We start from the raw sequence: 144,179 nt of genomic DNA on the forward strand, positions 1-144,179 counted from the left end.
CTGTTTGATGGATAACATTGGCAGTTTAAAGCTGCTGCTGAATTTTTAATCATTTGGAAAATGAATCAGAGACTTCACTGGAATTTCTCTAATTTATACCAGCTGGGAGTTTGACCCTGAGTCTTTTAGAACAAGCTAATTGCCAATCAATTAGAAAAACTTTCAGTTGGTATGTGAAAAATAGCATTGAACTGCCAGTTCAGTCCTTGGCTTTTCTGGTGGAATTTTTGCAAAGAAAATTGTCTCAATCTTTTTTTAGTGGCTGTCCAGGTAGCAGTTACAGGTTCTGCTCAAAGCAGCTGCTATGGCCTCTCATGCTTTTGGGGCAGCAGGGGAAGAAGCCCAGAAGTACATGAAAGGGGGAGAAATGGGAATACAGCCATATGGGACTTGTGTGCTGGGATCATTTCACTTGGCAGATGGGTAAGAAAAAGAAAAGGATTGACCATGGAGCCAAAGGAAGGAGCCCAGGTGACTGTGCCAAACTGATATGCCACACATATCATCCCACGAGCTGCTTTGAGTCATAACAGGACTGACTTAGCATAATAGTGTGCCTGAAATTAGTACCAGCTCTCTGATGCTAACCACAATCCTCAATAGGGACAGAAAGAAGGGCAGTGCCAGTAAAAGATAATCCGTGTAGGATGTCAAAGTATTGATGTTCAGTGTGCAGACCAAGTATATAACAAATAGCAAAAGCAAAATACCCAACCTGAACCAGTGCTCAGCACAAGTCTGGCCAACATCTGCTCCCACTGAGGGACCACAGAATCACTCAAGTGCAGGCTCCTATTGGAGGTGCTGACAATTATCTTTTGAGTAATAGCTTTAAAATCATTTACAGTAGTTGCTATCAATGGTTACAGTATTTGCCCATTGGCTGGGACATATCTGAGGCTGCTGGTTGAGCTGCTTTCATCAGACACTCCAAAACTGATATCATAAACCAGTAATATTATTTGTTTCATCTGTTCTTACGATTCATTTTTTTAGTCATATGGAGGATGGACGGAAAAGACTGTTCAAAAGATGGCACATTGGCATCTCCCCATCTTGGATTCCTACCTCTCGGCAGCTTGGCTTGAGCAGCAGATCTGTCACTCTTGGCTGAGTCTGGAGCAGCAGACACACAAACGCCCAGGTGGAATTATCTACTCTTAAACTGATTTCTGCATCAGCAGGAATTGGAAGCTGATCTGTAACTCCAAAAGGGCGTTACATCTCTCTCACTCCCACACCCAGCTCACATCCCATTTCCCTGAATTTAAAGCTTTACTCAGAGAAAGCAGCTCCAGGTGGATGAATTTCCTAGAATGTGCGTTCATTGGTTACTACTGGCATAGCATAGTGTTACACAAGCAAGTAATAATGCTACTAATATGTGCTATTATTAAGGCTATTAAAATACCAACTGGCACTGCAAAAAAATTGCTGTCATTAAACACCTATTAGGGCTTTATAATGAACAACTGGTATTACTGTCCCCGTGCAATCTTGGCAGAGTTTGAGAGGAACACATTCACTTTGGCAGCTTTGTAGCGCCAGGACTGTAGTCTGTGGTGGGATGTGAAGGTAGAGCAGCCAGGGCAGTGGCAAGTATTGCTGTGGAGCCAGGCCTGGGGTGCAGCGCTGCAGGCAGGCTGTGCTCTTCAGCACTGTCTGCATCCTGATCTGTGACACTGCTTCTCCTTACACCAGTGAGCTCCTGGGCAGGGAAAGGAATGGTCATGACATGCACCTGAGTTGTGGCCAGGCAAAGTGTCTGAACATTGCAAAGCTTTGAAAGAAAGGGGAAGGTGAACGTGAGCTGAGACCTCTGGGAGATGTGACCCATCTGCTCTGCAGTGGGTTGAATCACTGTTAGGTGAGTTACTGGGCTACTTGCTGGTTGCCATCAGACAACTTCTTGGCTGGTGTATTGGCAGCAGCTTTGCTAACTACTACACATTTACTATTGCTTTTTAATACCTGGAGTATTTCCTCCAGCTCTGGCTGGCAAAATATAGAGTACAGAAGAAATAATAATTTTCATTTATGAAAGAATGCATTTGGCTGGGATTAGCTTGTAGATGGATTTCTTCTAGCATGACCATTTTTTCTGACTGAAAATTTAGTCTGGCCTTTCTATTCATGTTTGTGGCTGCAGATGAGACCAGGTAAGTGACATCTGAGCATAGAATCTGACCCTTTCAAGAAATGCCATGTCTATTCTGTACATGCTTAAGATCCAATCTGTCTCAGACACAGTAAATATTCTCTGCAGATCAGCTATAAAACTGCCCCAGAAAGCCAACACTTCCCAAAGGTGCTGGGCCACTGCTCAAATGCACGCTAGGTTTAACCTATGGGATGTGGAAAAACGACTGAAAACTCCTAAACCCAAATGTCAGAAAGCGCTTAATGTCTATTGTTTTCCATAGTTGGTGGCTTTTAAGTCACTGGCATAATGACTCCAATGAGTACCTGCTCTTTTACAGCATGTCCAGCCCATGAAGCTTGAAATGCTTTACGAAGGCCATAAACAACCATTTTACAGATAGTCAAACTGTAGTACAAAGAGATAGTCTTGCAGATGGCTGAGCCAAGAACAGGGTAAGAGCCCTTGGGCCTTGTGGTGTGCCTGGTTAATGGCTATTTAGTTCACAGTATTAATACCTGAGCTATAGATATATAAGCACTGTGAGAACTGTCTAGTCTACTTGTTGAAAATGTTATTGCATACACATAATTCAACATAAAGGAACTACAGTCTATGAAAAGCTATTTCTTTATGTGGTGACCAAATCTATGAAATAGAAATTTGCTTTAGTTGTAGCAGATTAGCTTTATTTACATGGTTTGTCTACTTATGGAATAGAATGCTGTACATGAATTTTACATTTAAAGCTTTATGTTTTTTATGTTCTGTCATTTTTAGGAATAGGTTACTTACCCACAATTTTATTGTGTTATCTGAGTGACTCAGTCTCTCTGAGCAGATCAATCAAATTCTTTCAATCAGGCTTCAAGGCAAGTGTTAATGGAGAAAAATGGAAAAACTACTTTTTTAGAAATTTTTTCTCCTTTCAAATAAAATTTACTGTTTCCTCGAGAGGTTCTTCGAAGAAAATTTGCTCATTAAAATATTAATTGGAAACGGAGAGAAAAGTGTTATGAAGAGTGTCTCATATCTATTGAAATCTGCCTAGAGGAATGTGATCACCTAGTTTCTCAAGCAGATTTTGTAGCACTGATCAACTCACTGCACTGCAAAACATGACAAGATAGCCTTTCTAATTTTTTGTTGCTCCATGGAAGATTTGGTGGCGTAGAAATGAAAAAATATGACTTATTCATATAATTTCATATTTCCTGGAAATGGACCACTTCCAAAATAAGGTAAACCTGTCTTCTGATTGAAGAGTGACATTGCCTGTCCAGACTTCTTTATCGAGTACATGTTTTTACAAAGTCCAAATCTTTTCCCAGGATTACTTGAGATAGGAAAAAAACTGGATGTTTTGTGACTCAGTTTGCCTTGGCAACCCTGTGTCCCATGCTGGTTTCCAGGGCTCTGCTTTCTGAGTGGTTCTGTGTCCCTTCCTGTGCCATGGTGCTGCGAGCAGGAGCCAGGGCAGCTGGTAAAGCAGCACAGCAACAGAGTCAACAAACCAAACTCCTCCAGGCGATTAGCCTGGCCACACAGGGAGAGAAAATCAGAAATACAGCCTGTTTACACCTGCAGAGGTGGGCACCTGTTAGGTTTGCTCCTGCTCATGAGGAGCAGGATTTGTACAACTCCTTTGCAGCACTGCCTTTTAGACCTTCTGGCTCTGAAACAGTGCACTGGCATATGGGAAGAGCTTTCATAAATGTGGTGGGGCTGCCTGAGCATCCCCATGGCCTGCTCTTATGTAGCATTGCTGGCCAGTGAGTTTTGTCTAGCTTGACTAAGGAGGCCTGGTGTACTAGCTCAAGAGGAGTCAGTAAAAAGGACAAGCACACTCACTTCAAGTATCCATCTGTCTATCACGTTTCTGACTTGTGCTGTTTCAGAAGCTTGCAGATTTTCCAATGACTGGTTTTCATTCTCTTGATATCTCTGATCAGAGACTTCAGTTTTCACACAGCAGCAAATGTTTCTGTCGGCATACCAAGAGCACTCACCCCTCCTGATCTCAACTTCTGGGAGGAGGTTGGGATCACTTTGTTTGCTGTGCCAAAGAGTACATGCTGTAACAAGTGAATGTGGGCATAAGTGGTGTGCCACAAACTTCACTCTGTGCCACTTAGGGACGGACTGGAAGAACTGAATGTCTGCCAGCCAGTATAAAGGTAAGGTAACCTGGGAACAGACAGTTCTGGTAGCTCTCTCTTGCAGAGCCTTGTAATAAGCAACAGATCTCATCAGAACCAGGTAAAAAAACTCTGTATGAATTTGCTTATTTTGGTTTAAGCCTGTTACTGTTTGAGCTGGGTCATTTCTAAGCAAAGGGTGGGTTTCAGGTATGAAACCAGCCTTCAGCTGCTGTCCCAGATGGATGTGGGACTCCTATTAACCCTATGTCATACCTGCCAATCCTATGGAGATACCTGGGATAGAACACAGTAGTTATAATGTAATGTATATGGACAAGTAAATCATCACCATGTGTTTTTAAAACTGCTTGCACTGGGGCTTTGGGGTTTTAGTCTGCATAAATTTGTGTTTAGAAAAGAAATGTCTGTGTCCTAATATGTGGGGACACTTACAGAGATGGTTTGTTTTTCTATGCTTACTAATAGATGTAGAATGGTAGCAAACACAATGAGACAGGATGCTTACACCTAGTATATAGATGTCACCAAACCCCTAAAATCTTCTGCTCAGATATTTTCTAGCGCTGTAGGCTGCTACATTCCTTCAATACACCAGGTTTTCCTAGTAATGTCTCATCAGCACTTGACCCCTCTTGCCACCAGGTTACTTGGAGACCTATTTCACATTTACTGTTTGGTGCAATTCTCTGGAATTCTCATCTGTGCGACCAGCAGAGAGGGATTTGCTAAGTGTCCTTAGAACATATCTTCTGCATATCTGAGGGAGAGCCAGCTGACGCCGATAAACCCAAACTCTATCTCATTTTATTTGATAGTCTAGTACTCACAAAATGCATTTGAGAGACCTGTTTGCTGATCTTGTTTGGGAGCAGAGACTGAAACCCAGGCCTCTACACTTCTAACTCAGCCTGAGAATTTTGCTGAAATATTACAGTGGAAAAAGTAGGGAGCAGTTGTTATTTGTACACATAATATGATTATTTTCTCAGAATAGTAAGACAAGGGTGTTGGGACTGTGAGGGTCAGCTGCTCCAGGAGGGATGGGCAGCCCAGGGTGACCCCAGCATGGGCCATGCCCCCTGACCAATGGAGGCTGGACATGGTGGACAGGGCCAGTTGCTGGTAATGGGGACCATTGACAGCCCTGGAAGAAGCAAGTGGTGAGCCAGGTCCAAGAGGTGTCCAGAGAGCCCAGTTAGGAGCAGCAGGACATGGGGCTGAAGACAAGCTGACAGCATGGTTCCAAGGGATCTACACAGAGACAGGGGTGGAGACGGGCACCAGTAGCCCCAAGCCAAACCAAAATGGGGCTCCTGGGATATGGGCTGGGGTGGAGGGAGGCCCCAGGAGAGACTGGGCAGGGACAGAAAGGCTATCAGGGCCCTCAGGGCTGCATGCAGCAGAGAAGTGTTTGATCCTCTTTTGTCAAATAGTCACCAAGAACACATCAAAGGTAAGGCCTCCAGGCATGGAATGAGCCATATCTGTGAGAAGCTTTGGAAGCTGTGACATATAGGTACCTCTCCTAACACCTTGGCGAAGCAGGAAGAAGGCTCAAGTTCCCTAAACCCTCAGCAGTGTGCTGTAGTTGTTTAGTCTGAGAAAGGCATGGCAAGTGAGTTTTCTGAAGCTTATAAGTAACACAGTTAAAACAAAACCACTCCCTGTAAGATGAGGACTCTGTAGGCTGTGGGCGAAGTGTTGAGTCAAGATATCTCAGAACTGCCCTACCTTCTGTCCTCAACATATTTTGTGGCCATATGAAAGTCTGTAATAGTTTTTCACCATCAAAAAGTTTCTTAATTCATCTTCATGAGATCTGTTGTGGAAATATCAGCACTAATTACTCCTAATACATTTTCTTTTTCTGACTGGAATTTACATATTTATTAAAGCATTTATTGTCTGTCTCATTTAACCTTAGAATTGAATAGAGACAGGTCAGGAATGCAGAGAACTAGAAATACAAGGAAAATTATGACAGATATGAGGGAACCTCCTTTAGCAAAAAACTAAGAGTAACAAAAGACTAGCTCTACCACACAGATTCTCTGCTGACAATCTTGGAAACCCCTTCAAATCACTTAGCATCTAAAGTGCACAGTCTGCCCAGTTTTTTAGCACACAGCTTCTAACATCCTAATGAACCAGAAAAAAAAATTAAGAGTTTTATGCACAAATATAGCAAGTAACTTAAAATACACAGTACTTCCTTTGGAAAAAAAATTGCTGAAATCTGTGAGTAATATCTACTAAAAAGTGTTCTTCGAGGATACTGAGCATCATTTCATTAATATATTGCACAATCTGTCAAATTTATTTACATGTACACAGACAGACCTGCTATAAACATTACAGTGTTGGTTACTGCTCTTAACACTGTTACTGTTGATAGCAAGACTGTGTGTTTGAGTTTTAGTGTGTACATTAATTCCCACAGTCTGGCACTGTATACAGTAAAATATCTACTTAACAGGCATAAAACAGAGCTGCAATATCAAAAATAACTCTCAGAATTGACAATAGTAATGGCAGAGAGATTCCAAAAAGTCACCTTCCTCTCAGAGAGGCCCAGTTAGGGAAGAAATGTGATGCAGGCAGGTAGACAAACTCCGTCAGCACAAAATAGTAGAGCTTATTAATCTTTGCTAGCTCACTGTGTTTGCACATGTTAATGGCAATAAAGGAAGTGTTGCCACTTGGAATTCTTTCTATCAAGGTACTATAATTAGCTTTAGGCAGTTGAACAATATACTAAATAAAATAATTTTTGGACTGTTATTCAACCACCCATTTTTCGTGTAAGTGAGCACCTTACAGCCTGAGAAGGGTCTGCTGTATCCCTGTTTATCTGCACATCAAGGGGCCATACATTATGATAAATTTGTTTTTACTATTAGTTAAACTAATAAGCACATAAAGCAGCCCATAAGACAAATCAGTAAAGGGAGATTTTAGGAATGAGAATACAAAGGGCTTCTTTTTATTGAAGTTTCATCTGTCAAAATATACCTTCTCCTTTTCCTTCTTTTAAAGAGTGTCAAAGAGCCAAAAGTGCAACAGGTAGGGTAGAAATGCAGGCAATGGGTTAGGAATTCTGTTGCTTTTCCCCCAGATTAATGCCCTGCAAGGAAGGTTCCAGACATGGTATGACCCCAGCTTAGAGCACCTACCATCTGCATAGGAGCAACCAAGAGGAGGAGCTGATCCCGCTCCTGCTGAGGGTGAGGTGTCGGTACCCTGGGCCAGGTTTGACCTTCAGGGCCAGAGCAGCACCAGGGCTTCTGAAAGAAACCTGGAGGCAACAGGCAAGGCTTGGGGGAGTGGGAATAAAAAGAAAATATTTGGAAAAACTGTCAGAGATCTTTATTTTCAACTGCATTTTCCACCACTTATGTCTTCTTAAATCCAAGGGATACAGATAATGCAACACAGATGCTTCTCTGTGTATCACTTTAAAGACTCAAATTTCTTTTTCAGTCAGGAAATGAAAAATCCTTTTATAGCTGTATCATTTCAACAAATGATTTTGCCTTCAACTTTTCAACTCTAACTAAATACAAAATGAAAATGAAAAGTCGTTTTAACTAACCAACGAACTTTTTTCCTTGAACCTTTTGATATTGTTACAACTTTTTCTTTCCTTTTCACTGAGATTTTGTTTGGAGAACAAATAAACAATTTAATTTATATCAGAAATATGTTTAATTAAAAGTTGTGCCCCTTTTTAATGCAAATCAGCTTTTTTAGCAGCTTTACTTCCTGCATTTTAAATACTAAAGTCAAAATACTCTTTAAAACATTTGCTTATTTCTACCCCTGCAGAGGGCGTTTAACATTTTAAAGCCTGAGATATTTAGAATGTAAATGAACAGATGATGGGGATATTTTTCTAACTTTACACTCCAGACCATATATTCTATGTTCAAGACTGTATTTTACCAACCTGCTCTAAGTGATTTAAATAGAATTCAGGCTTTGAAATGCTTTAAATACTTAAGTGGTTCTGTGAGCCTAAACCTTACTCCCTCTGGTCTAATGTATTGTGATAATGGTTCGGGGATTACAGCACTGAAAATAGAAACAAGAAATACCACCCAAAGTAAGAACTGAGGTTAGAGAACAAGGTTCAGTAACAGCCACCTACACCTTCAGCGATCCTTGCCTAAAGCCTAAAGAAAGCTAAGTTTGAACTCTTAGGGAAAAAAAAGGGAATTTTCTTTCAGCCTGTCATGGTCTATGCTCCTTGCAATAATTTCCTTTTTTAAAACTGGAAATAGAAATGGCAAAAAAATGCCACAATGTAATGTACTCTGATGACTTTACCAAAATCAAGAACAGAGAAATTACTGGAAATTGCATTAGAAAACCTCACCTAGGAAAGCTGTCTGGTTCAGGAACCTTAGATGAGTTTCAGCTTTTTGCAAGCTGAACAAAGTTTCTGAGTATTCAGGTCTCTGAAATTCCTCTTATTGATGAAAACATTGGTTTTAATATTCATACTTCTGTATATAAAACCAGAATTTATACTTTAACTAGCAATTTAGGAAAACCAGAAAGTATAGCATGCAAAAAGGTCACAAAACCAGACACTGAATTTACTGGCTTTGGGCAGAATTGAAGGTTTTTCCCTTTGGGGCTTGAATACTGTCAGTTTTCCACACTGCAAAGAGCAAATACCTCAAAAAACTCCTCTAAGGTTCACAAGCCAGCTGTTCCTTTCTACCCCATATAAAATGCAAAATTCAAATAATACTTTTCCCTGCTACTATTGCATTTTCTACTGCTTCAGTGAAACTACTCTTCCCCCTCAATTTTCTGCTTTCTTTCTGCAAGAATTCTCTATATCCCCTATCAAAAGGTTATATCCAGCCAAGTTCAATGACAGACATTCACCCATTGGCAAACACAGCAGCTCTGAAATTCTGCTTGGCTGAAATATATCCCTCTGAGGTGAGCGAGATAATAAGGTTTTCTTTCTTGTAGCAAAAGCTTTGTGTGAAGCTGTTCCACACTGTCCTGCAGAACTAAGCTAGTTAAGAATACCAACAACATCTGCAATAGCTAATGGGCTTGTAAGATGATTTGCATAACGAAAAATCTATATAATGTCAAGTAATTAACTTGGAAAAATGCCTTTTGAAAGAAAATACATTCTTCCCTTTGGAGAACAGTAAAATATGTGGAAAGTTCATATGATCACTTTATTGCCAAAAAGGCTGAGCATCAAGCTAAGGGTAGGGCAACAGTTAATATTATTTTGTTATAAAATATGGTGATCTTAAAAGAAAATGTAGGTCAAATGAGAAAATTTTACATAGGACCCAGTAGTACTGTGATTTTGTGCAGAAATCTTAAAACTGTTATTTTCCAAACAGACACTGACTTTGTTATCAACTGTGCAGGGAATTCAGCTTACCCAGGACCGCAGGCTGGTACAGCCAGATTCCCCAAAATGGAGATAGCACAGAGTGAGCACCAAGGACAGGACAACTAGGTTAATCCCTTGCACCAGGACACATGCCAGCCTCTCAGTATTTGAGCCCACCTGTATTTGAGGGATTTTATACACCAATGTCCTATTACTTCCCTCCATAAGTGTAAATCACACACTGGATTATTAATCTACACCCATGGATTACTACTTACTATTACTATGGCAATTGTCCACAAGGACAATGATGTAATGATGACAAAATTATAGGAGTGGAACCAGAAAGGAGGAGTTCAAGAAGGTTTGGAGTGATTTCCCTTCAAAGTGTCTTACACCTTGGACCCTGGAAGAGCAGGAAAACAGAGATCTTTTTTTCACCTCTTTTGTATGTGAACATGAGAATAGGTGTGGGTTCACCCCCTCTGCCTGCCAGTTCCTCTGAAGGGACATGAAGGAGTGCAATTACAGGCTAGGTCACACTATATACCCTGGCTATCCTGACCTGAGCAATTGGGCCACTAAAATATGGCAGCCGAAAAGGAGAGTGAGGTGGTCTTTGCCTACTGCCTACATGAGTTATCTCTGAAATCAGTACTCATGGGCCCTGAGTAGTCTTCTCCTTATGGTGAAGAAAATTCAGAGAGCATTCTGTCTGCCCACCCAGGGTCTGTGAAAGAAGCTTGAATGTTTGTGGCTTTAGGCATTTTACTGCTTGACACATCTCATCTTTTTGTGAAAAAAATTCACATTTTTTTGCAGTTGCTTCAGGGCATTCACAGAAGGCTGACTCCACTTTAAAGAAATGGAAATGTTATAAATGCGAAACAACTCTGTGATTATTTAGCTGCGAATTTGCATTGTATCCGTCATTTACATTATAACAATCAAAAAGATAAGGTCAGAATTAAGCAAAAGGTAAAACGTCAGCATTTTCTGCCTGAAAATAAGATGCCATTGAAAAATATTCGACCAACTCTAAGCTGAGTTCAGGTAGAACAATTGACAGATATCACATGTCCTTTCTTCAGATATTGGACACGAAGCTTTCAAAACTATGATAAAGTTGTTAGATACTGCCTTCCTGTGGCTTCTGGAAATATTTTCACTCCAAGTTTCACCATAAAAATGCACCATGGCAGAGCAGTAGTTCCTGTGTTCCATTCACAAAGTAATCCTCCTCCTCAGTTCATGCAAATATAACAGCCCTATTCCACTAAATTCTTCACATTCTAAATCTTTAGGTAACTCTAGATGTTGGTCTTATAGCACAGTCAATAAAAACAGAAGTACTTTAATTTTGATGGGCAAGGCATTTTATCTGCAATTTTTTAAAAATTGGGAATGAATGCAGTAAATAAATATATTTACTTGCCCCTCCTCAGTCAATATACATTTATTCTCTTTTCTTTATTCCTTTCTATTAGCAACTTATAATTTTTTAGCCTTTGGTTACCTTTTTTACCCTCCCATCTTATTTTTTAATTGCCCCTTAGCTTTCTTATGCAAAACTAAGTTCTCTTCCTTTCTCCCCTTTATTAAAAAAAATTGTTTTATAAGAGGATGCTAGTTCTTTTCATCCTATATTTCCATTCTGCAGTGTTTTAGTTTTACCTTGCATAAACAAACTAAGTTGTTCACAAGTAAAAGCAAGAAAAGATCTATGTCTGCTTGATTTTCCCTCAGGGACAAGAAAAGCCAGTGAGTAAGTAAATTGTATTCACTGGGTACCAAAATATATATTCTGAGTTAGTAGCAGTTCTAAGAGAATTTGTTGTATGAAATTGCTCAAGTTTCACAAGCCACTGGGCATAGGGTAAACTTAGTGGTAACAAACCGAGCAGGAAAGATTTTTCTCCCTCAAGGAAAGAGAGATAGTCGAAGAAAAGTAATACAAAGCATTTGTTCAGTGAAAGAGTCGTACCCAGAAAAAGAAATGCTGAAAGAGAATAACAAATATGAGTAGCTAGCAAACTAGTGGCTTCATCTAACTGCAAAAAAAACCACCAAAAAAATTTGAATTACACACTGATCTGAGCAGAACCTGACCTCAAAAATACGTTAAGCATTATAAGCAATTTAGGGAAAAAGAACATGAATGAGAACTGAAGACACCACTGTACACACACACACACACAAATAATTGACGGTGTGTACAATGATTCCTAGTAAAAGGACAAAATTCATAGGCTATAATAAAAATTGCTATGGATACCAGAAAAAGAAAAATCTATCTTGTGTGATGTCAAAGATTATAAATAAAAATAATGGATCCAACCTAGAAAAGGAGGGACAGTCTGGTGAATATGAGGATAAAATGAAAATTGTAAGATTATTTTATTCTGTGGAAAGTATTTGAAAAGAATATGTGAATTTGGGAATATACATACATTTTCAAAGAACAGACCAAGTGACCTATTAAACTTTATCTCACTTGGAAGATTCTGACAAATATATTCAGGGAATGAAATGTCATTAACTTCAATATCATTGATGCTTTCAATAAAAGAAAGTTTCAATAAAAGTATACTTGTTCCTGTACAAAAAAATTATAAAATATTTTATTTAATACATACATTATCATTGCCCAAATTATTTTGGATGAGAACTAAAAGAACTGAAGCATTTGAGGCCAATGCAACTCATTCTGCAGTGCTCTATTCCCTGCAGTGTGATGCAGAGACATTCACTTGCAATTGTAGCACTACAATCTGCAAAAATAGGCCGGGTTGTTCCATTCCACCCATCTGAATTCTCCCATTCTCCTTTTGCAGAACTGATGGGGAGAATAATGCTCACTGTCAAACACACTTCGTAGCGCAGGGTCAAAGTTACTTACACAGGACTTGGGCTGGCTTGGACCTGCTCAGGATCCAGCACGGGACAACACTTGCTGTGTTGGGAAATAAATGACGAGCGCTATCCTGCTAATGCATGATGTAATCATTAAGTCAAGGGCAGTCACAGAGAAAGCTATAAAACAGGTAAAATCAGTAGAGCATAGGCACTATTTGCTAAATGCCAGCTGTTAATCCAGGGTAGTTAATATCCAAAGGAAGAATTTGTTCCCCTGTTTCCCAGACAGATTGTGCCTTACTGGGTATATGGAATCAAGCCTGGTATATCACAGCAAAAGTGTATTGTGATTTTGAGTGCTGCTTGAAAGGCATAGGCACTACAGTACAGTGACATTTCTCAAGCACACTTTTTCTTATGGTGGTGCGGAGAAGAGACAAAGAGACTAAAACAATGCCAGGTCTTTTCTTCCTCATCCTGCTGGGGATGCTGGGGACTGGCTGATACAACATGAGTTGGACTTTCTCATGTCATGTGGAAGAGCAGCCACCCTGTGTAAAACAGAATGTTGTCTGTTAATGGGGTTTCTACAGAGCAGTTCCTTTATTTTGATTTGCTTTAGCAGCTGTTCTGGAAAGTAAATGAATTTAAGAAAGTGATACCTTTGCTTGCAAAGTGTTTTCAGCCAATCTTTGAGTAAACAATCTGTAACACAAACTAATTTGAGCTGGTTTATTTGTTTATGTTAGGGGAAGATAAAGGAGTGTTTGGCAATGGCACTCACAAAGCACTCAGATGTTACCATTTCTGATTTTCTAAAACTAGGTTTCTAGCCTCACTACTACAACTCATAAAGCCAAAGGGTTTGAATGTGCGTGTGTTTGTACATATGAACTCCTCAAGCTACTGGTGTCTGCATTCGTGGCTTTTTTCTGTCACCATTATTGAACCTGTCCCAGCTGGTGCTCAGACATGATGATGTCCTATATTTGTTCTTTATAAAAATAACTTGCTCAATTTATTACTGCAGCAATTTGATAATAATTGTTTATATAGTGGGCATCTTTTGGAGCTAACTTGGTGCAGGTAATGCTTTGACTTAACTGTCTAATGCAGTGTGCTCTTTGGAAAAGTCATCAACATACATGCTTTCATTTTACTTTTTGTCTTTTTTTCCTTTTAAGTAGGTAATTCTTACAATTTATCCTTATATAATTTTATTGAAAATTAGGCTAAACATCAAGCATTTGGTTATACAGTATCTTGGATAAAAAAATAGATGAGCCACTAAGGTCGATAGTTACTGCCCCAGTGGGTCACTAGCACATCTTCAGACTGTGCACTGACTCTCAAATTGAGCAATTTTGTGTGATAATATTCACATTGTTCTTTTTAACATCCTGAGTAGTGCAATATAGTGCAGAAAGTGCTTCCATCTCCTAGGGAGAGAAATTCCTTTTAATTTTCTGTGTAAATAACTGACTATTTAGGTCTTGAATTCATCTACATACCTTACCTTTTCTGCACTAATTAAAGGCCTGCTCTTGTTAGGTATCATCTGCAGGCAACTGAGAGAGACAGGCACTTCTGCAGGGTGATTCATCCCCCCTCACCCACTGCTGAGGATTGGACATGAACTCAAGAGGTTCCTTCAGAGAGTCTATGACAACTGCATTCCTAAAGCAGGCACCTCAGCTAAATGCCTGAAGTTCCCTGAGTAAAGTGCTCTGTGGCATCCAATTAGCACAATCTTAACCATTTATGTGTTAGGTCTGTGCACCCAGCTTTGTGTCCATGATTTACTGAGTCATTATTAGAGGGAGAAGTTACCTCCTGGCAAGGATAAATCTACTAGATAGATGTTGTACATAGATGGAATGAGTCATGCTCTAGGTGTTTCTGTCTTTTTCTGTCAATGATAAAGTGTGTCTGTAATAAGTACCTCAGAGCAAGGACATAACTTTTAGATGGATGAGAGAAATCCCATCCTAAGCGATAAAGGAAAGTATCAATTTGGCAGCTTAATAGTCATTTTACAGCTTATCCAGTAGGATAAAGTAGACAGCAGGATGCAAACTTCACTGTAGTGTTATGTGAGTATCATTTGAAGTTATTAGGTTCCAATTTGCCTGAAGAGTGGGAAAATAGCTCAGCCTTCATTGCCATTAACTCAATTGCTTTCAGCTGTACCACAGATTTTATGACATAGCACTGAACTGTCGCTACACCAATTTTATGCCATGAAACAGGTAGATTAGATACTAACTAGATAGGTTGGAATTGAGCTTTCAACTCAATTGCGATACCATGATAAAAGAAAAAAATAAATTCAACTGTAGATTCTTTGGATCCATTAAGAGTAGAGATGGAGAAAGGACTGGTATTGTTCAAATATGTGATAAAGGCTATAGATTAACAAAGATTTTAATGTTCTCAAGTCTTGATCATATTTTTGATAAAAATACCTGCAATTAATGTTTAGTGTTTGAGGGTTTTGTATATATCTTAGGTTGATAGATTTAAAATCCTTTAAATGTCCTAATAATTCTGTAATCAGATTGCATGCAAGAGGGAACAACTGGCTTTTACACCGAAAAATTCCTTGCAAGGCTATACAGACCAGCCTTGGACAATTTTCTTAGTATTGACTTGTGTGGTCTTGGATGAGTTCTAAGTGCAGAAGCAAGATCAAGCGTTAGTTTAAAGTTCAAGTCATACTAGTGTTACTGGGGGCAGTGTACAGAAAGTCAAAGTTTGGTTTTGTTCAAGGAGGCAATAAATGAGCCTAAACCAAAAGTTTTCACCTCAGAAGTTGGAAAACAAAGTCTATATTTTTAAACATAGCTATTAATTCTCACTGGTGCAATGTCTAAGTACCTAGTTTGAGATTAGTAGTTAAAATTTCTGAATTAGCCTTACACTGGCTGAGGCAGCGTAAGGAGTTTTTAATGCTTCTGGATATCAAATATATGGCACCAGAGACTGGAAGGAGTTCTCAAAATTACTTTGTTTCTCATATTTCTACATTGGTTTGCAATGAAAACGTGAGCAGTCTTTAAAGGCTTTATCTAGCAAACAATCCAACAACATGCAGGTCCCAGAAAGAGACCTGGGGGTCCTGGTCTATGGCAAGTTAAATATGAATCAGTAGTGCCCTGGCAGCCAGGAGGGCCAACCGTGTCCTGGGGGGCATCAGGCAAAGCATCAGCAACCAGTCGAGGAAGGGGATTGTCCCACTCTGCTCTGCACTGGGGTAGCCTCACTTTGAATATTGTGTGCAGTTTTTGGGCATCACAATTTAGGAAAGATATTAAACTCTGAGAGTGTCCAAAGGAGGGCAACAAAGATGGTGAAAGGTCTTGAGGGGAAGCTGTATGAGGAGCAGCTGAGGTCACTTGGTCTGTTCAGCCTGGAGAAGAGGAGACTGAGGGGAGACCTCATTACAGTCTACAACTTCCTTGTGAGGTGAAGAGGAGGGACAGGCACTGATCTCTTCTCTGTGGTGGCTAGTGACAGGACCTGGGGGAATAGCCTGAAGCATGTGTAGGCAACACTCTCAGGCACAAAGTGTAATTCTCGGGGCTGTCCTGTGCAGGACTAGGAGCTGGACTTTGATGATCCTTGTGGGTCCCTTCCAACTCAGGAGAGTCTATGATTCTATGCCTCATCTCTTGAATCAATATGTTACCTGACACATTTACAGCCAAAAAGTATTATGCATTTCACATCAACCAAATTAAAGAAAATAATTCTAAGTCAAAGAGATGTTTGAGTAATGTAGAATTCAAAGAATACAATCCTGAAAGGGTCCTCTGGAGATCATCTGATTTCTAAAGTTAGGGATTAGTTATACCTACAACTTGCTTGAAAGATTTCCCAGTTCTCCTAGACAAAGTATTCTACTGTACTCTTACTGCTACAAGGCTTTCTAATATTCAATTTCAGATTTTTTTAATGTGATTGAGATTCATTAGTCCTTGTGTAACCCTTAGTGGACATGGAGAGCATAAATGTTCCTTCATCCCTTGTAATTCTTTTTCCATTTCATACCAGTAAATACTATTACCATGTTTTCCCAATAATCTTTAAAGAAATGTCCTTCCTTTTTTCTATCTAAGCTAAAAATCTTAAAAATTCTAAGGCATCAATACAATGCCATATTTTCTAGACTTCTACTGATTTCTATGTTCTGCTGCGTCTTTGTTGTTCTACTCGGTTATAACTTCTGCCTTGGTATAAATTTTTGCATATCTCTCTGCTCAGTTGAATCTAACTTTTTCCTGGTCATTCCTTCCATGTGAGAATTAGGTTTTTTTGCATACTAGGCCAGAACTCTGGCACACCTGTTGGCTGTCTGTGTTGTGAGCCACACTATGCAAAAAATAACACTGGTCTGAAGACACAGGTAAGCCTCTAGTAGGATCTTGAAGAGGCTGTGCATGTTCAGCTGACATATAAATTTAGTGCTGATCAACACACACAGAGGAATGTATTTACCCTTCTGCAGTTTTACCTCTGACTGCATATATGTACATGTCACACTAATGAAGAGACTTATTGCTACATGCCTCTAGCAAACAGGAGTTACCCACTGGGCAACCGGGCATTCCCATTTGGTGGGGTTTTTTCCATTTTTTTTTTATACCCATGTATTTTCCTGATTATTTTTCTATATTTCCTTGGAAGCAAATTACTTCAGCATAATCTTTCTGCTCATTTATAACCAGTATGGAAATATTTACCAGCAAGAAGAAGCTGTTTTATGCCAACAGAAAATTGTAAATTATTAATGTTATTCAAATGAGAGGCACATTTTGGATGAATGGCAATTCAAATTAGAGAGACAAAGGCACAATTTGAACTCAATCTAGCCACTTCTGTTAGGGATAACAAGAAGTGCTTCTACAATTACATCAATAGCAAAAGTAGGGGGCAAGGAAAACCTCCATTCTTTGTTGGACATGGGAGGGAACATAGTCATCAAAGACGAGGAAAAGGCTGAGTTGCTTAACACCTTCTTTGCCTCAGTTTTCAACAGTAAGACAGATTGTCCTCAGGACAAGCGGCCTCCGGAGCTGGTAGACAGAGACAGGAAGCCGAATAGCTCCCCTGTAATCCAGGAGGAAACAGAGACCTGCTGAGCCACTTGGATCCTCACAAGTCTGTGGGACCAGATGGGATCCATCCTAGGGAGATGAGGGAGCTGGCGGAGAGCTCGCCAAGCCTCTCTCCATCATCTACCAACAGTCCTGGCTCACTGGGGAGGTCCCAGATGATTGGAAGTTGGCAAATGTCACGCCCATCCACAAAAAGGGCTGCAAGGAGGACCCGGGAAACTACAGGCCTGTCAGCCTGACCTCAGTGCCTGGCAAGATTGTGGAGCAGATCATCCTAAGTGTAATCACATTACACTTACAGGATGGACAAGGGATCAGACCCAGCCAGCACAGGTTTAGGAAGGGCAGGTCCTGTCTGTCCAACCTGATCTCCTTTTGTGATCAGGTGACCTCTCTGGTGGATGAGGGGAAGGCTGTGGGTGTGGTCTATTGGGACTTCAGCAAAGCCTTTGACACTGTCTCCCACAGCATACTCCTGGAAAAGCAGCCCATGGCATGGACAGGGGCACTCTCTGCTGGGTTAGGAACTGGTTGGAGGGCTGGGCCCAGAGAGTGGTGTCCTCCAGGGATCAGGGTTGGGTCCAGTTCTGTTTAATATCTTTATTGATGATCTGGATGATGGGATTGAGCGTACCATTAGCAAATTTGCAGATGACACCAAGTTGGGGGGGTGTGTTGATCTGCTGGAAGGCAGGAGGGCTCTGCAGAGGGACCTAGACAAGCTGGAGAGATGGTCTGATTCCAACGGGATGAGGTTCAACAAAGTGCCGGGTCCTGCATTTTGGCCACAATGACCCCCTGCAGCGCTACAGGCTGGGGACAGAGTGGCTGGAGAGCAGCCAGGCAGAAAGGGACCTGGGAGTTTGGATTGACAGGAAGCTGAACATGAGCCAGTAGCATGCCCAGGTGGACAAGAAGGCCAATGGCATCCTGGCCTGTATCAGGAACAGTGTGGCCAATAGGTCCAGGGAAGTGATTCTTCCCCTGTACTCAATGCTGTTGAGGCCACACCTGGAGTACTGTGTCCGGTTCTGAGTTCCTCAGTTCAGGAAGGATATTGAGGTGCTGGAGCAGGTCCAGAGAAGAGCAACGAGGCTGGTGAAGGGATTGGAGCACAAGTCCTATGAGGAGAGGCTGAGGGATCTGGGGTTGTTCAGCTTGAAGAAGAGGAGGCTGAGGGGAGACCTCATCACTCTCTACAACTCCCTGAAAGGAGGTTGTAGCCAGGTGGGCATTGGTCTCTTCTCCCAAGCAACCAGCAGTAGGACAAGAATGCATGGTCTTAACTTGTGTCAGGGGAGATTTAGGTTGGATATTAGGAAGAAATTTTTTACAGAGTAATCAGCCATTGGAATGGGCTGCCCAGCGAGGTGGTGGATTCACCATCCCTGGAGGTTTTTCAGATGAGACTGGATGTGGCACTTAGTGCCATGGTCTAGTAACCACGGCAGTGTTGGATCAAGGGTTGGACTTGACCTCGGAGGTCTTTTCCAACTCAGTTGATTCTATGATTCTATGATTCTACTCTGGCCCACAGAAGGTGACATAGACTGAGTCTACAAAAAGTGAATCAGTAACTGTTACGTCCCGCCCCAGGAAAAAGGGGGCGGAGGGGGTAACCCAGGTTTTATCAATAATTCCTTCGGGGTGGATTAAAGCGAAACGACACTAAATAATCGGTGTTTGAAAACATATATTGACGAGATTTATTTTAACAATTCTGTATTAACAGGCATGCTAGCAGTTTGGGTGCTGTCATACAGCAATGTGACACAGAGATAACCTTTGGGGAGGGAAAGAAAATGCATAGGGGAGAGAAAGGCAGGATAAGAGCAAGGGAGAGTAAGGGAAAGAAAAGCTGAGAGTGGACAGATGTATATAGTCACCGCCCACGGGGTCCAGCGATGCTTCCATGTCTGTCAGTTGAAGTGGTGGCCTTGATCTGCTGGGGGTGAAGGGGGGAAGCCCCCATACTCTAAGAAGTTATGAGTTATTACATCACGGGCCATGCCTCGAGCCTCCAACAACTCCTGGGTCTGTGCTGAGTTTTTTTTTTGTGTCTCGCCCGGTTCCCGCCTTTAGGGAGGGAGGGGCCTGATTGCTCATCAGATGTATCAACAGTCAAAAGCCTGCGAGCTCGGCTTCTTGCCTTTTCAGGGCTTCACACCTTCAGCACTGGAGGGAGGGAGGGGCCCGACTGCTCATCAGAGGTATCATGCAAGTCAAAAGCCTGCAAAAGTCTCCTAGAATGCATAAATCATTAACCATTTCAGTCTCTGACAGTAACTCTGGCCAAGTTCTTATAAAATGGTCACAATGAAAGACTGCTTTTTCTCTCTACTCTAGATGGGTGCTAAATGCTTTAGCATTAATCATGTGAACATTTCCTTCTGTGTAGAGCTTCAGCAAGTTTTTAGGGCAGGATCAGAGCAAGATATATCTTCATTGACTGTAAATCTATTCCTGAGATTCCCCAGAGTAGTTTATAGATAATTATGGATTATAAAACTGTTTGAAGTAGCAAATAAAAGATGATCCATCAAATATGGTTGCAAAATGGTTGTGTATCCTGTGGTAATTGGAAGTGATTTATTTCTTTGAAAATTAATTATTATTTCCCTAAGCTTTCCTTAAAAAATGAGTATGATAAAATCCCACTTTATGAAATAGAAGACTCCAACTATAGTCTAATCCACTATTAAGTTCTTCTTTTGTCTAGGGGCATGTGATTTTGGAAGTAATATAACAGCAGAGAAAGAGATACTTCTTAATATGTTTCATTGCTGATATAAAATTCAGAGTGAGATTCCTACATTTGCATGATTTCACCAGTTGCAAGGTCTTTCCCCTTTCCTCAGTAAAGTGATAATTTCCTTTATATTCAGAGAAGTGTCTGTCCTAGGTGATTTACTCTGCTCAACGCAGAAGCAAGAAAATAGCAAAAAAAAAAGCCATCTAAAACAATCCTACATAAAGCTTTTGAACTTTTTAATCTCTATATTACTCTTATATTATATTTGTTTCATAATGATCTGATTACAGGTGGTTTTATTAGCAAATTCAAATATCTGTATGGTCTGAAAAGTGGAACTGGAAATAAGTAGTTAATTCTGTTTTATATAGGCATTCTGGAAGTTCATATATCATCTTTATATAGACAGTTTCCAAGTAGAATCAAGTGTAGCAGAAACTGTAATAGTTCTCAAATGACTAGTTGAAGAGTATAAAAAATACCCTCCAGAAATTCTATTTCTATATTGCAAAGAATTAAACTATTGGAAATAAAATATAGTCTAGACATGAAATTCTCATGGAAATTGCTATTTCCTAAAGCTATTCCTCTAGGGCCTAAAAATATTGGATATTGCTATCTCGAAGTGTAGTGCAATTTTTATAGCATGCAACAACATTTTAAGACTATGCAAGATAAATAGCCTGTGAACACTGACACTGCTGCCTAGATTCACGACTTACCATGGGTCTTCCTGAATCTATTTTGGCACTAGCCTTTATGACTCCAAGTAGTTCTTTTCATGTCTTTGACATGTAGATTGCTAGCCTGGGAAAACACCTTTCTACACTGCTTTGCAATCCAAATGAACTGCTACCTCTGTAGCTTTCAGAAGTCATTTAAATTAGTTTCCCAAGCAGGTGAAGCAGTTCCAAGGAAGTTTATTATGCAGATTTTCTTTAAGGCTGCATTCCAGCTGTGTTAGGTGTGGAAACTCACTGGTATGGGAGCTAGCAGGTAAGCAACCTCCTACCCAGTCCCTGTGAAAAGTCTTGACTTTTTATTTTTAATTCAAATTCAAGTAATCATTTTCACACAGAACATTTATAGTCTACTTTAATTGGCACTTTTCTCAGCAGGCTTAGTAAACTAGACTCTTAGATTTTGAAAGTAAAAGACTGTTGAAAGTAAAAGGATCTGTTGCCTCAAGCATTCCTATAAACTGAGATTCCTATTTACTTAAATAATCCATTTTTTCAAAGTTATTTTAGAAGTGCATAAAGACTTTGTCAGACTGGACTTACAATTACTTTTATTGTTGTTCTTAATATGGAAATCACAAGCAAATCTGAGTCTGATGTCTCACTGGTGGGAACAAATAAGGAGTATCTTCTAGCAATTTGGGCAAGATGGACAAACTATTTCTAGACAGATCTAGTTAGAAATAGGTAGTAATCTATTTTTGATTTCTGCAGAAGGGATATGTAAGCCAGCAACAGGTAAAGAAAATAAACAAAAGAGGCTTCTGGAGCCCTTAAATTTCTTGTAATAGAGGGCAAACATGGATCATGCCCTTTTAGTAACTACATCTCAAAACTTCTTTCCAGCACACAAATAGTTATAGCAAAGCTGTAATGAGTTTTAACTGCCCTTGAATTCACAAACAGGGTAGAGGGGAAAAAAAGCAGACTCAGCAGACAAGTTTTCAATGCTCAGGAGATAGAGCAGATTTAGCTCCAAGAAGGTCTTGGAATAAAATCCTTGAGATTAAAGTCTGAATCAAGTTAATACATGCAAAGGTGAGGAGAACAAAAAACCTATCAATCAAATACACTGTGAAGTACTACTGCATGGGAACTGTTTGATCAAACTATATTTGACAGAAAATGCCAATCTACTTTAAAAAATCATAAAAAAAAAGAGACAAAAAACACCTGACAAAAGCTAGTAAGGAGTGTAACAGTCTTACAGAAATTAATCTAAGTCCACATTGACTAACAAAATAGACTTTCTCGGAGTTGGAAATGGGCTTAGCAGCAGAAGATGCACTGATGTGCCTGCTCCAGTAAGATACAGCTGAGGGTGATTTTGGCTGAGGAATGCTGCCTACATCTGTGTGTCTCTGCTGCACAAGTGAGAGATGGGAGGGGACTGTAACTCCTTCAGTCATCCCAGACAGAGACGGGAGACCTTATTTCCAGGTACTCTCCTTCCTCCTCTCCTGCCTCCTTTTACACAACCTGTTGCGAAGGAATAACCAAGAAACAAAGCTTCCTGCCTTGTAAGCCTTGCATGTATCTTTGCTTGGGCAGTGATCTGTCTCTCTATTTGGAGTGAAAGCCAATATTGTTTACCAAAGATAGTTTATTGCTGGTCAGTATCATCTGTCATGTTTTCTACTCTGTATTATTCTCAGTAACTATGGTTAATAAAAACATTAGAATTTTAGAAAAAAGTGAGTGGAGAGCATTAACATGGATTTTGCATGTGTACCACATGAATAGCACCCAGGTGGATTATATTTCCATAACAGAAATGTTCTGGCCCTAAGACACATTCTGGTACAAAAAAGTGAAGCCTGCCAGCTGAGAACAAGAAACTGGATTTGTTGAAATCCAGTGATCCTGGTATCCTACACAGCAAGAATTTAGGAGTATAGGGAACGCTGCTAAGTGCCTCTTGTACTCTCCACTATTTACAATGGCAAGGTTGGTTAAGTTCCCATTCTATGCTGTTGTGGTGAGGACATGTGCTTCTCCCTGTCTCCTGAAGCGTGCTCTGAATCTGTCCATCCTTTCCTAGATGACCACATCAGTACACGTGAATAGTCCAGTGGGCTTACTCTTGCTAAAGGCATGATCTGAAATATCCAGTAATGAATGTGGGCTCATTGTATAAATTTGCAGAGATGCACCAGAGCTACCTGTGTTGTCTGGATTTTCCTTGGTGAGTCTTTGGGATGAGATAAACTTCAGAAGCATTCTGTGCTGTTGGTTTAAGATGAAGTTTAGGTTCCCAAACTTTTTTTCACTTGAGCTGCGTGAGGAGGGGTGTCTCTTTCTTTATTCTGTTAAAGCTACTGCTTTCAATATGTACACAACACACAGGAATCTATCTTTCTTGACATAAAACAATTTCGCTCAGATTGCTTTTAGCTTTCACATTGGAAGATATAATTTAAAAGTGCGTTGGCATAGAACGACATAAATGACAATGAGACATGAATGGCAATCAGGTAAATAGGAAAATTCTTATTTACTAATTTTACAATGCCTATTGTGATGGCAGCTTGGCAAGGGATTAGAAAGATTTAAATATAAATTAGATCTGTCATTCTCAAAATGAAAATGAGTTCGTTGTTAAAAAATTGTAGGGGAAAAAAAAGGCAAAAAAGCCTTCTGTGTTGCCTTTAAAAGCTTGGATCTGAACCCTGGAAGGCACTGAGTGCAAGCCACATTGTAGGAGGCCTCCCAGAGGAGAGCTGTGCTGCTCCTCTCCTGTGCTACACAGAGAAGCACAAGTCAGAGATAGCCTTGCATATGCAAATGTGCCAGAACAGGGAAAAATTGCAACTGTAGGAACTGCAACTAAAAGCTCTCAGAGACAGCAACAGCAGAGCTGCTCTGCAAACCAAGTATGGGACTGAAACCTGCCAGTTCAGTCCATGGTGGCTTTTAGACTTAGAAGGTGCAGTGCAGAACTATCCCACATGGAGACCATCTCAGGCCCTAAAAATAGCCCAGACAAACTAAAAATGTCCTATGCTAAATACACTGCAATTTTCCATGCTTTACCATTTTCAAAATCCAGGCTGGTGTCTCTGTATTTCATTGTACCCTGCAGGTAAACTATTTTATTTGGAAATAAGGGGAAACTCTTCTTTGGTCTCCATTGCACGATACAGACACACCCCCAAAGCTCCAAGTGTGCAGTGGACAGTGGGAGCTGTCAGAGTGTCTTGAACTGCTATAATACAGAAGAGGTCTCTGGTGCATGCAGAACATACTTCCACCTGGAAAGTTTACGTGCACATAAGAAGGAAAATATTCTCTGAAGGCTGAACAATAGTACGCTCCCAAGCTTCCTGGTTTTGTTATATGCTTGATGTACATCCTGGAGTGACTGCACTGATTTCCATGTCTCTTCCTCAGTGCCCTGGTTGAACCCTGTACCAGATGGTGGGGCTCAGTGGAGTCAAGCCATAGTTCTCAAAAAAACAGTTTGAATTCTTTAGGCTGGAGCTGACAATGAACTGTGAAAGATATCTAGGAAATCTTAACTAAAGAGAAAGAACGGGTAAATCAAGATAAAGGCAAGTGACAAAGTTATTCCTACATGGGGAAAGCAAATCTTAGATGTGCACAGGACATGCCAAATGCACATGGTGCTAACTAGAACTTCTGGAGCAATCTGAGCTCCCATAGCTTACCTGCAAGGGATACAACCTGCCTGGGTCTGACTGCATGTGAGGGCAATGCTCACCAATGCCAAGAACTCTGGGAGCAAGTTATGGGAGCCAGACCCATGTTGTGATGGGTTGAAGGAAAAGAGTGTCCTGAGGGATGTAAATTCAAGGATAGGCTCTGTCCCATGGCCATGATGGGTGAGCATGATACAGAGTGGGTCATTCTGCCTACGGTTTGTGGAATTTAGGATGGGCACTTTGGAGAAATGAAGGTTGGATTTGGGGGTGTCCCAAGCTGTTCCAGAATAGAGAATGAGAAGAGGGCCTCAGTGAAGGGTGGGAGAAGGGGGTATGGTGTGTGCAGGATAGGATCTGACATGTGTGACAGAGGCTCAGAGGACAGCTGCTGAGAAACATGTTACAGGTACCTTAATGACTTGTTCTCCTGAGAGATTAAGTGGTGCCAGGGATGTAGGATTCATCTCAGTGGAATCAGACTGGCAGGAGAGCAGATGATGTGTGGAGAGAAGGGAAGGGAGATACCCCATCTTCATCTCAGTCTCCTGCCTCCCTTCACCCCACCATGTGCCCTTAGCCTTGCAACCCGTTTTGGCAAAATCACAATGCTGATTTTTTGCCACTCATTAATAATGAGATCAATTATTATCGTGCTTCAGTCTTGGGTCAGCCAAGTTCAATTTTTGTTTACACTGCCTAGAACTTTTGGTCCACCTCTGCCTTTCCACATTAGGCATCCTATTTTTTTATTTATGGTGTTCAGTGATATAGACTGTGTGGTATTTGTAGATATCCAGCTTCTCTTCCCATCTGGGAAGACATTTCCTCTATTAGTAGCTGCCAGCAGTGGCTCTTCTATTATTTCATCTTCTCCTGCTGCCCCACTGTCAGGAGGAACATATTCCAATTTGTGTTATATCAAAGTGAAATCAGAAGCCACCCAACAGTCATACTCATGATTTGGAGGAGCATAGAAATGTTTAGGACCAAGTTATTGGGTTGAATCCAGCTCATTCAGTAGCAACTGGAAATGGTTAGTGCCTGCTGATGGGCTGGCAGTTGTGGGGCGTGATACTGGTGGCTCTACTCCAGTTGCTAATGGACAGATGTCCACATCATAAAACCCCAAACAAAAATTAATGCTGTTGCTGGCAGCCTCAGCAGGCAGTGAGGCTGTTCTTACACCGAGCAGTGCCCACAGAGAAGCCCAAGAGTACTGGAATGAATAATTTGTAGACCATTCCTCTGTGGGGCTTGTTGTGGGGATGAGAACCATCTACACCAGTAACTGTAGGTCTTGTTTTGAAAGAAATAGTTTGATGATAGAAGCCAGAGGGTATATTGCCGGAAGGAGGAGACAAATTGGTAGGTTAATGGGGTGTGAAGAATGGTTTGATCATTGTTCTCTGCACCTCTTTTCTTTTTGTTTCTCATACTTCTGCAGACCCATTTCTGTATCTCCTCAGCCTTCCTTGGCTTTATTCTACTCCCCATCACTTCCACCAAGTACAGTAATGCTTCATTCAAATGTTGAGAATTATTTCACTTCTTTATTTAATACTGCAGCCAGAAAGAGCTGGTGTATTCTGGGAGGAAATCCCTATTTGACTAAGGAAGTGAATGCTAGACCGAAAACCAGTCCTAAAGATGCCAGATGGGATTCTGGCTGTAAGAATTCTGTGGAGTGGATCCTGTATTATAAAGATGCAATGTTACAGTAAAGAAATCTGCTGCTACACATGAAGTGGAAAAGTCTTGTAGTCCACAACTTGGACTGAAACAGCAACGGCAACGCCGAGTCCCTCTGCAGTAATTCGACCTACATAGTCTAATTACTGTTTATCTTATTTTCCTTGTTCTTCTGACACATGAAGCTGGCTGCCTATTTTCTATGAAAAAAAGCAGGCAGAAGAATCCAACCCAGACAAAAACATATTTTAGCATTGGCATTGAAAATTTCAAAACTTTATTTTCATTTTTTCTAGACCTTTACCAAGGAATATTGTTTTAAAATTATTACGTAAAATAAGTGTAACACATAGTAGGATGTTACTGAGGAATGAAAATATGTGTTTTGAAAGTTCTATGCCATCTTCTTTCTTCAGCGTAGCAAATAGCTTTAGAGTATTTTTCTTATAATTTTAGAATAATTTTATAAACTGATATTTTTTAATTTCTTTTCTAAATCATTATCTAAAATAATTTTTCTATAGCTGACCTTAAAAAATTAGATAACTGAATATTTTTACTATTTTCTAATTTTGGAGGTTTATCATTATATACATTTAAGCAGGATATGTCGAGAAGTACCAAAAACTTAGTAAAAATATTTCACAAACATGATATATGACTTCTAAAATGACAAAAACCTTTCAATATAGAAATTAATATCTTGACACTGAAGTTGATTCCAAAGACAAAATTGTTTTTATGCTGAGGAAGAAGAAAAATACTTTTTAAATTACCATGTTGCAAGTATAACAGAGAGTCCACAGCTCAAAACTGCTCTAACCCATGGCACTGCTGCCATTACATTGCTGTGCAAAGTGCTCAATCCAAAGTGCTGTATGAGCATAATCAGAGCTAGCACTTTAAAAACAAATAGTGGAAGGTTTTTTTATTATCTATATGTGGGTGTTAACAAATGCTGCATCAGCATCTGCTAAGGATGCTCCAGTGGTCCTGGCCAAATCTCTGTGAGAGCAGTCAGAGAGTCAATGTGGCACACAGCTCAGTGATCTCCAAGTGTGGCAACCTCGGTATCTGCTCTCCAGCACAGGATCTCTTCCTTCGACCTTGTTTCCCGCTCTGCATGGACCCACTGCCTGGGGGTACTCTACACTCTGGCAAAGCAGAACATGGTTTTGCTCCCCCCACCCTACCTCTGTATAGCCATGAAAAAAATTTTTACCTCCATTGAACAAGTCACTGTTACATCGAAAAACAAAATTAAGTCAAACTGTATTTCTTATTATAGAAAAAAAGAACTCTTTCAAAGAATTTGTTCAGTAAACGATAGAACATGGTGCAAGACCTCTAACAGGTAATGTGTTATTATACTACTTACTGCAATCAGCTGTGTCAGAAGACACCTTTAATCAACCACCCTATAATTATGCTAAGGGTTTCACAAATGACAAATCCAATTGGCTGGGCCAGAGCCCTGCCTTTCTAGTCAAAGATAATTGTTTTGTCCACTCACCTGTTCATTCACTCCAGCAAGACCTGGCCTGTCTGGAGGTGAGTATTTACTGATTATTTTTATACTGTTTAAATTTTTATTATTTTTAAATTCAAATCTCAGAGAGAGAAGGTAAAGTTTGGTAGGACTTTCCAGAAAGATTGTCAGGAATCCTAAAGTGTAACAACCACTTTGTTACTAACCTGTGCATTATTTTTATACTGTTTAAATTTTTATTATTTTTAAATTAAAATCTCAGACAGGGAAGTTAATTTTTGGTAGAACTTTCCAGAAAGATCGTCAGGGATCATGAGGTATAACAATCACTTTATCTGTGCATTACACACACTGAGCTGCATTTGACACTATCACCTGTTTCTCTCTCAGCATAGTTTTTTTTTTTCAATGCAAATGATTCACTGAACTATTACACACATAAAATTACTTATTAACTGCACATATGTAGCTGTCAGAAGTATTGAGTAAGACCTATCTCTCCAGATAAAATTGTTAAAACAATCTTGCTTTAAGTAAGTCTTGTTTCAAACTATTTAGGTTGTTAGTCTAGGCAATTTTTCTTAGTGGGTGGGAATATGTTTCCTTTACAGGTAAGAGTAGGCTAATAGGGATTTTTGTTTCTTTAGGAGTCTACTGGAATACACTTATGCCTGTGAAAGCTTAATAAGAAGTTACTTGTCCCTAGCAAATACTTCTAATCGGGGTGAAAGAAAAGACACCTGCATGTTTTCAGCCTTTCGACTCTGGTAAATGATACATTGCAGTGTAATTGCTACTTTTGAAGCCACAAGCCAGCAAGACAATTCTCAAAATATCTGAGGCAAGAGGTTTGAGTCAGAATTGCTTGTAAGCATTGGAGCACGTGCTGGGCAGTCCCACACAGGTGTGGGCTGGCAATGAGTATCCACTGAACCCTCCCAGGAGGGGAGTGAGGATATGGGCAGCGAGAGCCAGGCCTGAATGGCACATGCTGTCCAAGTTCTAGCTCCCATGCCAGTGGTGCAAATTCACTCTCTCAACATGACAGGTGTTAAGGTCTTTTAACCTTAAAAACAGTAGACATCATTGTGTTTCTCAGCTTTGCTGGTTAGCCAAAGTTTGTGAGGGTTTGCAGGTTGTTTCAGTTAGAAGCAGACATGGTGATGGGGTCAGATGTCCCAGCTGTGTGTCCATAGGGACAGCACTAGCTTTGCTGCCCTAAGCAGTGGCTGGTCCAAATAAACAGAACTCGCTGTTTGCTCAGCTCAGAGCCAGGAGACCCTGCTTTTAACCCCGCCTCTAAATCCTTTTCCTCAGGCTTTCTCCAAGGGTTATGCTAATGTGCTTGCTCAGGCAGACCCAGCTGTGCTCCTTTCTTCTTTTCCATTGAAACTGTTAATTCTCTGCACACTTGCTTCCCAAAACAATGCTCGATAATGTTAATGTCTCCTTCATAAATCACCGGTGTTCTGCATAGCTTTGTACTCGCTTTTGTTTCGAGACTTCTACATCTGCTTTCCCATCTCTCCCACTTATCTCCAGGGATGGGTGGCAATTAGACCAGCTCCTCGGTATTAGTAGGTTTATCAAAATAACAAAAGGCTGTGTGAGGACTGTGAAGAATCAGCAGGTGAAAAGAGACACTGTAGGAAAGAGAAATTACTCTTGAGGCAAGGTTTATTTCTTTACTGTAGTATCATATTTTCCTCAGATTGTATTTATTTATATATAATCATGTGGGAGAAAGGAATATGGAATGAATTAAAGTCCCAGGAGAGAAAGATTAAAAAGAGAGAGCATTCAGGTATTGCAAAAGAGAACTTGAAACTGCAACTGTGAAGACATATGTTAATGTACAAGCTGGTACTGAGGTTAATAATACATATTTATTTCCAAGGATAATTTGCTATGAGGACTCCCCCCCACCTCCACCTCCTGTTGCTCTAGCAACACACTCCATGGAGCGTGGCTACTGAAAATCCAGGAACAATTTAATCCATTCAGGTTTAATTTACCCCAGAAGCGTATCTGCTCCCTTACTTTTGAAAGGGAACATCACTACCGTCTTTCTTGAAGATTCTGTTTTTTCTAAAAAAGAGGGCATAATTTTGTGACTGAAACAGTTTCACATACAGAACTGACTGCTGTGTTAATTTTAATACTGCAGTACTTTCAATGATTAATCAAAAGCCTATTCTGGTCTCTTCCCCAGGCATTCTCGAGAGCAATCTCCCTTTTTCCAAAGGCACAGCTACTTTTGCTACAGTGTAAATAATTTATTAATTATCTAGATTCATGTAATGATTAATGCAATGATTTCTTGCTATAGAGAGAATATGTTTGGACTTGTTTTGTCACAAAATACTAGAGATTCAGAAGATGGTGAACATTTTGCAGAATAACCTTAGTAAGGTAGAATACTTTGCAAAGTCACATGTGACAGATTCTTTATCTTGTCCCCAATTCCTCTGCAATGAAAACTGTCATTACAGAATCTGAGTTCTGCCAAACCTAGTTACACATAACACAGGAAAGGAAATTTTTCCAAATACTCTTGGAAATGTATTTAGACAGTTTATTTGGCTAACTTGCTAAAAACCAAATTACAACATCAATAAACAGGCTGTTAGGATATCAAGAATTTTTAAAAAATTGAGAATTTTTAGAAAAGTGAGAATTAGAACTTGCAGGAGAAAAGAGAATGAGGAGGATAGAGGTTTTCCTAATTCAAGAAACTAGTCATGGAACACCACAGTAGTCATCATAAGACTATGAAAATAATTGGGGCATATTAGCAAAAACATATATTCTAACTCATTTAAATAAAATAAGTTAAAAACATATATTTAACTCATTTAAATAATTAAAAAGTAGTGTGACTAAATCTTTTGCATACACATTTTTATGGGGGGCTGTCTGCAACCTGGATCCTCAGTTCTTGACCTCTACATCATTGGCACATTTTGAGTTCTTCCACAGACAACAGAAATGCTGGCAATGAAATTTGTTTGGAGTTTTTTTCAGGCTTCAGGTCCTCATGCACTCATTGCCCTGTGCTCAGAAATAAAGAATGGGAGTAAGCAATGATGAAAGCGATGGTTTGGCAGTTCTTGATGATAAGAACAGCCCACAGGAGTGGAGTGTAGTTTGACAAGCAGTCTTAAATCAGACATGCTGGCTAAACTAGCCAGTTTTACTGGTTCATTTACTCAGTCATAAAAAACTCCTTTCTCTCTTATATTTTGATTGAGACGTTTTCAACCTAAACAATTCATTACATGGCCTCATTAACAGTTGCCTTAGCCCAACTGAGAAGATTAGACTGAAATGAGGGTGGACTTTTAAAACCACTGTGAAGATTGGTGCTTACCAAATTCTGACTTTACAGACAAGCGTAGCTTAATGCATTTGTAACAATGAGGCTACATCCTACTATGCAAAGACCACCCTTCACAGGTCAAACCTGCCATCAGCTGTGCAGCACAGACAGTTCATACCTCCAGAAGTGGATGTTCTTTCTGTGGAGCTTCCTATTCCTCACAAATGTTAATGTTATGATCACAACACCCATGCGTGTTTCGGTTAATTGAGAATCATTGCCTTCTCTTTAAGAAATGCCAAAATGATACAAGTGGGGATTGCAATATAACTACAATGTTACTCTTCCCTTTCTTCTGTGGCTCCTTCATGACTCTGACACCTGTTTATCACAGTCACTAGCCCAGAACATGTACCTCTGAAATAGCAGGAGGTTTTAATTTGAAGTTCCTACAGTGATACTGTTCCCTTCAACCAGAAGAAAGACCCCTCCGGAACAGAATGGAAGTGAATGGGGGTCATATCTCACAATAGCACCACCTGGGGCACCCAAGGACAGAGCAGGAGGGATTTATCAGTCATCTTAAATATTTTGTACTGATTTATGAAAAACACAAATATTGACCTTAGGCAGCTCTTCCCTAGCAGTGTGTGCTGCTTTGATACTATACAGAGAAACTAAGTTTATGGCTGTATCAATATTGGTGGTACCTTTTTCTTTTTTTTAAAAAAAAAGCTTTGGATTCTACTTTGGGTTCCAAGTTTAAATATGTTAACTTTTAATCTGATGTATCCTTAGTCTGTTCCTCTGCTCCTTAGGAGTCTTTCTCCTTAGGACTTAATTAGTGCTGATATCTTCACAGAAGCAGGAGTTGAGTCTTTAGACATCTTTTTACATGTTTACATTTTTCTAACCTTCAGATAAACGAAGAGAGAAAGCAATTTGTCCCAAGAACTTATAAAGGTACACTGTCTAGTACTGTATTTTGTCTGTAATGTCAGGAGATATTTCTACACTAAGATAGCTAGTGCTTATATGAAAACAAAAGAATAGAGACTAAATCCTCAATATTCTGGTCCCACCTGCATATTTGACTACACATCTTACATCACAGCTTCACAGGGATTTAAGAACTTACATGAAAGACCTAGATTCTTCTGCCCCATCAAAAACTGCAGTTCTACATGCGGACTTCTGTATCTATAGTTTCTTTGACACAGGGAAAAGACCAGCAAATTTTCACATCACTATTGTTTTGTTATTATGTCACTAATTAACAGATAATAGCACACACATTGTTTGAAGAAACAGTTAATAAACACTTGAGAACTATCACCTAAAGTGATAATTACATTGATGATCTCAGCCTTAGAAGTGTTCTTACATGCTATTGTTCATATGTTCATATGAACCTTTGCTTTCATATGTTCAAGTTAAAACAGGCAAAGTGCAAGATTTTATGTACTTTTGCTTGAAATTTGGTAGGTGTAATTAAGACTATTAACACAAGAATGTCAGATACTGGTTGTGCTTACTGGCTTAAGTTTAAGGTTAGCAGATCTGACTTGACTAAGCAATGTCTAATTATTTCAAGGCTAAACGTGGACTTTCATGTCTAATTTTCATAAAAAACTCAAAGCTGGATTCCTGTAATGTTTACTGGCACCTTTTGAACTGAAACTTTTTGAACAGCCCAACAGCATAATAAATGACTTTTGATGAGATACACTATCCAGTTGTGGTAGAACACACAACATCCATTTGTGTGACATTCAAGGGGATGTATAGTACTCCTCTCCCTTTTATTTTCTAGCTGTCTTTGGTCAAGTGAAGCTTTTTTTTTTCAGGGATACATGGCATGGCCCAGATCTATGATTCTGTGGTTACCAAAACACAGGAGCACACTTGAATTTCAATTGTATGTTTCTGTGGTTCCATTTATACTGTGAAAAATGATAGAATAATTAAACTAAGAAAATTAATATGATTTCCTCTAACACTCAACCTTTACAAATGCCAGATTTGGGAAAATCTAAAGCAGAAGCTATTTCCATAGACTAAGGGCATGTAGATCCGTCAGTATCTACTTCTAGTCAGGTAGCCCCTGAGCAGTTAGTGTTAATATTTTCTAAAGATATTGACTTTTTGACAAAGATAAGGGCAGATTTATGACTCAGCTCACTTAGACATTCAAGGAGGCTGAAGAGAGTAACGTTTATCAGAGCTGCCATTATTAGGCTGGGTCAAAGGCAATCCTCTTAATCAGAAACTATCACATAAAATAACCTATTAACTCATACCCAGTAGAGCACATTAGAGCAAGATTTGGAGGAAAACCATTTCCCAGCAATCAGTTAAATCAAACTTTGCAAGATTAGCCAATAATAAATGAATTTATTTAAACTAGTAAATATAGTATTTAAAACAATGCTTTCCCCTTTTCCTTTACACCAAATCAGTCTTTTACTGAAATCCACTTACTAAAAAAAAAAAAAACTTACAGGAATTAATAATACAATTTGTGTCCTGGTCCTGTAGTTTTCTGATGTCAACGGGGGCAAAAAGTCTTTTATAATCAAAGCCAGAGGCACGGTAAAAGCTGAACTACTCCTACAGCTCCTCTCTGAGGTGATCCCACTTTGTAATGACAAAACCAATTTCATAAAGGATCATTGTCCCGGCAAATGTCAGTTTGTATAAGCTGTTTATGTATGATAATTTTATTTCATTTGAATAAGTTGTATTTGCATAAATGTAAAATATATTTCTTCAGAATTATTGTGTGGAATTCTTTAAGTCCTCGAAGTCTCAGTCTGTACCATCTCAGGAAATTTCACGTGGGATAATGCAGGAGCCAGCAAGGGGAGATACTCTGTTGGACCTCACATTTACAAACAGGGAAGGTGAAGGCTGGGGACAGTCATGGCTGTAGTGACTATGAGATAGAGTTCAGGATCTTGAAAAGAGGGAACAAGGCAAATGGCAAGATCATAACCACTCCTTCAGGAAAGTGCACTTTGGCATCTTGAGGCATCAGCTTGGAAGAATTCCATGGGAGACAGCCCTGGAGAGAAGTGTCCAGGATCTGATTGATTTTCAAGAGTCAGCTTTTCCAAGCTCAAAAATCTCCACATAGAGGAAATCAAACAATGGCAGGAGGAGCTCCTGACAAAACTTTACCACAAAAAGGAAGCACACATGAGGTGGAAAAAGGGTCAAGTGAACAAGAGACACTGCTTCAGGTGCTGGGTTGGGGTTAAGAAAGCCAAAGCCAATCTGGAGTTGATTCTGGCAAGATATGTGAAGGGCAACATAAAGGGCTTCTACAGGTCTATGAACAGCTTTAGACAAGGGAAAACAGCAGCCTAGTGCTGAATGGGGCAGGCAGGAGATCCAGTGCAAAGGACAAGGAAGAGGCAGAGGTACTCAATGGCTTTTCCATCTCAATCTTTAGTGGAAAGACTGGCCTTTAGGAATCTAGACCCATGGGAAAGACTTACATGGGAGGAAGGAAGATGTACCTTCCATTTAGGAGGCCCAGGTTAGGGAACATTTAAACAAACTGGACATACAAGTCTATGGGACACAACAGTATGTGCCCACAAGGAGCTATAAGTGCTGAAGAAGCTGCTGATGTCATTGTAAGGTCACTCTTGATAATCTTGGAAAGATCACAGTGATTGGGGGAGGTTCCAAGGACTTAAAGAAAGTAAATGTCTTAAAAAAGGTTAAAAAAGGAGGTCCAAGGAAATATAGGCTGATCAGACCAGCCTCACCTCAATCCCTGGGAGGCTGAGAGAGCAAATAATTCTGGAAAACATCTACAGATGTTAGGGACAAGAATGTGATTGGAAGTAGTCAGCATGTATTAACAAAGAGGAGATTATGTCTGCCAAACCTGACAGCCTCCTACAAAGAGAGGACAAGGGGAGAGCACTGGCAGACAGCACAAGAGAGAACTTATTGATCTTGATTTTGGCAAGTCTTTCAACTTACAGTCTGTCTCCTGTAACATTCTTACTGATTTAGTACAAATTACATAAATGGACAGTGAAACTGAAAACTGGCTGAACTGTCAGGCTCAAAGGGTTGTGATCAGTGCTAGGAAGTCCAGCTGGAGGCCCATCCAAGTCCAGCTGGAAGCCTGTTCCCTGTAATGTACACTAAGGGTTCATACTGGCTCCAATACTATTTAAGGTCTTGATTAATTAGCTGAACAATGGGGCAGAGTGCTCCCTTGGCAATTTTACAAACAATCCAAACTTGGGAGGAATGGTTGATATATCAGAGAATCATGCTGCCATTTAGAGGGTGAGCAATGCATCTTTGCAGCAATGAAGACCAAGAGCCTCCTGGATGACATTAATAAGAGTATCTGCCACCAACAGGTCAAGTAATGTAGTAATGTGTTTATTCCCAACTATTTAGAACTGGTAATGCCACACCTGCAGTGTTATGTGCACCCCTGGGCTTCTCAGTACAATAAAACAATGGGCATACTGGAACAAGTCCAGCAAATTGCTACACAGATGAATAAAGGATTATAGTATTTGTCATAGGAGGAGAGGCTGAGAGAGACAAAATTGGTTAGCTCAAAGGAAAGATGTATGTCTTCTGCTGTCACCTCTGAATAGTACATGCAGCCCTGTTTTCTACAAGTCTCGTCAAGCTGATCCTATGCAAATGAGGTATTGCTCTTGGAGCAATTTAAATGAACAGAGCCATACCTTCTTTCCTGGTGATCGGATCTGTGATCTAAGTCTAGCTTATGAAACTGCTTCTTGGCAGGATTTCTTTAGTTATCACATCAGCAGCTGTGGAATGATAAAATATCTGTAGGAATTTTTAGATTTCAGTCCACTCACTGCTTTTATATCAAGGTTTGCAGTTTCTGCTTCTAGCTGAATTCAATAAATACAGACCGAAATCTTCTTTGCTTTGCTTTTAATTTGTCCTCAGAGATTTTGCACCGTCAGCCACCCTGGGGCCCTCTTCATGGTGACTCCTATATTTTCACGCACACTCACATAATCCCTACATACTTTACAGCCTCATCATGAGGCCTCTACAGAAAGTGACAGATTCAGGTTTGACCAATTTCAAAATCAAAAGGCAGCAGTTACTGCACAGAGGAATGCTTTAGCTTCTGGGCTACTATGTAAAAGTTGATGACTGTACCATGGCTACCACCAATAATATCTTTCTGAATTAAATTAAATGTGACTGCTCACTGTGGGTGTACTGACAGCCTCAGTTTTCCTAATGAACTGGGCAGACTTTGACTCGGGGTCACTTAACCTGTACATCTCAAATGGCCTGAACACACAGACGACTATATACCAAGACTTACCATAGGTTTTTGAGCCTGTTTAAAAGAGCTCTGGACAGAAGATAGAGTGCCTAAAATATTTCAGTTACCTCACTGATTTAAATGAGTATACATGGATTTGTTTTTAGCAAGTGTAAAACAGTCCAGGTTTCAATTTTGTGTTATCTTATATCTTTCCTTAAGCGCTCTGTAAAATGAACAAATTTAAGAGCTAGAATTTTATTTTGAGGTAGGTGAGAAATACTACATATACATTATTGCTGATTAAGAGAAGCCGTTGTGAAACTGCTCATGTCTACAGATATCAGTAATTGGCACAATCAGGACTACTTCCAAGCACACTCACTCTGATGCGAGTCACTGAATAGTATTCCACTGTCAGTTTTATATCTACAGTTTTATATATATACAGTTTATATGTGTATGATTGTACATTGTTCTTTTCCTTCAAAAGGGAATTATATTCAAACGTTACAATATATTCAAAATCACAAATGGTATTTCTTTCATGGTTAGAAATGAAATATTTATAATTTCTTACTTTATTTACATTTGCCCCCTTTTCTGCATTAGGTCTCAGAAATTGTTGAGAAGCTTCCTGCAGCCTGAAATGACAGAGAGCACTGTAAAAAGGACACCCCTATTTTATATCTAAAGAATATTGCTTAATAGGTATTAATCTGAAGAAATATACTGTACGGTAAGGCTTTTGACAGACTACCAACCTTCTGAACACCCAGAGAGCATTTAATTTTTGTCTAATCACAAGAACCTAATGTCACTGCACATGCTACAATGGAAACTCTAAGACAAATACAAAGCTTTGGCATCTGTGTTACCCGTACGCATCCTGTAGTATCAGGTGTGGTGTTCACCACTCTTCTAGTTTCTTGCTGCTCATCTCTGACCATAAGAGCTCGTCCACTTGTTCCTAATTCACCTTTTCTTTCTATCTGGAATGCTCCTACAGAACTTTGTACTGAAAGGACTGGAGTGCAGCTGGACATGAATATTTTTCCTCTCATTGGAAGTACACTGAAGACATCCATCGGGCAAAACATCACACTCTTCTATCCAGACAGGCTTGGCTACTACCCTTACAAAAATGAAGTCACAGGAGAGGCATTCAATGGAGGACTTCCTCAACTCTCACTAATGGAGAATCATTTAAGAAAAGCCAAAGAGGACATCCAGTTCTACATTCCTTCAGACGAACAGCTTGGATTGGCTGTCATTGACTGGGAAAACTGGAGACCCGTGTGGATAAGGAACTGGGGATCAAAAGACATTTATAGACAGGAATCCATTGAACTGGTTCAGCAGAGAGACCTCAGTCTATCTGAGGCTGAAGCCAGAACTATAGCTAAAATGGAATTTGAAGTTGCAGCAAAATCATTCATGTTGGAAACTTTGAAGCTGGGCATAGAAATGAAGCCAAATCGTCTGTGGGGATATTACCTTTATCCAGACTGTTATAACTATGATTACAAACAAAACCCACATAATTACACAGGAGCCTGTTTAGATATTGAAATAGAAAGAAATAATGAGCTTAATTGGTTATGGAAGAAAAGTACAGCACTTTATCCATCTGTCTATCTAGAGACAGCTTTAAGGTCCTCCAGAAACGCCCAACTCTTTGTTCGCAACAGAGTTCAAGAAGCCATTAGAACTTCCTATGTCTCTAATTCTACTCATCCCCTTCCAGTTTTTGTATATACACGTCCAGTATTCACAGATGTCTATGAGGAATATCTCTCTGAGGTGAGTGAAGCTAGACCCTAAATATTTCAAATTTATGTGGAAAGAAATTACCAGGTGACACTTATTTAGCAAATATGCTAACTTGTATCAGAAAAAGGTGTGCAACTTTATATAAAAAATTAAATTCATCCATCAAAGAAATTTGATCAATCAGAACACTGAGGTCTATTTTCAAACCTGTCTCATTATATTTATCAAATAGTGTTTTATTCTCTGAGTTGTCCTCACATGTAACAAAATATTACAAAGCTAGAAAGCATATTTAGTACATTAATTCAGAGGAAAGAAATATGGGTAACCTCTTCAAAGAGAATTATTAAAACTGGGCTGATCTAATGCCTGCATTTTAGGTTATAAGAAAAAAAATACAATAAAATGGAGTCTTTCTTTCCCTAAAAAGTGTTAAAAGCTAGTTAGAAAATTCTGTCCTTAGTTGTACTTGGGTAGCTTTTTAAACGGTATTTCAGCATCCCAGGGGTTAGTTAAGGTTAGGCTCTGATTAAGATCCAATCATCTTATTGCAGTTCTGGTTATACTTTTCCCTTCACATTTTTATAGACACCCACCCCATCAGAGATACCATCGATCTAGGGAATCTCTTCCTGGTGTTCCAGGACATGAGGAAGGGGAAGTTAAAGGCTGTGGTCCTGCTGATGGGATTGTAGCTGGTGTCGTTTCATGTTCTCAATAGAACATCAGCAGGGATTCCCCCCAGGCTGTGTATACTATCAGGGAACAAGGGGTAATGTCAGAGGCCCTGCTGGGATCCTACTTAATAATTTAATTATAATTTAATTAATTATTTAATTATAATTTAATTATATAATAATTTAATTCCTATAATCTTTGCATTAATCCTTTTCTAGTGTTGTCCCCCCCATAGTAAGTTGTTTTTATATTATTCTTTTCATTACCATAGTCCTCTACCATCCAGATAGGCTTCAACATTTTGCTAAGACTGTGTTAATAGCTACTCTAAAAGGAGAAATGAACAGAAACAAATTTCCCCAATCAATATCTGTAAAAGGCCAGAGCCATTCTCTGGAGAAGAGAGATTCTTGCTGGTGAAAGCTCTTTCTGTTTTAGCACTTTTTGGTAACCGGAATTAAGTTAAAAAAAAAAGCAAAATAAAAGCTGTGCTTTCCACATCTTCTTTCCACAACATTACTGAAACCTGTTGCTACCAACTCTGAGCAGTAAGGAAGCAATGCAGCAAAATAAACCTTAGAATGGTTGGAGGAGTGTATGTCATATGCCTAACCACTGGCTCAGTTTTACAGCCTTGTTTTTCTAACAGATGACATATATAAATTGGATATAGTTGGCAACATTTTCTGGCATCACCTGTGCAATTCAATCCCAGAATAAAATTGTGCAGTTGAGAGTAAAACATTTGCACCAGGTATAATTTCTTGCTGTCTTCAAAATAGTTATTTTGGATATGCAATTTCTACATTAGTATGATTCTTTGTACATTTTCCCTCAGGATGACCTGGTAAATACCATTGGAGAATCTGCTGCACTGGGTGCTTCTGGAATTGTGATCTGGGGTGATATGAATTTAACACAAAATAAGGTATGCCAGATCAATTATTACATGAAAATTTTAAGAAGCAATAAAGTGGAGAGGATATAAAGCATTTTGATTACTTACATCATATTTTCTACTTTTAAAATGATGATTCCATATTGCCAGCAGTTTTCTATAGTCAAAACCCAAGCACATCTGAGGCTTATGAAGATCATCATTGACTTCACAGAACAAGAGTTCAGTCTTTTAAAGTATCAGTGCTGATGGCCCTGAGTAAGTGCACAAACTATCATGATAACTGTAGGCAAGTTATCACTTGTTTAATTAATGTAAGTAAAGAATTGCTATATCTTCTTTACATTCCAGTCACGAGATAAAGAAAAAATTACTTGGTTTTGCCCCAGAACAATTTTTAGAAGACCCTTCTGCTTTTTGAATGCACTTGGTAATAACATTTAGAGTGCTAGGAGTAGTCAATCTGTAAAATTTCATCCCTAGCCTGTTCTGTGTGTTGTTAAGTACTACTTCATTTAATTGTATGAAAGATCTGAGTCAGAAGAGGAAAAAACCTCTAGGTTATTTTAGGAAGGGGAAATACATAGTTTGAGAAACACTATTACCAGGATATTTCAAAAAATCTTTCTAGCTAGTTCATTCATAACCAGGCAAGTTAGATATAATGAACTAGGAAGACTCTAGTGAAGTCCTTTGCGTTCGAAGAACTGAAACTCTTCAGCCTTGCCACACCTCCTGTTACAGAAAGCATGGGCAAATAAACCTCCACAGCTCTGTAAGAGTCTTATTCACCAAGGCATTCCACTTTGACTTTTTTGTATGTGCCTGCCCCTGAGAAAGGATATCAGGTTGCACCTAGAACTTTTTTGCCCATTATCCCAATATTAGAACATAGATGAGCAGCAAGTTTTATTACCTGAATTTTGAGATTCCTGTAAAATGAACTTTCCACAGCCCAGTCAGACTATGCATTTGTGCACTAATTGCACCTGTTTTTTTACAGCTTTCACATTAACTAGTCCTTCAGAAATGAAATATTATTGTACTTCTGCATCAACCAAAATTTCTTGTGTTTTTATATATACCTAAAAGAAAAACAAAAAAACCTACATATACCTCAGCTATCTCCATGGATATAGACATTATCTGAATCTATATGTGGCATTGGGCAAACACTCTAAGGAGGCACAGTGTCAGAAACAAGGAAAGAGTTCCCCAAACCTCTCGTTATTAAACTGTGCTAAGCATACACAGAATATATGCCAATTTCATGATCAGTTAGAATGATCTCTTAGTATTCTCTCGGTATATTTCCAGTTTGATCATCCAACCAAAATTCTTTCAATTCCAAAATGCCATGAAAGCTCCCTACCATGCAGCCTAGCTATTCAGGCCAGGGGAAAGCTGAAGAGTCTCACAGAGATGACTTGAGAGAAAAAATATTTGTTCAGGCTGAAGAAGTGAGGTTTTTTTCACTGGATCTCTTTGAACTATTCAAGACATTAAAGGGAACTTCAATCCTTCATGAAACTTCTTTAAATGCATCTGATTCAAAAAACTACATGAAATATAGAGGTAAAATGAAAGCTTAAAGTTGTCTGCTTTTGGTAACATCTCCAGCAACTACACAACATAAATTTGCTGCGATCCTTGAATTTTATAATAGCTTCTCAGATAAACTTGTTTCCAACAACCAGTTATAGCTATTATCAAAACCTCAGGAGAAACAATTATAGATATACACTGTGGTACTGTTATTGGAATGATAGCATTTTAATGGTTTCCATACTAAACTACAGGTATGATGCTCTTTTCACAGAATACCTGTAGAATTCTGGACAACTACCTCAGAAGGACTTTGACCCCATACCTCATCAACGTCACAATGGCAGCCAGAATCTGTAGCCAAGTGTTATGCCAAGACTCTGGTGCTTGTGCACGGAAAAAATGGAATTCCAGTGACTATCTTCACTTGAACCCTGAGAATATTGTAATTCAAATGACAAAGGATGGGAAATACACTCTGCAAGGGCAACCATCATTTCAGGATCTGCAAACATTGATAGAAAAATTTGATTGCCACTGTTATGCAGGGCACAGCTGTGAACCTAGAGCTGATATAAATGACATCCATTACCTCCATGCTTGCATTTCAGAAGATACTTGCATTCAGATATCCCCAAATTCCTTTTCTAACATAGAAGCCTCTGAAGAAAAGATCCTGTCTAACAGAACTGCATTTTCATTTCCCTCTGAGAGTAAGGTGACATTATCTACACATCCTGAAATAGAAGATTTCCAATCTACCTTTGGAAATAATACACTTAATATAACAACTGCAGAATATAACACTGTCACAGCTGCCAGTAGATATGACTTAGAAGCAAATGATACTCGTACTTTCAGTAGCTCTTCATCCTATAAGATAAAGATGTTTAATCTGTTTTGCTTAATTGTACTTTTGAGAACCTTAATACAAATGGCCCATGAAAGTGAGAATATTCTTTTCCCCGGCTATGTTTGAAATTCTAAAGGTTTTATTTACAAAACAAACAAACAAGCATTTTCCTAAAGGCTTATGGTCTTATCTGTATCAGGTAACTTTTCATAATTCATAGATGACACTTCAGCTTGAATGTATTTCTTCAGTTTAGTTCTATAAACTACTATTTGTGCCAAAGACATACTGGTCTGTTATACTGACTATACTATATGAGAGGATAATCCAGAATACAAAACATTTTTTACAGTTTACATTTTTTACTGTTATATTTAAAAAAAAAATTGTGACTGCTGTTTTGTGTACTTCCAGTCAAGACAGTTAAATATATAATACATAAAATAATTCATCAGGTTTGATGTTCTATGCAAGAATTAATTTCATTCCATATGAATGGAATTAGCTCTTAAAAATATTTGGTTTAACTTTAGATCTGTGGGACTTTGTAGCATAAAATTTATCTTATGTAATATTTCTCCACTTTTCACAATATCTATAGGGACACTGTGGTTTTTCTTGTAATTAAATATATTTCTAATTCTTCAAAAGGTTCTAACTTTAATGTAATTGTTGACTTCAAATATTACAGCTTCATTAGTTAAAGTTTGAGCTGTAATGGTTTATCCTTTCTTCTCACAAACTCTCCCCCTTATTTCAGATGTCCCTTCCTTAGCTTCCAGTTGTTTTACCTGGCCAATGCTGACAACTCATCTGCTCTGCTTCTGCACTCCTTGCCAGCACTGGTCAGCAGTCTCAGTTTCCCCATCCAGCCATCCCTAGCAATTGGATAGGGCTGTATGAGCCATTTGGACAAAAGTCTGTGAACATGGGACTATATGCTTCATTATTTCCTGAGTATATTTTCTTTGGTGGAAACCAACTTGCTCCTCAGGAAAACCCAGCAGTGGAGGCAGCAAGATGAGTGACTCTGGGGACGTGGGACTCCCTTTATTCACTTCCCATGGTCCTCAATCTCAGAACCACCTTTTTGATCCAGTCTGCTGACAGAACTGAGAGTATTTGCTTAATACTGTCCCATTGCCAAAAGCAGTGTGAAAGAAGCAGAGATACCTCAGAAAAAAAGTACTCCCAATATCATATCAGGAATCTGGTTATGATTTACATATAGTCAGTTTAAGCATTTAGAAGCAATTAACAGCAGTTTATTTGATAAAATAACCTTTTCAAATTATTATGTCAGGTGCTTAATAGACAGTTTGACTTCTGATGAGTGAAGTGGCTGCTGGTATGGACAGATTAAAAAATCTCTCTTGAGCTAGGCATGATCTGCATAAATAATTCACCCCCTTCCACAGATAGAGCCTGCCTCACTAGTGAAAATAACAAGGATTTCATAGTAGCCACTTGTTTATAAAAAGTTCATTCCTTAATCCAGCAAAAAACAAAAATTATATTCATTCTCTTTGAATTTTCAGGTTTTTGGTCATAACAGAGGTGCAGAAAAATAGATGAAGCCTTTAGACTTAACATGGAGAAATAGCGTTTTATGGCTTTTGAACAGCAAGTTATCAAGAGGATGTGACAATTTTCTCATCTCAGTTATGGTGATAAGTCCACGAGTCAAAGCTATTTCTGCCATTAATGTTTCAAGTGGAATCAAAAATATAAATATATATATATGTAGCAGACTGCTCAGCAGAAAAGAATATAGGTGGTTTTGATCGCCTTTGTCAAAACATGCTTTTTCACTGGAAACATGACTGGTAATAGCAAAACTTTCATGACTTATATGAAATTTGATTTTTTTCAGAATGCCTAAAATTTTACGCTGGCACACAAAGTTCTAGTTTAAAGGCTGTGCAATTTTGCTAAATGTCTGGCAAAGCTTCCTGAGGTCAGGCTTCTATCCAGAGCTCTGAAAGACACTGGATCTATAGCATTTTGTGCTAAGACCGCTTGCAGGTTCGCAAAATCTACAAGTCTTGCCGTAAATATTTTCACTATCAGCCAAATAATAGCAAGCAGAACACTTGTGATGGAGAAAGCAGGAAATCACCAGAAAAGAAAGAATGAGAAGTTAAAATCACAGAAGAGTTGAAACAGAGCACCCAGGACCACCTAGTGGACGCAGAGGAAGTGAACTGCAAAAGCGAGAGTGAAGCTGTGGAGATAGACCAGTCTCTTTCCATTCAACAGTTTTTATCTACCAAGTACTTAATGTTAACAACCTTTCCCCAGGGCTCACTGTAAAGATAACAGAACAAAATAATTGATATGTTAGACCTATTCATCTGATCCTATCTCTCTTTTTTTTTTTTTTTTTTTTTGAGAGCAGTCAGGACCAGAAAAGTAAAAGGAAGGTGAGAGGAAAGCAGACTATTGCAATAAACTGTGTCTTCCTAAGATGCATTTATAAGTAGCTATCTATCTTGTGCTCTGATGCATACTTTACCAACCCCCTTTTAAATGTTCATTCAGGATTGTTTTGGTTACCTACATGTATCTGCAATTCATGCTTGAAATCTTACAAACTTCAGGATTTAGGTCTGGTATGTGTTAAATTACAACATTTTCCAAATATATTATTTTGCTCTGTATTACATTTGTCTTACCTATATTCTATGATTAAGAGTCACTGTGGAGTCAATGAGTCTCCATGGAGTAAAAGCAGAAAAGAAGGAAAGGGGTGCTCTGCCTTGCATTGCTGGTGACCATCTTATGTTCAAAGCCAAACTTGTATTCTCCTAAAGGGGACCCCCTTCCAAAAATATTTCCTTCCATTCACTATATTTCCTGTAATCAGTAGTTAGCCTTATAATTTTAATTTCTTATGTTCTTGTATTTTTCAAAAGATTAAATACTAGAGGAACAGTTCACTTTGATTGCCATTCATTATTTCGTACTTCTGTTCTAGGCTGAACTCAGTCTGGAAATATTTAAGGACAGGGAAATGCTAAAGTGGGTTTGATGAAAGAGTCTAAGTGAAAGCAGTTTAACTACCTGGAATGCCCTCCTTCAATGTCTAGACATTTTGCTAAAATTTTAACTGAAACTCTGCTTTTCTGTCTGAAGAATCTGAGTCTGGTTTATTGTGTTGCTTATCCTGAGACACCTAAAGATATTGGCACTTCAAAGAGAGATGGCAGTTGACACTTAGAGAAACTGAACAGAAGTGAAACATAGTCCCTGCCTTACATTTTTTTTCGCTTTTCTGTATTAAAAATAGCAATATGGAGAGATATTTTGAGAGGCCAGTAAGACCACTTTGTAGACAGTATAGGATGTGACTAGCATCTCAAGGAATTCAGCAAAATTTGCTTTAATCCCACTAGGACATCACACTAGGACACCCTGTTGTATATATATCAGCAAAGAATTGTGTGGAAGATTTCAGACCTGTGCAATAGGTACTAGACAACTTCCAGACAGATTAGATTTGCACATGTACCTATCCATCACTTTTCAATACCAACAACAAGACAGCAAAGACAGTTATATAATTTTGAAACATATTCAGTTATGGAGCACTGATGACCTTTTTAAGATGACAACTAAATTCCATCCTTCAAACATGCATACCTAAAATTTGGAAGATTTTTCACTATGTGCTTGTGTCAGCATCTTTGCACTGGCAGATGCCCATTCTGCCAAAGCAGAACAGCCTGCAAAACTAGGGTCTGAGATTTCAAATTGGAGTAACGAGTTTCTTTCCAAAAAATAACATTGATAGAAAAAAATGTTTATTGCATGCCTTAAAAAAAGAAAATAATAATTACTGTTTATTTAGCAACAACTTCTTCTTCCTTAACATTTTGTTGTTGCTCTTGGCATTTTTTTCTCCTGTGCTACTGAAAACCATTGTATAGGTGGCTGGAAAGAGATTCAAAAAGCTTCCTAGTCTAACTTCATCCCTTACCACTTCTAAGTGATTCCCAATGTGTGGCTATCCCAGATCCTTCTGTGTGTTTTTCTGGAAAGAATCCATTGAAAATTAACCCTGCCTCATGATATTTTTCATTAGGATGATGGTCATGTAAACAGGCCATATTCAAGATCAATCCTAAGCTACTGTGTATACCAGACAAGGATCTAGGTTTTTATAGAACAGTTCTTTTGTGTAGCTGTTCTGAACCTTTTGCAGCTACCTTTCACTGTCAGTACTACTCAGGACTGCAAAGGCTTCCATTTATTGTCCCCTTGTTATACACAAGAAAGTAAAGGGCAAGGAGGTAAAGGGCGCCTATCAATATTAGCATCCTTAAGGGAATAACTTTGGATTTCATTATGCTCACTAATGTGTTACCAGCATCATGGTATATTGATTATAGTTCTCCTTGGTCAGTAGTAATTAGATGACATTTTTCAGTGTATGCTTGTATAACCCTTAGTTTATAACTGATAAGGTATTTATTGATTAGCAATCAGACACAAACAGACAGTATGAAAATTAATGTGAATCACTACTTTATATATTCAGCCAACATTCTGGCTCTGTGCACACAATTCCAGATGGTCATGTTCAGCGGTATATACACATGGACACTAGACAACATGCAGTCACCTGTTTCTGCCTTTGTTTTCACATCAGGAAATATATTTATTCAACAGAAATTCAAAATCTGACAGAAGAAATATACTATATTTTTGCAGTCTCATGGAGGACACTGCTCCCTCAGGCTAATAGCAGGTTGAGATAAGATGACAGCTTGCCTGTGTCAAGTGGTGATTTCCTGAGGCAGGGACATAACAACCACCCATTTAAAGGGAGGCTAAGGGCATCCTGCAGTCCCAAAACGATAAAATGGTTAATGGCACAACAAAGCACAAAGTACCTTACTTTTTGGGCAGCCAGTAATTAAGGGTGGTGGACTAATAACAGACTTAGACTGTCTGTAAATCCTATGCATTGTTTCAGCATGAACTGGATAGACCAAGTCCAGGTATTCAAATCACAGCATTTTTGAGTTAAAAACCTTAATCTGCCCCGCTCTGCCAGCGTAACAATCCTTACAGGAATCCTTTTTCACCTCTTCCCTTACTGGAGTGTGACTAGAATTTAAGGTACATACTAAAGAGCCTCTGAGGCTCCAGCCAGCAGAGGACATAGATGATGCACGCAGACACCGGTGGGTACATCACAAGGCGCTCACTGAAAAGTTCAACACAGTCTTTCTGTTCCCTTCAGCAACACAGCTGCTTGGCTCTGGCCTACAAACAGAAAAGAGGACTAGTCACTCCCTAACACAGTTTCTCAATAGCAGAAAAGATGCACGACTTATTCTACAGGTTTTTTTCACAAACATTTGGTATATCAGAACAAATGTGAAAATATGACCTCTTCTCATGCTCTCCTCTCTGGAGATTTCATTCAGCTGAAGTTTTCTTCTCCTTAAGATCTGCCCAGGGAGGTTGTGGAGTTACCATCCCTGAAGTGTTCAAGAAACGACTGGACATGGCACTTAGTGCTATGGTCTAGTTGAAAAGGTCAAAGGTTGGACTTGATCATGGAAGTATTTTCCAACTGTAATGATTCTATGATCTTCAACTGTCACTAAAATGCATGTTTAAACTACAGAGAATGTGATCTGATCTCTGGTAGTGCTCTGAAATACAGATCTGAGTCTCAAATACTTCGTTCCTCCCCAAATGTGAAACATCTGGATATGCAGTGTGAATTCAGGTCAGTTCTAACCTGTGCTAACCATGTGTTTATAGCATCACCACAATTTCACCAGAAACATAAGATACATTGTTATATAGCACAAATAAGTTTTTGCAATGGAGTAAGCTGCTTTGGTACCCCTTCTGAGACAGAGCACAGGAAGATCCAGTAAGTTAGGTGCTGCCTGGTCCTGTAACACTGCTAAACTGGTCCTGCATTGTGTAAATCTCAATAGACATGACAGAAAAGTGAAATTCTTTATCAGTAGTAAAATGTTTCCCAGAAAGATTAAGTGACTTTTCTACAGTCACACAGGATAACGAATTGTGGCCCCAGGTCAGGCTTTTAGCGACAAGAACAAATGTCCTCTGAGCTGGTAATTTTAGCAAGGCAGCAATATTTTTACATACAATATTCTATTACCAAACTGTCTGTAAAATAAAGAATTGCCTTTCATAATCATATAGCTTTGCAAAAGATGTAACAGATTTTAGAACAATGTAACAGACCTTTGAACTGGGACAAACCCTCCAAGACTTTTTCATGTATTTTTTTGACCCATGGATACTGTAAAAGACTTTGCACAACTAAATTAATATTTTAGAATCTATTTGTACATCCTCTGCCAGCCTTTTATGAGGATATGCCCGAAATGTACTTTTTGAGACTATGTTACTGTATCTGCAATATATTGTTTATTAAACTTCCATCACTATGGGCCTTAAGTACTATTGAAAAATCTAATATTTCTTGCAAAAATTCTAGAGAATGCTCAATTTTATGTGAGATTTCACCCATGGAGTAATCAGAACCACTTCATTCCCAGAAACCACTCTCACAAACGGATGGTCTTTATTCCACACATCACCAGATGAGTGATATATGGAGATGGTGGAAATTCTTACATTTATCAGCTTTAAGGCAGCCAGAAACATTTCACCTATTCATCCAAAATTTGGTAATTGCTTTGGGCAAAGCAAATTTTTAAAAATAAAAAGATACATAGCAGAAAAATGAAAAAAAAAAAAAAGCCTTCTTTTGTCTGAGACTTGCCACTGAACACAAATTCAGGAGGAAAGCTGACATATTTAAGAGAAGCAATGAAAAATAATCCCATTGGGTAGCAGGGCCAGCTCCAGTGTCCAATTTCCTTTTGGAAATGCACAACTAAATTTACAAGAGCAAATAAATGAGCATCTGTAAAAAAAAAAATCTGTTAGAATTACACTGTGAGTAATTTTGACTATATCTAATACCAAGGCTCGAAAAAGCATGAAGTTTTTCACCTCTACAGCTAGCCCAGAACCAACTGCTCTTCAGAGCAGTCTTAACCCCTTTCAGATTTTGTGGCCTGACTGATATAACCAGTGAGGTTTTGTCACAAACCTCATTCTCTAAATTGCTGAATTACGTCTCTAAAACGACCACAAAAATCAATTTCAAAATGTTTTGATGAATTTGCTATGTTTCAATAGTAGAGGTATCCACATTCAATGTGTGCCTTGTTTATACTTGCATGAATGTCCTTCATCAACCAATACAACCAGCACTGTAACCTTTACAGAGCATCACATATAATTTCAGTTACGACTTCAGAGACTGGCAGATGGATCCAGGTGAAGTGCTAGCTCTGTGTTTATGGATAAAACAAGCCTTTCCCTAACACTGTGTGGTAATACTGTATGCTAAATGTTGCTTATCCAATGCGGGCAGAAGATTCCTGGTGAAGTGGAATGTCCTGTCATTGGCCACAATACAAAACTACTGTCACCAGCATCTCTTGATGCAAGGAATCATATTAAGCATGACTCTCCAAAAATTGTCACAGGAGAACAGAAATAAAACCATGGTAAGCCCTGAACCTGAAAGCCTCTCACTACACGACGAACAATTCAACAAGAGTTTCATGGGAAGAGTGGAGGTCCTAACCCAGGGGTGTGAGAACTGCCACCGCTGGAGGTGAAGGACCTAGAAAATCGGTCCTGTCAAGCAGCCCAAGCCCGACAACTCTCGTAAGCCGGTGCTGCAAGCGCGGCCCTCGGCCACCCTTGCTGGATGTGGGATGCTGCACAGTCCACCCATGGCGCAGGTCTGCCCCATCCTGCCGCACTCCTCAGGGATCCGCTGCTCACCCCATGGGATCCCCGCGGTGCCCGGGGCCGTCCCGCCGCTCCCTGGGGCTCGCAGTGTCTCCGTGCGCCGCCTCAGGCCCCCAGGGCCGCTCACGCTCCCCCCGCCCGCCATTCCGTGAGGGAACCGCGCCCCCGCCGCGCCATCACCGCCCCCGGACAGCGCCGGCCCCTCGCAGGGCGCTGCCGCCGCTCCCCGCCCGCCCCGGCCGGGCCGGAGCGGCCCAGACCCCTCCCCTGTCTGCGGCGAGTGGCAGCGGAAAAGGGCGGCGGCGCCATCACGTGAGGGCCCTGCCTGGCGCTCTGCTCTCCGCGGAGCCCCGCCGCCGCTGCTGCTGGTGCTGCTGCCTCCGCCGGGCCCGTCCCGAGCCCCGTCGCCTCTCCTCGCCTCGCCTGGCGCTCCCATGCCCAGCAGCGAGGCGGTGCCGCTGGGGCTGGGCGCCTGCCGCAGGTCGGGGGCGCTGGGCGGCATGCTGTCGCTGGTGGCGCGGCTGCTGGAGTGGCTGCGCTCGCTGTTCTGGAAGGAGGAGATGGAGCTCACCCTGGTGGGGCTGCAGTACTCGGGCAAGACCACGCTGCTCACCGTGCTGGCGGTACGCGGTCCCCGGCCCGGGGCAGGGCAGGGGCAGGGCGGTGCGGGGCCCGCCGGAGGGGCGGCCGGCGCGGGAGTGATGCGGGCGCGGCCGCCCGGCAGAGCTGAAGGGGCCTCCCGCCCGGAGCCACCGCTCCGCGCCCATTCCCCGGCAACAAGTGCGGGCTGTGCCGCCGCCTGTCATGGGGTACCGCGGCGATGCGGTGGGATGCGGTGGGAGGGGGGCGGGCGGCAGCATGGGGCAGCTCTTGCGTCGTTTGCAACCTCGAGAATTTCACAGTAGGCTCAGGTGGGTGTGGAAGTGTTTTCAGAGAGAGAAAGAAGATATCTCCTGTGTATGACCGCAAAGCGTGCCTATCTCGGAGCAGATTCACGGGCATGGGCTCTTGCTGTGATCCAGAGTTGGCTTTTCATGGCCAGTGTATCCCTAAATAAAACATTTTGCATCCCCCAAGGCCACAACTTGCCTGTCACTGAATTTTCTCCTCCTATCAGTTGCATCAATATTAATGCCTCCCACAATTCCTCCATAGCTCTTTTCCAGCATTCAAGCCTGATTCCAGCGTTCCCTGTGGTGATGGCCTTGCAGCCTCTAATACCAACACCTACCATGATATTTTCCGTTTTGTCACCATGCTGAAATACGTTCTTCATCTTTGTTTGCTGTGCCCTCCAACCTGCATTTGGGTCCATCCCAATGATTTCCATTGGAAGATGAAAGCAAATATGTATATGTTACTTGTGCTTACTGCTAATCGTGAAGCTTAGTCCATACCCTTTTCTGCGAGGTGATCTCTCTTGTGAGGTGGATCGCATGGTCACCTGCCATGAGACAAAAGTTCCCGGATGTTCTTCAGTCCTTATCTTGAAAAGCTACTAGATCTTAAATCAAAAGCAGACCAGGAAGTGTGTGGCCTAAAGTCAAAGAGGTTGAGACAATGAAAACATGAGTATATGGTATTTGTTACTTGCTTTTGTATATGATTATAGATTAAGGGAAAAATAGGAGATTATGCATTAGCATGAGGGAAGAAGCAGGAGAAAAAGCAACGCAGTAGTGCAAGTGCTCAATGAAAATATGTTTTGGGTGACATCAGCAATCAGTGAACAGAAATACCAGTGTAGCTGGTATTTTAGTTGGTTTGTTAGGCACTCGGTACCACAGGCCTCAGGGCTTCTCATGTCCACTGGAAGCGTGCATCTCACAAGGCTGGGCCTTGCTGAGGAAAGGGAAAAAGGCATGAGAGATAACATTGCTTCTTGGATTGTTTTCTTGAACAGAGCAAAGAAGAATAGAGCAGTTCAGAGACTTCAGAAGTGTGTGCTGTCAGTTTATTCATGTTCATCCACTCCCTTGTACTATACCATCTGTGGAATGGTATCATAGGTGTTTTTCTCTCATGCTAATACCTTGAACACCAGAGCACTCCTGTTACTGCAGGTCTTATTTTCCCAGCAGATGTATTTGCTTAAGAATATTCTACAAGGCATTCATGTTTTCTGACTTGGGGAGGGCCACGGATTGCAGGTTTTGTAGCTTTTGAATCTTTCAATCTGGAGATGACATGCCATGATAATGACCGAAGAAAAGTGTTTGGAGAATTTGGAAAAAGTTATTCAGGATAAGGCAATGGATGATAGCTTACTCTTGAGTACTGTTGATACAGGAATGGTAAATAGATTGGGAACTCTATATGTGTTTGTGTATATGTGACTAGAATATGACAAGATGAAAATAACTGTTGTGAAATAGTGGCTACTTAAAATGCAAGCTGCAGTGGATCAAGAAAAAAATTTATAGGAAATGACTACTTTTTTCCACTTCACAGTAGCATGGAAAGATCCTATCATACTAACACTGAATAAACACCCTTTGAGATACTCTCCCCTCAAGAGTTTGAGCCATATTTAGTCCTCTGTTACAAGTGAAAACCTTGGATAATGTCACTGCCTTTTACTGTGGACATGCACTGATGTGATGGAGTAGAATGTGGCCCATGGTTGTTGATATGGTAGGGGGTAATGACTGTGCTCATCATCAGTTCAATATTCAGCAACTTTTAGAGGACATCACAAACTTCTTAGCATCAGTTGTTTTTCATCTGCATCAGGATGTAATCTGTTTTTTACTGAGATATGACAATAAACTTTTTTGCACGTTTTATATATTCACAAAAATACGTAATTTGTCATGTAAAAGCTCCTTAGCAAGCAAAATGGAACAGATTTTTTTACTTTATGGTGCTTACAGCACTCAAAACACTGTAATGAGAGCTGTTAGACTAAAGTGGGCAAAAGATTCAACCTATTACTTTCTTTTCTTCATTGTGTGGGAAAATAAAGAACTGAAATATAATACTTTCTTTGTAGCTAGTTCTGTTCAACCAGAATGTGAAATTTTTACAGGACAAGTCTGAAATCCAGTGAATGGGTTGCTAATTCTTTACATTCTGTCCTCAACACCAGAGCAGTTATGATGGTTTGGGGTTTTTATTTATTTATTTTTACCTTCAACTTTAGCGTATTACGTATGATGTATAATTTACTGACAAAAGCAGAATCCTGACTTTCTGTGAGTTTGTTTAAACAATAGCCTTCTGAGTCAGCTGTCTGATTTTCCTGTCCTTGAGTAATGATCCTACTTTTTCAGGGTGTATGTGTTCACACGTGTTTATATGTCAGTCCTCTGCAAATAAATGTACTTCATAGGCTGCATCCATCCTTGCCGATATACCCATATTTTCTTCCAGAAAAAAACCCTAGGGCACACGGAATGAGTAGGTGAATATGGGCAGATAGATGCAGAAGGGCAGTGGCAAGTCAAGAAGGTCCTGCTTTGTTTGCTGGATGACTCGAAAACCAGGACAGCTGCATAGGTTGCAGAGAGTGCCTGGGCCTCTATGTAGATGTACGTTAAGTAACTAACTGCATATCTTATTGTACCATGCTTGGGAGACACAATAACCTGTTAATGATACATTTTTAAGAGGAAGAATGAATAATGAGTTATCTACTTAGATTTGACTTTGTCTTTCTCCTCAAAAGCTGTCTTCTGTAGTGGGTGGAAGTCTGTAAGATTCCTGTTGGCATGATGGCAAGTCTCTCTGTTGTGAAGATATTTCTCTGTACTGGGGAAGGCAGCACTTTGGTTTTATGGTTGGTGGTTTATGGTGTGCTGAGTTAGTATGTTGTATTCTTTTGTCTTAATGTCATTCTCATCTTTTATGGGGGGACTCCTCTGCTCTCACCTACTGAGGAAGAAAGGATTACGTAGTACTCTGTATAAGTAGTCCTTCGCTATTTTTTATATTTGAAGTTAAACCATTGGTAACAGTAGTAAGAAACTGCAGGAAAATATCTTGGTATAGTAATTCTTATAATGTTTTATCATATTGTGGCTTGAACTAGATGACTTTTTACAGTTTCTTTCAACTCAAGGCATCCTATAATTCTATATTTTGGCCATGCTCTTTCTGATTTGCTGAGAGATCAGATGAAGAATTATCTGAAGTCTCGTGGTTTGTGGGGTGATCTTTGTTGCTGAAGAGAATAAAAGATCATTTAAAGGGGCTGAAATGAGCAGTGACAATGCAGTAATTGAAGTGCTGGCCAGTGGTCTTGCTGAAAATTAATGTGATATTTTACAGTGTTGTAAAATAAAAATTTTTAGATTGCAAATGAGAACTTTTCTTGCTTGTATCAACTGTTTTATAATAAATATAATTTTGGTTTTGTATTCTAGTCGGGGCAGTTCACAGAAGATATGATTCCTACAGTAGGCTTCAATATGAGAAAAATAACAAAAGGAAATGTTACCATAAAGGTAGGTTTGCATGTTCAAATTAATACAGAGTGAATAAATAATGGAGTAATTTCAACTGGAAATATGAAAACATAGGACATTTTGTTTAAGATTATAGGATCATTTCTCTGTTTTTGTAGCTCCAGAGTAACTTCTTTTAAAGCAAAAGAAGTTACTTTTTCTGTTACATTACTCTGTTTTGTTTCATTATATTCCATGCCAGGCAGAAGCTTTGTTGCACTCTTTTGGGCTAGAAAGGTCATACAATTTTGAGATACTAAGGTAGCTGAGTTGACTTCTGAGGGGGAATCTCTGCTCTCTCCCTCTCTCTCCCCCCCCTCACAACTCTAAGTGAAATCTGAAGCAACTTGACTCCTAACGTTCGTATCTCAGCGGAGAGTGCGGTTTAGCTCACAAGTTAGCTATGCTGAAATAGAACAGCTGATGTAAGTCAGTTGTTAGGGCTATAGAGAAATAGAGATGATGCCACTTCAGTTGAGATACATGCCATGCGCATCAAAGTAGAGATAAGTCACTCCAGTAGCATTAAGGCACTGTGTTGTTTCATTATGAAGGGAACCTGATTGGTTAGTCTCAATCAAATTCACAACTTCTAGCTAAAATTAGGTCAAGGGAATATAGAATTTTGTCTTTACCTTGACTTTTCCTTCCTTTTCCAACATGTTTTTTCTTTTCTCCCTCAGTTCTGTAGATACTCTTCCTCTTGTTTGGTATGACTCCTAAACCTGTGAGGATTTTCTGAAATTATCTGTAATGTGAATATGAGCAGTAGTTCACTGTCTACCCATTCTCTCTAAGCAGAGAGCAGGTAAAGGGTGGCAAAAGGTCATAACTGATTTCTGTTGCTTGGAGGATGTTAAAGCTGAACTAAAAAACCCTAAACCAAAATCGATGATAGTAGTATAAATACTGTGACTACCTGTCTGTTTCTGGTCTTAATATCTTGCTATACTTTTTCAAGATTTCACATGATTGTAGGACCTTCAGCTGCACATTTCACTTGTGTATCTCCTTCTGTGTTACAAACTTGCAGAATAATCAACAGGTTCCTCTCTACAGCTGCCTGTATGTTATAGTGCCTAATAAGGTAGTTTTCCTTCATCCTTCTACACTGGTAGCCGCAAACTTGAGTACAACTACCACCACCTGTTGCCAGAGGACTGCCAGAGTTACGTGTTTGGTGCCCACACACAGACTGCTCTTGGATTCAGATAGATTAGGGACAATATTTAAAAAAGACGTTTAATGCTATGTTGTTAGGATTTATAAACTTTGGATAGTGTTAAGTTTTCTAGTCCTTATGATGAATTCATGATTCATGTTGCTTATGAAAGAGAATTTATGGAGGAGTGTTGTGATCACCGGTACCAGAAGAACAGTCTGATTGATGTGCTAATTCTATAGATTTTCTCCCCCAATATTCTGTTTATTACACACAAATTATCATGTACACTAGCTATGACAGCAAATCAAATAATGCATTTACAATGGAAACATCAGAAATACCACCTTACAAGTGCAAATGTATCCTGTGGCCATCCCATGCAATGGCAGAGGGACCAGGACCAGTAATGAAATTGTGATTAGCATTGTGATACAAAGCAACAAATGCAGACTCACAAGCAAAAGCTGTTTATTTGAGCTTAAATAGTCAAGCTGTCTTAAGTTTTCACTTACTCAGAGGTATTTTTTTCTTACTGTTTTTTCAGGCATGCAGGTGTTACTATCCATCTGCCTGAGCCTTCCACTTTCTTTCAGAAGGGTACATTTGTACCAAAGCACTACCTTCCACCTGAGCTTTAGCAGTGCTTCTTAATTCATCCAGGAGAGAATTCTGTTTTGAATATTCCTAAATGTCAGTTTCATACCCTTTTTATCTCAGCTGCCTTGGTTTACCACTGATCAAAGAAGTCCATGGATACCACAGTCACTAAAAAAGTTAGTGAATTCAGCCATAGTTCATAAATAATTCACAGGAATAGGAATTTCCTTTCAGTTCTTTTGTTTTCTGTCTTTTGCCTAAAAACAGTGAGGCCATGATTTATATACAGAAATCATAAGGATATTTGAGTGCCGTACCGATGCTTCTGCAGAATTGTCAGATATGTAAGAAAATTAAGAAGTTGTTGGTCATTATTAAACTAGACAAAAGTCCTTTGTAAGTAGGCAGAGTCTTCAAAATAAATTATTTTTTGAGCCATGATTAGCTCAAGAACAAAATGACTAATGGTTTGTACTGGAGATTTCTGCACAAAGGATATTAGAAGATTAAGTTTGTGCAGGGAGGGGAGGGTGTGAGATTCTGTGGAACTGTGCCTTGTTTTACACCTTGATCTCAAAAGTAATTTTATATATAGTTGTTATAATACAATTTTAAAAATAAGGAGATAATGCTAACATTAATGTGTTTGTTGGTTTCAAGAATGATACTTGGTTTGGAAGCCAGTCTGCACACAAAAATATCTTAACAAGTTCTCTCAGTCTCTCTTCTACAACACTATACAGTGAAAGTAAGAGGTGGAGGGGAATATGACTCTTATGTATAGATGCATATTTCCTTAAAAGCCTGTCAAGATGAAGTACTTGTATGTTACTATTCCTGTATCTGGGTTAAAATATTGCAGCCTAATTGCTAGATAAAATTTCCAAAATTATTTTACTGTGAGAAGAATGACATCATTTGCTGATAAGTTGATGTCTGAGGAATGATGAGGGGGTGCTCCTTGCTAGAATCCTCTTATGAGCTATTTAGAGCCCAGTAACAAGGATTCAAAGTGAAATTTCCTTTAACCTTTTTATCTCAACAAAACAGGTTACCTTTCTCATAGAAATATTACAATATCCAAATGTCAGCTATTGAAATTCCTGGATAAAGTGTTATTTTACTAAACCTGTGAAGTTCTTTAGATGTGAAGGGAATGATCTCGATGCTAAGCAGAGATTTGACATTGTGTCTGACCTTTTTCAAAGGTTTCAGGGGACACTGCAAAACATAATCAATTAAATTTACTATAAAAGTGAGGCTGAGAAACCATCTGGGTCAAAAAGTCATCAAATGAAAAATTGGCATTCCAGAAGTGAAAGATTGATCACCTTAGGCAAAGTAAGTTGCAACACCAGCAAGTAGGTGATTGTAATGCTTTATCTGTTTTTTCTTGTGTTTTGGGGTAGGCCACTAACAAGGAAGTACTGTGCTAGTGCAGTGTCACCGCCTGGTTTTTTTACTACAGTTCCATATGCAGATTCCATACAATTCCAGAACGTAGTCTGATTTTGGCAGTCGTTTGCAGAAGCCAGTAGATTTATTCTCATTATTAGTCTGTAGTCTTAGTGTGTAAAAGTATGGTCACTGGCATGCCTCTGTGTATGAGAATTTATCTGAAGCACGCTAAAAGAAAAACACTGATGTATGAAAGCTGAAATGTTTCGTAGGAAGATGTCAGTGTCATGTGCTCTTAATTGAAGTTGAGCATGATCAGAAATGTAAAGCTGTTAGCTTTAACCATAAATTGTCAAATTTTTGGCTTGTCAATATATTTAGTAACCTATCACCTGTTATATCTGAAACAAAGAGGCAAAAAGGAAAGATTTTACCACACGGTATTTGAAATCTAAGCAGGAAGCTTTATGGGTTTTGAGGTTGTGGTAGAGGTATTAGAATACAGGATGATTTCTAGCATCAAAATATCTAATGTACTATAACTTAGGAATCTATTAGAACTATTTTGATGAAGTCCATTACAAAACTGATGGCTATCATTTTTTTTCCCAACAAAAAAATCTAACTGAATTACTTTTAGATTTTAATTCCAAACAAGTTTTGTTTGCTGAGTAATTTGATTTTGATGGATTTTCTGTATTTTTGGATTTTCTCAGTATTAATAGTCCTTTTGCTTTGGTGAGATTTACTGTTCAACAAGGTAGACAGCAATTAAAAAAACTTATTTTAACAAACCAGGCTTCCAGGGCCTCAGAAGATGTGCATCATGTTTTAAGTGATTGTGAAACTCCAACTAACCAAATTTATGATGGCCTTAGACTAGGTTTAAAAAGGAAATAGAGCACCACAAGGTATGCATACGCACAGATAATGCCGCAGCTTCATTTTCCTTGCTCTTGCACTTGTTTTTCTTAAAATTGCACTGCCAGGCAGATTCTGCACAGCCCGGTTTTTGCGGTACCGAGGAAGTGGAGAGCAGATGCTCAGGGGACCGAGCTGCCGGGGCTGGATGGTCACCCCGGCTGTCACCACTAGATGCCAGCGTCCCTCCACTGCATTCAGCGCGGGCCCGGCTGCAGGAGGGCGATGCCGGGCTTCTTGCTGTTTGCTCTGGTGTGGCAGAGGGGAGGGGAAGGATACCGGCTCTGTGCGTTCCTCCTCTAACTTTCTTCATTGCAGCACTCCTCCTCTGGACAGTAGCGTTTTCAGGTCTCCACACATCCTCATACAAACAGAATCTTACTGCTTTGTAATGCTTAATCTCACTATTCAGGCTGTCTTACCTGTCATGCCTTCATCTTGCATGTCAAGCAGTAATACAAACCTCTGTGTGTACTCCCTGTATAGCTCAGCAGTGTTGCAGCACATACTGGCTCTGTATGGCTTGGGTCACTCTGAAAAGGCCATGCCATATCTGGGCTGATTTCAAGTCAAAGTGGCTATTTCTATAAAGAGGAGTTTTTGCTGAATGTCCCAGTGATTATCATAGTTGTGTGTAAGAAGAACTGTATTGGTGGCTTCAAAAACGACCGTGATCCACAGCAGGAAATCCAGTTACTAGTGATAAATCCCAGGGATTGTTTAGTTCATTAGTGACCCGGATGATGGGACAGGGTGCACCCTCAACAAGTTTGCTGGTAATACAAAACTGGGAGGAGTGCCTGGTACAACAGAGCGTTGTGCTGCCATCCAGAGGGACCTCAACAGGCTAGAGAAATGGACTGATGGGACCCTTATGAAGGTAAAAAGATGGAAAGTACAAGGTCCTGCGGCTGAAAAGGATCAGCCCCAGGCACCGCTACAGTCTGGCTGGCTGGGAAACAGCTTTGCAGAAAGGGACTTGGGGGTGCTCATGGACACCAAGTTGGTCATTGGCAAGCAGTGTATCTTTGCAGCAGAGAGATGAAACCAGCAACATCCTGGGGTGCATTAGGAAGAGGTCTGACAACAGGTCAAGGGAGATGGTCTCTCCCTTTTATTCAGCACTGGTAAGGCCATACCTGACGTGCAATCCAGTTTTGGGCTTCCCAGTACAAAAGAGATGTGGAGCTACTGGAGAGAGTCCAGCGAAGAGCCATGAAGATGATTAAGGAACTGGAGCATCTCTCATATGAGGAGATGCTGAGATATCTGAGACTGTTTAGCCTAGAGAAGAGAAGACTCAGGGAGATCTCATCAGTGTAGCCAGAAGATGTAGCCAAACTTTTCTCATGGTGTCTAGTGGGCACAGACTGAAATATGAGAAGTCCCATTTAAACCACAAGAAAAAGCGTTCTCAGTGTGAAGAGGATTGAACATTGAAACCAGGCAGGTTCTAGAGACTCCATTCTTGGAGGAGTCTGCTCTAGGTGACCTTGCTTTGACCAGGAAAAGTTGGATTTTGTAATCTTATGGATTATGCCTCAGTGGTTCTATGAGGAGGAGTTAAATGAGGGTTAGAGAGTGGCTCAAAAGAATAAATGCGGAGCGTACTTGGAATTACTCAAGGATCAATTAAGAAGGAAAAGTATGAAAGTACTTTCCCCTCTGATAGTTTGAGAAAAGCCTTGGAGGCTGTATCTGTGCTGGGAGTTGTGTGCTGCAGAGTGTAAGACAGGATGACACATTATATAGGAGCCTCAACAGTGGTCCAGACACTTGTGGTCAGAAGGCAATGTCATCAGGCAGAACAGGCAATGTTGAACGTTTCACCAGTCATTCAGAATAACTGTTAGGACTCCTAAAAACCAGGACTGAGAGTTGATCTCAAGGGTGAATCAGATATTTACCAAATATCTTAGGTAATTGCCTCTTAAAATTTGTTCTTCCGTGAAGAAGGTCCTATAACATCCCTTGTTTTGCACAATGTTCTTTCATTCGTGTTAGAAAGCTCTTGTCCTAGTATCTGACATGAGTTGCTGTCATCACAAGCTCAGCTGCTTTTTTCTTCTCTTATAAACCTAGCAACCATTTCCTGGGAAACATTATGGTTGTGCTCCCCCCTCTTCCCCTCTGTATATGTCATATTGTCAAAATCTCACCCTCTCTTATCTTATCAGGAGAATCTGAAATTTGTCTGTGTTTGTTCTATAGACTGATTCTCAAAACTAGCATAGAAACCTCCCTGACACTGAGGACAGGGCAGTACATACTTCCAAAATTGTACATAGGATGCTTCTGATAGTCCATGATGATTTAACATCTGCAGCACTGTTACAATCTATATTTAGTTTGTGAACTACTTAAACTTTTTGTCCTGCACCTCTACCTGGTAATTATCTATTTTGTGTGGGTGCATTTGGTTCCATTGGTGCTTTGTGTGAAATTTCAGCTGCCTTATTTCAGACCATTCCTCTGTCTGGTCCACATACTTTAGGATTCTGATCTCTTCTTTTTATCCGCTCTCAGATTGCAGTTATCTGCAGCTTATATAAACGCATGGTGTGTTCCAACATCCTGTTGGGACACCTGGGAACCATAAATACCATCCCTGCTTAACTCTGTCTTCAGCATCTTTGCCTCATTGCTAAATACTGTGAATCTGTCAGGATTGCTCAGACTTGAGAGGTGAAGGATAAGGAGAATACACGAGGAGAGTGCCAGAGAGCTGTGGGGTTAAATCTGTCATGGGAGAATGTCCTTTTCTTGTCCTATCTACCAATATTAGATTACCTTTTCCCAGCACATCTCTTGGATTTTCTCTGATGTTGAGCAAATACTAATTTTTGCTTTCATGATTATATGTGTTCTTCAAGGACAAGGAAAAATAGTAATCACTGCAGTAGTTATTGATTAGCTGTTTTGAGCTATCTATGTCCTTACCTCTGGTCTCCTTGCTTTCAGTCTTCTAAGTGCAAGTTCTGCCTACAACTTAGAACCTCTATATGCCTGCTTTCACCAGAACCTTTTGGACTATGATGTCTAGAGACTGATTCAAGATCATGTGAAAAGAGGGTACAGAGGGTGGCATGTGGTCATACAGAATCAAGGCTTTCTGCTTTGCGGAGGACACAATATTGAGGGTGGGATGGTTTGGCTCCTTGTGTGTGTTCCCTGGTACTCTCCTGCCTGAGAACCCAGAGTGAAGATAAGCACCACGAGGTTCAGAAAACAGTTTCTAAGAACAGACTTTGCTTTTGTGTCCTGTTTAAAATCTACCTGTTGATCCTTCCAACGTTTTACCTTCTGTCTGTGATAAAATGGCAGACCATTGAGAAATACTGTCTCCTGTTAAAATGCCTCTGTGCTTGTTGTCAGGAGTTGAAGATACTCAGGCATTTTGTGTTGCAAGTCTATTTCCAGTTCTTCAGTGAAAGTATGATGATTAAATTAAATAATGATAAACATTGAAGTTTGCATATAGATCTTTTTTTTGTCTAATGTGACTAAAATAAAATACCCATTGATATTTTTAAAAGTTGGACTTTATTGCCAGTGAGGAGTGACAATAGGGTTCTTTAAAGGGCCAAGACTGATTTCAAAGACCATAGTGTTCTGGGAAGCATTTCCTGCAGAAAATGTAGCCATGTAGCATCCTTTTGTCAGCTTTAAGAGCTGTAAATGTAAAGGCATTTCCAAAATATAGGATGATAGGTAGTAAGTATTCTAAAATAGTAAGGTATTCTAACTTCCCTAATAAATTACGTGGCTGGTACTACAAGTAAGGTTCTGTAGTTTTGTATACATTGGGCAATTTATTAAAAAAATTTTTAGGTTTTTTATTTTTCTGTTTATTAGACGAAGAAGATGATCATTGTTAGTTGAAGATTCCATCTAGAATAGGTGACTATTTAGGATTTGTCTCCACTGAGCTTAGCCAGGTGATAAGTAAGCCAGCCTGAGCCAGTTGTCTGAACTCAGTCGAGAGCAGCCTGTGCTTTGCAGGAATGGTTCACCTGGTAGGCAGGGTGGGTGAGACAGATAATTTCCTGCTCTTGGTGCCCTCTGAGCTCTTCAGTAGACACAGAGGAATTTTGGTCACTTGGATTAGATGCCTACATTTTAGGTGTTTTAAGTCCCTGTTATTACATATTGATTTGGCTATCAGTGCAATGGCTGCTGTGTGTGCTTGAGCTCGTTGGTCACGTCTTAGCACCTGGAGCCTTGTGTGTGTACAACATGGTGGTGTTGGATGTTACTGGTGCCACCTTATTCTACCTAAATACTCTTCTGTGTTTACGATTTCCTTACCTGTTTGTTCAGGTTTGTTTTTGTGGCTGATACTTTCTGAATACTTCCAAGAAGAAAGATACATTTATGAGTTCAAGTATTTGTAGTGTTGGATTCATCTTGCAAGTTAAGATGCCTGAATGTAAACAGTTATATATCTGCAATGAGGTTTAAGCTCCTTTAATGATAGTCAGAGGAGCTGTAGTGAGTACTGTCAAGCCTAGAGCATAATTCTGTCATCCTGAAGATGTTACATCTGATCAGCTGAATGGCTGTCTAGACTTTGCTGACTACTGTGAGATTGTAGGTACTGAACCCACGCACTGACATCAAAATACAAATGTGTCATTGTACACGTCCCTGTCCACAAGAAATATCCTACCCAGCATGTCTGAAAAAAGCCATGTAAACTGACATCTAGAAAATACTTTTCCTGCAACTTTCTCATGAACCATCAAGCCTTCCCACAATATAAGCTAATTAAAAGAAACACAGCTAGAGTGTTAATGAGCCTCCCTGTAACTGAGAACTTTCAAAAATCTTCAAACCTGTTCCTCAGCTGCATTTTTGCTCAACTGTCATGATAAAACTCTTTGCAAAAGAAAAGGATCTGCTCCTTAAACATAACTAGTTAATAAATACTATGGTCAACAATGATTCCATGATCATGATCTAGTTTACAGATTAAAACATTGCAGTTTTTAATGAGAGTGTAGACCTGCAACCACAATAAGAATTACTATGCTATAGGAGTAGACAGGAACAAATAAAATAGTGATTTATAAAATGCAGTACCAACAAGATATGTACCCTTGAGATTGAGCCTGAACAACTCCTTGAGATTTTGATCCTGTGAGGAAATGGTACCGGCTATCAAAGACACGTTTTCCTGATTTGGTTTGGTCATTCTGTAGATCTTTTATGATTCTTAAAATCAGCTGGTCTTCTAAGGATAAAATTACCTCTTAAATATTCTGAAACTTTTATTCCTGAGAGACCAGTGAAAACCATAGGAGAAATTTGGAGTCCAGTCTCTTTTTAAAAGCACCCAGACAAAACAAATTTCTTTTTAAAACTAGCTGTATGTTCAACTGTTAAGGTATAGCCTCCTGCCTCTCCCTGTTCACACCCAGAATATACTTTTTACCTGTGTATTAAATATTGGGATACAAAAATAGTTGATATGGAAAACACACAAGGCTCATGCAAGAAAACTTCTTTAATACTACGACCTCTCCTTTCTGGGTGCCTCTCGTATTCTCACAGTGCTGCTGTCTGTTCAGTCATGTACTGTGAAAATGCTTTGGGGCAGCAATTTGTGTTTCTGATAAAGTAGTTAACTCTCTCATTGGTTATTCAGTATAATAAAGAGTATTAGGAAGTTACTACTAGAACCGTTTTGGTTTCATAGGCAGAAAGGTGAAGTTTTTTTTTCATTTCATGCATTAATTTTCTTACCCTATTTCAGATAATTATAGATTAATATATTGACGTAAACTGAGTTCCCAAGCACTATTTAAAACACCTAGTCTATCTCGTGTCCTTCATGTTGTATTTTAATGAATGGCTGTAAGCCTGATTAGAGAAACTGACTGGAAATCACTTATATTTCCATTGTTTCAAGGTGACTTTTTCTCCTAATGAGAGTAATCTTGTTCTGCAATGCAGTTTAATACAGTAAGATACAGTATATCATCAAACAAGGACAAAACTAATATTTTTTTATCTTGTATTATTTATTTTCTGAATAGTCCAGGCTACATAATCTTGTAGATTTTCATGGCTACCAGTGTTGCAAAAATCTAATCTGACTACTGGCCTGCCCTGTCCTCTTTCCCTTTCTTTTTTCTCTGATCTACCAAGAAAATAATTTAGTTTCTTTTTCCAGACACACAGATGTGCACCAGATGGCTACAGATAGTTTCAAGGTCCTGATGAGTTATTGGAATAATTAGTGTTGGTATAAGTTTTGTCATCTAACCATAATGCTGAACTGTGTACTCATCACAATCAAGCTTTTATAATATAAGGGTTAATTTTATTAAGACTTTTGAAACCGTGCGTCAAATGTCAGTGCAGATAATAATTGATACCCACTTCATGGTCAGAAGTTCCCTTAGCTCTCTCATATGTAAAATTCTTGATCTTACACAGAGGATTAAAGGCAATCTACATTTAGGTGAAATACTAATTTTATGTCAGAAGGAACAGTAAGATATCAATCAGGGATTGATTTTAATGGTGAATTGGGAAATATTTCTTTCTAAAGTATGAACATAAGATATTGAAAATTATACAGAAATTGATACATAAATACCATTTATGAGCCATGAAATTAAAAAAATAGTGGACATTAATTGCAAAAGGCCTTATCCCAAGGGTCTGTTAAGTCTAACTCTTTTGTGCAAGTCTTTGTTGCCACAGCAGGTTTATTACATTTGGATTTATAGTGTAAATGTGAAGACAAGTCCTAAAATTTTGCTTCTCTGTATATTATTTCCAAATTCAGTTTCTTCTGTAATGTATATACCTCCTAGATCTGGTATATGGTATCTATTGTTTTGATAGCTAAATCTGATTGAAATAAGAAATAATTACTTCTGACTGTCCTTGACAGAGGAACAAATCCATGACTTATTTTTCAGTGTTCATCACTATTTTAATAGGTGTGTCACTTGTAACACGACTGTCTTTGGATGTAGCTGCAACAGCTACATTGTCACGCAGCCCTTGCCTGCATGATTTAGTTATGTTCCCTGGTATTTTGATCTGGAAAGCAGTTTTGAAACAAGATTATTGTCATCCACCAAAAATACTGAATTTTTTGCAAGTGAGACAGAATAAGTAACTTCTGTAGAGAAAAATAATGTGTTAGCCTTTTAACAATAAGGAATTTTGTGGGATTGCTGGACACTAATAGCATGCATAAGTATTTGCAGGATTGGAGCTTTATAAAATCCAAGCAGAATTTGAGCTTTTTTCCCTTAAGGGTCGCACTGCTTAATCACTTGAGGCCTATCCTATACCACTGTTTCCTTTCTGATTCTGATCAGTTAATCCATGTGTCTTTTAAAGCATATTTGATGAACAAATGGGAGAGCTGTGAAGGTATTGGTGCTCCCTAGAGTATATCATCCCTTATGTGGACTCAATCTGCTCTCCAGCCAACTCTTTATTTAATATCTGTTTTTAGCCTGCTGAAGGTCTGATATATTCTTAACTCAGGTCTCCGAAGCCACATTAAAAAGTGAGTGGGAAAGGATAAGATTCTTCAAATGGATATTTGGAGCTTTTGATGTCACAGGACTGACTTGCTCTGTGAATGTGCCTGTCCCTTTCCATTAACTGGAAGGAGATGAGAAGACCAGTTTCTTGAGGAAAGTCGCTTAAAAAATTTTGGCATTGGCAATACAACCTGCATGCTGCATGTAAGAGTTCATTTAATCTGTTGTGTAACTACTTTGTAGTTGAAAATGTTTTGGGGCTGTGGTGTTCTTACCTTTTCCAGGTATGGGACATTGGAGGACAGCCAAGGTTTCGAAGCATGTGGGAGCGTTATTGCAGAGGAGTCAATGCAGTTGTGTAAGTTTTCTTTTGTATGCCTACAGAAAATGTACTCTACAATATATATTATTATAGTATTATATATTATATATAAAAATAATATAGATAAGGTTTTCCTTCTGTCCACCTCCATTACATAAGAACACCCAATACAATGAAAGTAGTGTGTTTTACACATCCAGCAACCCAGACATATGAGTAATTGCATATTCCAGGCCATTTTTTCCCCACAGGCTGTATTTAATTCTGTTTTTTCCTGTATCAATAAATGCAGGGTTTATACAACTCAGGACTTTTCTAATGCTGTTGTCAATATGAACACATTTGTCACATTTCAGATGTTTTAATGCAACTTTCTGCAAGTAGTGGGCAATACTACGAATAACTACGTTCTCGTTGCAGTTACATGGTGGATGCAGCAGACTTAGAAAAAGTAGAAGCTTCAAAGAATGAGCTACACAGTTTGATAGATAAGCCACAATTGCATGGAATTCCAGTAAGTATTTTGATTATTATTCTTACTGGAATGTAGACAATAAATTCTCATGAATTAGTTCCTCTGGACTCTTGAAAATATTAAATTAAATATGATGCAGCCTTGATACATTGAGCACTATTAGAAAAATTATTGTGTGTTTATATGTTTTCTTGTCTAAAGGTCAGAATAGATTTGGAAAAAATCTGTTTTCGTGTAGTATTATCAGACAGTAATTACTTTGAGTCAGTCCCCTTGTTGGCTGGGTTCGAACCAGTGATCCAGATATGTTTCTGAGGCATGTTTCTTAAGGCATGTGAGATTTGTCTTCCTGCAGGTTGGCAGACACTAATATAAGGTAGTGTCCTGTGTTTCCAGAGATTGTGTAGGAGCTTGGCTTTTTGTGTGTCCTGACTTTTTCTTGACTAAGTTTTTCAAACTAAACTGTGTGGAAAAAAAATGCAAATAAGCATCTTTTCTTCAGTAGGAAGCATCAAAGAATAATGTATTCAGCTGAAATTCTAATGAGGAATTATGGAGGTGGAGACTAATGTTTAATTAAATGTAATCTACCAGTTTAGAAATCCATCTGGTTAATATTGGTCTTTTTGTTGACATCACCAAGCAAGAGCTCATACCTGTGATTGTAAGAAAGAAAACAGTAGTACATACAAATGAGGAAGAAATTGCTCACAACTTGGTGGCTCTTTCTTGGCCCCTGTTTTGTAAGCAATTATTTGGACGCTTGGCCACTGGAAGTAATTGAAGTTATCTGAGGATGAGTAGACAGACTGCCAACATAAAAACATTCTGAGAATCAAGATCTCACACATCCATTCTCAAAGGAGAATTTTTCAGGTGACTATCTTTTTTTATAAGGTTTGCTGTTGTGATTTTATATAGTAATTACCTATTGAACAAATCCTACAGAAATCTATAATCATGCTCTTTGTAGTGAGTGACGTTGCCTGTCCTTTGTGCTCTCTTCAAATGCTGTTTTACTTCTCACTTTTCCTTCCAGAAATGATAGGTCTCTTGTATCTTCAGAAGTATTTAATTAAGTTCCTTGCCTTTTATATGTTATAATACCACATTCCACATGCCCAGCCTGACCAGCATGGTAATTTCCAAGGTGCAGTGATGTATTTTTTACTTACTTTTATTTCATAGGTAGTAACTAGTATTGAACTTCCTTCAATTTATTGCACTCAGGCTTTGGCATTATAGATTTTGAAGTAACTGTATTAATTTGAGACTGCAGGTAATGAGTTTAATATATTCTAGGTTCATGGGAAATAATGGGACAATCTTGACCTAGAAAATTGTAGCACATCTGGAAAACATTAATGCAATCATAATTAGAAAAACCTTCAATTGCTTACTTTATCTTAGAATGTGCTGAACCCATTTATGTAATCTTCATTTATACTTGAAGCCTTAAGAATTACATAGGAACTCTGAAGTTCCAGCATCTATTCAGTAAATTATCTGCATTTCTCAGACTTCTTTCCTAATGGCTTCCTTTCAGATTTCTACCATGGATGCTCAAAGTAGAGGGAGAAGGATTGGTCATTTGGCTTGTGCTTGTGTGATACATGGTTCGGATGCCAGGCTGTTTAGTATTTCAGTGTTAAAAAGCAGGGAAACAAAACTGTAAAGAGAATCATGTGTGGGTCTTTAGGATCTATCTAGCCTCTGCTGCTGGGGACCTGCTTTTGATTCACATTAGTCTGGTCCTGTGAATTGAATGTCCATTGGTGCTTAAGTGCACCTCGTGCATGCTCTCTTCCACATTTAGTTGCATGCAATCTGTTGCCATCCTATAATGCAATCCAGAATGGAGGGATTCACTTCCAAAGGAGACTTCTGACAGTAATACACCCAGAAATAATTGGATCCAGTTTTCAGAGGTTGTGCATTTAGCATCTGGCCCTGACTAAGAGTGGAATTTCCATGATGCTGCCATAGTCATTGGTCATTTTGAATATGTCCTCTCTTACATTCTAAATACTTAGCTGCAAGAACCAGAATAGTTCTTCATATTGGTAGAATAACCAACAAATGGTTAAAGACAAAAATAAACTTTTATTACTTGTGGATTTAATATACATATGAATTATTTCTTTCAGGTGTTAGTTCTTGGAAATAAAAGAGACCTCCCAGGTGCACTGGATGAGAAGCAGCTAATTGAGAAATTGTAAGTAAGTGACTTGTGTAAAAAGCTGAGGCACTGTGAAATTTGATATGTAAGAGAAAATCACTTGAAGTCTGTGGCAATAACCGGCTATAAAAGATTCCATTTTACATTCTCAGATATTCCACTTCAAGCTCTGGTGGCACTTGACATGGTGATCTACACTGATAACTGACTGCAGTAGATTTGAACCTTTCCTGATTGTTGTTTCAGTTGTGTAAAGTTGTTTCAGATAATCCTGTTTTTCCGTCATTGTAGCTACAACTGCTATGGATGGTAATAGGGTCACTTAGACTTTTCAGAGTATGTTATAGTGGCAGTTTAATGCTTGAATGGCATTAGAACAGAACCATTTCAAACTACTGCCTGTAAATTTGAGGAATTCAGATATTTTTGGCATATATCCAAAACATACACTTATTCACTTATTATTAGTTTCAGGATTACTGAAACTAACAAACTGATGGATTTTAAGGGTAATTGTAAAGGAAATACACAATTTTGTGAAAATGGCCAGTATTGCAATAATTTTGTAGAATAAGATTCTGTGTCACAAGTCACATAATTTTAATTAGTAGGAGTGAAGTTTTGGTATAGTAAGGATGGTCTGAAGTCTAGACAGCTAAACTGGGACTCACAGAATAGCTGAGGTTGGAAGGAATCTTGAGATCATGTTGTCTACTCACCTGCTCAAGCAGAGCTGTTTGCATCTTAGAGCTAATTGCCCTGGACCATGTCCAGGCATTTTTGAATATCTCCAAGGATGGAGACTGCAGCCTCTCTGGGCAACCTGTGCCAGTGCTTGTCACCCTCAAAGGTAAAAAGTGTTTCTGTGTGTTCAGAGAGAGCCTCCTGTGTTTCAGTTTGTGGCCATTGCCTCTTGTCCCATCACTGGCCTCTGTCTTGTTTACAGCCTCTCCATCAGATTTTTGTACACATTGATAAGATGTGGCTCTCTAAGCTTTTCTTCTCTAGGCTAAACAGTCCCAGCTCTCTCAGCCTTTCCTAATATGTGAGTTACTCCAGTTCCTTAATGATTTTAGTAGTCCTTTATTGAACTCTCTCCAGTAGCTTCACTTCCCTCTTGTACTGGGGGGCCCACAAGTGGACGTGGGTATAGCCTTATCAGTGCTGGGTAAGAGGAGAAGGATCATCTCCTTCAGCCTGCTGGCAGCACTCTTAATGCACCCCAGAATACCATTAACCTTTTTTGCCACACTGCTAGATCATTTTCGACTTGGTGTCCTTTTCTGCAAAACTGCTTTCCCAGACAGTCAGCCTCTGACATGTCCTGGTGCCTGGGATTGTTCCTCCCCGAGGGCAGAACCTTACACTTCCCCTTGTTGAGCAGCCCATTTCTCCAGCCTGTGGAGATCCCTCTGAGTGGCAGCGCGACCCTCTAGTGTATCAGCCACTTCTCCAGTTTTGTGTCATCAGCAAACTTGCATTCTGCCCCATCATTCGTGACAAATGAAGATGTAGAACAGGATTGGACACAGTATTGATTCCTGATGTACACTGCTAATCACTGGACTCCAGCTGACCTTCATGCCACTGATCACCTGACTGTTCAGCCAGTCTTCAGTGCACCATCTGCTTATCCAGCCTGTACTTCCTCAGCTTGTCTATGAGGATACTATGGAAGACATTGTCAAAAGATATACTGAAGTCAAGATGCACAGTATCCATTGCTCCCCTATCACCTACCAGGCTGTAGATTTCATTGTAGGGGGTTATTGTGTTGGTCAAGCATGCTTTCCCTTTTGTGAATCCATGCTGACTACTTCTAATGACCTTCTAGTCTGTCACATGCCTGGGAATAGTTCCAGAATTATTTGCATCATCACCTTCCCAGGAATCAAGGTGAGGCTGACTGTCATGTACTTCCCTGGGTCCTGATTCCTGCATTTTCTGAAGAGTGACATTTTCTTTTCTCCACTCTTGGGCACCTCTCCTAGTTGATGTGATTTTTCAAAGGTTTTCAAGAGTGTCCCACAATTACATTAACCAGCTCCTTTATCTCTTGTAGGTGCATCCCACTAGGGCTGACAAACTTCTCTATATCCAGTTTGCTTATTTATTCCTGGACCTGAGCATCTTCCATCAAGGGTACAACTTCCTTGCTCCTGATTTACCCTTGGTCTCTGCGACCTGGGATCTGAAGGCTAATCTTGCTAGCAAGGGCAGCATTTTAATGTCCTGTGTAAACAGGTACTTGTCTTATTGAGCAGTGGGCCCACATTTTCTTCTGTCTTCCATTTGTCACATATGTACTTAGAGAAGCCCTTCTAGTTTCCTTTGGCATCCCTCATGAGGTCCAACTTCAGTTAAGCTTTGGCTGTCCTAACTGTGTCTCTGGATGCTTGGACAATGTTTCTGTATTCCTCCCAGGTTACCTGTCTCTGGTTCCACCTTCTGTATACTTCCTTTTTATTACTGGGTCTTACCATGAGCTTATAATTCATTCACTTAGTGCTTTCTGACTTTTTTTCTGGACTTGTAAGGATGGATTACTCTTAAGCTTGGAGATGATCTTTGAGTATTAATCAGCTTTCTCAAACACTTCTTTGCTATAGGGCCTTACTCCATGGGACTTTTCCAGGCAGATCCCTGAAGAGGCCAAGTCTACTGAAGTTCAGGGAAGTCACTATTTAGTTGTCTTCTTGATTAGAGTCTCTTGTGATCTCAAGACTCTTTCCTTCTCAGTGCCTCCACTCCCTATCTGCTTCAGGGGCATAGTCTTTTTTGTGCATATCTGTGTCACTTGTGTGAGGATAAATAAATGAAAAAATAACAAAGTGCTCAGAAACTCTGAGAGGGGAAATTCCCAGAAAGAAGTTAATTAAATAATCAGTTTCTTCCTGAATGTAGAGGTATCCTTTCAATAGGAATCAGGTCTGATATATTAAGTATGATATAGTAAACATCCTGAAGATAAATGTAGTGATCATTTGAGTACTGTTACTTGATTATGAGTTACTGGAGATAAGAACTCTGAATTCTAAGTGAAAAGAGTAAAAGGTGAATGATAAGACATGGATAATACTTGGTTGCCAGTACAAAATGTTATTTTTAGCTCATGGATTTCTGTGTTTTTATTACGCACTATTACAGTGACTTAATGAGAGATTTGAATTTTTGTGAAATGACTTTATAACCTTTTAGTCTTTATAGTTTTAAGAAATATGTGGTTTTCTGTGTGGCATATTTTAAGATTTAACATCTGAGAACATCTGAGAACTGAACCCACTGAGTAAAATGCAGAAAACTTACATTTAATGGAAATTTGTTGTCAGTTTTTGTGGCATTATAACAGTACTTACTATTTTTGTTTCTGTAGAAACCTTTCAGCTATTCAAGACAGAGAAATCTGTTGCTATTCTATTTCCTGTAAAGAGAAGGATAACATCGGTAAGGTTTTTCCAGCATCATCAATATATGCTTTGTACTTTGGATCAAATCTTAAAAATGTTGATGAGATCTGAGCATCTACCTTCAATATCATTTTACATTGAAAGATATTCTGCAAATACTGTATGCAACTGTATATGTTTCAACCTAGAATTATGTGTAATTTAAAAGTAATTGTAGAATTATCTAATTCTATGAGAAGTTAATTTGACAGGGACCTTGGAAAAGCATATTTAAAGCCCATAGTAATTGAATCCTTTACAAGAAATCTGTGTTACTTTTGAAAAAACAGTGGCTGCGTACGAAGACCTTGCAATTTTTAGGTGATCCTAAAAAAAATTATGTATTTTACTCCATACAAGATTTTACTTGGTAAGCAGGTTTTACATGCATGTGGTTGTATGGTGGTGTTTGTCGAACTGAGGGCATAGTGCTTTTGTCCCATTGGAGATGAAAAGGATGTATCCTGTAGTCAGGACCTATAAAAGCCCCATGAACTTGTCCTCCATCTGTCTTTGGTTTTTTGCATTTTCCTGTCTCTCCTATCTTCCACTTTCCTGTTCCCTTCCCTCCACAGGGCAGGAGAAGGGAATGAAGCACAGACTGAGCCAGCAGCAGCAGCAGCAGCAGTTGCCTGGGAGCAGTGCTGCCTCTGTGCCACCCTCCTTCTCTGCATACTGCTAAAACAAGTGGTGCTGAATGGGAGGGATGCAGCCTGGGTTCATATTTATAGCTGCTTCTTGGGAAAGCCAGACTTGCTAGAAGAGGTGGGCAGCTCTGTAGGGCTCAGCTGAATGAGAGACTGTGAGAGTAGGAGTGGGAGGAAAGCCAGTTTCTCTCAGCAGCAGGGGAAATTTCCATCCTACACAGAGAGAACCAGGTAGTGGAGATGGTGAGAAGACTATGCCATTACACCTTGGTTCAGTGAGCTGTGGAAGATTTCAGCTCTGTGCAGAGACTTGTTAGGGAGTGAGGGCTTCTCCTCGAAGTGGTGTATGTGATTGGGATGTGTTAGTTTGAAGGAGACCAGCCCCAGGTCTGCTGCAGCTTGGGATGCAACTATTATCTCAGAGCAAGGGGAAATACATACTTCTACACTGGGGAAGATTAGGCTTCAGGATATAAGGACTGCAGAAGACAACGTAGGATAATCTCAATAGGTGAAAGGCAGTGAAGGTGGTTGAGTTTTTTGAAATGCTGTGCTTGATCCTCATCACATTGGCAAGACTGCAGAGAAGGTTCTCAGAAGTGGTATTGTGACTGGAAACTGGCAAAACCAGCTTAAATTCTGAATGAGTCCTGGAGAAAATAGGTTTTGATCCTGGTTCATTTCTATGGATGTCCTGGAGGTGAAAAGCATGCAAAAAAAAGGATGCTAAAATTTGCAAACAAGGAAATAATGAAAAGAACGATCATGAATGCAGAACTGTGTAGATCACTTACTTGTGGAAGTTCTGGGAGTAATGATGAAAAAGACTCAAATCCTAACTGAGAATTGGTCAAGCACCTTCCAGTGTAACATTATGCCTAGAAACACTAGCCTGGTTCCTGAATATTTACCCAAAGAAGTAATAAATGGGAGCAGACTGTGTATATCATTTGTGTTTGGAACTGTATGGGCATTGCTGGAGCAGTCTGTGACATATTTTGAGGAAGCCCTTGAGAAACTGAAAAGAGGTTGAACAAGAACCTAGAGAGATCAAAGGGCTGGAAAGTATCATTTATAATGAAAGACTATAATGAAAATATATTTAGCTTATTAAAGTGATGAAACTACTAGTCTGTTAAGGAGAAGACTGGGAGCTGTCTTCTTCCTATGCATTTTTGATTAATGTCAGTGCAGTTGAATGAGATGATACTTGCTTTTCAGTGCACACTGCAGCCTAGCTAACTGGTCTCATCAGGAGGTGTAGGTGTAAGGCTGCCAGTTTCTGTGTCCTGAGAGACTGTGGAAGATTATTATACAGTTATTAGCTTTGCTTTAGATGCTTTTGTTTGCAGTCACAGTGTCTAAGCTGTTCTGCAAGGATATTCATGGAGTGCTGTCTTCAACTAAGTACAAATATGGCAACAAATTCCAATTTGAGGGCTAGAGCTGTTGCTGCCCCCTGACATCCTTCCTGCCTTCCTGACAGATGTTACTGCCTTGAGGCAAAAACATCTAATCTACTCATGAATCAGTTTGTGAACTGCTGCAGATTTCAGCCCAATGCATTAGATTGCATCAGGAGGGGTGCCAATTTCAGCTATCAAATTTTGGTCCAGTGTTGCTTGTCTTTCAGAGACCTTGGAGTCCAACAACCTGCCTAAATAACTTTCTAATATATTGTGTTTAATATATTGTCACATGTTTGCCCTTCTCATTCCTTCTGTTTGTGTATTTCTGCCTTTGTTCTCACATTGCATTTCATTCTAGTCTGGATTTTACAGTTCATTTTATGGTCATCTTAAATCTTTGCTTTTTCAACAGTCCCTCATCTGTGGCTTAGAGAACTTGATGTCAGTCATCATATTTCAAGAATACAAAATGCACATAATTTAAAAACATTTAAAAAACCAAGAAAAAACCTATCTAGAGGTTTAAGTGCTGAGCTTTAATTATGTATAAATGAGAGCCTGTGGTTTCTAGGTTTTGTTTGGTTGGGGTTTTTGTATTCCTATTAACCTAACTGTAGTGTTCTGTAGTGCTTCTACACTCTGCAAACAGGCTGTTGAGTTTTTCATTTTTTTTTCATCTGTCCCGGCAGACATAACATTACAATGGCTTATTCAGCACTCTAAATCAAGACACTGTTGAAGAAAACTTTAGCTGAAGATAACTCTTCACCAGTCACTTTGACTCCTCTCAGCTGTACACAACCGAAAAGAGAAAGAATGCAACTGCGTACTACCAGGACTCACTGTGGTCGTATTTGTTAACAGAAGTAAATCTGAATTGTAGCTTGTCTCTCTATTTTGATTGTTTTTTGTTTTTAAATCAAGATATTTGTCTGCCTTGGTGAAATTCCTGAACGCCTTAATGCAAGCCTGGAAGAAATCAGTACTTTTTTGGGCTGAAATGTTTGAGTTTATGCATGCAAATTGTCAAAAACATAGTAATTTTTTTCTAATCTGAAACTGAATAAACTGCACAATGGAAACAGAAATGACTGAAGTTTTTTTAATGTAGCATATAATTATTCATACAGAATGTTTTCCCTGAAAACACACATAGTTAAGTATCAATAGTCAATTAAAACTATAATTAAGAGCTTCTTATTTGAACAAAATGCTGATACTCAGAACACTTTCAAATACTCTGGAGAGAAGTTATTTCCAAAGTCATGCATCTGTAGTTATTTAGTTTTTCCAGTCACTAATGTTAATTATTTATATGAATATTGGTTTGGAATTGAAAAATAAATCATATTCTAGACAATCCTGTCCTTCTTTATTGAGAGAGGAAAGAGTCTAGAATTGCAGTGGATATTTTTCTTTCTTAAACAGAGAATGAAATAGAGATGGCAGGTGAGATCATGTGCATCCTCTCTGACATTATTAACCCCAAATGAATGGATTTCTTAAGCACTTTTACTGTAAATGAAATAGTTTTCATGGTGTTTCTGGAGTACTCTTTCCATTCCTGAACCTGTAGAATTTTCAAGCATACAACCTAAAATAGCTGGGCACTGAAGTAGGATTAGTCCTTTTGAAACAGATTAAAGAAGAAATTCACTTTTTAAATTTTGATGCTTTGCTAACATCTTACACATACCTGCTTCCAAGTGCTTCACTTTAAAGGCACTCTGATGGGAATTTTTCTGTGAGTTTGTAAATTCTATTAAATATGGAAAGTTCATGTCAAGAAACAGTAGATAGATGCTCAGTGGCCAAGTGTTTCAAGGACACTTGCAGATCTAGGAGGGAGAATTGCCAGCATGGTGTTCTAAGATGTGGTAAATTGATGGATTGCTGTGGTATTGAAAGTGTTATAAGTCATTTATGCAGTTCTTGCACTTAAGTACATGAACTATAAAAATAGCAACATTTTTTTGTCTTGTCTGTTTGAGGGTGCTTTTGGGCTGGTGGCTCTGATAAGCTGCTAAAAACATACGGCACAGACTTGATAAAATCTTTCTTGAGTGTCACAGGAATGCTACTACAAACATGATAAGTCAGCTTATAGCACTTATTCATAATGTTTGCAGTCTTAACTTGCAGAATTTTGGCCAGAGCGGCTCATTGTTCTGTGGTAACGTGAAAACAATTGGACTAAGTGCTGAGTACTCAATAAATAAGTAAATGGTGGATGCTCCTGAAATGGGATGTTGCAAATGACCTTCCGAAATCTGACATGTAATCCCTCTAGTGACATTTTGTATGCTGAAAATACAGCACTAGATGTCAAAGGTGATGAATTTTGAATACTGTTGTTGTTCATGGACTTGAGAAGGAGTAGAGCCATTGCAAAATATACTAGAATTGCACACATAACACATGAGAAGAGCCACTTCTGTACCAGTGGTTGTGCTTTTTCATGGCAGTGCCTCATAATTCCAAATTACCATCATGGCATGGAAGGTCTTGCTTCTGGCATGAGTTCCACGTAAAGTCTCTTTGCATCACTCCTTAATCTGGACCAGTCGTGCCCCTTTGCTGCAGGAGGTTTGTGGGCGTGGACACAATCTCTTCGCAGATTGATTGGAACCAGGCAGTTTTCCAGGCCAGCACTGATGAGAAAAGTGGTGTTGGCTCCTATCTTTCCCTTGCTTTGCTCAGTGTAGCATTTCCTTGGGAGATGACCAGAGAAGTTAACTTCCTATATGTGGTATACACACCACTAAGTACCAGTGCAAGCTAAGGAAAACCTTCAGAGGGAGGAGGTTAGTGCCAGGTTGGCTGAATGAATCTCTGCGAAAATGAGATTAAAATTAGCAATTTTTGTTATTAAAATTATTCCATTATACAACATATGCTGATTCTTTTTCTCTATTCTCCTATTATGTGACCTTGTATCCAAACCTAAGGCAAATCAGCACAGGCACTGGTCTCACTGTTCCCATTTGAAACAGCCTGTCTGTTTTTCAACAATTTGCCTTCAGGTAATTTTTCAGAATGAGTTCAGCTGAAGGTGAGTGTTTACTGTCATACTTAATAGCTTTCTGAGAAAGATTAATTGTAGATGACTGACAAATCTGACATCTTATTTTTAAGACTCTATATGGCCAGAAAGGGTTACAGAGATGTAGACCACTATAGACAGCATTGCAGCGCAGTTGTTTGGAGAGGTCACAAACATCTGTGCCCAGGAGCCTCTGTGCAGGGGGTGTCCCATTGCTTAGACAGTAACATCTAATGCAGTGCCTTGCATAGATCCACATTTGGGAGTTTCAGAAGCGGGGGGGACATAGAGAGACATGGAGTGACCACACTACTTTCTGCTTTTCAGCACTCCTGAGAAGCTGACTGCGACGGAGCAGTAGAAGCTGCTGTTGTGCTCTGGCTTTGCTTGGGAGGTGGTAAGTGCCCTGCTGTGCTCAGAGCTCCTGATTCCTAGGTCTATGTGGTGTTGATATGGTCTACATGCACAACATCCTCCAGGCTGTGGGAAAAGAGCAGCGCTGGGGGATGTGGACAGCTGAGGAGCTAGGACTAACCTTCAATTTAGGCACATCTAGTAACCCCAGACCCTACAGTGTTGAGAGCCCTAGAACAGCACAAATGCAACAGTAATACAGACATGTTTCACTTCCCTTTTTTCCTTCTCCAAGTGTAGGAAGAGCTTAACTGTCTCCCAGGGCTATAAAGGACCACCAGGTGCCAACCATCTGTTTTACTCCCAGCCCATTTTATTTATTAATTTTTTTCCTGCTGGCGATGTAATTTCCCCCATATTTCTTTTCTGTTTGCATTGTGTATTGTAGAAAGCAATCACGAACATAAAATTTTAGTTAAATGATCTTAAAAAAAACCCCAAAGACAAGTTTTTTATCAAATGCTCTATAAAACTTCCCACATTTATTGCAGAGAGCAGTGATATATACATAATTTGTTCCTGAATAAGCTATTTTGTAAAATACTGCTACTTCAGTCACCTGAGCAGCATATTAAATTGAATGCCTCTGTTCTGTGCTTTAGGACAGAATGTACATACAAGAGTCACAAGACTTTTGAGCAGGCCAATGGAACATATACAAGAATTGTGTATAGTGACCCCAAAATTTTAAAGCTTGTGAAACCAAACAGACTGGCTGATATCTCTCCCAAGGCTCTTCTGCCTCTTGCTGTGCCTCAGCCTGGTCTGTAGCATGCACACTGATCAGCAAACTCCACCTAACTCAGGCCATAACCCCATGGCTTGAAAGCCATGTAAGGAAACGGGTTTTTGGGTGGTGCGATGGCTTCTGGCTATTTGTTTTCTGCACGGTGGTTTCCAGTCCAGTTCATACCTTGCAGTCAGTAGGCATCTATACAGTTATGCTTGTGCAGCACTTGTTTCCGTGGATCTGTATTATTGAAATGCCATCAAAGAGCAGGACACATTAGTACTTTTTCCTTCAAAGGAAGGAACCTGGCAGGAGCCTTAGTATCTCTCCATTATGTTTTTGTGCTTGGGACCTAAGAGACTCTTTTTTAGGGGAGTGCCTGCAAACCTGATCTAGAGCTGCAGGTCGTTGGCACAGAGTGATGCAAGACAAGATATCGAAAGCAAGTTAGTATGAGGAGAGATGTCCATTCATCCTCCTTACTTATGGGGAAGGATGTTTTTGCGATCTGTGGGGCAATGAATTAGAACAACATTGTTATAGGTTATAAATCTGAGAGAGGAATTTTTTCTTTCCCTGCTTCCCTGTAAGAGAAATAGTTTCGAAAAGGGGAAGGGAGGTAATCAGCCTTACAAAGGAATTAACTGGCCAGACTGCATTCCTCGCTGATGGGACATCAGAGAAGCTGGGGAGAGAGGGGGGGCTGGCACTGTTCTGAGGGGAGAGGGGCAGACAGCGGAGCTCTCTCTCTCGGATGGAGACCGGGGTCTGCGTGCAAGCATTTGGAGAGAAGGCCTGGAAGCCTGTTTGTCTGGCTTCCCATCTTGTTCAGCCTTGACTGCTGGCTTCAACTTGTCTGCGAGCTGGTTTTTTTTGTCTCCAGGCGGACCTGCTGTGCTTTCATTGGAGAGTCTCTGTGCTCGCTGGGAGAAAAGGAGGAGCTTTTTGAGGTGCCATCAACTGAGAACCACAGTGAGTCCTGTTGGGGGGTGAACTGTTTTCCTTACCCCTTCCTCCCACTGAGGGAAGGGTCCCCCATTTCTTTCTCGGCTTCTCCCGTGGTCCAGGACCGTTCCCCCCACCCCGGACCCCTCTCCCCAGGTGGTGACCGCCAGAGCCCAACAGCGCCCCCTGCTGGCCACGGTTAGGACTGTGCTAAAGGACAGAGAAGTATTCATTCAGACCCTTTTTTTTTCTAGGATTACTGTCTAGTTTTTTTGTGTTCTTTTACTGTTTTTGCCAACATACATATATCTTTTAATAAAGGGTTGTTATTTCTTCTGTTTTTTCCACACTTCCTCGATTAAAGCCCCTTAATTTTGAATTTACAATTACTGAGAGAGAGGAGTTCGGTCTATCTTATAACTCATCCTCTTTAGCAAATATTCCAGTCTCCTCAGACTGAGACAAACATCATGTGACATCAAATATGATCAAATTTTATCCCCAGCAAGAGATGGTGTTGCATTATGGTCCAAATCAAATGATTCATGTCATCATGCAGTCAGGCTACAGGCATAGACCAGCCATCACTAGTAAACTAAAAGAAAACAGTATTCCAGGTTCTCAGAAGATATGGTCATACAAAAGTCTCAGGGCATGGGACAGGGTGGAACTACTTTCTTCCTCCACTGCAGAAGAAATTGGACATCTGTGAGGAGTCACAGTCCACTCCCTCAGCACAGACACAAGGGCTCCATGACAGACTGCAGACTGGATGCTGCTCTGTTGTCAACTTTCAGCAGAAGCCTTTCCAGATTACTTGTGACCTACTGGCAATGGTAGCTCTGGGAAAGTTTTGGTCTCACTTTTGTGTGCTTTTGCACAAAATGAACACTCTCTTCTATTGTTTCCATTCTCTCTGCACTTAACTGCTTCTTGGCAAAATGGGCATAATCTGAAGAGTCTTCTCAGTCTACAGTCACCTTGAAAGAAAACATCATATCCCACTTCTTGAGGACACTGTCTTCATTGTGGCATCACATACAGGATCCCACGAATAAAAGGGAGTTTGGAATTGGGCTAACAAGAAATGCTGAAGAGGAAATGCAATCCAAGTGGTGTGTGCATGGGAGAAAAAATGAGCTTGTGGTGTATCACAAGAATGGTGAAGATTCCCTTCACCAGTCTCCAGCTCTGCAAAGAGCCAGGGCAAAGCCAAGCAGCAGGCAATGGCAGTGCCTGTGTGCTGCATACAAGTGTCCAAGCCCCTCGCTTTTTTTAACCTTTCTTCTGCCTGTGTGGTTGTGTTTTCCTGGCTCTGGCAATGCTGCCTCTCTTGTCTTTCAAGGTGCAGCTGCTGAGCAGGTCTCCACTGGTTGGCTGGGAAGGGAAGAAAGCTCATGCCACCACAGCCACGTGGCAACAAAGGGGTTTGGGGCCAGCAGCCCCTTCAAGGCTCAAAGCTTGCTGAGCCTTGAAGGCCTGGTGGCTTGAAAAGGAAAAAGGTCAGGAAATGTACAGCTCACAGCAGCCATCTCTGGGTCTCTGATCTCCACTTGGAAGGGACGGAGCAGGATGAAGCTATTACCCTGCAGTACAGTTTCCCCAGGATGAGCTGGGTGCCAGGCTCTTTGTGACATGGTTTGGTAATCCTCCTTGTAGGCACCAGGGTGTGCACTCAATCTGATGAAGGACAGGGCTGGGATCACTTCTTGTGTCTGAGAAATTTTGAAGAAGAACAGCTTTTGAGAGAGTGGACAGGCAGTCCTGGTCCTGTGACATCCCATGGTACACACTCTACCCAGCTGCTACTGGGATGCACTGGTGGCCTTGGCCCCTCTGGAGGGGACTGTGTCAGCAGGAGCATTTGGTTTTACACAGAAAAGACATTCAGAAGGGTTAGCTACCTCTGCGTAGATTTTGCCAATGCATCTCAAAGGCCATGATAGTGTGGACAAGGTGTGGGACCTCGTAATAATTTAGTTTGAGAGCTGCTGCTCTGGATGAGTCTGCTTTTCATGTGTCCAGCACACCCTAGGATGGAGTTAAAACTCCACTGACATAAAGAAATAGGGAGGTAATTTCTCTGTCATCTCTTAGTACCTAATCCTTGCTACTAGAGGCAATTTATCCCTGGGACTCACAGGCATTTAGAAAATGCTTTTGTTTTTTGACTGAGTGGACCAGATTGCACCTAGTGCACATAATTTTGTAAAATTGTCCCCAAGGAGGGTAGCTCATCTGCCTTCTAGTGCTTTCAAAGACTGAAACACTATGACGCATCTATGTAGACAGTATACTTTGTCAGGAGTAAGGTGTTTACAGATAAGTGCACTTGAAGTAAGTGGGTTTGTTAACCAGCATTGCCTGACTCTTTCCTCATTGCTATCTATAGATTTCATGGAAAGTGTTTTCACTCAAGTGGAAAACAAGTCAATATATTTCCCTAATCCATCCTTCAATGTAAAACCAGGCACATGCACTGCTGGTATTTAAAGTTATTTACCAATTAAAGGACAAGGAATCCAAGTTTGCAGCATGTCACTTGATTTGGAGGCTGCACAATACAGCCACATTGGACCAAGAACCTTGTTACAGAGATTCAAGCATAAAAGAGCTTCCATGCTTTGGGCAGCCTGTCCTCTCTAATGATAATAGCATTACCTATGGAAGGTTCTCCCCCATGTATGCTATGGAGAGGTTGTCCTCTAATCTGAAAAAGAGATGGGAGTCGATCTCAAGGCAGTCAAGACCATTTATACAGTGTCTTGCACCTTCCTACATCTGTCTTCTTCCCCAGGTTTATGGCATTAGGACTTGAATGGAGTGTTTTAAAACAACCAAGTAGCTGTATCTTTTTTGGGGTTTTTTTGGCAGGTATGGTAAATCCTAGTGGTGAGATACTACGTGTCAGCTTTTCTTCCCCTTTCTAGTCACATATGAACACAGAAATTGTAGGGATGAGCAGATCTCACAGAGTAAACAGCTGCTTCTGTACCCAGAAATGTAACTTTCTGGCTAAGAAATTAATCTGATGCCTCTATAGTTCAGAAGACAGCATAGAAATATGTATGTCTATAAATGCATAAAGTGGCTGAATGTTTATAAATCATAGACAAAGGCAATTTCTTGACATCTGTTGCACAATATGTAAGTATATTCTTGAAAAAATGGCTAAAATGAGACCTTTAGCAAAACAGTAGTTCCTTTTCAGTCTCTAGAGAGGAGTAAATTGTGTTTTGAAAGGTTAGACTTTACCTTTATTTTCAAACACACTAAGTCTTGATCCATTCACAACCCCAAATACCCATGTGGGGACTTTGATTGTATATAAAAATGTACATCCGTGTACTTTTAGTAGTGTAGTTGTACATGCAGATGGGTAGTTGGCTACCTGCCTACTTGAATAAGGTCGAAATTAATCAGATTTTTGTAAGGAGAGGTCATCAGTCACAAGGAAGAAAGAGCCCAACATGTCCTCACTTCAGTAGAAATTAATTGGATTATATGTAAACATTTCTGCTGTACTCATGCTGTATGGAGGTCTATAAGTGCTTGTCATAGGTTAGAAATTCAGGAGAATTTTTCTTCCCCTGCTCCACTCTAAGAAAAACGGAATGGGGGGAAGGGAGCTGATTAGCTTTACAAAGGATCTGGCCTAATTCCTGGCTAATGGGCCATCAGAGAAGCTGGGGAGAGAGGGGAGGAGTTTTGGGAGGGGGTGGTTGGCTCTGTTCGGAGGGGAGAGAGTTAGATGGCTGGGTCCTCTTTCGAGGAGGGAGACAGGGACTGTGTTTGGGGCATTTGGAGAGAAGGCCTGGAAGCCTTTTTGTTTGGTTTCCCATCCTGGTCAGCCCCTGACTGCTGGCCTCAACTTGCCTGCGAGCTGTCTTTTGTCTCCAACCCGAACGTCTCTGTGCTCACTGGGAGAAAAGGAGGAGCTTTTTTGGGGGTACCATCAACTGAGAACCACAGTGAGTCCTGTTGGGGGGTGAATTGCTTTTCCTTACCCCTTTCCTTCCACTGGGGGGGGAAGGGTCCCCCATCTTCTTTTCGGCTCCTCCTGCGACCCGAGACCAACCCCCCCACCCAGACCCCTCTTCCCAAGTGGTGACCGCCAGTGATCCCACAGCGCCCCCTGCAGGCCACGGTTAAGACTGCGCTAAAGGACAGAGAAGTGTTCATTCAGACTTTTTATTTGTTGTTTTTTTCTAGGATTGCTGTCTAGTTTTTTTGTGTTCTGTTACTGTTTTTGCCAACATACATATATCTTTTAATAAAGGGTTGTTATTTCTTCTGTTTTTTCCACACTTCCTCGATTAAAGCCTCCTTAATTTTGAATTTACAATTGCTGAGAGAGAGGAGTTTGGTCTATCTCATAACTCATCCTCTTTAGCAAACATTCCAGTCCCATCAGACTGAGACAGTGCTCTAGAAAAAAATCTATCAAGATGGTCCATGTTAATTTCAATGTTTTTTATACACTGTGCCTTTCAGCTTCCAGATAAGATGAATGAAGAACCTGTAATACCACTCTACATCTGACAGCCTTAAGTATATGCTGTCTTGGGACAAAGTCTCATTCCTCAGCATCCCAGAGTTCAGCTCTTGAACTGTCACTCTGATCATTTCCTTGGTGTTTGGTATGCAGCGGATGAAAGATGCCTTGAGCATCCTGAGTCTTAGTGTCAATCTGAAAGCTGGCACATTAAGACATCTTTTATCTTTTTACAGCTTCAGCTTCCATAGTGAGTGAAGGAAACCAGATTTATCATGCACCTGCTTATGGGCCAGTTTATTCCCTTGTGTCACATGGAAAACCACCAGTTTGCTGTAGGACCTCCTTAGGAGTGGAGAAATGGTTTGGTCAAAAAGTATGTTTCATTTACCTTTCAAAACTCCATCATCTTTGACAAAGGTGAATTCCTGTCACTGTAAAGCAAGTCTGCCGTGAAACGAAATGGAAGAAAATATGGTTTTACTGTAAAATGCTCAGGAGGGCTGTCTTCTATTTCCAGGACCTGAGAGCTTTATTTTGTTAGTTTTGCTTGTGAGGAAGTCAGATAATCCAGGCAGCAAGCCTTTTAAGCTTTTTGTAACCTCAGATTCCTAGCTCCTAGCTCTGACTCTGCACAGTCTTCCCTACACTCTGAGATTTTCTCAATGCTTATGACCCAACCTGTATTCAGCTTCTGAAACCCTACGAATCATGAGTTTCAACCTTTGGGTTTAGCAGCTGTCTCTTTTCTAAATGCACTAAATGACAAAAAAATGGATACATAAAATCTCTGTGTTTGGGGGTACTTTTTAGTTAGTAGTGATGCTTTATTAAGTGCCTAACATTTAGAAATGCTTTGTGTTTTGCCTACAACCATCAGCAAATGCACATGGCCTATTCTAGGTATCATTCATATCGCTGCAAGTGTCCTTGGTCTGTTCGTTGCGTGGTCTAGGAACCAAAAGTGTTTTAACTGCCAAAAGTTAAACTTAGCATATCACACAGAAGGGGTAAGGTTGGAAGGGACCACGGTGGGTCACTTGGTCCAACCACCCTGCTCAAGCAGAGTCACCCTGGAGAACATAGCAATCTGGGCAATCTGTTCCAGTGCTTGGTCACCCACACAGTAAAGAAGTTCTTCCTCAGATTTAGGTGGAAATTCCTGTGCATCGATTTCTACCTGTTACCTCTTTCCTATTGTTTACAACCACTGAGAAGAGCCTGGCTCCATCCTCTTGACACTCTTCCTTCAGATACTTATATACATTGATGCAGTCCTCTCTCCGTTGTCTCTTCTTGAGGTTGAACAGACCCAGCTCCCTCATCTTTCGTTGTAAGAGAAATGCTACAGTCCCCTAATCATCTCTGTAGCCCTCTGCAGGACCAGCTCCAGGAACTCTGTGTCTCTCTGGTACTGAGGAGCCCAGAACTGGACATAGCACTCCAAGTGAGGCCTCACTAGGGCTGAGTAGAGGGGCAGGATCATTTCCTTCAACCTACTGGCAATGGTTTTCCTAAGGCACCCCAGGATACCATTGGCCTTTTTGGCCACAAGGGCACACTGCTGAATCATGGACAGGTTGTTTTGCACCAGGACCCCCAGGTCCTTCTCTGCAGAGCCGCTTTCCAGCAGGTCAGCCCCCAGCCTGGTACATGGGGTCATTCTTTCCCAGGTGCAGGACCCATTCAGGCTTGGAGGGAGACAAGGATATGAAGGGCATTTTGATCACTGGAAGAATGAAATAATCTAACGTGTTCTTAACCTTCTTTAACTTCTTAAATCCTCTTCACTTTCATTTCTTCTGTAACTGGGAAGCACTAAAGCCATTTTTCATGCATTTGAGAAAACACTATTACATGCTTCATTTGCATCAATTACACAAAAATCAGACCTGAATGGCCTGAAAGTGAGGGTAGAATGCCCCACTTTCTTTAGTGCCTAAGGAAAGCAATATTTAATAGACTACTTAGATCTATAGTGCTAGAACCAACCATTCTTTCTGAAAACATTATGTTTTGAAAATATGAGTGGAGAAAGATAATGGAATGCGTTTATGACTTACATTTTAAATATATTACTGAAGAGATTAGCAATTAATCCTATACACATTTGCTATTTCATTGCTTAAAAACTTCTTTAGAGTGTTTGAAATCACATTATAGTAAGGTCACTGAAGCCCTTTTTGCCTTTATGTTTATATGATGATCTGGAAAAATTTTACAAGTGGGTTCATAAGTCTTGGCAAAAAAGACAAAGGACTTGGGGAACAAGGCAGCTTCATTGAAGGGAGTGACTATCATTCAAAAGGACTTTGTTTATCTAATAATTTTCTGACTGGTGTGTATTTATTGTTTTTCACTGAGAATAACATCAAGCTGTCACACTGCCTTACATATACCAAAACAAAGTTTAAAGTTGTAGTTCAGTCTATGTTGAGCTAAACATAAAAGAGGGAAACACTAACAAAATAATGCTGCAGTAGTTGAACTGTTGGAAAACTGATTCCTAATTAAATCTAGCATAACTGTCAAATTAACTGTGCAGCACATTTGAGAAATGAGACTCAGAAGTCACATGTAAGAAGTCTGAGCATCAGGATTTCTCAATTTACTGGAGCTGTAAACTAATAAATCAATGTCTTTAAAACAAGAGATGAAAGATGAGGGAACAGCAAGAGATATTTTCACATTGTACAGAACAAAATGTATTAATAATTTTAGTGGATAGTTTTAATGACATTTAATTGTTATACTCTAAGTCTTAAACAGAGAATTTTAATGGGCACAGTAAAACCTTTGTCATTAGTTTTTAATGCAATAAAATTCAATACCTGATGCCAAGCTGCTATAAATCAGTGAAATGCCACTGAAGTCAGTGGAGTCACAGATACACTGAGGCTCAAGACCCTCATTTTGCATGAGGTGCAGCCAATCTGCACTATCAAATGTTGCAAACAATGAAACATGCTGTGTTAAACCTGGAGTGTGAGAATGGCACCTTTCAGGGAGGAGAACTGGAGGTCATCATTGGTGGTTGAGGTTTGCTGTTTCAGGGCCTAATGAAAACTGACAGATTACTCCTCAGGAAAAAAAAAATCTCCTCACAAAAATAACAACCATGCAAATTAATATGATACACAAAGGGGGTGAAGATTTATGTGACTGTTTCCCTCATCCTTTTCATCTGGCTTCCTTTTTATGTGCTGCTCCCTAATGATGCTCATTTGTCTGCTTCACTTTCCTTTGCCTGCCCTTCCTTTCATGCCACTCCTGTATGCAGGGCTCCTCCACTAATGCTGGGGCACTTGGGGCTGCCTCTTCCTGGCCTCTCATTCTTGATCCCCACTGAGGTTTTTCTGATGGCAGTGGAGCTGTTGCAGCTGAGGAAGCTTTTTTGCTTATCTCTTCATGCCGCTTCCCTGCCAGAGTTGATCTCCTTGCAGCACAGGTGGTCGGATAGGCAACAGCCCTACACTGCAGCCACAGCAGGTCAGAGCTTTGGTGTTGCATTCAGCAGATGCAGGTGGCAATTTAAGTTAATATAACAATCTGTGAGTTGCTGAGGCAGGTGTGAGCTGTTTTACTGCTTCCTTGGCTGGACTCTGGCTGCCAGGCTCCAACCTGACAGAAACAGTGAAGCAGAGCTGGGATACTGATGCTGTAGCCCAAGTCCATGGAGATCAGCAGGAAGATTCCTACTGCTTTTAATGGCAATAGGACACTGGCTTTAGGTTACCCACAAGACTCAATTCTGCTGTGACGTTTACAAAAAATAAGGAGATCCGCTTGAGCAAAACGTGAGTCAAGCTCTCATTTTTGTCCAACCATATTGCACCTAAACTCAGCTGAGAAATAATGCAGTTACCTCTCTCTACATCCAGTTCCCTTCTTATGGTCCCTCCCTATTGTCTCTGCTCTGGTGCATCTGAAATGAGATTCTGGTTTCTTAGAACGCAGTCTCTGTGTTTCCATTTAGAGTGTAAGATGTTAGCCTTTTTGGAATGTTGTGAGATGATAAATGTGTAATGGAAAATGTGTTTTTTGCACTTAACTGGAGAGTAATTAATCGTAGGGCTTTTTTCTTCCTTCTGGGAATGGTACTGTCAGCTACTTCCTGAGGATGAGAGGCAATTGGCAGGAGGCAGCCTGCTTGATGAAGTGAGATGCATTGTGGATTTCTCTGAAGATATTGATATTGAACAGGGTCTGTTTACTAAAAGAATGAAGCAAAAGGTAGGTAAAGGGATGAGAATGGAGCAAAACCTCACCATTGGCCCCTTGTCCCTCAAAGACAGGGACAGCTCACCTCAAAGGTTGTTGCAAAATGGTTGGTTAGCTCTTGTATTTGCTCTCAATCTAAAGTAGCAGAACATATGTAAAAACTACATGTGTAGGTACACAAACACACACATGTACACATGCCTATATATTATGATAGCTGATACCCTTTTTATTTAAATATATGATATCATGTATTAATGAGCTAAGGTTTGAAGTTCGAGCTTTTCACAGCACAACATGAAGGGTTGTTGTGGTAAAAAATATTAGCAATAGATAACTTGCTAAATTCCTTACTCAACTATGGGAGAACTATTACAAACAAGTGCTCATTTACTTTCACTTCTGCATATCTGTGACTTTGCATTTTGCAAATGTGTTTTCTGCTTTGTCTTTAGCAAATAAGAACTTTATTTGCTTTCACCCTAAGAGACACGAGATCACCTTATAAGATAAAGCAATTTTTAAAGATTTCACCTTATGAGATAAAACTATTTTTAAGGTCACATTCAAATGTAAAGGCATCCCTTTCCTGCATACATTGTCATCTTTTGTAATAGGAGGTTGGGAAAACCAGCAACTCCTTGACTCCCCAGAGTATTTCTCCCAAGTTGGGAAGTGTTTAAGAGTGATGGACATGTTTTTATATTAGCTGCACATGTTGGTTTGCAAACCACTGGTGTGGGAGTCCAAGAGGTTGATGGGTCTTCGTGTGACCAGCAGAGTGCAGGGAATCTCACTGACCCATGGCAGGGTATGAGTCATGCATGTAAAGTGCAAGAGTTTTGAAGGTGTTACGGTAGTCACAGTACTAGGTGTTTGAGGAGGCTTGCGAAATCTGCTATTAAATATACTTGAAGAGATTTTTTCATGTTCACAAAAGATTTGTGAATGTGGAAAATATTTTAAGCAAATATTGCCATAGTCTACAGTAGAGGACTCCAAACTCTTCCATGGACTTGTATCCATTGTTTTTGCAAAGACTTCTGTTAAATACTGAGTGTGTGAGAAAAACCCCTATACTACCAGTCCTTGTCAGATCTACCTCAAGGCAAAAGACTTCAGAACCTTCAGACTGCAAAAGAATAAAAAAAGTGCATAAATTGCAGTTGAACCATGCAACTGAACTGTCATTTGGTTTTGGAAGTTTCAGCAACTCAGCCTAAGATGTTATTTATACCTTTGGGATTGTATCTGACAGTCTCTGAGTATTATCCACTTGATTCAGTCTCTTCTGCAACAAGTGATGATCCTTTTAACATACATATAACATGGAGTTGATATAGCCAAGAGCTCCTTTCTGTCTCTTGGAGAAAGCTTTTTTCTTTACTACCTGGAGACATTTGTGTCCTGCTGTGTTTATTTATCTGCTGGCCTAGATATTGCTGAAATGGATAGCTTTGGGTAATAGGGGGATATGTATACACAAAAAATATTTTTTATCACTTGGTTGCTCTAGCTGAGGTTACATACAGAGACAATGAATCAAAGAAAACTCAGCATATATTCTTTTGCAGTCAGAGAAATGAAATTTGCTTTGTAAGTCAATGGACTGCCAGTTTTATTGCTTGTTTTAATTTCCTACTCTGTATTAGAAGCTGAATATTTAACAAATATAATGCAAAACTTAATCTGATGAATTTATCTTCTGCAATGTGCTATACCAAAACCAGTAAGCAGTGCAATGTGTGTCCTGTTCTCCTTTCAGGAGGGGAAAAATAAACTAAGATGCTTTGAGATATAGACATACTGGCATCAAAATACAGTAGTTATGCAAAGCAAACCTTATCCTGCTTTTGATAATGGAGTAAGCATTGGATGGATACTACAGCTCTGTATTTGCAACCTAGGAGGGTTAAGTGGCAGAAAGATAAATTGGTTATCCAGAATAATTCACATGTTCTGTTTGTCACCAGCAATTGTACCTTCATCATTCTCTCCTGAGACTAATAGCGATATTTTCCATTGTCTTTGCTCTTGTGAAAGACCCTGAGCTGAATTCAGGTATTGCAGCAAGATGAATCTATTTAAACCAACATAAATCACTGGTAAGACTTGGGGCTATTTCTTTTTCTCCTTTTTTTTTCTGTAGACTTTCCTGGGCCCTGCTTCGCAGTTAGTTAGAGTAAATGCTATGTCCACTATTGGTCAGACCAGTAAGTTTGCTGAAATGCTGCTTTTTCACTGAAAAAGCAACAACCATCACTCCATAGTTTGGGAGAAACAGAAAAATAGTTGCACTGTAATTACTCTATGGAAAGTCTGTTCCTAACTTAACTGAATTGGATAAAGGCAGTGAAAGCAGGGACTTTCTTAGTTCTTCACAGTTCCTTGAAAATATTAGATAATTTTTTTATATATATTAGCTTTTAGCTAATACCTTTAGGAAATGCAAGTTGTCCCTTGTAACGTGAACTAGGATCATGCTGTACCTGAAGAAGGGGAATAGTTTCAGTAGAGCTGAATTTGTTTGTGATGTGACAGTGGCACACAAGTTTGGTGTAGGATGTCACTGACTGTGAACCAGACTTCACAGAGCAAGTACCAGGCAGATCCTGCTGGCACTTCAGGCGTAATAGGATGAAAGAGCTCACAGGTTTGGGATGGATCAATACTGTCTCTGCTTCAGACAGAGCTGTTAATTTAGTGTACCTTTAGTACGTGTTGGATAAAAACAAATAAAAAGTGTTGGGTATCTTTATTACTGTTTTGCAGACTACAATCACTGATGTATTCAAGCTACAACCTTCCCTCTGCCTATTGTATCATGATAAAATTGGATAGAAAACTGGACAAAGACTCATTTTTCTGTTAAATTCCATTGTTTTTTTTAAATTTCAGCTTCCTAACCCAGAGAGCTGTAAATTCTCTGATGAGCTGTCAGGACCACATTCAGGATTTTGGAGGACATGGGCACAATACTTCTGGAGAGGTCCCCATCATCCCAGACAGCTACCCTATATGTGCACAGGATGGTTATATGACACACACAGTAAAATCCAGTCAGTGCCTTTGAACATATGGCACAGCAACAACTGCACAGATGGAGCGAGTGGGGTGATTTATCTGTTCGTGTGCAGCAGCAGCTTCTGAGACACACCACAGACAGTATGGCCATGGAATTACATGGAAGATGCTAGCTGGGATGAACAGCCGTTCTGGTACTGATTAATGTGTCCTGGTGGACATTCCAAGCAGGCTTTCATCCTTATACTGAAAGATGACAGTAGCACTCTGTTATCTGCATATATGATGTCAAGCATAGTAGGCACCCTGAGCCAGGCTCACAGGTGTTAACAAGACAGAGGGAAATACTAACTTGTATTTAGTCTTGAAAGTTACCTGGCTGTGGGAACCTGGTCTCAGTGTCTCTTTCAGCAAATTTTCTCCTGGGGATCGTTGTTTTATTAAGAGACTGAAGAAGAGAGGGCACTCAGCTGTCTCAGGAGTAATTTCTTTTGTTGTTTTAGTCAACCATTTTCCAGCTGCCTCTACTTGGTGATTTCCCTTACAGACCAAGAGCTTTTGCATATAGTTATGTTTTTATCAGGATAGAAGTAAAAAAATATATTATTAGGAATAATAATGGTATTATATCATAATCATGGCATTATACTGTGATCAAATAATCCTTGCCAATATTCTTTGTAATCCACAGCCTGAAAGCTTAGAATCTTCCAAACTTTTCTTATTGAACTAAAATTATTATGTTTCAAGTAACTCTTTAATTATTCAGTATTTTTTTTAAATTCAGCAAAGCCTCATAAGGTTAAGTTCCAGAAACTACTGGTGTGTTGTCTGAGGGCCCTCAAAAACCTGTACATCTCTCCTGTTATGAGTGGAATTATCTCAAAAGCTACTGTATGCTTCAAACCCCAGACTGTTGAGTGGGGCAGCAGATTTATCTCTGGTGGAGAAATGAACAACTTTAGTTTTACTGTAAGGCTCCAGGGATTATAGACAGCCAGGTAATATCCTGACTCTGCTTAAATCACTGGCAAAATGTCTGCTGACTTCAATAAAGCCAGAATTTCATCCATGACATCTTTAATAATCTGTGTCAAAATGAGATCAATGCTTTACTGTGGGTGGGAAGACGTGAAATTGTTCTAAAATGGAAAATGGACAAGTTGCCAATAACTAAGAGACATCAGGGAATGTGAGAAGCTTCCATCTGGGAAACATCTTTGGTTTGTCTTTCATATATATAAAAAATATGTTTCCTGTTTTCTACAGCTAATTAACTAAGAAAAAAAAAATATTCTTCTGGTGGGTGTATCCAGTGATCAAAGTATGAGATAAAATCAGTTAGTCTCTCATTACCAGAAATACTACTGGAATTGTGAATTGTATTGAAGTATCACTGTGCCCTCTTTTTCATTAATCTGTACATCAATCTGTGTTGAAGCGAAACCTAACCTGCTCTTTACAATTAATTCATATAATCTAATATTATGGCAAGATATTTTATAGAATAATTAAGGTCAGCAAATAGAACTTGAGTCTTCCTAGGTTTCCAATAACATGAGCTCCAATCCAGAAAATACAGTATATACCACTGTTAATTTTGGCTGAGATGTGCAACTTCAGTGGCAGAAAAGTACTGACAGACCTAGTATGATATTTTCAAGTCACATGAGTGAGGAATTAACTTTTTGCTGTCTTCGAGACGTCAGTAACACTAAGGTTATGTTGCAAGAGGGACAAATCTATTTTCAAAAATATACACACCAAAGTTCACAGGTTTCCCATTAATTACATAAACTAATATAATTAAAGAACTACAAGAGTAAATGGAGTTTTCTAATCTTATTACAATAATAAAGTAGTTATTAAGTTGTCAATCTATTTTTATATCAATAAGTCAGTCAGGCTCTCTAGTAAGTTTTTGCCATTCTGTAGACTTCTAAACATATATATATAAACCCCCAAATTAAAATATACTGATATTGTTGTGAAAAGCAAACAGATTCCTTTTCAACTGATGTTCAAGATTTGTCCAGGAATTTTTACCTAGTATCTTTACTTTTTAAGCAATGGCTGGTTATCCATCTGTGCTCCTCTCTGATAATCACAGCTGGATTTTTTTTTTCTCTGTTTAATGGCAGCAATCATAAGAAAGTAACTGTTTGCTTAATTGAAGATGCTTTCTTTTCAATTCCCTCTTCAGTGAAGCTTCTAAAAAGCCAAGTCAAATGCTCTGTTGCACGCGGGAAATATTTCCAGAGGGGTATTATACCTACAAGTTAAACAGAGAGCATTCTCTGCTAAAACTTGAGTTTCTCTGTGGCAATACAGTGTGTAAAAAAGAAAACAAAGGTAATATAGCCTCTGAAAGAGCTGAATTGCTCTCTGCTGTGTGGTAAAGGGAAGAAAACAATGCTACAGTCATCTGAAAAAAAGGAACAAAGTGTTGGTTTCCTTTATTGGGTTAATTGCTTCAGCAGTAGAACCATAATATTTGGATAGAAAAAGCAGTGTCTCCATCCACTAGTTTGATAATAGCTGCTGATACAGTAAAATTTAAAGTCTTACAAGAGCGGGCCTTTACCTCATCTACTGTTGCTTGCAATGGCAAGGTTTCTGTAGTGCCAGTGGTTTTTGTGTGCCCTTACTGGTCTTGCTGCACCCCAGCAGAGACAAACGAAGAACTTATTTAGACACACATTCCCAGCCACTGCAAATATACACCCAATGAAGTCATGTTGTATGTTGAGGAAGATCATGTTACCGAATGATCAGGCAGAAACAAGAGGATGTGAAAGTATTCTTCATGCATACGCTTGCCAGTCAGTCATACCCACCCGTGGGTCCCTTCCAACTCAGAATATTTTATGATTCTATAAGAGTGTTTATGCCTCTGACAACTGTATGACAAAAGCAGATATAACCCAAAGACATTGCATGATTTTACCATCTTCTAATAAAAGCATAATCCTCTAGGTTAAAATCAGATTTTCCCAAGCTACCATTCTCCCAGTCCACATTTAATGTTCCCCAGCTTTATAGTGGTCTGGACTGAGCAGGCAAATGGAGGAGTGTTCCCACCGTGAATTTCTCATATTCTGATCCGTGGGTACCCTCCCTGGACCAGGGAGCTTGGGCTAAAACCCTTCCAGGCTGTGGACAGCCCAGATTCAGGACTTGCTGTTGCTTGGTAGGGGTCCCTGGAAAGCAAGCTGCCATGCAGGAAGACAGACAGTGGCGCTACTCTGTTTCATATGATAAAAGCAGGGCTGAGAGCCTGTGCTAAGTGTTGGCTATGATTGTCTCTAGCTGGCTGGCCTGCTCAGCCGTGCAGGGACAAGTGGCCCTTTGAGCCTCTGTGTACACTGAGAAGTTGAGACGTGCAAAGTCCTAATTTAGGCTCTCTAAATAGCTCTCTGGAGGTGTTCAGAGCTGCCTTGTCCTGTCTGTTGTGCATTTAAAGCAGTTGGACACATTTCTTGCACAGCTTGCATTACATTTAAAAGGACGGTTGCCTGATTTTAAGATGAGCTTAGTTTGGACATAAGCTCAGGGTGGGGTGGAATCCAACTAAGGTTCGCTGTCCCTGTGTTCTCCATCTGTGAAATGGAAATGACAACACTCTGCATGGAAGTTGTGTAGTTTTATGTACATTAAGAAACTGATATGCCTCTGATTATGCTGATGCCTACATTTGAGAGACTGAATCCCTTCACACTCCCCTGCTCGTCTGGGCTGTATCTTTCTGTTAATCTTAATGCTCAAACTACATCTTTTCAGTGCCTTTAATGAAATATAGTATCAATATATGATTGAAAATCCATGGCTGCTGGTGGAATGTAAAATTTGTGGAAAGGAACCACACCGTTCAGGATGTATTTGCTTCAATCTTTCCCATAAGAAGCATCACGTGCCATTTAGCAATTGTTAATAGGAATCAGGAGCCTAATTGGCAGCTCACCAGATGAACAAAGGATATAAAAGGATACCAGTTTCCCAAGGATATACCTAGATATCTAGGAATAAGAACACACATTCTGCAACTCAGTTTTTGTAAATACTGAATTTATAGCTGAATTCAGCAGTTTCATATGGTCAGTTACTCTGCAATGCAGGACCTAACCAGTAATGTATATAAAAGTTACAGCACATACTCTTACATTTTACTCTAGCACTAGGTTGCATTGTGCCACACTTCAAGGATGAACACAACATAACCGCACAAAACCTGTCTCATGGAATAATGCTCAGCATTCCCGGTTTTGCCTTTTTCTGCTTCTTTTTGTTTAAGAATGTGTTCTGAGACAGAGACAAATCAGCTGCAAGTATTCAAGAATCACGGTATTGTTACAGGTAATTAGCACTCCAGATGGATAATAAAAGACTAATAAAGGACTAAGGGTCAAGCATTATAATTGTTAAGAAATACTCTTTGTTAAAATACATCACAGTCTCTTGAATTATATTTTCTCTCTCTCCTGGCACTGATGACAGAATGGGGTGTTCCATCCCTTCTCTGTGTATTTGGCTTTGGCTTTTATTAGTCTGTGTATGCTTTCAAAAACATACGACAAGCTTTTCAATGTCTGAATATATGGTGTATTTGAGTGTACAAAAATTAATTTTTGTTGTTGCTTTGTTTTGTTAGGAAAGGCAGTCCAAGATGATGGGCAGTTGAGTAAAGTCTGAAAGGGTTTGGGATAGAGCGGCTGTTTTTCAGAAGAGGAGAAAGCATTGATGATAAGTAAATTCACTGTCTTAGGAAGAAAGGAACTGCTGAAAAGTAATCAGACTTCAAGAAGGACCTTGCTTTGTCTTAATGAATGCAGGAATGCAATACTGAGTCTAGACAACTTCCTCTCAGATTTAGCATAACAGGAAAGATTTGGTGTGCCTAGCAAATAGGTGTCTCCTGGAAAATGTATACCTACTGCTTGTGTCACCTTGTGCTTGTTAAATACACCTACCAAAAGCTGCAGTTGCTTTTATTACCAAAGTAAACTTTGAAATTCTTGTGTCACTAGTGGTTTCTTAGCATTTGAGACAAAAACCTGCCAGATTCCAGATAGGTCCAGGTTTATGCTTTTCTTACCTGAAGAAGTTGTGAGTGCTATTATTATAGGACAGTAGGACTCAGAGACCTCAGTCTGCAAGCCCTGCTGTGATAATGTGCAATGTAGATCACAACAGGCACCAAGGTGAGCACCTACAGCCTGCTGATATGTAAACTGACTTTGTCTCAGATATGTAAACTTAGGGAAAATCTCATAGAAGTATTTGTGCCTCAGAATTAATGACCTGCAGTGGCTGGCTTTACATTTTGGAGATGATTTAAAGCAGTCAGTCAAAAAGTATTATTGCATGAAAGAATGTAAAAAAAAAAAATATTGAAAACAGGTTGCTTTTGGCACAGCTTAAAACAACCCCATCATACGTGGCAGGTGGCTATGTGTGCATAGTATGGCAGTCAGTGGTACTGGCACACAGCCTATCCTTCTCATGTGCCACCACTTCATTTGTTCAGACTTATAATTCAAAATTATCCTATGCTTTAGCAGGTGCCCATGTTAAAATTCAAGTAGGTCCAAAACAGATGTCCACAATGGTTTTTTTGTTAGCATATATCTGCATCTTCTATTTGCCATGAAGATATTCCTAGGAGATGATGAATGGTGGATAGGCTTCCTGCCTTAGCTGATTGATGCTGGTACATGGACAGTCTCTTGGAATAGTTTTTAACATGGGGTATCAGAAATTTGTTACTGGAAACAGTCAGTGTGGATCTAAGAGCAGAGATCTGATCCTTCATTGTAACTCCGAGAAATAAGTGACCACATGAATCGTCTTCAGAGAACAGAGGTAATACTCAGTTCACAGGGGAGTGGACTCAGGCTTCCTTTATCTGCTTTAGCTGACAGAGCACCATCTCTTCCAGATGCTATTTGCTGACAGATTGTATTTGCAACAAGATGTGCCATTTCAGTATTCTATTTATGAATACATTTAATTAAAATCCATTCATGCAGATGTAAAAACATTTACCATCTAAAGAGACTATGACAAGGACATAGAGAGGACTTCTATTCCTGTAACTTCTTTGCCCTGTACTTCGGGCTTTTTAGTCTCTGTCTGAATTTTCCAGGATATTCTTAGATTACCTGTTTTACTAAAGTGGCTTTCAAATATAGATGCTACAAATGAAAATGCTTACATTCAATAATCAAAGTCTTTTATTTCCCATCTCTCAACTATCTGCAGTTTTTGAAATGCAGCCTCATGATTCTGACAAGGGCTCCATGCTTAATTGCCAAGATTGAAAATGGTGCACCTGCTGCAAAAAAATAAACCACCACTTCACGAAAGATTTAAAGATATTTAAATCTGCAGCATCTCATAATAAAAACCCCTCAAGAGTCTCATCCACATCAGACCTAATCATACAAGACAAAGAAATACTCTAATAGTGTTAAGCTACGGAACTAAGTGCTCCAAAGTGATTCTTGTCAAGAATACCCCTACACCCCAAGCTGTTCAGGGATATCATAGTTCAGTCTTTGATTACAGAAGCACATCCTATTTTTAGAGAGTCTTTATGTATTCAGCACTGGGAATGGCCTGTGATACTTGGATCCATAAATCTTTCTCATGCCAGTCTGATATCCTCATGATATTAATGGTGTGGAAGGCCAGGAGGATGGAAAGGGATATCTGCACAATATCTAGAGATGGACAGCAGATTTGTGATGTATAGGAAGGATTCCAAAATGTGCATCAGAATTTCAGCAAATTAAGAAGTCTAGAACTACAAAACATTTTAAGGACTCAGAATTAATGCACTGATTTACCATGCCAAGTAGCTTCACTGTTGGTGCAGGGTGGCTTCAGTGGGTGGCTATAAAGAGAACATTTTTTAATGTTAAAGACTGAGATCTGATCTGGTAGTAAACAGAGATTTAACAAAAACCCCACCCACCTTATATCAGTCTGACTCATCTGACCAAATGTGCAGAGCAAGTCATTATTTTGTTATATATATAACCACCTGTCTTTGAATAACTACCAGTGAGCATACATAGGCAGGCATGGGAAAAAGATGAAGTCCTTTAAACTGCAAGGAAGATATGGCATCCGGCTTTTCTGATGCCACAGTTATGAAAACACACACAAAGTCAAAAGAGGGTCAAAAAAGTTCTTGAAACCAAAATGAAAAACATTTGAGATTCTGGAAGCAAAAGAAATAATGGCATTAAAGAAATGTAAAACTGTCCAGAATAACAGCAATTTGCTACTGCTGCTGTTGAGTAAACACAACAGATTCTTCTGCCTGTGACAGTTCTGCCATTAGCACAAGAGAATCATTCATACCACAGCACTGAAGAAAACAAACAGAGATCTGTAGTTAATTTGCAGCGAAACCCTGAGACAGCAGCCTCAAGAAGATGAGGACAAAGGACCTTGACAATACCCTCCACAAGCTGCACCTATGAGTGAAAAGAATGTGTGTGTGATCAGAAAGCCAATGAAACAGCCTGTGGTTCTCTAAGAAACAAACCAAGGAACTGCCAACGAGAAGGAAAGGAGGTACGGTATGTGTGTGCTGGGTGGGCTTACAGCAGACCCAGGGCAAATGGGATAAATCAGTTTTAGAACTGAGGAAAAGTTGCAAGAGACAGGCTATGATACAGAGGATGGAATACATGGAGGTAGAATAATCTGAAGAATCAACAGAGAAAATCAGATTGATAGAAAAATCACTAAATTCACCCACTAGCCCAAGGCACAATCAAGCTCTCCTCCCATTGTCCTCCAAAAAAAAGCAAAGAAGTCCACATTGTAGTGAGTGTGAGGATGCTGAAAGCTCAGGAAATCCTCTTCACTGAACCACCTATGATCATTTTGAATTAGTGTGGTGGAGGCTAGTTGGTATTTTAAAATGTCAAACAGCCACTGCAGTCCCTCTCTTCATTAAGACCTTTCACTTTGTGAATTACCAATTCACCTCCAGCCTTGAGGTCAAACAAAATAACTACTCATTAGACAGATGTCTATTCCTAATATGGGCGAGCCCATGTGTAAAGCCCCACTGTGACTGACACGAGCTGAGTCATTCTTCCAGAGGCCCTTGCAAGCAGTCAGAGGACAAACCATTCATCTTGGGTAAGCTCTCCACCAACGCATAAAGCAGGCTTAAAGGGCAGAGCAGGAAAAACAGCCTGTGTCACATCTGGTCAAATAAGACTCTACTTTCCAAAGCTGGCAAGCTGGCACTTCTGACAACCACTTGAATTCACTTCTGAAAATGTGAGATATGAGTGATGTAACTGATGTGTTACATCAGTGAGTGCCACTGTGGCTGTCTTTTCTCATGGACTAGCTGGTTGCTAATGAGCAGTGGATATTTTGCATCTTGTCTGAGATTATTTGCTTCATCTACAGTTACTCTAGCATATAAGGGCTGTGTAATGGTAACAGCTACAAAATACAGAGGAAAGCTGGGCTTTGGGATGGAAGATGATGAAAACTCAATCAGTGACATTCCCACTTTTCAAGAAAAGTGAATACTGGAAGTGAGTAATGGTAATGATTTTTACCTGAGTAATGCTGGGTGGAGATTAATTTTATTAAAAACTTCTGCTTTTGATTGATTTGTTTCCAACTATGCATAATGAAAGGCAATAAATTAACCATTTCATTATAAACAAAATGTAAGAATCACAATGAGAATTCAATTGCAAGGAAAGCCCCTTGCCAGTAAATAAAATTTTATAGCATGTGTAAATAACAGTTCAAGTGGCTCAATTCAGCAGTGACAAAAGCTGTTTTCACTGCAAAGTAATTGTTCAAATTGCTCCCTTACACAAAAAAAAGCAGTTAAAATGAGCCAATTTATGTAGCATTGACAAGAATTGTTTTCAACTGTAGGCATTCTCTTAAAGCTGTTTAAAATTAAGTAGATGGTTGCCAAATTGATGCAATTACTTAGACATCATAAAAAAGGTTTTAAAACTATAAATGCATTTACTAACAGTATTAAATTGAGGCAATTAGCCAACAGGAGTTTTAACCTTCCTCTAGACACTAGGAATATCTTTGGACATGAGAAGTACTTTCATATCTGTCTTATTGTGCTTTATACTAGCGATTAAGGAGGGGAATTACCTGGAGATAAATCAGCAACAACAGCTTCCAGAGGTGTGCCTATCTGCAGCCAATGCTGAGCCTTGCATTGCCGATGCTGTGTTCATGTTATTTGGTGCTGCATGAACTGTGCTGATATTACTTACCTTTATGTTTCATGTATGTACATTTTGTTATTCATTCACTAAGTCTTTTATTGGAAAGCGTCTGGAAGCAAATCAATCCCATTAACAGAGAGCAATTGTAAGAAATGAGGCCTGTGAAATTCCTCCAGTTTTCTCCATCTCTGGAGTCCAGCTTGGTGCTGTACACCCCAGGACCCTGCCTGTTACACTGCTGACTTGGGAGGTGCTGTGTGCGTCATTGGTCTTACAGTCCTCCCAGAAAGGGCTATTTGGTATTAACTGATGTCAGTCAGGATGGTAGATTCTTGCTGATCTTAGAATACTCGCTTCAATCCATTCTAGGTCATTCTGTGTGGCATTGGGCCAGCCACAGACACCCAGAAACACCAAGTCATATTAGAGCCACTGACACACAAGGTTCTTTAATACTCAATAAAAGTTTAAGCGTGTGAACCACAAAACTTTTAAGTAAACCCTCAGAAGTGCAGGTTTAGGTTGCTAGGTTTCCCAAGCCACTACAGTCCTGCTCTTGTGGGTGGGCGTTTATCCCAAACCACTGAAGTCCCTTGGTTGAGGAGGACATCAAATTCGTCTCCCTGTTCTTATCTGCAGGAGAAAATTGTCTCTTGAGAGTTCCAGATGCAAAATGTTTTTCTGACATGCATACTTTAGTTTGAAGGGACTTTGTGCCCTTATCCTGAGCCTTGATAAAGAAAGTTGGAGTTGGAGTTTATCTGAACCTTTCTCTTTAGCATTTCCTAATGACTACCTTAGACAGCACCTAAGATACACTATTCAATTTAATGGGTCTTATCAACCCTATTTGGAGATCCTTGACTTCTCCACACACTTCTCAGGCACTTTTAGGCAGCAAATTTCTGTCCAAGATTCAGGTATGTTGCAAAAGCCTTGCAGCTTTCAGCATTGCAACACCTAAGTTTCCAGATAATTATCTCAGTTCCCATCTGTTAGTAGGAACAACAGTACTCACATATCTTGGAGGAGTAGTGCCAGAGGGTTAAAAAAGGATATCTGGTCGTCAGATGCTGTAGCAAAGAAAACCATATGAAGGAAAAGAAAAAGCAGTTGTGTAGGACTTGTAATAGATTAGCCTGAATCATGATCAGTTTTGTTCAGCCATGCTCTCCTAGGGGGAACAAAAACCTCACAGAAGAATAATACATTCTAAAAAAAATAAATTAAAAAAAAAATCAGTTGTTCGAGTTGCATTTCCCTGTGGGCCATTTTGGAGCATCTTGGTAAAACCTTTGAAGATTCAAATTCAGACACTCTTAGTGGGCTGTTATATTGGGGAGGACAAGGGGTACTTCGCAACACTCAACTTTTGGAGTCATAGAAAATGCTGCCTTTTGGGCTGAATGTTCTCTACTGACACTGAGGGACTTTTGTAGCACTAAATCTGCATTATATGGGAAAAACTGTTGTTTAAACATGTCTTAAAATGGCTTTTGGTGGTCTCTTTGCAAACACATGCTTCTTCTTCCCAGCACCCCCTATGTGTTATCCATGCAGGAATGTCCTGGGAAGGTATCCTGAGGTGTTTCCCATTGGTCCTTGTTAACCCCTTCCTGTGATTGGGTGTTCCTGTAAGCCCCTTGAGACTTCTAATTGGTTACTCTGTGAATCCTCCTAAACCCTATAAATGTAGCATCCCCAACAATAAATGCTCTCTTGCCTCCTCTCCATGCCCAGTGTCCTGTCTCCGTGCCAGCCATGGGGCCACGTGTGGGGGGGGAGGGGGGAGCACCTCTCCCCTCCAGGTTCGGGGCCAGAAGAAAACCCTGAAGAAACCCCTGGAGTTCCCTTTCCCCTTCCTTCAAGGCGTTGGAATGGTTTGTCAGATGGAAATGGAACTAGAACTGGGCCGCCCCACGCCATGGGTGGGGGAAAATGCTGCCTACTGGGCTGAATGTTCTCTACTGACACTGAGGGACTTTCAGGCAGGCTTTTTTATATCCATCATTTTTGTGTCCTTTCATTTTTTTGTGTCCATTCCTTTTGTGTCTTCCAGTTAGTCAAACTGTAACAAGGCAGAGAGATTTCCAGAGAGCCAGGTAAGAATTGTGGCTATGTAGAGATTACACCGTCCAAAAACTGAAGTTCCTACTGCAAAAATTTACTACAATCTACTACTAAATGACTTATGAGAGGTGCTGAGTACAGGTCTGATAGAGAGGAAGGTAACAGGAGAGCCACTGACCATTGCTCTCAGCAGATTTGCACCCACCAAAGAAAAGGTTAATAATCAAAAAAGTCTGGTTATCATATATACCTCGTGTATATGCATAAAAAATAAGATGACTTAATGGCATTTCAGATATTGTATTTAAAAGTGCTGTTTATTAACCGTAATGCAAATAATGCACCCTAGAGAGGTAAAATGAGAATTACCAAACATTATAAATAGCAACTCCTGTTCCCTGTTAAAACTTTCTTCCCATATCTTTAAAATTTTGGCAGGTATCTTCCTCACAGAATCTGCTCAATAATTCTTCATGTACTGATCAGACTCTGATAATTTGTCTAAAATAAAATAATTTATGTCATCAGAGAGCAGCTATCAATATTTAACTGTCAGACTGGAAATTTCACACCAAGTAGAGTTCTGTGAAGCTCTGTTGTGAGTCCATCCAATATATTCATTGAAGTCCTGGATGTAGGAATTGAGAGTTTGCTATTAAATCTTCAGATAAACAGAATGCTGGAAAGGACCACAGGCATTTGTTATGATCTGATTATTAAGAGATGCCTCTGCTTGAATTAAGGTGCAAACAAGACCATATGCTGAAGTCAATAGTATGGATTTTATTTAACAGTAAATGTGAGGTAGAGAGATAGAAAGAAATAAGAAAGGTTGGGGGGGGGGGGGGGGGGGGGGGAGAGAGAGAGAGAGAGAGAGAGAGAGAGAGAGAGAGAGAGAGAGAGGAAGCATAAGATAGTCACCACCTTGTGGATCCTGTTGCCCAGTTGGTCCTTCTTTACCCTGGTCTTCCCATTGGTGGGGGTCCTGGAGTCATTCTTCTGGGGTATCACCTTCATACAGTCCAAGTTCCGGGTATTCTTGGAGCGTAGATGTGTTCCCATAATTTGGGATGGCATGTGTATAAGTAGTTGCTTCCTTTACCACAGTCTGCCACTGTTGGAAATTTTGTCTGGTGTGCTAGCCAAACCTCATCTCCATTAGGCCTGGAATTAGTGCCTTCCTGTTGCAAATTCCTCTCTCTTCTGTGCTTATCTCAGGTTTCTGCTTTGGTGGCTTATCTTATGGTAAGTTCCTTCTGTGGCTTTGACAGTGTTTTGAGACAGTCAATTGCATTCTTTAAGTCCTTACAGCACTTTGGAGGAGAGGTCTAGAATTCCAAATTGCCTCAACAAATTCAAAAATGTTCTTAAAAAGTAGGAGGCTGTTCAACAAGGAAAAGTGGAAAATATTAAATATGCCTAGGAATAATCAGCAGCACAAAATCAAGACAGGAAAAGAATCATAGACCTCTCAGAAAAAAAAAAAAAAAAAAGAGAATTTTAGCAAGGTACATCAGAAGTAGTGTAGATGCTATTTAACATTTTTTTCATTATAGACAGCAGCAAATAACGCCTCAACTGAAGTTGTCCATGTGGGGCATTGCACATCAAGACAAACATGGACAAGGTAGATGAAATTTTAAAGTCAGTCATCAGAAAAAATCAGGAAAACAAAACTTGAGGGCAAAGAATGAAGGAGGTAGATTTGTTTAATATGGAGGAGGGACTAACTCAGGAGACATAGCTGTAATCTGAAAAATTTTTAAAGGATTTTGCAAAGGGCAAGCAAATAAACTCATACATACTGGAGATTGGGTACAGTCTGAGAAACTTGAACTGGAGCAAAGAAAATTTAGGATAAATACTCAGCAAAATCTTCTAACAGGCAGGAGAGTTAAGAACTCAATAGACTGTGTAAGGAAGCTGTGAAATTCCTGTTTGTTGAGGGTTTTAAAGAACAAATTAAACCAATCGCTCTGAGGAATGAGATTCTGTGAAACCTGCTATTGGGTATGACAGAGGGAAAATTAAATGACCACCCAAGGTCTCTTCCAGTGTTGTTTCTTGTAATTCTTCACCCAAGAGCATCCTCAGCAAAATATTCAGGCAAGAATTCTTTCAGCCTCGGATGCCACTGCCCAGTTTCTAGACTGTTCATACTTTGCTCGTATTGACTGCCTTCTATTTCAAAAGGAACTTAAATTTCCAACCGACTGAATTACTTTGCTGCATTTGTATTATTGATCAATTATTTCTGTCTGATTCAGCATAAGATATCCACAATTCTGCAGGAAATATACAGACTTTCAATTTACCAGTGCATACTCTCATCAATGAACAGCATGCAAGAAAACCCTTTTTGTCTATCAGCCTCTGTTTTTAATCTTTTTCCACTTTCACTTCTTGTGGTATCACAGTTCAATGCATTTTTTATGAAGGTTTATTTTGGTTTCTTGTCTCCAGAGCCTCTTCCTTCATTTCTCAGGCAGGCAAGCTGAGCCACTAGGAGTTCACAACATAATATTTGCCTATTTCTTCTCTACTGGAAAGAAACAACTTGCTGCTTTCCTGCCTTCCTTGCCTCCTCTTCTGTGCATTCATTTTGTTGTACTTTCTCAGTCTGGGGAGGTCATTATATGAGGCATGGTATGTTAACCACTGTGTAATTCACAAAGGAATTTCTTGTGTCTTGACATTACAAATGTTTATCAGTGTAAATTTAAATAATCAGCTTTACCAAAAGCATTTTCTGGACATTTTTTTTTTCACTCTGGCTGCTCATAACTGGACTCTCACTGGTCTGTGGCTTCATTGTGCCAGGAATGGTGAGTTTACACTGGTCGGAGTGCTTCTACTTCTAGCTGATGTATCTTTCCACATTTCTTTTTTCTAAAAAAGAACATAGTATGGGCTATGGTATTGTTTATTCATGTGTTTTGGAGCTTTCTTTTGTTTGTTTGGTTGCTTGGTTTTGAGTAAAGTTTCTAGGCATTGAAGTTTTAAGGTTCTTAATTTGAGAATTTCTGATTATTGACATTTTTTTCTAAGATAGGAAATCAAAATCGAAACTGCTACTGTTCAGTAGAATGCAGAACTCAAAAGCTGATGTCTCCATGGTTTTATGCTGCCTGAGTTGCTAAGAGTCTTTGTTATTTCATTTTGCCAAGCCTGATTGTAGCATACTTTGCAGAGGATTTTTTTACAATTACATTCCTCTTTATATTGTAAGCTCTATAGTGAAACAATTGACTTCTGTTTCTGTGCTATGCCTTACACCCTGGGATCATGCTGTATTCCAAGCCTTGAGAACTTACTGTACTAGAGATAATGAATGAAAACAGATCATGCTAGTTGCATGACCCAGATGCAACTTAACAAATAACCATGGAAATGACAATGGCTCTTTCTTGAGGTCTTAGTTTTCTCCTACTGGAAGAAAACCTCTAATCAGTAGAGTTTTGACAGAAGAAGAATAGTATTCTATAACTGATATTTTCATTTATAGTATTCACTGATCTGAAAAGATCGCAAAAGTAGGAGAATTGACCAAGCAGAGTAACACTCCCTAGATATGTCACAAACATGTTTTCCCTAAGAAGCAGGCGAGACTGTAGTTTTCTGACAATACCTGCTGCCCCAAGTTTGTGGCTTTTTGTGGTCCTTTGTGCATAAATATCACTGTGACTAGATTCTATTGTGTGCAAATGTCTGTGAATCACTCAAACATTTCAGTGTTATTTTTCTGCTAGTGATTAAAATCTTGGACTTGTGCCTGTCATTCATTATTCATTATTCAACATGAAAAAAAGTTTGGTCACAGGCAGAAAACAAGAACAATACCAACAGGCTTGGGTAACATAATGTGTAATTAAAATGAATAATTTCAGTCAACAAATTAAAAATCTAGTCCCTTAGTAATATTTTCAAATAAGGCATAGGTGCTGAGAAGAAATTGAATTGCAAATTTTTAGCAAAAAGAAAATAAAAGGTGAAATAAAACCCAACAATATTTAGTAAGTAAGTCAATTAACCACTTGTTTTTTCCATTGGCCCCAGCTTTTAAGAATTGGTATTGCTGAAGCTATTGCAAGCTTTAGGAACAGATTCAACAACTGGGAACATTATATTTCCTTTTCCAACACCCATATGAGTCTACATTAATGAATATTAAACTACTCAAATTATCTAACAATTCTACTTCTGACAGGTTTTGCAGAGATAGTTAAACTCATAATTTTTAACTCTTTGATATTGTAGACATAGCACTATTCAGTACAATGCCAATGTGCAAGAAAGAAGAAATAAGGCATTTCAGTGGTTCCACTAACTCTGATCTTTTAAGACAGATATTACCTAGAACTGAAATTTGCGTGGACAGATTTAAATAAAGAGAACTTACTACTTCTGAATGCTAAAGGATCATATACTAATTCATATCTTTACTTGAAAATTCAATATTAAAATTCAAAAGACAAGTAGCCTGGGTTGTTCTACTGCTTTAAGACATAAAACTGTCACTGAGAGGATGTCTTTGTATATTGACCTTCTTTTTTACCCTGTTACTCAGATGCATCCCTTACTTTTAGTGTACTAATATATTAAGCAAAATGCAGCTGCAGACATGATCTGAACAAACTTAATAAAAGCAGATTGACATCTAGCTTCTCTGAACTTCACCTGAATGCAATTAAAAAAAAAAAAAGATAAAAAGTCAGCTTTTCTGAGATGCATTAAACATATTTTGAAGTTTGATGATCTCAATTATGTGCAGCAATTCAAAAATTATAAATTCAGAGTACATCACATAAAACCCAGGCAGTTACAGTGAAGGCCAAAACTTTCATGGTTAACTGGAAAAGGTGATCTGCAACAACTCTGAGTAGTAATTGTATTAACAGGGCAATGTTCTCTGCTTCTCAGTTTGGATGAAGAGAAAAGAATATTGTATTATAAACTTTCCAACTCACATCACAAGCAGAGTATTGTGTAAAGATCTTTGCTGTCTTTGTTTCCATTCAAACTCATTTTTAGATTGTTAAAAAAAAATAGTTTATCCTCCTCTCCCAAAACCTACTTGCAAAAACCAGCGAGTTTTCCTCAGAAGTTAACTTTAATAATCAAAAAACACCTTGTCAGTTTAAATATTTATTTGTTTATTTATTTGGGAGTTATGAGGTCTACTGTGACTTAACTCCCTGGCTAAACTGACCACTGTAGCACAAACTCATTGGTGCATCCTAAGGAAGAGATACTACCTTTCTGAGTAGTCTCTCCTCTGCCTAGGACAGCCACTGCAACTGCTGAGTTAATGCAAGGATTCATCTGCCCTAAATTAGTCATCTAAGCACTTAGACTTGTGTATCTAAGTTTGTTACCCTTGAGTATTTTTACATTCAGTGGAGAGAAATACTAATCTCCAGAAAGTAATTTTAGCCAATCCCATAAGGAAGACAAGACACAAGAATCTTCTCCTGGAAGCCCTTCCACTCTGTTGACTACACAGAGCCAAGGATGATTAGCAAGGCTCTGATACATAACTGCTACAGGACTTTAGTTAGTAGAGATGAATCCCACACAAATTGTTTTTTGATTAATTACTAAACTTCTTAAAATTAGAGACTTCAACTCTGCAGGAGAATTACCAATGGGAGTTTTCTTGGCAGACTGTTAATATGCATATGCAGTGGGTCACTAAGTTTGGCTTTGGGTCGTATTGCTGAGCATTTTATTCTAAGTGATACCATTCTGAAGATAATTACACAAGGAGTAAAATGCCAGACAATTTGCATAAGGAGAGAAAACTATGAAACGACAGCAGCAGTTTTAGACATCATTCATAAAAGTGGCTGAGGAGGGAACATCTTGTTCCTCCAGCTGATAAAACTGAATCCCTTAGTCAACTAGTTCCTTTTCACTTTCGTGTATAAATATGCATATAAAAGTATAAATGCCTCTTACGAATCTTACTAGTTCTGCCCTCTTTCTCTAAGGTGCATTCTGCAATTCCAGAATTCAAGAGAATTTTCTATTTTATAACTCATAGCAACAAAAAATGCAAATTACCTCTTTGGAGATACCAGAGGAAGTCTAGAAGGCCACATGAAAGGAATAAAGTAAGAAAAAGGAGGAGTGTGTAGTTACAGCTGTGGATTGCATTTTGGATTTGAGATAAAAGAAAAACCCAGAAAACTGACAGGGAGATAAGAAGGTTTCAGCTCTTAGCTTTTTTTTTTTTTGAAGGAATCCAGCCGTGACACACGCTGATCACAGAATCACAGAACACTCCTTGATGTCAACATGTTTAACTGAGGAATTCTTAAAAACAAATATTTCAACTCCCTTCCCTCATTTTTATATCTAAAATTATTTTCTAATTGAATCCTAGTAGATTCAGTGTCTCAGAATTAATTATTTTCAACAACTTAGCAGTCCAAGAAAGGTTACCCAGTCTTCTTCAGAAGGTCCTGATTTAGCGGTTGTCTATTTCAGCTTTTTGAGAGGTAAATCATCTAAACTTAGGACCTAATCCTGTGTATTTAATTGCCCAGTTGGAACTGTGAAGCAAAGAAATGGTATGTGTGTGACCTCTCAAAATCCTAAAGTTGTAACAAGTGCACCGTGCAGGGAGAATTGCAGGGCAATAGCCTTATGCATTAAATGAATCCCAGAAGACTTTTACTGTGACGGAGTTAGTCACCTGTTGTCTTCAGGTTCCTGAATATATCATAGCACAGCCCTGTGAATAGGAAAGCTAAATCTCTTGAGGTTTTGGTCTTCTTTGTATGTTTACACTATATGAGGTAGGTAGAGCAAGCACTAGCTAATCAGAATAGTAGCAGTTTGCGTTCATTTGCATCAGCACGTTTGTCTGCAGGGATGCAAGACAATAGGGAATCCAAACAGGACCTGAAAAGATTAATTAGAAAGAAGCAGGATTCTGCTTCTTTCATATTGACCTTATTGTGGCAAATTTCAGGGGCCTTCATATTGCTTAAAAATGCACCCATGGACACATTTTTAAGGGTTTAACGAGAACTTTTTTTAAATTAACACATAAAACGGTAGGACAAGCTGCATAAAGATAGTGTTTAGAGTAGCTAAGGTGATTCCTTTCTCACGTTAGTTAATTGAAATATGCTTCCCAAGCAGAAATGGCTTCAGGAAGTGACCAGCCAAAACATCCCCACTGGTTCAGGCACAAAGATTATTTTTTTTATATATTGAGAAAGTTTTGGTCTTGTTGAATGAATTTGCTAGCCCACTAGAAGATTTGGCTGCTTTCAGATATGTGCTCTTTTAGCTTAAGTGCTCTATTCCCAATATTCAAATTTCTCTAAAAGTGCAGTTTAGTTAGCAAGAACTTTTCACTTCATGTTTATAGGTTACCATGAATATCCTACAGTATTTCAAATTTTAAGCCAATGCATGACTTAATAAACTCAGTGACCTCTTTGACAATGGCTAGAATAAGATACTTGCAAAATATGCCCTCTAAATCTGGCTTGCCAAGGTTATTATACTTGTCAATATGTCCTTTCATACATCCAGACAAGAACATATTATACTTTGGAATATTCCTAATATAAGCAGTGCTGTCTTAGGTAATGACTGAATGTCAGGTCCAGTATTAGCACACAGCTGTAGTACACAAATGCCTGACAGAATTTAATGAATATGTTATGGCTCTGAATCTTTTACCTTGACTTTGTGCTTCTTCTCATGACTTGCAATATCTCTGGCATGACAGTAAATGATAGGACATTATTTTTTTCCCTCCTGTGATACTTAAGGCACTATTTATTTTAATGTTATTTCACTGCAGAGAGAAATGTGATGTTCACACTAATTGTGACAATCAAAGGCAAGCTAATAGCTCCAGGGATGGTGTTGAGTTGCTCCGTTTTAACACTAGAGGGAAGTGTATGTAAAGACACTAAGGGACCATGCAGCGTGCATTTTGGTAATTTTTTAGATGAACAACATTTTTTTTTTAAAGGTTAAGGATTTGGGACCATTAGTGATGAAAGGCAAAGCAGTACAATGTATCAGACAGTGGTGTAGGGTTGAGACAACCTGAATCCTATGACCAGCCTTCTAGTGATTTCTGTTTATCTGTTTAGACTGCTCATTCTTTAAGAACATCTGTTTGGACCAATTTTAGAATTGACAGAGAGCAGCACACACTCACAGAAGTAGAATCATACAACTGTCTTGAGAATAGGGAACAATTTAAACCCAAGAAAGAATAGAAACATTTATGGCTTATCAAATGCTGTGGCCTCTTTTATGCACAGATACTGTAGGCAGCCCATCAGTCCACCCCAGACCCTTTCCAGTACCATTAAGAACTTCAGGGATTTTCTAGCTTCACTTTGGTATAGGGACACAGAACAAACCTTTACAATAGAGGGGAAAGACTGTTAACTAAATGTTATAAGGACATTTGCTCCATGTTATTTATGATGGATTAGATGTGCTCTCTCCATTAACAACAAATAGAAGTATTAATCTCATTTGCAGGAAAAGCTTTACCCCATAAGTGCTATTCTTCACTGCTGTTGGCAGATCATGAGGTAGGAGTCTGAATATAAGTAAAGAATTCTTTGGTGATGTTATGCTGACCCATGTGAATCCTGATCCAATGCCCACTTCATCTAGAGGAGAGAGTTCCATGACTTCAGTGAGCTTTAAGTATGTACATAGATATACATAATCATACTGCTCAAATGTCAGGTAAAGCTGAAGAATTAAAGGAAATCAGAAGAGACTTAGGAAGAGGAATTGCACTCAGAGGGTAAAGACTAGCTGAGAATTATTTTCTAACTCTGGTCATCTGTATGTTCATCTGTCTCATACCAGTATCTCAGCAGAGAAACTTGTTCTTTCTGAATATTTTGCATGGAAGTACTATGACAGTCAATAGAGAGATATGGCTTTTGGGGTACCCAATTAAACAGTAGTACTTCAGAAGAAGTTCTTACAGTTTGTGATGAATGATAAAATAAATTACTTACATGGTATGTATTTTAAAAAATTAAAGAACTTGCCTTTTGTGTTAAATTAGCAAATAGTAATGCATAACATGAAGAAAGTAGCCATTTGTCATATAGCTAAAGTGTTATAAGATTATATTATAATATGTTTTCACACACATTGAAAACATTGCAAATGGTTATTCTAACAAAACACAAACTAAAGTCCATAATAAAGTCATCAGCCCAGGGAAAACACTTATATCTTAGTCTCGGTTCTTCCTTGTCTCTGTACTGCTTTTGGAACTACGCCTTTTACATATCCCATGTCATTCATGGCCTTTCTCAGACTATTTACACAATGCTCAAGAATTTACATAATCCTACAACACAGTGCCTCACCTCACTCTTATGCCACATATGGCTTCTTCAAATCTTCACAGACCATGTTCCCCCAAATGTGCTTGTACTCAACTTCACTGGACTTATGCCTGACCAGTGTTTCTGATCCCTCTGTAATTTAAAAAAAAAAAATCCTATTGTATTAAAGCTATAATCCCATTCAAGAATACTTTCTGTGTGATTTTTTGAATTTAAATGGAGAAGAGAAAGTGAAGACTTCAATTATAATTGAATGCAAAAAAGAAATTATTCTTTTTTTCCTTGCCAAAATAGTAAAAATTACAGTAATCTACTAATTTAGATTGGATGAAATACTCTATTAAGTGAGATCTCCCCCTCAAAGTTTTGTTTCCAAGCACTTCTCACATAAGCAATGGAGACAAAGCTGGACTTGTCATTACTGAGGGAACTTTAGTATTTTATTCAGCTACTGGCAAATTGGTCTTATCCAGCTACTGATTTACTCAGCTTCTGGTTGGAACTTGTTTCCAACCAATAAACTGAAATTCAGCTTTACCTGAAGAAGCTCAAAAGTTCATCTTCTAGAACCCAATATGTACAAGCTGCTTGATACTTCATATATCTCACTTGCTCAATATTATTCAGTGAAGAAAAGTCACCCACATCTATTAAGAATACTTACTGCGTGATATTAATAAAATAGTATAGTTAAAAATCTGCAGTTATATTAAGACATTTGCAGACTGGCAGATAAGAGAACAAAGCACAATATCAGAGAACAGTTCTTTTTTATGAGTCAACAACATAATCACTGAATTTGGGTTAGTAGTTAAGCTATAATCTAAGTGGCAGAAGAAACCTTTTTTGAGGACTCTGCATCATCATGTTAAAGAAGCAAGAAAGGGTGATGGCATTCTGCTGGATTTGGTTTACCAGGATAGGAATGACCAGTATTATCACCATCTGTAGATGGAAGGAAAAGCAGATCTCAAAGTTTTCTCAGAAAAAAACATATCGCCTAAGAGACACTTTTTTTCACAATATCCAAGAGCATGGGACTGTAGAGTTTGGGAAAGTTTGGAGAAGCATTCAAACTTGGAATTTCTTGAGACATTCTTGTCACTTGATTTTCTGTTTCATTTAACCTGAAACCAATGTGGATTCACGTGTGCCTTTGCTGTCTTCAGCCTGGAATATTAACACATTCTGCACAATTTTAATTCATTGGCTTCACTTTACTATTTAGGTATCACATGGCGTTCACATTTTCCATAGGAAACAAATGAACATCTCTCCATAACACCACTGTGATTTATTTTCATACCTCTCAATTTTAATTCTTTTCAGCTGCCTTCATATCCATATAATTCCCTCCCCCCTCCTCCCAGGTAACTATTCCCTAAGGAGAAAGCAGAGGATAGGGGGACAAACATTCAGTATGGAGCATTTTAGGCATATAGATTAGGCATCAGAAATCATTTAGACACAAGTGATTGAATCAACATTTTTAAGCCTACTGGCATAAGACTACCACATCTTCTTGCATGACAGCAGAACCAGGGACTGTGATTCAAGGGCAGTTGAAACTTACAGTTCTCTACTGTCTTGTCATGTTGAATAAAAGCAGCTCAAAAGCTTATTCTATAAGAAATACTTTTTAGTTACCTTGAAGGCCATTTAGACTCTTTTTACTTTTTTTTTTCCTTCCCACAAAGAGAGTTTTTTTACAATTTTCATTAGCCTGCATGTCTCCCTTAACACTGTAGTGGTGAATAGCTGTGGTGGACATCAGGATTATTATTTATCTGAACAGAAAAACTGAGTGAGTGATAATTTCAGCTAGTTAAAGGAAAGATAAAGCTGAATATCATATTGATGATAAGACTTTTTGCTTCTGTATTGTGGGCACTAAGTACTTGTTCATATTTAAAAAACTATTACTTTAATTGTTCATTAATGGTTGTTTAATCAGAAAGTATGAAGTGCTATCATTTCCCACTCTGTAAGTTCTAAAAAATTTTAGGTGTAAGAGCAAATGTTGCTGCCAAGAGTTATGACAACCATAAACATATTGGTTTCAAATGCAAAGGAATCTAGACATGAGCATCCATTTATAACCAAAAATACATGCAGCTGCATACTCAAAATGAAAAGATGGGTAACCTGCTAAAAGAGAAGAGGTCCCCCTTCAGATATATTTTGTCCAGAACTGTCAGCACTGGTGTGTAACAAACCATTAACAACTTCTTTTCTCTGTCCTAGCCCTGATGTACCACAGGTGCTCTTCTACTTTCCTGAAGTTTGTCTCAGGGCTGTTTCTCCCAGGCAGGTTTTATAGACTGAAGTTTCATTCTCCTACACCTTACATATTTTTCTCATCTTTTTATTACACTGAAAAGCATGACAATGTCAGGGCAAGAGGGAAGTCAGCTAAGAGGTAAAACAGTACTAGTTTAACACCCAACTAGAAAGAGGCAGGAAAGCTGAAAGGGAGGATTTTCCTTCCTCTGCCCAAGATTATTCCTACTTTTAAAAAATTTATTTATTTTTGTCATGTTCGCCCCCCCTCCCCCCAAATGTGAAGGTTCCTGTAACCATGTACGCTTCTCTTGGGAAAGTTTGGCTCCCTCGTCTCTCTGGCACTTTGAATGCAATGCTGGCTAGAGGAAGACATCTAACATTTCTATTTGAATTACTTGTACTCTCAGGGAGAGTAATAGTTTGCAAATATAAGCAAAAGGACTTACTCTCTTCAGTCATGTAACTCACTGGAGAAGAGATATCTTTTTTGATAGAATCACAGAATCATTTAGGTTGGTAATTACCTTTAAGATAATCGAGTCCAACTACAAACCTAACATTGTTAATTCCACCATTAAACCATGTCCCTTGGCACCGTGTCTACAAGGCAGAATGGACCTTCTGCAGCCAATTTTTTTTCTCCATTAACTAGGTAAGAATTTGGACAGTTATATTGGGAGGATTGGAAAATAACTCCTCTGCTTTCCTTCATCCACACTAAAATGAAGCCATTTTGAAAGTCAAGACATGAACTGTTCAAATGGAATCCTGTCCCTGATTTTCCCTTCATGTCATAAAGATCTAAGAGAGAAATGGCACTGCAGGCATTAGGGTATCTTCTGCTGGCTCCCACCCTGTCAGAGGATGCCAGCTAGTGCTAAGTTCAGTGCACCAAATCTGTCACAAAGGTATGGAGAGAGGTGGATATGTTGCATGAACTGTGCCATGATTTCATGAAATAAAGTATCTTCCTCAAACACAAGGAAAATAGTACATTATGGAATGTTTTTTGTTGTTCTAGCGTTTCAAGGAAAAGTCTTTAACATAGAGAGATCAAAGAAACTTGTTTTGGCTGGACTTCTAGCAAAACAACACAACATCCCCCCCACCCCAAACTAACAAAAAAAGGAAAAAGCAGTTCCTGTTTCCTTCACCTATCTAGTATTCAGTTGCAGTCTTATTTAGCACAGTTGGTAGAATTTTTTTTGCCAGCCAGAATAACCTGACAATCTATTGCTGAGCACTCGGATTTCAATGCACAGCTTTGGATACAGCCGTGTTTAAGTAATGAGATAGCTCCTGGGAAACACATGCAGTTCTTGTATCAGAGGGAACATCTGTAGATAATCCCTTCAAGTAAAAACTTGGTTTTTAGCTACTTTAGAAGGCAAATAAATGATATGAACTGTATAACAGTCTTCCAGATGTGAGCAGTTGTGATGAATTGGTGCCACAGCTGATTCAGCTGTAGAACATAACCCAGCACTTGCTATACTTCAGATTCGTCAAGAAGAAAATCCCTTGGAGACAAAGAAAAATTGATTGTATGAAGCACATAGCACAAAGAGAAGTTTATTTTTATCATAATTTCTGTCATTTAGGTATGTAGTTCCACATTTTTTTTCCTAGTCCCCTGTAGTGATTAGTAGCAATACTGAATTCTGATAAATGTTTATATCTTGTATAAGTTGAATTATTTTAAGAGATTAATTCCTAACCTGCTTATTATGGATGCAAGTAGATGAAATTTTTTGATCATCCATATTTTTAGCTGTGCTGGAGCATGCTTGATCAGAAATTATATTAGGTACAACAGCTGATGGAGGATAGACTGCCATATTGCTGAGTTTTATGCTTTAAATGCTGAAATAACTTAAGAAAATGAAAAGAAATAAATTTAAGAAGTAAACCCCTCAGATGGCCTTTCTCTACTCTGCTATTTGGAATGCAATAATCAGCTAGGATTCCTTGATGTCCAAGCTCTGATATATCATTCTAATATAAATGCTACAGCTGACTAAAATTAAAAATTTGCATTAGGAAATATTCCGTCAGTCAACCTATTCTATATTCCTATACTGTGCTTGGAGCAGGTCTGAACATTGCTGCTGTTTTTCCAAAAACTGATTTTGGTTTTATCTGTAGACCAGATCTGCAAATTACTTACATTTGAGAATCTTTTTTTTCTATATTATCTTCCTCATTTACCAAAAGAGAACTAATTAAATAAAAATCAAAGAATTTAGATTTAAACTCCCTAAACCTCTGTTCAGCTTTGTGTTTACCTTGAGTGTATTTTGGTTGATAAGAGTACATTTACTCAGGCTAGTGTGAGACCTTCAGAGTCAGCTTTCTGCAGAAATGGGGAGAGTGGTGTGGGCTTTGTGCAGGGAATCACCAGGATGAGCAGCGAGTCTTTGGTGATAGTGAGTGGCTAACTCAAGCCACTATTCTCTCTCAGGTGGATGGTGCTGAAGAACAAACCTACCAAGATAGTCTGTGGGTGATGGAAGGGGAAAAGGGGAGAATGAGATTATAAGAGCTAAAAGGAACAAGTCAAAATTTTGGAAGGATAGAGCAAAAGGGTAAAAGACCTGGAGGTGAAGTAAAATCAAGAATAAGTGATATTGCTGGTTCCAAGAACACAGGCAAAAGGAGCCTTGATGAGTAGAAGATGAGAGAAAGGCCAGAAATATTAATCATGGTGACAGTTTGGATCATATTTTCAGATTATGTCCCTGCATTTTCTCACAGGCTGATTTCTTTCTACGCTGTCTTTTCTCTTTCCTCCTCTCTTATTCTCAAATAAGCACAGCTGCAAGAGCTGAGAATGAAAAGTCAGTGAGATGAAACTGGAAAAAATGTGAAGTTACAGCCAGTAAAAGTACAAATGAAAAACTATATACCAGTACAGTATATATAATATCCTCAAAGAAGTTGTCTATTTTTACAGAAAGATCAGCATCTGCAGAATAGTTTTCTGCACATTTATGTCAATTCTTTGTATTTTTTTTTTTCTTCTTCTGCTGCTCACAAGAAATGAACCTCAGTAACTACACCTTTGCTGTGGAAGAGTTTTTAGGTAGTTATTCCTTGAAAAGGGAAAATAGTACTGACAAGGAATGAATCTTAATGATTGTGGTTCATGGCGGAACTGACTTCTCTAACACTCAAAGCTCCACAAAACTTTTAATGGGACTTTGCATTTTTCTCCTTCTCAAAGTATTCTTTATAGTGAAATGAAGATCAGATGATTATTGCTCACTGAGACGCTAAAGCCAAAGTGACCTTTGATCTATTTTTGTCTTTCAACAGATCTTATCTGTTTATTTGGTAAAGAATAAAGGTGACTGACATAAAATCGGACACAGAGATTTCCCAGTATGGAAAAATTAAACATCCTTTAGTTTATTCTATCATTTATTTGTTCATTACTGCAAAGTAATCCACTGCATGGAAAGAATAAGTTATGATATTTGGAATTGTTTAAATTTTTATTCTCCACATAATCAAATGTTTTGTGCAGCATACTATTACTTTAAATACAGCCATGCCAGTGAAATATTTTCATGAATGCATAGGAATAAAAAAATGGCCAGATCATGGAGCCTAATAAACAGCAAAACTTTCCAAATCATAATGCTGATTACAGATAGGCTTAATTCATTTAAATGCCATATGTAATTCAGCTCAACTAGTGTTAGTTATTTAAAGGTCTAAGCAAATCGTTACGATCATAGCCTGGAGAATGTGCCCAAGTGGAAAGACTTTCTTTTTAACTGCTATTCTCCCTCATTAACTACACTGGTAACAATAAAACCTGCTCAGATTAAATGAATTGGTTGGTAGGTTGAAATGCTACATGATCTTAAGAAAAATGAACATGTCAAATGGCTACCAGAAATCAGCTTAGGCAGAAGATTTGGATATATTATTTCAATACAGTGAGATAGTATCCCAGAAGGAGCAAGAATGGTCACACTGAACTCAGCTACATACTTGTGAAAGTGGTTGCAGAATAGGGGGATGACAGGATGAATGGCAACAAGAGTGTGACAGAGGGAATGAGATGGGTTGTCTTAGGGTCTCATTTAAGCCTAATTTACAGCAGAGTGACTTGAAGTAGGACTGAAAAAAATCAAAGACTTTTTTCACTCTACATTTGGTTTACAATCAAACAGCACATATCACTTTGTCAAAGAGGTTTTTGATGACTTCCAGCCTTCCCATCCTTTTCCTGTCGACTAACTGGTAAAGAGGATAAACTTCTCAGAATCTAAAAACGGAAAAAAAATTCTCTCTTCATCTCCCCCTGCCCAGATAGGCCACAGTAAACAACTTCCTTTTGATATTAGACTATTTAGTTTCAAAAATCAACTATGCAACAAGCCACCCAAACAACAAACCTGCTTGCTCAAAACAAAGCTTTGAACAAGCAAATACAGAGCTATTGCTAAATGTTATTCCCCAAACTGATATTGGGTAATGCACTGCTCTTAGATACTCTTCCTGTTTATGTAAGGCAAATTGAAGTAAATGCTAAAATGAAATACATGTACTTTTACCAGTAGAGGAAAAACTGTAGCCAGTCAATTTTCCTTTACCCCAAAAAGAAAATGAGGGAAATGGGCACTAAATAGAACTTTGCACAATAGTAGCTGCAGGGAACACAGATTGATTGCCCTCTCAGTAATTAAAATCACCTAATAATTTTTCAGTCGCCACCAATGCAATTATTCAGACTTCACTAAGTGCACATTAAAGGCTTGATAAAGTTTTTAGGTGACGATTGAATACTGTGCTAAGGATCTTATCCCCTAAAATGGATCCAATTAAAGATCACTAAGCAGTTATTTTCTCTTCACCAACTGAATAAAGTAATAAATGAAAATTCATTTAGTTCTAACAAATTTTTTATTTTGGTTTGTTTTGTCTTTGCCAAATCAGAAAACAAATGAAAAATAGTCGTGTGTTTACTGAAGCATTAAATTGAGCATGAACAGAATATTTGATTTTCAGATACTTTAGGACAAGTAATAAAATGAAGAGGTAGAATTAATGATAATTTAGTCATTGATTTCTTTTATTTAATTTCTAAGGATTAGCAAAATTCTCAGGAAGATCAAAGGCTCATGTTCATTTCTGTGTTATACTTGAGCAGATTTGAACTGATATATCTCAGGAAGTTTCCCTAAGTAGATACCGTGCTGGTATAAATAGCATCATCCTACACTGAGGTGTCCTTCCTCTGTATTGTTGGTCATGTGCTGTTTCATGTTAATACTGAAAGACTCTCTGGAGCAGGGACTGGAATGAAAATGTCCAACATCCTCTGACAGTGCCCAGCAGATCAAGCTAGATAGTGAAATAATTCACTCCTTCACATGATAGTTCAATGAATTTTAAATAGTCTACACTGAGCACAGCAGCTCTAAGAGACTGATAGTACTTTACTGGCGTGTGACAGTTGTGAGTTCAGATCCCTTCAGGCAGAAAGGCTTGATCCCTGGTGTCTCAAACAGCGAATAAGTGTCTAAGCTAGTGGCAAAAAAGGAATGGTAATAACACCATTCCCTCAAATGCAGTTGTTAGGCTACAAATTTCTGGAGAGACTGGAGAACCAAGTTCATGAACAATTTCTTTTGAAAGAAGACATTTTTTAAATGCAAAATTAGTCACATTAAAAGCAAATAAGAATCAGTTGCATACAGGATCTCCAATTTGTTGTGTTTAGTTTCAGGGGTATATCTCGCTAAATGATTCACATCATTCCATATGAGTCTTCCTTTCCTCATCATTAAAGATCTCTTCTCAAGTGTTATGCAGCATCTGTACACTGTATCAGCAATTATTTTCTGTATGACTCCAAACCAGCTACGAAAATATTGAACAGTGCAGAACCAATTACTGTCCTGTTCAGAACTCCTGGACAGATATGTCTTGGATAAAAAGCCCTGTGAACTTGTCACTTCAGCATCCTGTAGGTTCCTGTACCTGAATACTGAGTAAAATCTTCTGGTGGCCTTAAAATTGCCTTCCAAGCGGATGGATTCCCATAAGACTACTTTTTCTCACTGGGACCTGATCAGCAGAGTTTTTGAGACATCTAAACATAGAGGAAAAAGACAGAATAGACTCAACTATGTTAGGAAAGTGGTTACTGCATTTCACCTCTGAACCACATGGATGACGCAGTAGGGGAGAAGCCCTGCTGCTGTTAGCCATGCCATGGCAGTTTTTCTCTTCTGTCTCCATTGTAGTCACTTTGGCTTCACACATCATAAAATTATTTGGAGGATGGGGGAAATGAAGACCTAAAACTCCACACACTTGTTATTCTAATGAGTTAGATGGGGCAGATGACAGTCTGATGCTGGGCAGAAGAAGGCTCATCCAAAGACTCATGTGTCTGCTTGGTGTCACTGAAAATCAAAAGGTCCTACTCAAGAGACATCATTGTTCTTAAGCTGAAGACACAATGAGATTTCTCTATTTTCTTTTTTCTTTTTTTTTTTCTTTGCTTTGGGGCATGCAGTTTAAAATCCCAGAGACTCACAAGATCTATGAGAACTTATCCAAACTGACAAGAGATATGGCGTTGCCCTCTGGGACTTTCTAGCTTTGTCACAAATGTTATAATATAAACAGGGGGTAAATGAGAGAGTTTTTCAATTTTAAATTAAAGTATGGTAGGCCCAGTGGGAACTCTCACTGTATGCTGTGGTGTGGTAAAAAGCAAGTTATCTGGTTACTTTGGGAGTTTTACTATTTGATGATGAAGAAGAAAAGCCAGGTTCCAAGATAGAAATTACTTTGAAAGAGGGAAAAGCTCATTTCCACTGATTTTCTGAATCACATTCACTAAATGACAATGACGACATGAGTGAGGTATATGTTGGGGATCTGTCCAAAGTACAGTGGTACATGTTCCATATGTTTTTGCTGAGGTTATCATGAGAACTTTTTATTTTTTATAATTTTTATGAGCTGTAATTACTAACAATCAAACAAAAAAAAACACCATTCATGGTAGAGAGTTTCTTCCATGGGCAGGTTAATTTTTGCAAAACATTTCCTCAAACTGTAGAAGCTGACAGTTTTCATTGTTTAAGGAACAGGTGTTAATATAAAAAATGGAAAAGGAAAATATGTTTATGCTGGTTTTAACCACTTTTTGGCATGTACACCCTAACTGTCTGTGTCCTGTGGGATATATATCCCTCCTTCACACTTTTCAGCCTCAGAACTGGTAGGTAAGAGATTTTGGATGTTACTGCCTCCGTTTTATATCTGGACTGCATCCTGTTTCTTTTATTCTGTGAAGCTACTTAATCCACAGGACAGCAGAAAGGAATGCTACCACCTCCTCCTGAGGTCTCTGTGCTGACAGTCTGTAGATGTCATCCATCTGTCTGTCCCACCAGCACAGCAGACGGGGAGGCTGCAGCACTAAGTGTCCTGATGTGGGCAGGACTGCTGCCCTCAGCAGGGAACTGCATGCAGAAATAAAATGTATGGTGGACTCCACTCCCCAGAATTGGTCCCAAAAGGAATTTACTTTAGACAAAAGATTTGGTGCAAAGATGTAGTGAATAGTTCAGATCAGTGTCTCAAATGAAAACAAGAGGAGATAAGGGACTGTACATGAATCATACATCAGTGCAGATCAGTGCAATAGAAGGTCTAAGTTTGCATGCAACAAAACCAAGAAAAGCAATTGTTCTGTTCTGGAGTCATATATTACAAAATACAGCCAGTCCATGGTGCTAATACTCACTGCTGGTTTTTAAAGATAGGAACAGATAGACTAACATAATATTTTCAAACACAAACACAGAAATTTCTTATGTATCACCTGAGAAGTCTGTTGCCCAGTACATAACTTGTTAACTGTATTCCCTGACAATAGTAATGTTACTGTTTGGATAATTTGAAAAAAAAAAAAAAAGAAAGAAAAAAAATCACAAAAAGTCAGATACTCATAAATGTGTACTAATTATTGTGTTTAATGTTAAGGTAAATTCTGTCTGTTCTGAACAATAAAGTCCCATTTTCTGTTGAATTATAGTATTTTACAAATGCCATAAATGTGAATATGCTGAAAGCAGAGAAGTTTAAAGTACTTTTGTGCATAGAAGTGATAAACAATTGTGGCAAACCTGCCAAGGTCCAGCACTTCAAGGTACTTAGATAACATTGAGCAGAGCCAAAGCAATAAAGCCAAATGCTCCGTACTGATACTTCAAACTTTATATGCATTTATGGCAATACACAGAGAGCAGTATCTCATCCGTAATAATGAATTTATACAAAGCAAGTGTTTGGAGAGCCTACACTAAATGCAAGTGCTTTAAAAACAGTCATAAAAATAAAAATTTAACCAAATCCTATCTGTGCACTGATTCAGAAAAGATGACAGCTTTTATAGAATTGCTAAATTAATAAGCCATTCCAATTTTTTCATTCTTGTTTTATTCTCACTTGCTGTCCCTCTCACCATTACTATCAGCAGGGCAGTCAGACCAGGAAGGCAAACTGTTCTTCACAAGATATAGAGCTGGGCTGTGAAAGCATCATGTAAATCTGCATACTTGTTTCTTTCAAAGAATCAAAAAATGGTTAGGGTTGGAAGGGACTTGTGGAGATCATCTAGTCCTGATGAGGGTTCCTACATTGAGAGAGCTAGTAATTTTCCCTTTTTTGAAAAAAAGTGGGATTTTTTTTTCCCCTCTGGCTACCTTTACAAAGGATAAAATAAATTGTATTTTATTGGGAGTTTGGTATTGGGGGGTTTTTTTGGGGTTTTTTGTTTGTTTGTGTTTTTTGTTTGTTTGTTTTTAAATAAACTTACTGTTCATACAACTCATTGGGGAAAGTCTCTGAAGCCATGCATTGGTAATAATAACAGGGCATAGCACAACATTGTCCTCTTCCACACAAAACTGTACAAGTCTCAACTTGGTAGTAGCCAGGAGAGTGAAAGTAATATTTCTTGAACCAAATAGCTGAAAACATGCAGCTGAGTTCAGCCTCCCAAGTGCAGGCAGGCTGTGTTCTTCGGCAACCCACTGGTGCAGTTGTGTCAGCTTCAACATACCACGATTTGAGCAGACAGGTAAAATTTGGATGGCACACTTGCTTAGGATTGATCAACCCTACTGGTAAAGCACAAGTTTGTTTTGCATGAGGAAATGATAGGGTTGATGGATTAACTGAAGGCAGGCTTCAGGCAGCGTATCCTCTAAAGGACTACAGATCAGCCTACAGGTGCTTCCAATCACTGCTTGGTGAGATCCATTTTGAAAGGTCCCACAGGGGTAGAACCCTCATTGTCAGTGCTATTACAGTGTGGTTGCTAATCACCTATTTTATGGGTTGTTATGGGACACAACAGGATACATAGACTATATCCACTCTACCTGCTACTCATCACACAGTCTTCAGCAAGCTGGAACTCGATTTTTCTCATGTTATCTATCAAATGGCAGTAGCTGTATTTGCCATCTTGTCTGCTAGGTGTTATGAAGACTAACAGGTGTCTGTGAAGTGCTTTAACATACGAGACTGTCAGGAATTATTATTGTTGCCCATTTTGAATGTCTTATGTACAGTATACTGATTCTAGGTAATGGGGACATTTTAATTTTTATTCATGATGTTATTTTCTTCCTTCCAGATATTCTGAAGCTTTGATCATGAAGCAATATAGAAAACCTTATATGTTACTGGCTGATCAATAAACTTGAAGGTATTCCTTTGTTCAGTAGTCAAAGGTATGCAAGGGATTTTCATACTGTACCTAGAACTGCCTTTATTTATTTCCTAATGAGTTCAGAGATTTTTTTTTCAAACTCTTATTAAAACTTTACATGAAGAACCAAACATTTGATTGCCTTTTCTTCATTGTAATTCAAGAATATTTTAAAATATAAAATGAAACTGGTAATTCCTATGAAGAAATACTGAGAAGTGACTGCTCTTAGGACTGTTAATTACCTGTGGTCATCTTCTCTAAGAAGATAATAAAGAAAACAAAAAGGCATTAACCATGAGGCTCATGTCACACGGAGGAGTGTCTTTCAGTGAGAGATGACCAGTCTAAGAACAACTTTTAAGAGGGCTAATTTAGTAAATCACAATGGACAAAAAAGCAAAAAAATTAGCCTTGAAGGTTTTCACTTTCACATTTGATTAGCCCCTAAGCTATTGCATCAGAAAAAAAGAAAAAAAAGACTTTGCCTCTTTTTCTGTTATATGAATAATGATCTTTAACATGGTGGGTAGCTGTTTATTGTAACCTTTTACAAGGGCAAGTGTCTGATTGCGCACCTGGGATGGGGCAACCCTGCTTGTGTGTATAGACTGGGCAATGAGATGCTGGGGGTCCTGGTCGACAGCAAGTTGAATATGAGTCAGCAGTGCCCTGGCAGCCAGGAGGGCCAACCATGTCCTGAGGGGCATCAGGTAAAGCATCATCAGCCGGTCGAGGGAGGGGATTGTCCCGCTCTGCTCTGCACTGGCACGGCCTCACCTTGAATATTGTGTGCGGTTTTGGGCACCGCAATATAAGAAAGATATGAACTATTGGAGAGTTTCCAAAGGAGGGCAATGAATATGGTGCAGGGACTGGAGGGGAAGCTGTACAAGGAGCAGCTGAAGTAATTTTGTTTGTTCAGCCTGAAGAAGAGACCAAGTGGAGACATTGCAGTCTACAACTTCCTCATGAGGAGAAGACGAGGGGAAAGTACCAATCTCTTCACTCTTGTGACCAGTGACAGGACTTGAGGAAACAGCATGAAGCTGAGTCATGGGAGGTTTAGGTTGGATATTAGAAAAAGTTTTTTCACCCAGAGGGTGGTTGAACACTGGAACAAGCTCCTCAGAGAGGTGATCACAACACCAAGCCTGTCTGACTTCATGGATTTGGACAATACTTTCAGGCACATGGTGGGATTCTTGGGGATAGTCCTGTGCAGGGCCAGGAGTTGAACTCGATGATCCTGATGGCTCCCTTTCAGCTCAGCATATTCTATGATTCTATGAACTTTTAGTGCCTAAAACAGAAGAGATATTAAAGCAGCTCCTGGAATTGCATAGATGATTGTGGTCGGTTGAGTTCTCTGTTTGACAAGGAACATCCTTGGAAAAGTCCTTGCCATTGAATGCTCTCTTTTTCACCATCACAACCTCTGGCTTATATAATATTTAATTTACTCACTGGCTTTGTAAAAGAGCTGTCTTAAAAACTTAGATCAAAGTCAATATCTAATTAAAAAATTCAGAAGTGTTGCCCTTTTATTCTGTGTCTCCATAACCCTTTGGATCCTCTGTCTTCACAATGAAGTAAAAATAGAAATTCAAGAGTCAACATTAACAACAGAACGTCGTTGTTCTCTTTCTTATTTTGTATTAATTTCTTCCTGAAGGATTTGGTGCTTTTTCTGCTGCGAAACCAGCAGGATTGGTCCCCGAAGATGTCATCTACTTTTTCATCCTTTCTTATTCAGTTTTGTGATCCAAGTACAACTCTGAAGATGGAACTACTGAAGAAAACAAATATTGGGATTTAGATAAATTTATTCTCTATCCAGTACATGTAAGTCTAAACTGCCGAGAATAAGTAAATTGCAAACAATCTATGTCCTTGGTAATGGACATAAAATGCTATTTATCAGTCTCTGTGGTGCCAAAATGAGGTATAATGCCAAAAAAGCTGTAAATATTGCCATTTGTAGTGCCATTAAAATGGAAATTAAGGAATCGATCATGACTTGTTTTACAATTCATAATTTAGGTGGAGCTTGTGCCACTGTTTGATGCTGCAGATTCAGGTTTGACAGTCCAAAGATGGTAACACATTATTTTTTATCAAATATTTTTAGGCCATGATGCTTTATGTGGAATTTACAAGACATATTTTCAAGCGCAATGAAATGCAGATGCACCCAAGATATTAACTAATCACTTATTTAGGCATTAAATAGCAGTCCTGGCCATTTGGGATCATTTCTTCTATATTTTTATCTTCATAATATCTCAGGTCTTTGTAGCAATTGACTAAGCAGCTTGACAACCGTCTGTTTCATGTGGTAAATTCTCTTCCTCATCCTCTCATGCATACAGTACAAGCACTGATTTTTCATAACAGAGTTGTTTTTTTTTTAGTTCCAACTGCCAGCTAAAACCCAGCTAAGGAATGTGCCTTTCCTTTGGAGGACAGGAATATGGAAATGTTCTGCTGATAAAGAATGTGAGAATGAAGTAAATGGCAAAGTACAGAACTTTATAGCTTCACCTGATATTAGATCTGGTACCTAATAGACTTGGTAACGGATGTTTCTCATTAAAGCAAAAACACTTTGCAAAATACCTGAGAAAAGAGAGGTATAAAAATTTAACTATATTTTTTTTTCCAAATCATCATTTTCATTGTCACTACAGTCTTTTAATTTACATTCATTTTTCTTCAGTAGTGCTGATATTTTGTAAAAATAACCATCAACCCAAGACACTTTTGCTTCCTCAGACTGTCATGTAGATATAATTTAGCACCTGCTGCATAATTCCATGTTATCTCCTACAGTAAGATGGGGAAGATGTTGAAACAGTTTAAGAGAAGACAAGTTACATTTTTTACTCTGCTAGAAACCTTCTAATTTCCATAAATGGGTTTGTGGGAACACTCTGGACATAACTCTCACTTCTGGCTTGCACTTATCCCTTTGCTGATTTTTTTTTTTCAATGCTTATCATTTGCTTAACTCATGTATTTATAGAGAGCAATAAGTTGCCCTCTCAGGCTTCAGTTTGCCATGCTTACTTAGATTCTTCTCACAAAATATAGAAATTCAACCCTATATTCTTTTTCCTTGTCTCCTGTTATTTGACCTCATTTTCTTTGCAAGGCCAGGTTGGATGGGGCATTGAGAAACCTAGTCTAATGGGAACTGTCCCTACCCATGGCAGAGGGATTGGAACTAGGTAATTTTTCAGGTCCCTTTCAACCCAAGCTGCTCTGTGATTTTATGGTTGTTTACTGCAGAGGGTCAGACAAATTCTATGCATTGTTGGCAAGAGTTTAGAAATGCCTTGTACAATGAGACAAATTTCAGTAGTTTTACTGTTCTAAAACATCATAGAATCACTTTTACATTACTCTGATCACACCACAGGGGTTACTGAATTAATTTTGAGTTAAAAACCATATCATCCTTCTCTGCTGTTTCTACATGAAGAGTTCCTAACTTAATGTTTTTCCTAGGAGTTCAGAACTGATATTGCTAGTTAATTTTACACTATTTCATTACTTTTCTACTTCTTTAATCATGTCTTTCTCTCTCTATGATACATTAACTTTCCCTGTGTTGATGATACTTTCAGTGTTGTGCCAGGGATGAATTTCATGAGCGTGGATTGCGGTCCTTTAGTCACTAATGTAAACAGTGGCTCCCGATGAACTTCACTGGTTACGTCTTTTCTCCCAAATATCACTCCCTTCATCCCTACCATTTTCATTTATCTTTTATGCCATTCTCTTCCCTGGCATGACAGGACCCTAAGTCAGCTTTAAATCAGATAGGCAAGAACTTCTTGTTGCAAACTGCCCCAAAATTTTGAACTAAAAAAAATCAGCTTTAATTAGAATATCAATAATTAACTTCCAAAACAGAAAAAATGCAGTGTACATAGGAAGGAGAGAGTAGTAATAAAGTGCCAACTGATATTTTCCTGGTGTCCACTTGGCCCCTGTGGAAAGCCCATGCCTTCTGCATTTACTCTCACGTAGCTCAATGACTTCCAAGATGTAACAAATTTCCCGGTCATCTCCGGTTGGTTGACTGGAAACTCTTTCTGTCCCCTCTGAGACATGCCTGTCCTCTCCTGTCCTTACAGGAACATCTGAGTTTCTCTACTTGAGTTCCAGCTCCCAGCCCTGTCGTCTCTTTCCTTCCTTGGCCTATCACTCACAGCAGTACCTCAAAGCTGCTGACTTCAAGCATATTTGTTTGCCTCTAAAAGAAGGGACAAGGCTCTGCTCTTCCCAGGTGTTGCACCTCACCTCATCATCATCATGGCTGGGCTTCGTGAATGAAGATTTAGGAAGGCTCTATCCACGTTTGTTACAAGCACGCCGGTGGCTAATGAGGCCAATACGAGACAGACATATCTGATTGCAAAAGGCACAGCAGAAAGACTCCTCAGGTGGTATATTCAGCAAGACACAATTCTTTCTGTGTTGTCTTTTCTCCTTGAGAGTGATCCTGCGGGTGTTCTCAAAAGCATCAGCAGCGTTATAGATGGTGTGTCTCCAGATCTCCTGATTTGAGGCCAGAGTAGACCAGTTATGTTGATCAATATGGCCAAGGCTGAGATGTTGTTTCAGGGAGTCCTTGTATCTTTTCTTGGGGCTCCTCACCTACTCACTGTTTTAAAAGACTGTAGCATAAATGAAGAATAATAATTAAAACAAATACATACTGTTTAGAATTTTTTCCTTAAGGTTCCTTTATTAATCTCTGCATTTGCCAGCTTAACTAATATTTGCATATTTACAGGAGAACGTTAAATATTTACTAAAATACAGAAAAATGAGGTATACCTCATTTAGTTTGGCCAAAGACCATCAAAGAAGACTTCCAGGTCAATCTGTCAGGAAGGATCCTTAGCAAACTATGTTACATTTCATCTCAGCTACCTCTAAGTTTTCGGTTATCCCTTCCTTCCAAGTCTGTTTTCCAGCTTGTTATGTTAGAGTTTAGACTGAAATTGCTCACATCACTCTCCTAAATATAGTTACCTCATTTGCTATCTTCAATTATCCAGAAGAACTTGCTAAAATACTTGCTGTGGGATTTACAAATTCAGTACAAATTCTGGGAAAATTATCTCACTACCTGCCCTATGTTCTGTAAGCTTTTTCTCCTCTGCCGTTGTGACAATTTCTAGTTTTACGTATACATTCTCATTATCTAGTTTCATTTCTCATTAGTTTTCTATGTCATCAGTCTTGGAAGATAACTAGAATATATTTAGCTTTGGACTACACCTACACTGTATTTCACTTTACCTCTTTAGTATTCTTGTGTCCTTGTTCTATAATAATTTATTTATGTGGCTGGACAAATTTTCTCTCTGCTCTCTTTCAGGAAGCTGAATTCAACTTGGTGTTTTTTGTTGTTGTTTGTTGTTTTTTTTTTTTTTTTTGTCATTACCACAGTAAACTTTCCTGATTTGACATCCAGCATATAGATATCTGTGTTCTTTTTCCATTCTCTTCTTATTCTTAGTATCCTTCCTGTTCTCAGACTTCTTTTCCCTAAATATTCCAGTGAATCAGATAGCTCTTTGTCCAAGGTTTTCATTCATTGAGGAATATAGACTCTGGATCATGTCACTTCCTTTGATATGAAGAAAGTCCATTTTCAAGGTTTTCTGTGTGCCTTCATCTGTCAATTTTACTATGAAGTTTCTTTAATTTTTAACACTTTGTTCAAAACAGTCTTAGCTGTAGACTTACATTTCTATTTTTTTTTTAATTTTCTTGAATAGAAATGATGTAACTTCACAATCCAAGATTGTTTTCTACAGTAAGTTTCTGAATTGTCTCATTTCTTGATAAAACCAACTCTAAACAGCATCCTTTTTCTTATTCCAGTGACTATGTAATGAAGAAATCTTATAAGTATCACACCCAAGAAAATGCTTTCCAAGCTGTTTCTACTAACAACTACTGTGGACATTTCTGGGTAATAATTCTCTCTCTAATAACATTAAAGATTTCTTATCCATATCCAAAACACACCAAGAGATTCTCTGCCAGCCTGCTGGCATCAGTCCAGGGGAAGCTGTTTTACCATCTTTGTTTTATGTCCTTGTAAAAAATATGCTGTAGAAGATAAAATGTGAAATAATTTTATTCCTACTTAAGAAATTTTGCCTGAGAGGAATTTATCATTTGTTTTTGGGACACTATATGGATCTTTTGCCAACTCTGGACTCTGCATCCCCAGGTAAAATGATTAACTTTACATACATCTTAGGTATTTCATGTCTGAAACAGGCTGCTACAGTAGGAGCAGAGAATGTATCTTGCATCTCAAGAATAGTGATGGCAGATATCTGCTTTCTTTCACAGTACTGAAGCAACATGCCAGCTTGAGGCTCAATGCAGTGATGATGAATAACAGTATTGAGGGATACCAAATAACACTGGGTCAGGCAAATCTTAAAATTTTAGTAGGTGTTTGTGTAAAGGATAGAGGCAGAAATTTCCTTTGCAGAATTACAGAACAATTCTGTATCTGACTCTAATGAGCGGGAAGACCAGAACACATTTGGGAGTGAGGGAGAGACAAAACAAATATAAATAACATTGAACTTTATATTGCTGATTGCACAATATTAAGCCCTAACAGCATGTGATGCACTATTTGTTTCTCATCTAATTAAAGGTGAATCAAAACAACAAAAAAAATTTCTTAGTCATCCAAACCCACTCATTTTACACCCAATTAATCTCATTTGGAGTGGAGTCTTGCCATTATTTTTTCTTATGATGTAGTTACACCAGAAGTTTAAGTTGATCTAAGTTCACAACACTAGCACAGAGCTGATCCCTGCCCATACCTGCTAAAACCCAACCACACACTGTCATCTCTTACCTTATGGCCTCATGAGTGCCCATACATTCTGGGAGGACCTCATCCAACTGAAATATCATTCAATAAGTTATGATTAATTCTCAAGTCCCAGACTGAGTACCCACTTGCACACTAGAGCCCGCAACTCCCAGCTGGCACCTGGAAAAGGTGTGGATTACCTTAATTTGGTTTTGCAAATGATTTTTCAGAAAATAATTGCACCTCTGCTATAGTCCTATGTCTAGCCATTAGGTCCAATGTAATATGCTATAAACATGTATGGTGAAGGTTACATTTGCCTAACTGTGATTATGTTGCTTTAAAGGAAGATTCTCTACCACTCAACTTTGTGAGCACACAGATAGTTTAAATACTATAACATCTGAGATACATGAGGGTATTTCTAGGCATTGGTTAAAAAAAAAAGAATCAAACAAAAAACCAATGCCACAACTGAAACATTTAGAAAAGACACTCTGGGTTGCTTTTATCTTCATACTATCTCAGGCCATCTAAATTCATAAACCAAAATAATCTGAGGTGTATAACCATCACTTCCTGCTAAAATATGTTTTGCAGGATGTATATCCTCTGCACCAAGAACAAAATCAAGTAAAAATATATGGACAGGACTAGATAAGGGGTTTTTTTGACTTTTGTTGCCACAGGAGATTGCAGGCAGAAATTTGTTTTCTGGTCTTTTAGAGAGCATTGCAAATTTAGGATATGCTTCTGGAACTGCTACTGACTCCTACAAGAGGTTGATCTTTTCCTTGAACTCTTCAGGTTTTTTCTTTATCAGTTTTTTTCTCTGTCTGTTAGATTCTGGGAAGAAGAATGTCTCCAGAGGCAGGGACAGTTTTCTTTCTTGACTGTTTTTGTTTGGAAAAGTTTTCCTGCAGCAAAGAAAAGAAGAGATTTAGGAGTCAGATATTGCAATATAAAGGATAGAATAAGTCTAGATCTTATATGATCTATCTTTTTTTTTTTTGTACTGAAATATTTCAAACCTAGGAAAGTTTGTTGCTTGCCATAGTTCTGCTACCTTGAAGCAACATTATAAACACTAGGGGTGTTTACTCTCTGTTTAAATACTGGGTGAAGGGAAAGCTCTTGCCACTTCTAAAGAAGGTCATGCCCACTGCTCATAACAATTGAGGACACCTATATGCAAGGAAGGACTTTTCTGCAATGCATATATATGCAAAGTTCTTGTATGAGTAGCATTTGTGCTTGAATGACTTCCTGCCTATCCCTTATTTTAAATGACCTTGTGAAGCATTTTCACTTCCTAAGAAGCTTTACAAACTCTCTGTCAAGGAGCACAGTCAGCACTGACACAGCATGGAGAGCTGTGCTGCAGCTGTGTATGTAGATGTTACCTGAGATTTGTGCAGTAAAGCTATATGGCCACTACAACACAGTGCCCATGGCTCCTCAGTAACTGTTGTTTTGTAAACAGCCACCAAATGAGCTTTCTCTTCCTGCTCTCTGCATTTCTTTAGGTAAATGTAGCTGGCACAGACAGTTTCTTTTTGACTGTGCTTTTGAATGGAGGTATCATAGATATTTGATTTAGGGCAGTATACCTGTGAGTAAATCTTATTTTCATGAATGCCTCAGGACAGTGTAGTACACAAATTGAGTGGACATGCCCTATTTTGGATGGGATGGCCTCAGTGCTGTAAGAGCTGGGACAGATCTGAGCAAGACGTTCTAGTTTTGAGCTGTTTTCAGTTCACTTTGGATATGAGCAGTTTATTATTTGAAATTTCACTCCCTTTAATACATTGTGAGATTTTTTACACATGCATAAAAACCTCCTTGTTGTTCTGGGATTACTGGTGCTTGAAATACAGGGAGGGATGTACCTTCCTGTTACTGCAAAAGAACTGGTAGACTTTATTATAGGAATCTGAGGCATTTCAGAGTTAATTACTGTCAAGAATGTACACGGATCAATAAAGAAATCTTTTTGTTAGAACCATCTTTTTTTTTTCACCTGCATGAGCAAGCCAGAAGTCTGCATTTTCTTATTGCTATCCTGGCTGATGCAGTCACCACTATAATATAACACCTGAGAGTCTGTGAGGATGTTCACGCCTTGAGCATTTGTCATTTTGAGAATAGTTTCTGTTTGGTGGGGCTGGAGGTTCCCTCTGTCTGACCCTACAAGCAACAAGGGGATGTGGAAAGAAATGAACTAAAGATTTACTGTTGCTCTAGTAAGTCAAAGCTCCAGTGGAAAATAATGCAGAAAGGGTAGCTGGAGCTGTCTGATAACTCATACAGATTCATGGGGAGACCGAAGCCAATGAATTTAATCTCTTGGTTCGTGGGTGGTGAGGATCAGGGCCAGGGCAGCATGCAATGGCATGCAGTGTGGCAAGAGGAAGAAGAGAAGGAATATTAATATAGAAGCTATTTTTATCTGAAAATAAGCTGGTTTTGTTTTGGGCTTTTTTTGTTTGTTTGTTTGGGTTTTTTGTGGGGTTTTGGGGTTTTTTGGGGGGGTTTTTGGGAGTTTGGTTTTTTTTTCTTCTTTTGTTTTGTTTTGTTTTTTCTAACCAAGGGTTTACACCTTGTGAGTGCCCAGACAGGCTGAGAGGATGCAAATGCACAAATTCAGTTTGGATGGGTTAAAGTAATTTCATAAGTCATATTGCCATGTTGCTGTCTGCTCTGTGTGCCTCTGTATTTGCCTGTGTTTTGGAAGCACTGTCTTCAATTACGTGCACACACACACTCATACACATGCAAACACTGCAGAGAGAAAAGTTGATTAATTGGAAAAAGGGAAGAAAACAAATAGCTGCCAGTCTTAAATTTGCTAGTCACTGCATTCCTCCTTCTTTCTTGGATGAAGGTCAGGTGCAAGTTATTCTCTAGGCACAAGGGAAGGTGCAAAACTCCAGGCTGCCAAGATTTAAATGTTTGGTGTCATCCTGAGTATATATAGATGCTCAGAGGAGGCAAGCCCCCAGGTCTCCTCTGTTAAATTTCAAGAACTCAGCTAAATTCCATCTCCTTCGTTGCAACCAGAATCACAAAGTAGCCAACCACAGGGGCAAGATTTATGTCAAAGACTCTCAAGGGGACCTAAAGTGGATTAACAACTTAGAAAGATACAGAGGAAGATACAGAGGTGAGTTGTGTGAATAAAGCCTGACTGGCTTATTGACCCCTGCTGCAGTGATACCCCTGGGTTGACATGGAGCAATCCAATAATTTTTGCACCTAGGAAAGAGGAATGCTGTAAAACATTTAAGCAGGTAGTTCAAAAAAGGCTGTAGGTATTGTGGTCCTGAACTTAGAGTTGAAGGAGAGATTTTGATGTTTGAGAGGATGATTCACATATACTTCCCTGAGCAAGCAATAAGTAAAAGGGTATGTTTGTGAAGAAGGTGGCTACCAACCATGAAATTCTCAACACCTCCCCTGCTAGGAATAATTACTATCTAATACCAAGGACACTCCAGAGGTGACATCAGAATAAGGAAGACACTGAAATTTGCTTTCCCTATTCCTTTCTTGTACCATGAAATCATTATGTCCAAAGATGTGTCTGCACCTCTGGCCTGACTGTGAAGAAGACAGTAGCCATGACTCCATTCTGTGCTGAGACTAAGACTGCCTGCAGGTCTTTCAAAAATTAGAGTGGAATAAGCCACGGAGGGAAGTTGGGTGGAAGGACTTGGATTTTGCCTTCTCACCCTGAAGCAGGTGCTTGGCTGCCCAGCTGTGCCCACGCTGATATACTTGTAATTCTGTAGAGGTGAACACTGCTGAAAAACAAAGTGTATCTCAGTCACCGTAGGCTTCCTTCAGAAGTACAGGAAAGAGGCCTTTGCAGGCAGCAACTTATCCAGACTATTTTTTACATCTCCTTTAGACACAAAATTCCCATGTGAGGCACTTGGTTTTTTTCTGAATAGAGCTCCTTGACTATCATTCCAGATGGTGTTCTTGAGAACTAGAGACCTGGAAAAAAGCACGACCAATTTTTGTCTGCTGCATTTCTATGACAAATAACTCTAGGGATGAAACAGAACATTTTACCAGAAATTCATCCTTGTAATCTAAATATTTGGGGCTTTAAAATAAAGGATATATTTAAAAGAAAATGTATTTTCAATTTTTAAGAAAATTTTTCTTCTAAATTAAACTATTCTTAACTAAAATTCAATAAGGTGCTGATGAAAACATAAAGGTGATTTTCTATATGTTCTTCACCCGGGAAATGAATCTACTTTCCAAACTTCCCATCACGGGATAGATTTTATTCTTATCTACATCCACACAGATCTGTTGGTTCATTACTACAGGCATAGCTGCAGATATAGTTTAGCCCTCAGATTTAGAGTTAAGTCAGAGTCAGTTGCAAAGCCATGGTCAAAATCTCCCTTCAATTACCTTCACACAAGTCTTCCCCTTCACAGAATAAATGATTTTTATTGCTTTGTGGGTTTTGCCAAGCCCAAAGCATTATTGTGCTGTGGGTTTTATGCTTTGAAATAGGTTACAGGATAAGAAATCATACATATTCATTTTTTTGAACAGCTTTCTCACCACTTCTGTCTGGAGTCTGCCCATAATCGCATGCTGTCAGGCTCCCTGCCCTTTGCCCTTCTCGTTCAATCAGGGCAGGAAATAAGGTAAAATAATGAAGTAGGGAATTTTAAATATTGATTTCTGTGCATGGGCTACAGATTGTGGTATTGCTCTCAAGAGAAAAAAAATCTCTAAAAGAGGCATTTTCAGCTGATGAAATGGCACAGATACACTATGGAAAAGAGTTGCTTGCCTTGGGTCCCTAGACCAAGGAATATGCTGAAATGCACACTGATTAGAAAAATATAGAATATACAATTGCTCTATATTAAAAGACTTTTCTCAGAAAGAATTTAAAGATTTCCTGATAGAATGCAACAATTAACCTCTAGCCATGCTTTGTATTCAAATACAGATGGAATAGTCTGAAGGACAAGGGAATGGTATTTGAACATACAGAGAAATCTCCCATTGATCTTCTAACCTTTTGGGGATATTTTTCATACATAAGCTCGGAGAAAGTTGCTTTTGAAAGGGAATTGAAAACTCTTGGCTATAATGAAAGGGTTTTTAAACTGCTTTGCTGAAGCCCCTTTCTCCTGGTTAGTTGAGGGTTAACTGTCCATCAGTCATGCTCAAAAGGAGGGCTGCAAGGCACATATCCCATTTACAACACACCCCTGTGAAGTACTGCATAGAAAATGCAAGCCCCACCACAGCAGTCCTCTCTGCTGCTTGCAACATTTTTGTTTGCTGTGATCTGGACTGTTTAAAGCATTTTGCCTAGCTGTGCCCTGCCTTAGACTCTGTCTAACTGACAAGATAAGAGATGGTCATTATTGAGTTGCTGCACAGCTACAGAAAGAAAAGAGAAAAAGTAGGAACTGTTGCAAACCCCAGAAATAACTAAAGTTTCTTAAAAATCAGAGAACTTGAGGGAATTTTCCCCTGAACCTTGAAATATGACTTTCGCTGTATCACAGGCAGAAAGGGAAACCCAGAGGCCTGTGCAGAATTAGATGGAATTGCCTTCAAAAGAGAGGAGTGCGTAAAGTTATTTCTTCTTCCTCTTGATATGCTGTGAGCTATGGACAGATTTTCTTTGTCTTTTTCAGCTTTTGTAAATTCAGACTGACCTTCAAATCTTTTCTTTTTCTTTTGAACTTCGAAAATATCTCCTAACACTCTCTTCTTCCAGACAGTGCAAAAATGATTATAATCCTGCTAAGTCACAGTTAGTTCATGTAGAAGAGTGCTGTCTCTGCCTCTGTCTCTCCATGCTCCTCATTTATTTCCCAGGAATTTTACCTGTATTTAAAACTGTATTAACAAAACCCCCAAAGAGTTTCCAACTATGAGAGAGCTCTTGGCTTGACTGATGTGGTTTCAGACTTAACAGCAGAACAAGTACCTTCTGAACTCAGTTTTGTATCAATTGAAGTTTCACACAATCCTTTGAAGTCTCCAAAGACAACTCACACACTAGCATACTCCATGGCTATGTCTCACGTCAGTGAAATGTATGGAGTGTCCATTTCAAAGAAGTTATCAGTTTCTAAGAACCCATAAAGAGTCACAATGACTACTGTTCTAGATAAATCAATGCTTCAATAAATGGTAAAACAGTAATAGAGAATCCTTGTGTCTGTTAAAGAAAACACAGACTAATGCATTTGCTGCATAGATTCTAACACTGTTACAACAAATTGAGAAGCCATATAGTGATAAGAATAGTCCTTATGAGAGCAGTCTCCTTGGATTCAACGCAATGGTTCACATGAGGAGGAAGAAGAAGGAGGCAGAAGAAGGTAGCTGCTAGAGTTGTTGCTAGATATGTATTCCTGAGTATTCTTTCTGTTAGCTCTGCATGCAAAATCACACTGCAAATGCACTGTAAACTGACTATAGAAACTAGAAAATAGAAATACATATTTAATTAAGAGAGTGACAGTATGTTACTGCTTTAGGTTTCCTTTTTTCTAGTATGCTAACAGAATGCATGAGCTGTCTGAAGTTGTTAGCAGTGGTTGGTATACAGTCCTCACTCCTCAGGCATAACTGTATGAACCCTAAATCAGAAACTGAGTGTACCATGTTAACAGGTATATGGCGTGTTGTACAATAGCATTTTTGTCTTAGGAAGTAGTGATAGATTGAGCAGGGTCTCAATCTGCAGTGCTTTGCTGTTAAAACCTTACTCTGAAAACAAGAGATTTTCTAGGGGTTTTTTTTTTGGTTTTTTGTTTGTTTGTTTGTTTGTTTGTTTGTTGTTGGTTTTGTTTTTTTTTTTTTAATTACAATGAGTACATGTTAATGAGGCCCTGCTGTTTGTGCTTTCCAGAGTGTTGTCAAAAGCAAATGCCAGCAAGAAGACTATGCTCTGGAAAAGTTTCAAAAGTTAATGCCTTCATTTGGCTACAGTTTTCTACAGGCTTAGCATGACTAGTCTTCCCCACTCGTGGGCTGAACTCACAAAATTTTAACCTCCTGTAAAGCCTGCTTTACGCTACTGCAGGCATTGACACTTTCTCTGCAGCACACGTACGTCATTTGCCCTGCATTGCCTAAGGACTATATATTCTCTAATTATCCTATGTTGTGTCTATCTCTCTCTATAGCCTTGACACTTACATGGTTTCAGAGTAATACACTGCAGAATTTCTCATTTCACTACACCTAGAATGCCCTTTCTCCTCTAAAAGTAGTAATAATAATAATAATAAAGCAATAATGATATTATTTATAAATGACAGACTATTTATGACTAATTACTTAATCAAGTGAATGACTAACATCCTAACAATCCTTCCCAATAATTTTTGAGAAGGTAAAAAAACAGCAATATGTCTTCAAAAATGTCTAGAAAAATGAAATATGAAAGTAGTTGCTCCCAGGGCTGAGATGAACTAAACAAAAGAGATTTCACATCAGAATCAGCAATCAATAAACTGCTCTAATCATTAAGAAACACTTATATACATGTAGGGTTGTGTCAGATCATTGTAGAAGTGCAGTAAAAATAAGTAAATGACGCTGGGTTTTTGCATAAAGCTTATTTCAGAGGATTTGTGTTTTGAGAGTCTTTATCAAGACTGATTAAAGCATTGAAGTTCAAATTTGAAGCCCCACTAACATTTGGATGTAAAATATGTGTAATTTACACTTTTCAGATTTTAGTTCCACATTAATCATTGTTAACTTAAATAGTAAAATCTCTTTCTTCCTTAAATGATTGTTACCCTCCTTCTACAAATATGATGGGGAAAGTAAAAAAAAAAAATCACTAGAAAAAGACTATGCAGTTCCACTCTCTGCATTACTGTTATCATTAAAGATGAGGCAGTGCTGTAAAGCAGCTCTGGCACTGCTAAATTACCCACAGGGTAACAGAATAAATGGGGTCCTATCTAGCAAAAATTAGCAGAAAAAGTCACAATAAACTGCTTCCCATATGGAAGGTTATCTTGGGAGTGCTTATTCTCTGCTCTTTTGTGCCAGTTTGGTGCATAAAGTCTCCTCTACTGCATTCTTCATTCTGTTTTTGCTGTGTGGATTTGTAGCAAATCAATACTGATTTAAGAAAAAGACCCTGAATTTTTCGTCAGTGAAACTTCTGGTGTGCATCAAATGAGTGTAGATAGTGTCAAAACCTTTGACTCTGGGAAGTCTTACAGACAGGCAAGAAAGCATTACCTGATACTTTTAAAATAAATCCCTCTGATACTTATTTTTATGCTGGTGATCCTTATGTTGAAGGCAAATCGAGGTTGCTCAGCATGAAAAATGGACATAGATGGGTAGCAGAGTTATAATGGCTGCTACTGTTATTGTTTCTATTTTCTTGTATCCTGGATGAAAAAGTTGGGATTCGTCTCAACAAGATATAGACAATGTGTCTTTCAATAGCTAAGCTAGTTATCAAAAAAATTCCTGTATATACCTTTTCTCCACTGAGAAAGAAAAAGACATTTTATGGTGAAATTTAGCTCCTCAAAAGCAGATGTTGTACTTAGGCCAGGTTAGGTCAGACAATTTGCATAGAAAGTGTCTATTTTTCTACACTGGTTATGAAAAGGAAGGCATCTTGGTCCTTGACATCTGAGAGGTGTGTCATCAAGGGACAAAAGGTTTAATGGAGCCACATCAGCTGCTGGATAGAAAGCACCTACAGCATCAATTCAGACAGTTGGAGTGAATATTGTGTCAATATAAACCACACAAAGAGCTCTTACAATCTCAGTAGCAGCTTCTTTGCCTTTCAGTATGATTTTATTAACAGAACAAAAAGCGTTGGCTTACTCAGTCATTCTCTTGCCTTGCAAGAGAGTTCACCATTGTAACCAGAGATGGCTTATATACAGGTAAGACAGCATAAATGTCTTGGTAAACTCAACAGAACATGCAAGACCATGGTGTTTTTCACCAGTGCAACCTTTTACCAGTGCTATTGTAGTAGGGTGATGGTGGCTTCCAAAAAAATGGGGGAAGACCAGAGCAGTAGAGGGTTTCAAAATTATTTAAGAGGGATTTCTCTGTCTTTATGCCATTCTGTGTTGTAAAAGGACATGAAAAACTACAGATGTGTCATCACCATTTGTAGTTGGTTGTAGTTGGCTTCCTGCCAAACCTCAACAGACTACAGTGAAAAACCTTCCAAAGGAAAAAAAACGGAATAGCAAAAGCTATAGCAAATATATATATATTACATATACCACAGATATATACAGTCAAAATACTATGTATGTATAAACACAGGAACCCCAAACAGCTCCCAAAAAGGGGAAGGGAAAAGGAAAAAAAAGACAAAAAGGGACAAACCCAAAACAGATACACACGATCAAAACCGGGGAACTAGCAAAATAAAGAACTAGCAAAATGAAATCTCACCACTTCCCTAGAGAAAAAGTCGGATCACGCCAGACGTGGCCAGCACCCTCCACCTCCCACGTGGCAAACAAGCCTGAGCAGGCCTCAACTCCCAGATAAGCGAGACCAAGTGTAGGGACCTGCTGCCTCCCAAGTTTGCCAGAGAGAAGAGAGGAAGAGATCTCTCTTTCCGTGTTATTTATAGCTCTGTTTATGTAAAGGGACAGGGTGGAATACTTCCGTGGTTACCAGGAAGGAAGACCTAAGACTCAAAACGATTGCACCATTACAAACATGTTTCAAATCTTTTACAAATCATATATCAAAGCAGCAGAACTCTGTGCTCAAAATGATTATTCTGCCATGGTTGGCTTCTCTGCTGGCTGCCTTGTCCCAGCCTAAAACAAGTTGACTGTGTCCTATCCAGTCCCATGCTGTGTGGTTACACCTTGTTTGTGACAGGTTAAATAAAAGTATGGAGTTGCACTTATGGACAGTGGAACATTCTATGCCTTTGATTGTATAAAAAATTATTTCACTTTGTCAATACATATTAATTTTAGTCTGTATGAATTCTACCAAGACATTTGTCCCCAGTAATACATTTTATCAAAGTATGAATTCTCCAAAGAAATTCTAGTGATTTTTTTTTTCTCAGCAAGACATGTTTTTATATCAGTGAAAGCTTTAACAAGTCACTTTTGTCAGTATAAACCTAGTAATAAAACTACTTTGCAGCAAAAAGGCATCCCTGTATAATGAGCATTCTTAACTACTGCCACCAACATTATAACTTCAAATATGCCTGAAATTCATTAATGGCAGAGTAAATGTACAGTGAGTATAAAATAGAATTTAAGGTACATATTATGGTCCAGGAAAGCTCTCACACTGCAAAGCAGGACTTCTTTGTCCATGTTTATGAACAAGTGGCAATGTTTTTCTGGCCCAATAAGCATCAGAAAATGTTGCTTCAATGATAATAGGGCTTGGAGACTATATGAAGTAGGATATGTGTCTTGTTCTGCAATGGAACATTTTTGTAATGCATAAGGTCCAGAGGAATGGAGACACCTGCCTCAAATCCTAACTCACTGAAGAATATTTCTAATGAAGAAGCTATGAATTGCAGTGAAATAAAAGCCAGCTTTTTATTTGGATGAAGCTACTTTCTGCTATTCAGTGTGAAGTTATTATATGAGGTATCTCAGTTAATATTATTTTCTGATGCCTTTTTCTCTTCACATTTTAATCTCGTAGACAAGTCCTAATTGATTATTAGGAACATTTTGTAAAGCAAGTCCATAACTGGCTCAAAAACTGCAGATGAGAATATTATCATTAACACTGGGTTGTCATATTTAAATAAGCATTTGGGTCAGCGTGTACACTTTGTTTATCATGTTTACAACAAGCTAATGAGGGAAATGCATCCTCTGTTCTTGGTAGAGGTCACTGATTTGCAGGCAGTTCTGGGTTACTGTGAACTTTAAAACCACAGCCACAAATAAATTCAGTTCTTGTAAATGGTAACTGCAGTGGTTAAATTCACTTTGGTTTACCTCAGACATAATTTGATGCCTAAATGTTGTTTCAGTTCCACTTCTCCCTTTGAACACAACATAGAAAGTAATAATGGTGGTTTTCAAGATGTGTGTATCACTTTCTTTCCTGAGTTTCAGCATCGAAACTCTGTTATACAAAGACCAGACAGTTTAATTATTCAGTTCCAATCTACCAAACTTTGACCTCAAACTCTGCCACACTGATGTCATTCTGGAAGAACATTAATTTCTCTCTCTAAAGGTTTGTATAATTTTGTAATGGTACAAAATTCCATCCATGTATTTACGTTGGGTAACAAGTGCTAGGTTTGTCCTGAAGGCAATCTGGTGTCCCGTGGACTCTAGCTAGTCCTACTTCTGCTGGATCTTTCCTGTGAAAAGTGCACACTACTTCTGCAATAGGATGTACAGAAGAAAAGACTTCTTGCCCTATTTGTGCTGAACTTGTTCCTGAGACTTCCAGCAGCAAATAGTGATGTGTAAGAGCACATAAACTTAGAAGAAAACTCTGCTTAAAGAGGAGAATTCTCAAGGGTAGGAGAGAAGAAATGAACCACATTTGGCAAATGAGCATCCCCTAGTAAATGCACTGCAGAGAGAGGCACTTAGCTGGCATACAGCAACTAGTGCAGGGCAAAGAAAGACCTAGAGTGGCAGAGGTATTTATCACTGGCTTTTGGGATGAAGGTTTCTGTGAAATATCCACAGTCCTGACATTTATATTATAGCTTCAAAGAGGTTGTTAAGCTAAACAAATTATTCGCTTTTGAAGATATCCCTCATAAACTGCCTTATTTTTCTCCTCTTGTATGCTATTTTTCTAATTTTTTGGTTTAGCTGAGCTTGTGCTCTGCCAAGTTTTTGAATGAGTCCTCTCAGTCCTCCCTTCTTTGAGCCCAGACGTCCTTAACGATGTTTAACACCAGGAGGCTATTCAAAAAACCTAACAGCAGCATGCTTCATTTTCTTTTATTTTCAGTACATCTCAGATTCCCTTTCAGACTTCACAGAAGTTTGGAGTTATCTCTCGTTTCTTTTCTATGTCATGAAAGAAACACAGAATTAAAAGTGGACTCAGAATAATCCTATTACTTAAGTAAATGCAAATTGTAAACCCTGTATTTATACGCTGCTTTTCCAGCAGCTTTTATATCTAAAATACAGAAGACAATGGGGTCAGTAGAATGCTCATAAATATCTAAATGCTTACTACTTACAATGATTTGAAAAATCTTCAGCTAGAAAATTCTCTTAGCTGTCATTTGGGACCCTTTCCATATCACTGTTAAACTACAAGCTTCATTTTGAACAGAGGCCTATCTTCCCACTACCCGGATTTTTCTGATTAATAGCAGGATAAAGTTCAGAGTGAAGAAAGCAGTGATTGTCTTTGGGCACCCAAAATTGGAATGAAGTTGAGGCAACCGCAGAGTAAAAACACTTATGGTGATGATCAGGTGATGACAATGAGCAAAAGGAGATATAATTGAAGATTATAAAAAGACAAAGGAGTTAGTTAGCCTAGAGGAAGAGACGAAAAGCAGAAACATGGCTGATGCAAGGTGGGGTGGGGACATGGCAATCCTCCATGCTCTTGAAAAAGAATGTGCTGTGAAGAAAGAAAATCTTCCAAACACAAAGCTGTGAATATTTCTACCTCTATTCCCTCCCCCTCTAGTATCTTTTGACTGGGTTCAAAACAGGCTGTATAGGCAATTATTGCTGTATGTAGTTCTTGATATATTGTGTCATTCTTGCATTATTCATTCCATATAGGTCTCAAAATAATCAAAATTCAAAATAATCCTCAAAATAAAGCATTTGTGTCAGAACTTCTGAAGTGCTTATATGTCCTTTTACTTCAACTACTTTTCTTCCTAAACCATGGCAAGTCAGTTTGTCTGGAAGGTGGCTTTTTCGGAAGAGGGGTTGTTTGAACAACAAGAGAGCTGGATGTGGTCAGTATGGTCTTGTGGTTCCTGCTCCCATAGGAGAAAAAGAAAATGGTATATTGACCCTTATTTCCTCTGCAGAACTTGAAGATGCCAGGTCCCAGACAAACAAGAGATG

At 39.1% G+C, this 144,179-nt stretch overlaps 2 protein-coding genes and 1 long non-coding RNA gene across 4 annotated transcripts; 2 read left to right on the forward strand and 1 right to left on the reverse strand.

Moving 5' to 3' along the window:
• Positions 1–29,017: 29,017 nt before the first annotated feature.
• Positions 29,018–37,270, reverse strand: LOC113945503. Its single transcript, XR_003527115.1, has 3 exons — positions 37,168–37,270; positions 30,875–31,029; positions 29,018–29,621 (listed from the first exon to the last, which is right to left on the reverse strand). It is a non-coding gene; the product is annotated as an uncharacterized LOC113945503 (long non-coding RNA).
• A 119-nt stretch (positions 37,271–37,389) lies between these two features.
• Positions 37,390–44,091, forward strand: LOC113945500 (hyaluronidase PH-20-like). 2 transcript variants are annotated; one of them, XM_027639740.1, is made up of 4 exons: positions 37,390–38,390; positions 39,877–39,966; positions 41,756–42,194; positions 43,873–44,091. In XM_027639740.1, the coding sequence occupies exons 1-4, from the start codon at positions 37,422–37,424 to the stop codon at positions 43,884–43,886; spliced, it is 1,512 nt and encodes a 503-aa protein (XP_027495541.1). In that variant the 5' UTR covers positions 37,390–37,421; the 3' UTR covers positions 43,887–44,091. The 2 variants fall into 2 exon arrangements, with proteins under 2 accessions (XP_027495541.1, XP_027495540.1); XM_027639739.1 differs by lacking the exon at positions 43,873–44,091 and having other exon boundaries at positions 41,756–43,154.
• Positions 44,092–50,430: 6,339 nt separating this feature from the next.
• LOC113945502 (ADP-ribosylation factor-like protein 8B) lies at positions 50,431–75,761 on the forward strand. The gene is made up of 7 exons (XM_027639741.1): positions 50,431–50,781; positions 54,523–54,603; positions 66,480–66,553; positions 66,938–67,031; positions 69,140–69,207; positions 72,545–72,615; positions 75,363–75,761. Exons 1-7 carry the CDS (start codon positions 50,593–50,595, stop codon positions 75,410–75,412), a joined length of 627 nt encoding a protein of 208 aa, XP_027495542.1. The 5' UTR covers positions 50,431–50,592; the 3' UTR covers positions 75,413–75,761.
• Positions 75,762–144,179: the final 68,418 nt, after the last annotated feature.

The sequence above is a fragment of the Corapipo altera genome, unplaced genomic scaffold (genome assembly GCF_003945725.1).
Source record: "Corapipo altera isolate COAL_440 unplaced genomic scaffold, ASM394572v1 1b, whole genome shotgun sequence".
NCBI lineage: Eukaryota > Metazoa > Chordata > Aves > Passeriformes > Pipridae > Corapipo > Corapipo altera.

Bases quoted from the DNA above. Each gene is read 5' to 3' on its own strand.
- LOC113945500 (XM_027639739.1), top strand. From the start codon at position 37,422: ATGGAAACTCTAAGACAAATACAAAGCTTTGGCATCTGTGTTACCCGT. The intron at 38,391-39,876 runs GTGAGTGAAGCT...ATTTTCCCTCAG, and splicing joins ATGAGGAATATCTCTCTGAG to GATGACCTGGTAAATACCAT. The intron at 39,967-41,755 runs GTATGCCAGATC...CTCTTTTCACAG, and splicing joins TGAATTTAACACAAAATAAG to AATACCTGTAGAATTCTGGA.
- LOC113945502 (XM_027639741.1), top strand. From the start codon at position 50,593: ATGCCCAGCAGCGAGGCGGTGCCGCTGGGGCTGGGCGCCTGCCGCAGG. The intron at 54,604-66,479 runs GTAGGTTTGCAT...TACCTTTTCCAG, and splicing joins AAGGAAATGTTACCATAAAG to GTATGGGACATTGGAGGACA. The intron at 66,554-66,937 runs GTAAGTTTTCTT...TTCTCGTTGCAG, and splicing joins AGAGGAGTCAATGCAGTTGT to TTACATGGTGGATGCAGCAG.